Raw genomic sequence first — 142,891 nt, forward strand, 5'->3', positions numbered from 1 at the left:
ACCATTCCTGGTTGAAATAACCTGCTCATCCAATATATGTTCTATTTGTTCTCTGCGTGCATGAGATTTGGGAGGTGGTGGCTCAACAGCAGGTAAGAGGTCAGGGTGTCCAACATGGGTAGGTATATCAATAAAGGGGTCAGAAGGCATGAATATTAACTTTTTGTATGGGACTAAATCTTCAATATTAAATGTCGCACTAATCCCATAGTCATCAGGAAGATCCACAACATATGCATTCGAACTGGTTTTCTTTAAGATTTTGAACGGTTCTGCACTACAAGTTTGCAATTTCTTAAACGTATTTGAAGAAAATCGTTCAAGCCTAATTCTTATCATGAAGTAATCTTTTTCACTTAACTCTTTATAACGTCTGTGTAAATCAGCAAGGGATTTATATTTTAAGTTATTAAAGTGACTAAAATTGCTGATTTCTTGATGCAATGAATGTGGATGTGATGCAATTGATTGTGCAGACTCAAAGACTCTATACTGATGAGACATGAAAAATAGGTCTATGGGTTGCCTAGGTTTGTAATCATGCATCACTTCAAACGGATTTATGCCTATGGACTTATGAACCGAACTATTATATGCAAACTCAACTGTCGGTAATATTAAATTCCAGGTCCTAGCATATGCATTCGGTCTGAGCCTATGATGTGGAAGGTTGGACAGAGATGCTCCGGGAACTAGATCGATTGCGCGTTGGATATCACGCATTGGAGACAGTGCATCCGGAAGATCATCAGGGAGTGCATCATGAAACTCCTCTAGAAGAGAAACTACTACTGGGGAATGTTCAAGGTTGGACTTCGCATGGGTATCTTTAGCTACAAGTGCCAATTCAGGTGACTTGCTCTCAATATCTGTCACTACCTCTTCCACAGTAGTGATGTGAAGTGGCTTGGTTATACTTAGATCAATAGTCTCCCTTTGAAAATCATTTTGGACAAAGTCTAATTCTGTAGGTTCGTCATCAAAGTCTTCTTCATAGTCTTCTATATTTGGTTCATAGACTTCTTCGACATATTCGGCCCCTTGGTTCCTAACTTCTGGTTCAGTAATCGGGTAGGTCTTAGTGGAACATTAGGGCGCTATATGGCCGAATTGTTGACACCTAGAGTATTGGGTTTGGTGCCTAGGAGAATGGGGAAGGACTACAGGTGGTGCGACCAAGCCGATTTTAGGTTGGGCTGTAACAGGGGTTGGCGATTTAGGGGTCCTAGAATTTTGCACGAGCTCACGGATCTCTTGTTTGAATTCCTTGTATCCAGCCCGCATGGCAACGATCTGTTCCTTGATAGACCTCAAGATGTCGGAATTCATGGTAGCTACAGGAGTTTTAGGTTGACTGAGATAGTACTCCATATCACTACAGGTTGACATGTAATGATGACACTGGGTGATGATGTGAAATGCAGTGTCACTAATGAAACCCTAATAACTATGATGTAGGACCAAATTTGATGCAGGACAACCTACTAATGCAATCTATTATGATTTCAGAAATCAGCAAGTCTTCACAAAAATAACTTAAAATTTAAATATTGCTGATTTTTACTTCGGTTATTCAGAATTAAGGATTAAGATTATTCAATTTAAGAAATTAGATTGCAATCAAGTAGTACAGTTGTTCTGATCCTAAGTCAATCTGATCAAAGAATATTGAGAAATGTCCAGTTGCTAGGGTGTGCTAATTTAATATCTAGATTTTAAAAAGCGAATAGGATGGGTTTGAAAGTAGATGTTCTAGGTTCTGCAGTTTGACAGGAAAGTAAGTTTTCAAAATAGGACTGTCATGCAAGAGAACTAGAACATAATTAGATAAACAAGCCCAAGAAAAGTAGAAACCTATCACCTGTCGTGAAGTAGTCGACCAAAATCGTTTGCTCGTGGCTTCCCAAGCAGTGGAGACGATGACACAGTGCCGACACTCAGTGGGGGCTGATTACTGAATCCGAGCTGTTGAGTTGAAATGGACACTAAGAGGATACTGCTGTGAGCCTGTAGTAGTTGTACAGTGTGAGCCTGAAAGGTCTGCGGGCCTGTGGCTGCAGTTGGGCCCGTGTAATGAAAAGGGGAACAGGCAGCGAGGTTGGCGCGGCCCCAAGGAATTAAGCCCGTGAGGAGGGGTGTTACTGTGGTGTTGGGCTTCGGGTTTGTTGGGCCTGATGAATGGCTAAGCGGGTGGACCTGTGAATATGGGGTAGCTGGAGTGGAGTGGGGGAAAAGAGGGGCTCTGGTGTTGGACTCGGGTGTAGTCTAAACGGGAGATGGTGGGGGGGGGGGGTTGGATGGGAGGAACACAAAGGGGTGGTCGGCGGCGTGGAAGGGCCGGGGAAGATGGCGGAGCTTTAGAAAGGAGGAAATTTGGGGAAAGTGAGAGAGGGAGAGGAGATGAGGGAGGTGACGGCGGAGATGGTGGCCGAAATCGGGAAGATGCTGCGGAGGCGTGACGGCTGGAAACAGTGCAGGAGGTTCTTCGGGCGGCAACGGCTCAGGTGGATGCGTCAGAGGAGCGTTCGGCGTAGGCGGCGTCCGGACGGAGGTGACACGGCTCGGCAATGGCGGCGGCGACTCGGCGATGGTCGTCTGCGGTCGACCGCGAGAAGGAGGCGGCCGAGGAGGTGGTGCACGGCGGTGGGTACAACGGCGCAGGCGAGAAGGAGACGGCCTCGGCGACGGTGGCGGACGAGGCTCGGTGGGGACGGAGCCCGGCGGAGGTGGCGCAAAAAGAAATAGAGCGGCAGCAGCAGCGGCGACTTGAAAGAGGAGGCGGAGCTCGGCTTCGGTGACGGCGCGGCGAGTCGTGCGCAGACGGCGCAGATCGGCAGTTGAGATGGCAGGGTGGCGGCGGCATAGGCGGTGGCGAGGAAGCCGCGGCGGAGGCCTCGGCGGCGACGGGAGAGGCGGTGCGGGCGGAAACCCCCAGAGTTTCCTTTCGGCAGGAACAAAGGTAAGCAGTTTTTTTTTTTTTTTTTTTTTTTTTTTTTTTTTTGAACCTTAACGGGTTCGGATTAACGGGTACGGATTTTCGGTTGCAACCCGCTCCGATAACCGTGAAGTGAACACGTGCGGTCACGTGCGATTTTTTTTTTTTTTTTGATTTGTTGGGGCCGGACTCGGGCTAGCGGGTAACAGGCTAATGGGTTTGGCTCTTACCCGTTAACGCCAGTCTTCTTCAACCTCCCGACGGATTCGGGAGGGCGTGCCGCTCTTCGCGGCGGCGCTTGCGGGCGGAGCGGAGATCTCGGCCGCGGCTCTGCGGCGACGGGGGCGGTCGACCTCGGGCAGGCGGTCACAGGCGCGGACGGCAACCGGTCACGAGCTCCGGCTGGTGGCGGCTGCGGACTTTTGGCGACAGATGGCGGCGGTGGTGCAGAAGATGAGGCGGAGCGCGGCGGGCGGCGACGTTGACTGGGACATCGGCGAAGGCGGTCGTGGAAGAGAGCGGCGGCACGAGCAGGTTGCACAAGAGCTCGGGTGACGTCTGGAGCTCGGGTGAGGTCGGGCGGTGGCGCAGGCGGAGGATGGAGGCGGTGCGGCTTGACGGTGGAAAGGTATTTTCCTTTCTCCTCTGGTTTGAACCGAGAGAGAAAGAGAGAGATTCTTTTTTTTTTTTTTTTTTTTCTCTAGTGAAAACCGGCAGAGGGGAGGGAGGGCCTGGTGAACACCGAGAAAGAGGGAGAAAAAAAAAAGGGAACGCTGGATCGTGGCTTTGGCAGCAGTGGCAAAGCCGAGGCTCTGATACCAAGTTGATGCCGGACCAAGTTTTAAATGGAAGAAGGAGAAGAGGGGAAGAGAAGGAGGAAGAAGAAGAGAAGAAGGAGAAGGGAGGAGAAGAGAAGAAGAGGAAACGTGGGGGAAAGAAATCTTTAATTCTTCATTAAATCCTAATCATGAAAATAGTTTCCTATATATAGGGCCCAAATACACAACTTGCATAAACCCCCCTTACACAGAAATAAATCCTAATAAACCCACAAATAACACAAATAAGCCCTAAAATGCAAATAAGTCCAGAAATAAAATAAACCACAAAGAAACCCTTAAATGCAAATAAGCCCAGAAATAAAATAATAAAATAAATATGCAAATAAACGGGTCTGACTCAATTCGGGGGCTCAGGATCATCTGGATGAAGGGCTCTGATGTCCCCATCATTAATATTATGTAAAATAATACGATCCTAGGTAGGAAGTCTATTCGATGCCCAAAACTACAATGAAAAAACGCAAATTACAAAAATATTACTACAAAAATAATATTAGAAAGAACTGAATAATCTTTTATTATACGAAAACTCACAAGGCCAGAGTTTGCAACACTATAATAAACTCTCTCAAACTTTGAAGCACAACATGATATACTTCATGGGTGGACTTCACTAGAGGCTCCACACCTTAATCAAAGGATGCCCACTTTTCATGGGAGACCCAAACCAATGGATGTGAAGGCTCTTATAGGAGGTGAAGACGCCAAGAACTAAAGCACTAAGCTTACGCTTCTCATTGATACCAAATCACTATCAGGACAATGCTTGGTAAAAGATATGACCAAAGTAGTCACGAACTCATACCTAACTAGCATTATATGAGGCAGTTTACCAAGACACTCTCCACAACTCCAGTATAGTCATGTATTGGATACCTAAAGGACTTTTATGGTACCTATACACTCATAGTTCCATTCATCTACATACATGGGTTTTTGATAAAAAAATTTATTATGATATGGTATGATTTTATCAAAAGAATGCCCAATGTAACTGAAGCGCTTGGTGCTGTAACCTAAACTCTATAAAAATCGACCTTAGAGAGAGTAAAAAATTATCTTTTCCAACCAATGCTAGATTAATTAGAAATAAGAATAATAATTCTAATAAAGTTAAAATGAGTTTTGATCTTCAATACTCTCTCTTATTACAAAATTTATGATTCCATCATGTGAGCAACTCACTTCTCACAGGCTCATCACTTTTGATGTATATATCGAAGTCCATGATGACTTCCTTAAGTTTGATCCCAAACAAATCAATGCTCCACTTCAAGAGGATTGGCTCTTCGTGAAGGTTGGACAATACGAGATTGAAGCAGAAAGGCCTAGTAGTAAAATAAATTTTTTTCACCAAGAAAAAGAAGAGGGTTTGGCTCCTAATTCAGTGCTAACTTTTGCAGCTCAAGCTATTAATATTTCAACACTTGCACTTGTATAATTTGTCTTTTTATTTTTTTTTTGGATTTGCAACATGTCCATTCAAAGCAGTGTTTCTGGCACTCTTAGGTATTTTATTTTTTGATTTTATTGAGTGTATCTGTACCCATTAGGAATGATCCACCCGCCTTAGCAAAAAAAAAAAAAAAATTAGTGTCCCTCGCATCTTTCGATGTCATCTTTTTACATATATTTCTTAATCAATCTGAGCTGGAAATTAAGCGTGTTGATTCCATATATAGTTGATTCAAGAAATGACGGTCCACTACCATAAATCGATCAAAAAGAGTACTATAATATAATTTTTTCTTATCAAATTATTTCCATTTTGGTCTAAGATTTTTTTTACATTGAGGTACTATGTAAATGTTTTCTACATACTTTTATTATTACTAAAAAAATGCGCATGCTACAAGCTGAAGCAGAGCTACTCTGCCAATTAAAAATGAAACATTAGATGCAATATCACCATCATAGTTTTATGGAGGTTGTTCTCAACTTAATAAACTAAAACCACAGAAAAAACTTGAATTAATTCAAGAAGAAGCTAGTGGCCAAATATGATGATGCTTTTTGTCAAAAAATTTGGAATGGATAAGTAACTTATAATTATCTATATCTATATTATACAAAAGTATGAATAATTTCTATCGGCAAGCATTAATAGCTCTTTGATCTCATTGAATAAATCTTCTCGGGTTAATTATAATGGTATTCTAGGATACTTCTAATTTTTGTCCATAACTACTAAATAAGATATATTGTACCGGTCCGAACCAGACAATATGCAGCATACCATGTCTTACCGATTTGATATCGGTACAGATGGCATACCGATACTATATTAAAAAAATTATGGATCGTATCGTACTAATACTGTGTTAGTATGGTACTGGTATAGAATCTGGTAGTGAGATACGGCGGACCACTAAAAAAATATGGTGGAAAAAAAAAAAAGGAAAAACAAAGGCCCCTGCACGTAGCGTGTCTGCCATACTTTTTCCTTTTCCGAAATAGTCTTAGATGTATCAATGTCTGATAGTGTGAACTGCCCATGTTCACAAACAACAACAAATAGGGAAGGGGAAAAGAAAGCCGCGTCAGCGCTTGGATTGAGATCTGAACTGAAGTGCCATCAAAACCAAATCACAGCGTCACTACAAGATTGTTAAAAAACACCAGAATCGCACCCGATGAGCTCCTCATGTTGCTGATGTGGAGTCCGTCTCTTTCTTGTCCCCCGCCAATGCTACGTGGTCACATGGACCCCGTATAAAAATCCACGTGTAAAAACGTAATAAGTCGGAGTCACATCACACGGCCATCTCTGACGTGGAGCTCTTCGGAAAAGCGTTGCAGTTCCGGCGCGACAAATGGCGGTGCGAACCGCTCTTCCCCAAAACCAGATCGTCGTTTCAAAGCCCTCCTAATATAATCTACCGAAAAACACCCTCCGAGTGCAATTTAGCCTTTCTTACCCCCACCCGCCTCTCTCTCGCTCTCTCTACTTTCCCTTTCTTTTCCTCTAAAGCCCAGCTCCATTAGTTTTCTTGGTAGGATATTAGGGTTAGGGTTCTTCTTCTACTTCTCTTTCTAGAAATCTCTGGTTGCGAACAAGAAAGGAAGCCTCGCTGGTCGGAGATCTCGTGAATGGCGCAGGCCGTGGAGGAGTGGTATAAGCAGATGCCGATCATTACGCGGTCTTATCTCACCGCTGCCGTCGTGATCACTGTCGGTTGCTCTCTCGAGGTGCACAATTTTGGGCATTTCCTTAAGATTTAGGGTTAGGGTTGCCAGATTTCCGTGCTTTCTCTTCTTCTTCTTGATTCTTTCAAGAATTTACGAAGCTCTCCGAGCTGCATGCGACATCTTTGCTTGGTTCCAACCCAAATCTTACTATTCCAAGCATTTTACTTTTCCTAAATTATGGTTTTATTGGATATTTGGTGATTTTTCGATATATTTACGAATTCTTTAGTTAATTAGTTTATCGACATTACTGTTTAGTTATTTATGTGTTAAGATTTAGGGTTAGGGTTGCAAGATTTTCGTGCTCTCTCTTCTTCTTCTTCTTCTTGATTCTTTCAAGAATTTACGAAGCTCTCTGAGCTGCATGTGATATCTTTGTTTGGTTCCAACCCAAGTCTTAATATTCCAAGCATTTTACTTTTCCTAAATTATGGTTTTATTCTCTTTTTTTTGGGGGTGGGGGGTGGGGGGTGGGGGTGGGCTTTTTGTAGTTACTTTCTTGGATATTTGGTGATTTTCCGATATATTTACGAATTCTTTAGTTAATTAGTTTATCGACATTACTATTTAGTTATTTATGTGTTAACATTTAGGGTTAGGGTTGCAAGATTTTCGTGCTTTCTCTTCTTCTTCTTCTTGATTCTTTCAAGAATTTACGAAACTCTCTGAGCTGCATGTGATATCTTTGTTTGGTTCCAACCCAAATCTTAATATTCCAAGCGATTTACTTTTCCTAAATTATGGTTTTATTCTCTCTTTTTTTTTTGGGGGGGGGGGGGGGTGTGGGGGGTGTGGGTGGGCTTTTTGTAGTTACTTTCTTGGATATTTGGTGATTTTCTGATATATTTACGAATCTTTAGTTAATTAGTTTATCGACATTACTATTTAGTTATTTATGTGTTAAGATTTAGGGTTAGGGTTGCAAGATTTTCGTGCTTTCTCTTCTTCTTCTTCTTCTTGATTCTTTCAAGAATTTACGAAGCTCTCTGAGCTGCATGTGATATCTTTGTTTGGTTCCAACCCAAATCTTAGTATTCCAAACATTTTACATTTCCTAAATTATGGTTTTATTCTCTTTTTTTTTTTTTTAGGGGGGGGGGGGGCTTTTTGTAGTTACTTTCTTGGATATTTGGCATTTTTTCGATTTATTTATGAATTCTTTAGTTGATTATTTTATCGACATTACTGTTTCGTTATTTATGTCGGTTTGTGGCTTGAGTTTTTTTTTCCAATAAACTATATGATGGGTTATAAGATCTGGGTACTTAGGTTCAGATGTATGGGTTCATCTTCTTGCAGATCATTTCTCCACATCATTTGTATCTGCACCCAGAGCGTGTAGTTCGGCACTATGAGGTCTGGCGCCTAGTGACAAACTTCTTGTATTTCCGGAAATTGGGTAAACATAAACCTTAGATCTCAATTGCAATTTATGCTTCATTAGTATATAGACATTGGTATGATGATGTTAAAGTGATTCATGAGTAGGTTTTGATCAGTTATTTTTTGAGGGCCTGTCAAGATAATGCACAATGTGCTTTCTTTTACCTTTTTTGTTTTCATAATTTTCTATTTTTTCCATTGCTTTCACACATTTCTCTCAGTTTCCATTCTAGTTGTTGAGCATTTTTATATACAGGTAAGTCTTGAAAATTGTTAGTGTATGTGATCCTCTTAAGATTTCTGCCTCAGTTTACTTGAGTTTAAAATCTTGGCATTTATACTAGTATGTGCTGTATGGTGCTTTATAAGTTGTCTATTTAAAAATCTTAACTCTTAACAGTGCACTCATAAATTAAAAAGGCAGAAAAATGACCAGTGTCATGGAGAAATAAGAAAAAAAAACATGAAGTTCAATTCCTTTCTTTCTATAGTCACCTATTGAACTTTAAACTGCCTCAAAGAGATACAATTTTGAAAGATCAAATGTTGGTATATTTCACCTCTTTATCAGCATGGTCTCCCATCAAATTTGGAAACTAAAATAATGGAAATATAATTACAGTTAAAACAGATGATATGTTGGTAATGCATTTCTATGCACTGCTTAATTTTTGAACTTTTGCCATCGCATTTTTCATATCTTAGGTTCTAGTTATTCTTTTACATGTATCATCAATTCATTCAATTTTTAATGCATGTTGTAGTTATAGCCCATATTTTCCCAAAGAAAATTATGTTAGATTACCTTCTCAAAATAGCAAGTTCATTTTGTGTTTCTTACATTGTTAATTCTTTCCATTATAGGAATTCAATAGTAGATTTGGGATTCTAGTTGCCAGTGATCTTTTTGAACTTTTCACCTTAGGGAGGCAAGTGGTTAGACCTTCAAGTTGTAGTCTATGTAAAAAAGTGCAGAAAGGATCTATGGTTAGTGGAATTGTAATGGTGGAATAACTAATAAACTCGTGGTACTTGAGCTATTACTCACTTGCAATGGGTACGCCAGGCATCCAAGTTGCCCTGGTAATAGGGCTTAAATGCTGGACCAACATGATATCAGCTCAGAGATTTATGTTCAGACCAGAGATAAACAGGAACCTAAAATAGCCTCTGGTTTTGTTGTGAAATTGAAGCTCGATCAATCCATGATCTTTATGGGCAATTCTCAATAAATAATTTAAGTAAAAGAAACAAAGCATAGAGGATACGTGAGAGGAGTTTTTGACTTTGTTCAGGGTAGGCATCGTATGACAATTCTTTCTCTTATTTCTTTGATTCAACTATTCGTTTATAGGAGCCCCTAATTTAAAGAGGTTGGTTTCACTTATGTTCAGATAAAATTATGATGCACACAACTTGACAATTTGGTAAAAATTACATATAAAGGTCCATCATGGCTACAACATGAACCATGATCAAAAACTTAATGAAACATCCTTAAGGCTTGTTTGTTCAGACCTTAGTAGCCAGAATCTTCTACCTAGGGGAAAGCACTCAATATTCGCTTCCCTACACCTGCACCTGCTCCTGATTCTAGCAACTAAGATTCACAAAGTGTGGTAAAAGCAGATGATAAGCATGTATGGCTGGTGGGTCGCTAAGAGATATCAATGTTTTTTTTTTCTTATTAAGTAGTCAACATCCATGAATTTCATGCAAAAAATAATGGAAAAAAATCAACGGCAAAGCCAGAAAACATTGAAAGTATGAACGGTGAAAAAATAGTAATGCAACACCATCCACCTTACAGTATAACATCATGTCAACTTCCATAAACTGTACAGGCCCACTATCTAATATTTGATCATCCAGCAAACATAGTAGCATCGTTCTAAAATAAAGATGTGCATGATCATATAACAACAACCATGAAATGAAGATGCCTAGCCGAAAACACATAATACCAACTATAGTCACATAAAAAAAATGACATTAGTCACATAGCCCTAATTTGTAAAAGTTAATTCTATGTTAATCACAATTCATGAATCACTAAGCTTGAGCAAAGAACTTGGTAAATTATCTAGATAAACTTGGGCCAAGACTTCTATCTGACGGTCATATTCCTCCAAATCATCCCATAGCATTCATGTACAAGTAAATCTCCATTGAAGTTTCATCGTTCAATTTTTTTTTTTATTCATTGGGTAGAATTTTAAAATGCATTCAATTAGCTCATGCTTAATTTGCCATCATTTTCAATTTATTCTTCTTGAAATAGTAAAACTAGGGGTTCAAGAAGTAGGTTGCCCTATGCAATGGGCATTTAAGCTTTGAGTCTTATCTTGATTCTATTATTCCCCAAATTGGAAGATACTTGTTCTCGTTATGGTTCAATTAGAAGGCTATTTCCTTCTTAGCATTCTCCGAACCACCCCATATATAATTTATGTCTGGGATTCTCTTCACCATCTAAAAACCGAAGCACCTAAACCAAGGGCTTCATTTTAAAGCAAATGATACCAACCTAATATTTGAAGCACAAAACTATCCCTTGGATCCTCCTTATTTGTTATTTGCTAGATTGTTTACAGGTCTACTAATTACTGAAGTAAACATGCTTGTTAACTCTATCCTCTCACTCATACTCTGCAAGTTCAAAAAGGAACTAGCAAGTTGAATTTTTTTTTACTCGCATCAAATCCCTCCTATCGTTGAATTTTCTCATCATATCTTCATGCTTCCAATCTTTCCAATATCTTCCAACAGGAGATCCATACAATGTTCAACACTACTTGTCCAAAATATGTTAGGATGCTTTATGCTTAATACAGTTGCTGCCATGTTAGATGCATTATCAGAAATGTTCTGTACCACAAGTTTCTCAACAATCTTCATAGTACACATATCCACCAACTTGTATGTGTAGGAACCATCATATGTCTCAGTGGAGAGTGTTGAATATATCTCAAAAATGAAGTCCCAAGGTTATTGTTCACAGTAAGGTTCATCAAATTCTAGCCTCTCCAAGAGGTCCATGCATTGGTCTTAGTTGAACAACCACTAGATGCCCATGCATCTCTATGTTCCCATAATGATTTTCAATATCTTCTTAGCTTCTTTCTTTAGACATTTTTTACTGAATTCATATGGAGTAGGAGTTTTCAACTTTCGACCAAATAAATCAATTGATTCTAGCATTAGACTACAGCTTTCGAGGCACAGAATACTGAATGGATTCTTCCTTCACATAAACCTCTTGGCTTTGTGCTGAATTTTTTAATAACTCTCTTTCTTCCTAAAGTAATCATTGATTGTTGTTTTACCCCTTTTCTGCATGAAAAACTTGTCTAATGGTTACACCATTGTCATGAGTCAATGGATGACCAACATGGGGGTGGCTTCTTATATGAAACTGAGAGCGACTTATTATAAGAACTGTTGTCGTAGATCCTTGATGAAAATTAGTAAGTAATTGATGTGCATCATAATTAATAAAATCAAAGCCTTAGATTTTAGGAAGTTCATATTGTAGCTAAGCTTGAGCTTGTTTTGGAGTAATTTTCTTGGGAACTTGCTGTCGATTAAAGGCTAGAGATGACAAGACTGCATCAATGAAATCTTTGGCTTCCAATGCTGTTGCAATTAATTTTATCTAGCTTTTATGGTTACCAGATTACTTTGCATATATACATTCCTGGTGTTGATTGATATCAAAACTTGTGTATATCTGCTTGAAAGCCTCATTTTGGTACTTTATGGTTTGAGAAATGATGTCAATCTTGCTTAATTGTGTCTAAGGGACATGTTGAGAGAGGAAAAAAACAAGGGAAGAGAACCTGAAGGAGAGAAGGGGGTACAGAGAGGATTGGTTTTGATATGTTGAAGAAAGCACGATCTTGTGCTTTGGTACTAATTTTGCTGCAAAACCAAGTAGGCGGGTCTGTGCTTATGCAATGGTTGACCCAGGGAGCTACAAAAATTTTGGGCTTAGCCTAAATGAGATGTTGGCTATTCAGTTTCAGAGAAAAGGATTAAGGAGGATTAGTCCATAGGTTGTTGAAAAATTGATGGGTGTCCATTATATAGTGTTAATAATAGCAAGGTAATTCTGAAAGTTCTGGGTCTAATTGAGGTGTCCAATCTGGATTTCGTGTAAATTCAGATTGTAGAAAAGGTTTTTGTAGAAAATCAAAGATGATGCATATGGGAGAAATCAATGATTATTTAGGAGGATTATAAGGTTGTTAAGAGGTTTGTGTGCTGTTAAAATTTATTTAAAGCTATAGAAATACTCATACTAGATGATAACTGAAAGTCTGATTGGTTATTCTAATCAAGTAGGTTTGATGTTAATCATTTATATGACAAACTATAGAGATGAAGAAGTGTATAATATAAAATATAGAAGAATGTGTGATATAGAAGGATTAGAAAATAATAAGAGAGCAATCAGGGACTATGAGATAGAAAATAACATAAGGGGAAAGAGTCAGGCCTGGCCAAGGACCTTTTCTGTTTCTTAATACAGCAAAAACTATGATGCGATCAACTCCTTTCGGTCGGCCAAAGGTTTTTAGAAGGTTCTAGCCTGGCCCTTCTTCCTCTAAGTTTGGGTCATTTGAAGACTTTTCTAGAACAGGAAGTTGTTCCTTAAAATATTAAGGTTTTAACTACATTCAAGGGCAGAACTTTAAGGTATTGTGCCTGCAAAATTCATGCCCTATATACACATTTGAATTTTCTTAAGTTTCGGAAAGCTTCCTCAACGATAATGGTAAATTGGTAATAGCCTGTATTTTTGGGGCAATCTCACATGCAACTGATCTCATTTCAACGTTCTTATCTTTCTGTAAAAACTGCTCATCATGTCCCATGTATCATTTCTAGTCTAAAACTAGTCACTTCATCTTAGATAGAAGTCTTAAGCTCCATTTTTTGAATATGTGCTTCCACTTTCTCTGATTGCTTCCACTTTTTGATTATTGGTTTTTCCCTTCTCTGATTGCCGAGCTCCTTTGTGTAACATAATGGGCTTAACTTCTTCATGATTTCATCCTCATTTTCTTCGCTCTAGTGAAGGCAGTAGATCGGACTAAAAAGGCGATGTTGAGGAAGAAACCATGATTTTTGGAAGGGTTTTGATCTTAGCCCATATACCTATTACTGCTATTTGACAAAACCTATTTCTCTGTTGGATTTGAATATAAATCTATTTGTGCTCCACTTATAGTTTGCCCCAAAAACATGCAGAAATGAATTCTGCTTTGAAGCTTGTCTGATGCTTCAGCCAATTGCCTCTTCTTAACTTGTAATATGACCATGTGATGGCCTTTATATAAGTGGTTATGTTTATGATTTTCTGACTTTCTCTACATCTTGAATAATTCTTGGCCTTTGACTGCTATTCCTCATAGTTGCATTTCTTTTACATGATCTGTAAATTTGCATATTTTTAAGTTTCCCATTTAGCTCTAGACTATGGTGCTGTTGGTTTCCTAAATTTGTTCCGCTCTCCAGCTCCTCTTATTGATATTATTTGTTTATATTGACAGACTTGGATTTCCTATTCCACATGTTTTTCCTTGCTCGATACTGCAAGCTACTTGAGGAAAACTCGTTCAGGGGACGGACTGCTGATTTCTTTTACATGCTCTTATTTGGTGCGACAGTTTTAACTGGGATTGTTCTCATTGGTGGAATGATACCTTATCTATCAGAGAGTTTTGCAAGAATATTGTTCCTCAGCAATTCGTTGACCTTCATGATGGTCAGTAATTATGACTCTTCTAATTTGGTCTTAAACTAAATACTGCTTGTATCATATTAGGTGATGAATGGCAATCAGATTTAGTCATAGTTTCCTTGTTCTTTCAAATCTCTACATGCCTGATTTTTTTCTTTCTTCAGGTCTATGTCTGGAGCAAGCATAATCCTTTTATCCACATGAGTTTCTTGGGCCTTTTTACTTTCACAGCAGCTTATCTGCCATGGGTGAGTGTTTGTGTTGATTTTCCTTGTTATGTAATTCACAACTCAATGCACTGTCATATTATTAGTTAAATGATCTGAGACTACAAATTGTCAACATGAAAGTCAGCCATACAAGCACTATATCTAATGACAAGGAAATCTAATATCTTCTACGGTGGTTTTTCCCCCCTCATATTTTGCATTTCGAGATAGCAAACAGCCACCCTCAGAGGGTGGCGTCAAATATTGGCTACTTCTTTTACGTAATCAAAAATGCTCGTGTGACTTGTTAGATAAGCCAGGACTGCCTTTAAATCACCTAAACTTTTCCTATTTTGGTAGCATATCCTTTTTTCCTAAAAATGTATTTTTACTCCTGTGCAATTATATAGAGAATTTAATAGGAAGCAGAAGATTGCAGAAACAAGGAAACAATTCTGAGCAGTACAGTGAGTTTGTCCAGTACTTAAGGGAAGGAGAAAGGATATGAAGAGGTCAAAAATTGGATTCTCCTTCAAAACAATAGTGACAACCTTTAGCCTATCAAATCTGGGATTAACTCCAATCAATGTGCACTTGACACCCCAATTTTTCCCCCTTAAACTTCCTCCTAACACTGCAAAGACATTTTAAGTTCAGCAGTAGGGAACTCTGTTGAAGATTTTCATAAGAACATAACGGATGTGCAAATGGGTAGTAACAACAACAGCTGTGGCATGAGGCATTATATCCAAGAATAAAAATGATGCCAATATCATGAAACAGCTAGTGCATGCAATTTTGTTTGTGAAAAAACCAAAACATGTCTACCCAAAAATGCATTGATAATATAGTGATAAATAGCAAGGGTAATAGGGGAAGTCTATAGGAAGGTAGTGGAGTGTGGTTAATAAAATTAGTAAAGGTGACAGTGGCTTTAACCTGAACAACTTTGGCATTAATGCTGATAAGAGGTGCTTAAGCAATATTATGAATATGATTGTGCTCCTAGTTGCATGTTTTGCTCACATGTGGGTGTGATTGCGGAGTAAGGGTGTCTCGATATAAAATATTGTCAATGAAATACAAGTCAGCACTACTTGAATCAAAGGTTTCATCAAATTTTCCTTATTAATTTAGAAGTGTAATAATGTTGTCATTAGAGATTTTACTATTGAAGTTGTGGTACACAAAGGTGTGATTGCCGCAATCACCACTTGGACTTTGAATTTGGTCTGGTCTTGACACGAACTCATCAAATTAATTTGTGGGTCATGTTTGAGTCCTAGCCATAAGCCTCTCCCATCAAGTTAGTTAAGGGATCCAACTGACCTGACTAAACCTTGTAGAAGACAGAATGGAATATTGGATCTTGCCTATACAAATTGAGCCCAATGCTTATCCAACTCAGAAGAACTGATCGATCTGAACTTGTTGGGCACATGATCAGGTCTTATTCATATTATTATTGCAAAATGTGAGTGTACAAAATGGATTTTGTTCGTGGAGATTTACACGGGCCACCGATCCTACAAAATGATGGTGTGCAGTCGTAAGGGTGGGTTTGAAGCATTTGCATAATACAGTAATGGGGGTGGGTTTGAACTTTGAAGCATCTACAACGGTTGTTATTTATTAAGAAGAATGGATCCATGTTGGATGGTTTTTGTTTAGAAGATCTGTAACTTTGATTTGGCAGGTGGTTTAGATGACATCATAATGGAAATAGATCTATACTATTGAGTTCATGTTACTTGCTGTTAATGGTTTCTTTCTTTCTTTTAGTCCACTAAATTTTCCCTTAAATTTCCAATTTAATTTTTGTTTTCCTATATGTTACTGTTATTTCAAAAATAATAATAGAAACTGATTGTTATTTGTTTGTTATAGTTTCCTTTTTTCAATGGTCAAAATGACTTTTATCCAATTTTTTCTCAATATACAGGTTCTTCTGGGGTTTTCTATTCTTGTTGGGAGCAGCACATGGGTGGATCTTCTGGTATGCTACTTGATATTCAATAGTTTTGTATTCATGAAAGTGAAAAAATATGCTGACTCCACCAAACTGTTTTCTAAATGCTTAGAAAATGAAAAAAATATTAATATTCTGTGACAAGTGAAATGGGAATAGTATGAAACGTCAACCTAGTTCATGTCACCAACTTTTTGGCCCCCAACATTTAGTAAGGTCTAGCTTATTCTTGTTGGCTATTTTCCCTCAGTGCAATGGAGATATTTGTAGGATGCAAAAGTCCTCTTCAGTTTAAGTCCACCGTTGGTTTGATTTATTTAGTGCGACAACCCAAGCTCTTGGCAGTTTATGTAAACTAGCAAGTTGCAACACCTTTTTAATATGGGAGGCTTTGTAAAGCTGATAAATTAAGCATGCCGTTTCCTATTTGTTTATTGTGCTCGAAAAGAACAGAAGGCACAGGTCTAGCTGTTGACAAATCGCCTAATCATGAATGGGCTTCATATTTTTCCTGTTTACGATAAATTTGTTTTGCCGTCTTTCTTGACTATGCATTAACCATCTGCTGCAAAGCTGCCACCCCCCTTTTCATATGTAAGTTAACGAGAATATATTATGATGTTCGATCCCTACTTACAATGGATACTACTCTCTGCCTGCAGGGTATGATAGCAGGTCATGCTTATTATTTCCTCGAAGATGTCTATCCAAGGATCTCAGGCCGTCGCCCTCTGAAGACCCCTTCATTCATAAAAGCACTTTTTGCAGATGAGACTGTTGTTGTGGCCCAACCAGCTAATGCATGGTTTGCCCCTCCAGCACAAGATTTTCATCAAGATTGATTGTGAGGACCAAGCTGATACCTATGAGGTTTTACTGCGATGCTGTTCCCACCATAAACGAGGGATCTATCACTAATGTGAGACATATCATCCCTTTACTTTGACAGATAGTATATATTGAAGAGGCATGTTATGTAACTCTGCTATGTTTGCACAGAAATGAAATTGTGAAATTCAACTCTTGGCAGCTCTGTCAGTAAATGATTCACTTGGTATCTCTTGTAATTGCTATAGTTGGTTTTAATGGCCTCGTGCACCGTTGGAAGTCCATGGCCATTGCATTGTTTCCTTGTGAAATCAAAACATACTCATGTTGTTAGCTATGGCATGACTGATGAGTACCCAGCGGTGAAGCAGAATTTTAGATACAAGTGCTTTAATATTCTCAAATGTTGTACATGTAGTATAGTGTCATGACTATTCTCCAATTTATACTATTCGCACGTGTTCTAAATGTACTGTGATAGAACAAACGTATGCTTCTCTTTCGGGCAGGAGGTAACTCTTTAATTGCAATACATTCTGGCCTGGCATTGTGATTAGATGTGTGCGTGCTCATTGCCTCCAGATCAAAGTGGTGATAAAAACAAGGTTCTTTTTATTGTTGTGAATTGTGATGTAATTTTCCTTGCCTTTTGGTTAATTAGAATGATATCTAATTGATACAGCTGATGAAATGTCATGGAAATGGAGTCCCTCAAAGATACAAGCATTAGGCTACGAAGGAATATGTGAAGGATTCTGATGTTGTTACCAAGGAATGCGGCTACGAATAGACAAACCAAGAGTCTGATAGCTCCTGGTTTAGTTGTGGGCCTCACATAAGATAGACTTCATGCAACTGGGTCCAAATGAAGCTAATTAGAAATAACAAAGAATAGTCTCACAAATTGGATCACATTTTGATCTGGATACAGAATTTCTCTCTTTGTATTACACAAAAATATTGCTACTAATCTGTAACATGCAACCATAAGTAAAAGATACCAGCAATAAAATGCAGAATAATATATAAAAATCAGATATATTTTCTCCCAATTATCATGATAACTCTAATTAAATTTTTTCCTTAGATCCTAAATTCTAGAAAACATGATTTTAAAACTATTAAACTATGAGGAGGAGTCCAAGGGTGAAACAAGCTCCTTAAGTTGGGATTTGCATGGTTTTTATGCATAACAAGTAAAAATGCAAATTTATATCAATTTATCAGCCAACCAAAATATATCGATTTCACGTTGCAATACTTTATTGATGTGGTTGGTAGTGTAGACCAGGGTTTCAGTCGTCCTTGATGTATATTTCATGCAATATTCTTTTATTTAGTGGGAGGTCAGTTCCTCTTTTACTCTCCCTCTTTCATCACACCAAGGAAATGAGTGGTGGCTAGCCACCAATTTCCTAGCCTAATTAAAAAAAAAAGGGTCATACATGATGACTAGGTGTTTAGAAGTTGGATGCCCCCCAAAATAACAAGCACATCCCAACCCAAACGTAAACCGTGTTCTAGAATTAATTCTTATTTTTCTTCCTCTTCTTTTTTTCTTTTTTTTTTTCTGAAAAAAAAAACACTTCATAACCTAGAATAACGGTAGCCTCCTCCACTTGTACCGGCGATCATTCCACCCAACCGAATTTCCAGGCCAGCTCAATCCAAAAATTCGTAAAATAAGCCAAAAAAACAAAAAAAAGAAGCCTGTGTTATCTAAATTTAGCTGTATCCTTCCGTATTCGAGCAAGACAAACCGTTTCTCTCCATTGGTAATATTGAAGGAGGAGGAGGAGAGAAGACCAACAAGAATAACAAAAGATCATTTGGAACCTACCATTTCTTTCAGAACTTTGCCTTCACAAATTCTTCCGCCATTGCTGCCCCGAGTGGACCGACTCTCGGGTCGATTCACGAAGGCACAGCAGACATCTCGTCATTCCAATTCGATTGGGGTGGTCGAGAAGCTAGCATTTCATTTTTCTTTTCTTGCTGGGTTTATTTGAAGTTTCCAGGATTGATAAGTTCGACTAAGGAGGGAAGGAGAAGGGTGCGATGGGTTGCTTTTCATGTTTTAGATCGTTATATGTGAAGGATGAGTCCCCGAAGAAGTCCGAGGTGCCAAAAGAAGGGAATGCGCTGGCCTCTCTTGTTCATAACATCTCACTCGAATCAGGTATGAATTTCACTTAAATTCATACGCGTTATGATTAATTGGCTTCATGTTGGTATTAGAAATTCTAAATTTTTCTGCCATTAATTTATTGGTTTTTGCGTGATTGTGCCTAATGACAATTTGAAATGATGCTTTGTCATTTGTGGTTTAGTATTTCTGGATTGGATGGCTTGATTTGGTTTTATAATCCATGGAATATGCTTAGAAATTGAAATGAATTATAGTTTGTTCAGCAAGTTGTTATTACTCTATTTTCTGCAAAAAAAAAAAACAAATTAATCTGTATCGTCGTGCTGTACTATTCCTGAAATTGTCTTTATTTTTCTGATTACCATTACAATGATCTATGAAGGGGATGTATGTTTTCGGGTTCAAACCTTATCATCAGATTACTAAGATGAGCACATGAGTATGCCTTGTTGCTTTTATAGCAATTTATCATGCGTTTTTAGATCTCCACAAGGGATAGCAGGTTTTGCCCTGGTTTTCTTATTCCAGATGGATGTCTTTTTTTTTTATAAAAAAAAAATTGCTTCTGGAGTTAATGATCCACTTCAGAGTTAAAAAAAAATTAAGCTTTTGCAAGTGAAAAATTTATCTACCACTTCCTTCTATTAAATTCTATGCATAATAAATTAGTAAAACAAAAAAATCCTTTCTGTTGCAGAACCAATTTTTAACATCAAGCAGTAGAATATGTGTCTCCTTCTACATTAAAACATCAACATAAAAGTGCTTACACTTGATGTATAGATGCCAGCCAAAAGCATAGGATTGCAGCTGAAGAGATCTTAAGGATTGGCAACAATGGGAATAACTCAGCTCGGGTTTTCACATATGCTGAACTTCAAGCAGCAACTAAGAACTTCAAAGCTGAATGTCTTCTTGGTGAAGGTGGATTCGGAAGAGTGTACAAAGGGCACCTTGAGGATACCAATCAAGTAATGCCAATTCTAGTTTTTGCTCATTTGATTCCAACTAAGTGAATTAATTGGGCTGCTCTAATGCTCATTTCACCTTCCTCAGGATATTGCTGTCAAGCAGCTTGATAGGAATGGCTTACAGGGGAACAGAGAGTTCCTTGTTGAAGTACTGATGCTTAGTCTCCTCCATCATCCAAACCTTGTTAATTTGATTGGATATTGCACCGATGGTGATCACAGAATTTTAGTCTATGAATACATGCCAAATGGTTCATTGGAGGATCATCTTCTGGGTAAGCCTCCAAGACTTTGAATTTCCATTTTATATCCATCTAGTGAAGATTTCTCCGCTAATTGAATTCATGTAATGGATTTTACAGATCTTGCTCCAAATAAGAAGCCATTGGACTGGAATACAAGGATGAAAATAGCTGAAGGTGCAGCAAAAGGCCTCGAGTATTTACACGATATTGCGAATCCACCAGTAATCTATCGAGATTTCAAAGCATCTAACATTCTTCTCGATGAAGACTACAACCCGAAATTATCTGATTTTGGCCTAGCTAAGGTTGGACCTGTTGGAGATAAGAGCCATGTATCGACAAGGGTGATGGGTACCTATGGCTATTGTGCTCCAGAGTATGCATTAACAGGTCAATTAACAACGATGTCCGATGTGTACAGTTTTGGGGTTGTGTTTTTGGAGATCATTACAGGAAGGAGAGCCATAGACACATCGAGACCATCAAATGAGCAAAACCTCGTCCAGTGGGTATGTCTGGTGAATAAAGTCTTTAGCTAAGTAGATAATACAGCATGACACCTTTGCCTTGGTATTTACCTGCACAGGGCTATCACAGCATTCTTCCATCTGCAGCTTAATTTACTCTTCTCAATAATTTTCATAAACCATCCAAGATAGGCATCTTTCAAGAAACTTTTTTTTCAATTTTGTGGGCATGGCTATAAAAATTAATTAGCATCTCCTTGTTTCAGAATTTTTCATATGAATCATGACATCAGTCTAAAGTTCTTTATATTCTCTAAGCTGAAAATTAAAGTATGCTGTGTATTGATACCTACATTATTTTGTATCTTATCCACCTTGATGTGTGGACTTGGATCAACTTAAATGACATCAATCTACTCTGAGTAGAACTTGGGAATTCCATAGGATACAAACCTTTATGCAAAGATATACTCGGTGTCAACTTGATACTTGATCATGGATTTGTGCAAGTACCTTTATGGTCTATCACCTGAAAACCATCCACCTGATTAGGTACTGATTAGAAGGTGCCAACTTATCACTTGGTGGCTGTACCATTGACCTAGATTCATATCTTGCCTTCACCAAGGTTTGGGGCTTAGAGGTATTTGGGGAGGGACTTACCCCCATTATATAGCTTATTTTCGACAGGCCTCTGCTATCCAAATTATAAAAGCATATGATTAGCAATCAATTTTTTTGTCAAAATAATAATAATAATAATAATAATAATAATGAAATTTTACTTAAATGGCTTCCTTGTATAGGGTGAATGACAAATTTAACCATGGTGTGCAAAACCTGAGATATTTCTGATTTAGTTGATTAACCAAGTAACCTCATCCATTTATTTTTAAGGTGGTCATGTTCGTCTAAGTCCACGGAACACAATTTATCAATTTATGATAGAAATAGATGACTTATGCTGCGAATTATAAGATAAATCAAGATCTTATTTTAAGACTCCATTGACTATAGTCAGAATTTTTGTAATTTTCTATTTCAGCATTGAAAATTTGTAATAGATTTCACCAATTATGTGACCCTATCTTGAAATAGAGACCCTAATCCAGCTAATTATATTAAAATGTCATGCACAATTTTTCCAAGTATCTTGCAATCATAGTACCTTCAAATTTCAATAATGTCATGTTTCAATATAAAATTGCATCTCTCTATTCTCTTGCATTACTAGATTTGTTCTTTTGCTGTTTTCCTCCTTTGACATTTTGCTGTTTTACTTTTGTTTGGTGATGATCTTATAGCTGGTATATTATTGTGATTTGGGCTATAGTTTGCTTTCATTCTTTTTAGTTGTTTTCTTCTGAAGATATTTGGAACTCTTTATTCGCTTTGCTGATTTTGCTACCTCTTGTTCAAAAAAAAAAAAGAAAAAAAGATGGTCATCCTTTTTTTTATTTAATTTATTTAATTGAAAAATATTTGACATATATTATTAATAATATTTTACAGGCAGAACCACTCTTTAAAGACAAGAAGAGGTTTGTGGAAATGGCTGATCCCTTACTCGAAGGGAATTACCCCCTAAAAGGTTTGTATCAAGCTCTTGCAGTTGCAGCAATGTGTCTTCAAGAAGAAGCAAGCTCACGCCCACTAATCAGTGATGTTGTAACTGCTCTTGAGTATCTAGTTGTTTCATACTATGATAAAAAGGAAACTATTCCTCGGAGATTGCTCTCTCAAGGTTCAAAGACAGAGGAAAATACTTACAGCAGCAGTCAAGAGGAAGATCTTAGGCAAATAAACCATGAGGAGGAAGTGACCGTACAAGTGCAAGAAACTCTTTCATCTTCAAGAAGAGAAGAGGAAGGAACTTTGGAAAGGTCTTAAGATAAGACTAGCACGATAGTGCTGCAAAAACAAGACCTAGTACTGCTTCGATTTATTTATGCTTTGGAACCTTTTGAGTATAAATCCTTTGGAACTTCTAATGTAATGGTTTCCTTGTTAATGTTTCTTTTGATGAACCTTGCACTTATCTTTGACTTCGAGTCGCTCTTTATATGGGGAACTTTATGCTGCTCAAATGTTAATGAGATGTTCCATAAGATGATGGACAAATATTTAAATCAAAAAATTTAAATATTGCACATATACTTTGACCCTAATCACCCTATGGATGTGTGTGATTACTCAATAGGAATTTATGACATGGAAAGTAAAAACCTTTAATCGTTGCCATGTAACCTTTATATGCAACAACTTGGTTTCGCTTATTATGTGAAACGTCAGAAGATCAGGAGACCATACAAATTTAAACTCACGAAGGAAACCAAAGATGAGTTCCACATTGCATTTGATAGATTTTGTAATACTAGAAACAAATCATACATTTAATTAGATTTTTTATGAAGCATTCAACTTTTATTAGTATGGTGGAAACACTCACCCAGTCTTTGATTAATAATATTTAGCAAGATTTACCGTTTTGGTATCAAAATCAGTATCGACTGCTGCGGTACCTAGGTCTTGGTAGTATTAGTGATTCTTAGAATATTGAATTTACTGTCATTAGATCAAAAAAGAAAAGAAAAAATGTTTTGTTCTTAAAGAACAACTTCCGCCTATCGGTTATAGTGCAAACTGTTGCCTTAATCTTAATTTTCGGTGCAAATTAGATTAGCTTCTATACAAACTGAACCAAGAAATAGATCAAAAGACACATAAATAGCTAGATTTTATCTTCTTATTATTTAATTCTGATCTTAAATCGTAAATGCCGGAGATATAATAGTATCCAAAACAACACCTAAATTCCATATGATTATCTTGCTACTCTCCTCCTTGAACTAATCTATTGACCCTTTTGAATGGCCTTGAATGATCTTTGCTCAACACTTGGTTCTCCTCCTAATAATAGTGACAGCAGCAGCAACGACACTAGTTCTAGAATCTCAAGAGATTTATCTGCAGGTGCTAATAATAGTAATGGTGACTCAATCTCTTTGGGCCATTTTGTAGGTCCTAACTCTTGGTGATGATATCAAAATTTGTATACTTTTTAAAATATATTTAAATAAAAATAGATATTTTAGTAGGCTTATTATGTGATTAAATGAGATGGTGGCTACTGGCTGGCACCTGCTGGGAAAGGATAATCCGGCTGAAGGTGCCTCATGCTTTCATGCAGAAATGGTTGCCATCACCTCGATCGGTGCATGCATCCACCCGCAGTGGAACTCCGGCCAGGCCGCCTCATCCCAATGCTCCCAGCCGAGACAAGGTAAGAGTCCTGGATATTACTTTAATGGAGAAAACCTCCATAGGTGCCAACCCTTCGGCACCTGGGACGCCAAACGAAGCTTCCCCTTCTGGTTTCAAGACAACCAGCCAAAATATCAGCCAACCATTACTCTACGTCCCTTCAAACTTGAAAGCTTTACCAACCATTAACACTGCTTCATCATGTGGCAGAACTCACAATGCAAACACAGCGGGGGCAATGCGAATACGATGCATCGGAAACTAGCTTACAGCATTTATTGTAAGATCCCGAGCAATTTATAATACAGCATCCTCCATTATTTTTACTGCCCATCCCATTCTATCTCCGTACCAACTTGGCACTGACCAAAACCCCTCTCTACCAACCACTACGCCCCCCAAGCTTAAAGACGGGATGGTTTCTCACTTTCTCTCGAGCACCTACCGCGTGCCCAGTTTCTTAATTTGTATCCTCCCCAATGGCTATCTCCAACCCCTCCCTGACCCCGCATTTAAACACAATAAAAATTCGCTGCATTTAGCTGGCGGATGTCTCTCGTAATTCGCTCCCCATCTCCTCTCCCCTCTTATACGTACGCTTCACATATAGCTCCGCATCTTCTTCTCCTTTTGGCATTTCATATTGCTCTTAAATGTGTACATCCAGCTATATGTACAAAAAAGGCAACCGAATTGGCCGCTCTTTTTACCTTCCAATACACATGCGCCGCATAAAAGAAATCTCTCCCTAACTAATATGCGGATTCCTCAAATTAATAAATGGTCATCTCCAAATCTATCCACTCATCGTATCCAGTCAATCACCATGGAGGAGTCACCTTCCAGATAGATCCCATCTGCACCAAGTACCATCCTTATATAGGAGACGCCCTCTCAGGCTGCCCAAAGCTCCACCTCAATAGCGGTCAAACCAGGGGTGCATTGCCTCCTGCCACAATCAGCCTGCTCTGGAGATCTCTGATCACAAAGCCTACTCCTCCGTAAACTCCATCCGCTGACCTGCCGCCATCGAAATTAACTTTGAGATGACCAAGAGGTGGAGGCACCCAGAATAATAGGACGAATCTGGACGCTGTGACAGCAGAACGGGTACCCCAGATATCCCTGGCCATCTCATAGGATCTCGACGCAGTTGCCATGATAATCTCCGCAGCATGCCGAAAAGTTCTGTCCACCACTATCTGTCTTCGAAGTTGACCGACTGTCCTTAAAGAGACATGCATTTCTATCCAACCATGTGTGATAGGCCAAGTAGCTTCACTCTCCCTTATTTCACCTGTACACTCTTTCTACTTCCTCCTTGTATACGACTGCTTACTCCTACTTCCACTTCCCTTCTCCTAACTCCACCTTTATCCACTCTCCCTTCGCTCATTATATATACCACCGGCTCTCCAGTTCTCCTCACTGCTTCTCTTTCTCCATCTCTCCCCCCAGCCGGCCCATTTCACATCTCTAGTGCTCCTCATCGAGTTGTATAGTACCATCCATCCCCTCCTTCCTTGGAAACCATTAAAACTTCCTTCCTCTCTTCCCTGCACCACAACTACTACTAGTATCACTTTCACTCCGCTCCGTTATAGTAATTCTCATTTGTGTCCTCGTTCGACCCCCACCACCACTTTGACTAGAGCTACGTAGTACGTACTACCACCGCCACCACCTTTTCTATTCGAGCTGCTGCTACTATCACCAGTCTAAAGCCATGGATCTCATCGATCTCCTTGTAATTCTCGCCACCTTCCTACTAGGGGCGCTGTGGTGGCGGCGGTGGTCGCGCAGCGGAGGCAGCGGTGCGCCCGGGGAGCTCCCACCGGGCCCCCCGGGGTGGCCGGTGGTGGGCAACCTCTTCCAAGTGATCCTCCAGCGCCGACCTTTCATGTACGTGGTGCGCGACCTCCGGACGCGCTACGGCCCCATCTTCACGATGCGCATGGGCCAGCGCACTCTTATCATCGTCACCTCCGCCGACCTCATCCATGAAGCCCTCGTCCAGAAGGGCCCCCTCTTCGCCAGCCGCCCCTCCGACTCCCTCACACGCCTCCTCTTCAGCGCCGGCAAGTGCACCATCAACTCCGCCGCGTACGGCCCTCTCTGGCGCTCCCTCCGCCGCAACTTCGTCGCCGAGATCGTCAGCCCCGCCCGCGTCAAGCAGTTCGGCTGGATCCGCGACTGGGCCATCGCCAACCACCTCGCCCGCCTCCGCGCCGAGTACAAGCGGACCGGCGCCGCCCAAGTGATGAGCAATTGCCGGCTAACCATCTGCAGCATCCTGGCCTGCATCTGCTTCGGTGCCAAGGTCCCCGAAGACCACGTCCGCGAGATCGAAGCTGTTCTCAAGGACGTCATGATGATGACGACGCCGAAGCTCCCGGACTTCCTCCCGATGCTCACTCCGCTCTTCCGCGGCCAGCTTTCGGAGGCGAAGAAGCTAAGAAAGAGGCAAATGGACTGCCTTCTCCCGTTGGTGAGGGCCCGTAGGGCGTTTGTGAAGAGTGGAGGGGAGAAGGACGCCAACTCTCCATGGGAAATGGTGAGCCTGGTCGGCGAGGCCTACATCGACTCGTTGTTCGCGTTGGAGCCGGCCGGGAGGGGCCGGCTCGGGGAGGAGGAGCTGGTGACGCTGTGCTCGGAGGTGATGAGCGCCGGCACCGACACCAGTGCAACCGCACTCGAGTGGGCATTGCTGCATCTGGTTCTCGATCAAGCTGCTCAGGAGCGCCTCCACAAAGAGATCGTCGGAAAGGTCGGGTCGGAGAAGGGGAAGAAGATCACGGAGACCGACGTCCAGGGGATGGGCTACTTGCAGGCGGTGGTGAAGGAGACGCTGCGGCGGCACCCCCCGAGCCACTTCGTGCTGTCGCACGCAGCGACGAGGGAGACGGAGCTGGCGGGGTACCGCATCCCGGCGGACGCGAGCGTGGAGTTCTACACGGCGTGGGTGACGGAGGACCCGAGCGTGTGGGAGAACCCGGAGGAGTGGCGGCCGGAGCGGTTCGAGGAAGGTGGCGACGGGCGGGAGACGGACGTGACGGGGACGCGAGGGGTGAGGATGATGCCGTTCGGCGCCGGGAGGAGGATCTGCCCGGCGGCGATGCTGGGGTTGCTCCACGTGCAGCTGATGCTGGCGAGGATGGTGAGGGACTTCCGGTGGGTCGCCGTGCCCGGGGAGCGGCCGGACCCGACGGAGACCTTTGCGTTCACTGTGGTGATGAAGAATTCCCTAAGGGCGGCCATCGTGGAGAGGGACTGATGGCAGCGTTACGTTAATTACCACTCGGAAGTCGGAACCTACAACTACGTAATTAGTTTAATTTGCCGCTTAAATGTTTTAGTAACTCAAATTAATATATTCTAAATGAAGAGTCACTCAGCTGCTGCATTGTGTTCATGTTGCTCCATTTAATTGCTTCATGTATTTATATATCATGTCATGAGGCAAGGTGAAATATTAATCGTTGTATCCCGCTTTGGATATTCCAATCTGGTTCACTGCCATTTTCTTTTCTTCTTCTTCTTCTTCTTTTTTATCTACAGACTGAATTTTTTAGCTCAATGATGGATCGTAGTTCTCTGCTGGCCTTGAATTGGGTGGGCAAGGAAGAGAGAATTTGAGTTAAAGCCCACAATTTTTTGGTAATGATCTTTGCCTCATCCTCTTCCCCGTCCTTGCATGCCCACCATCTTGTCCACCTCCACCTCCTTCTTCCCCCTCCATGGAACCCTGCCTCCATTCCCACCATTTTCTATGCCTTCATGAACGACGCCATGCACCCTCCTCTGTTCTCTGCAACACCTTGCTGCCTTCCTCTCATCTTCTACTTCTCCCTGCTGCAACGTACACGTTGCAGTCCTCGTATCGATCATCCTATTAAGAAAATATATTGTTAGATTACTCACGTAAACCTGTTAAGATCCCATGGGACATTAAGACAGCTCCGAGCATTTATTCTAGCACGCGATCGTCAGACCTGCATAAAAAGGAATAAAAAGGCTCAATAGCTTTGATGGGATGAACTCCACAAAGTGAGTTAAATGCTCCTTGCAGCGGCAGCTGATGGTTGCCATAATGAGCATTAAATTTCCTCCCGACCATCCTGTCTCCGTCGCCGTGGCCTTCGCGGAGGCGTTGCATTGGGCTGAGAACCAGTTTGTGATGCAGCGGCCCCACGGGCATGTGCTGGTTTGAACAATAGTTGGACCAAATCATTGCCTGGACGACCCCTGCATCCCTCCATGCCGAACAGCTTAAAAGCAGCTGTGCGGCAACGATATGGACGTCAAGAAGGCTGCAAGTGGGTCAAGTCAATTGGTGAACTAGATCAATGGAAATCCAGCCCCTGCTCATGTCTTTGTTTTTTTTTTTTTTGGGGATAAGTTTTTGGTACCCATGTTTTATTTCTTGACTTGGCGAGTTTGGACTAGAAGAGTGGCCTCCTGTTTATTAATTAAATAATTTAAAATTTTGATATTTATGACATTCCCATATATAGACAACTTGATTTTTTGAGTAGATAAAGTTTGACTTTAATCTTTATTTCTATCTCATCTCTAAAATCCAATGGGACAGCGCAATATTTGTCAGGATTTATGAAAGAGATGCATTCGTACGTTAGAAAAAAGAAATTTTTTATCCATCAAGTTTGCTCATTTTGGCCGCTTCTTTATTTCGCTAGTTTGATTAGAAAATATTTCAAGAAGAGCATGTCAAAGTTCGTTATATCTTGAGATTAGACTCAAATATTTGTAGCTGGACCGAACAAATTCTACTCTAAAAAAAACACTACATTTATTAGATAATATCTGTAACTTATTCTATTTTATTTGATCATGCTATTTATTAAATAATAAAAATAATAATATTAAATTAAAAGATTTTCTAACACTGCATTGCTTGTAAGTTTAAGTAGCTTAGTTAGATTTTCATTTTCATCCAAACCTTATTTAATTCAACTCCGTTCCATCATTTTGTGCTCATGATTGAATCTGTTGAAAGTTGACTTTTGAAGCCGTAATTGATGCATCGTTTTGAACTATAGGCATCCCCAACTCAATTAGAACTGCAAGTCAAATCCTGGTTTCCAACCAATCGTGAACCTTTAATAAGAGAGCATGATACTTGGGTTTGTTAGCGACAAAAACAAAAGTTAGTTTTGCTCAAAAAAAAAATCTTGGTACCATAATATTTTATACATTTAATTTTGTGCTGTACAAAAAATGATAACTGCAAAAAATATCTTTTAACATTTAAGTAGCATTTGCAAAAAATATCTTTTAACATTTCCATTTAATACCTAGCATACTACTGATAACTGCATTTTTTTTCTGTACAAAATAATAGATGTATTTCAGTCTTAATATCTTTACGAATTTGTAAGATAACCTTGCACAACTAAATTCACTTACAAAAGGATCATACGCACACACTAAAATACTATAATTTGTCCACTTCACTTAAAGTATTAAAAAGTTAAGGTGTTGCATACACCCTTTGTCACACACTAGCTAATGAATAGCCACTAAAACAGCAGAGAGAACCAAACTTTTGGTCAACATACTCTAATCAATAATTTGGGCAAGAAATTGAGCTACCCATAATCCTAAATCAAATCCTATCAAAACGGATAACCAACATGAAATTCATTAATAAGAAAAGTTTTTAAAAATTAAATACACCACACAACATGCCAACAACCAATCGTTAAGACAACCACGTTTTAGTAAGCAAATACACTTCCATAATGCCACCATCTCCAGATTTGATCTCCATACTTGCAGATCAACTATTCTTTTCAGCAAATTATAAGGTTTTGAGATAACATCTTAGACCAGCTCTGCTGGAAGATCTACACTGAGAAGTACGTATATGGAAATGGATGGTAAGATTCACGTCTCCAGTTTAATGCAGGTCATAGAATCCCATGGCGTGGGTCATTCACGTAGACCAGCCAGAAGGCTCAGCCTCTCAGGCTCAATCTGCTGCAACATGGTATCCTAAACTCTATTTTTCGGTTCCAGCATACAGTAATTGAGACAACCCTGAGAGGCCGATAACCTTCTATTCTTACATCCGACCAAGCATGAGGAAAAACAGGAGAAGCACACCTCCTGGCTTCAGCTTCTATAATTTCTAGAATTGTTTTCATCAAATTAAGACTGCATTGGTTCACAATCGATATTGTCAAGGAAAACAAAAAGCATGCAAGGGAAAGAAAAAAGAAAATCACAAGACAAGTTGCATCAAAAAGAGGAATGCTAATATTACTAGGGAATGTGCTCCAGTTAAAATTTTGGCAGCTGACAGAATAATCTGAAAACATTGGTACATTTCATCAAAAACAATTAAACTCGTACATGAAATCACCTTTTCTAACCTCCAACAAAATATACTTCCATAAGCCAGAGAACAAGCAAAAACGCATAACAAAGCAGTTGGGTCATTTATGTAACAAAGAGTAGGCACACTGCAGCGGCGAGCCAAAAGCAGCATCTTCATGAAACTGGTTCTTGAGTACCATGCGTTGAAATTCGATGGGGAACTGCAAAATAGCTGGGCCAGGAATTCTCTTCCTAAATTGAGATAGTTCACCCAGCTGAGTTCTCGTGCAATAGTACATATTCTCGGCTGCAAAAACAAGCAGATTAACATGTTTCAGACACGCTGCTTGGCAGCTACCAACACAGAATGCTTCTAGTAATTGGATTTATTTCCCTTCCATCTAAAGTGTGGATTTAGGTGAAAAATAAAAGGATAATATGCTCGTGCTTCTTTTGCAAAAATGGGACGACAATGCACAATGAGTCAACAAGCATCTTCCGATCAAACCAACATTAACAATGATTAGTGAATATTCCATCATTCCAACATGTAAGAGGACAACCAACGATCTAAGCATGCAGAGTGTATCTCTGCTTCAGAGATGGGGTGCTATTTTTATCTGCCTCACTGGAGCATTCCCATAATTTAGATTTGACATTCCCAAATGTTCATTATCACAGAATTTAAGTCTTCAATCAGAACCATTCAAGACATACATCTAGTGTCCACAAATGCAGCATCGAGATGTTTGTTACCACCAAGAATAATCTCAAGGAAAAGTCATGCATCATTCAGAACATACTCAAGTCTCTATTATAAATATTGGCAGGCCTTCCCAGAGTCTATAATACAAATATAGGTTTCTCCTCTTATTCCATCACAGAGAGAAAAACATGTAGCATCAACAGCAGAGAAGTTCTTATAGCATCACTACGGGTAATTAGAAAAGCAAAGTGATGGATCTACTGAGCATTCAATGATTTCAAAGGGACTCAGCCAATCAAGGCATTATCTTCATTCATGGTAATCATATTGCAGATGAGGCAGCATATCAACTAAGAAATGACAGGATAACAAGATGCTTTAATGATTCAACAATTGGATTTAGGAAGGAGAGCAACTTTTCTTCTTATATTCACGTCCCTGTCGAAAAATGCCCCATCCCTCCCAACTCTTCTTTTATGAGTTGAGAAAATTGTAACAAATTAAAGGAGGTACGCAGGGGAATCAGCAAGCTCCAAACATCCTATGAGACTTTCATTTGAGTCCCATTTATATTTAAGACGGCAGCATAAGGCACATTACCATAACTTGATAAACCTTTTTTTTGTTGGAAGAGTTTGAAATACAATTGTTCGTAACCATTGAATTAAAGGTGAAAAAAAACCATCTCCATACATCTAAATGGTCCACTCCACCCATCTATAAATACATCCATATTTAAGAAAAAGTACTCTTGTTTCCATTCTTGCTCTCTCTTTTTGACAAAAGAAACAAAATGGTGGACCAATCAGAAGCTGAAGAGCATTTTAGTTATATGAATGACTAAGAAAATTTACAATCAGATAGCAATCACAATTAACCATGCTTCATCTCAGAACCATCACACCTGCCTTAAACTAGTGATACATAAAATTACTTCACTAAGATGGCAGTATGATGCTCCACTCCACTAAACCATCTTTGAGAAGTATTCGCAATTAAGCAGCCAAACAGCATGTCTTGCCATAAGTGCACAAGAAGCTAGTGAAGCAAATTAACAACATGAACAATAAAGAGAACAAGAAAGAAAAAGAAAGAGAAATAGGTCCACTTTTATCTCCACAACTCCAGAAGATCAATAAAAAATGATGACATTGGGTATCTCTTAGCCATCAATTTAATTGATAGTTAATATTTTTTAGCCTTTCAATAAAAGCATCAGTTGTACCCAAGTTTAATTGTAATGATTTTTGGACCCTTACCCTCCTACTTTTTCCTCAATTTCTGAATCAAAATTCAACTCTGCTCTCGTCACACCACCCAACACTATCATATTCAGATAACAAAACACCATGATACCTCCTTTTAAATGTTGACAATAAATTCATCATCGAAGAATAATGGGCTCACAGTCGAACATAGGTGTAGCTAGGGCTTTAATCAGGACGGAATTGGTTGGTCCATGCTGCATTTGCATCCGAACTTGATAAGACAAATCAAGTTCAGATTCAGGTTCAGAACCATAAAATGAGTAAGCTCAAAACTCGAATCCAAGCTCGATCAATAGTCAGATCCGAGTTCAAATTTGAGTTTTTTTGGGGTTCAATTCAGCACGTGAACTTGTTTTCTTTTGTTTGTTCCTGCTATTACTTTTTATTTTTGTTCTTCTCCCACTTATTAGAAATAATATTTAATAAAATTATGACTTGAAACATATTATCTATAACAAACAAGGTACGCCGTATCGGCCCAAACCAGGCAGAACGGAGCATATTGTATCGTACCAGTTCGGTACCGGTATCCGGTACGAGTGGCGTACCGACGCTCGGTACATCAAAAAAAAATTTCATACCGCATCGTACCGACACCGTGGTAGTGTGGCACTGGTACAAGGTCCGGTACCGAGACGACAAAGCTTGATAACAAGCATAACAATAAATATGAGTAAATGATTGGCTTTGAAAAAAATCCTATTTAAGTTTCTATGTATGTTGATGTGATTGAAATGAAATTTAATCTAGGTCAGCTAGGATTTGGGAGCTGAAACGGCATTGAGCGAGAGTTAAGGTGAGCATGCATGAGAAAAAGCACAAATCCAAATATCAAGAAAAGTAATAATGCAAGTCAAGCAAGCAAACCTCTATATTCCTATATCTATATATCTACATATATAGCATATACGTATATATATGTATTCATATATACATACATATGTATGTATGTATGTGTGTGTGTGCGCATTGACATATACGCACTGATTATCAGGTTTTTTAAGATAGCTAGATCCGAGTTTGATCAGATAAGGATTCGGATCCGATAAATAGAATCTGACTTCAATCAATGAGGTTATTTGGAAACTTAAACAGAATCTTTGTATTGTTAGGAAACTTCAATCATTCATTGTCTTAGCAATGATCTTTGAGGGGCTGCTTCTTTGTATTGTTAGGATAGGTAATCATGATGTTTTATTTAAAACAAGGGACCTGCTTTTTATAAAACTCATTTTCAGGTTTCAGGAACTGTCGTTTGAGAAAAAAAAGTTGTCAAAGGCAAAAAAAAAGGCATTTTCAAGAATCTTTTATGATTTATATCTTGAGGAATTCATTTAAATATCACAACACATTAATGGTCAAAGAAACAAATAACATGATAATATGCCTCAAAAGGCCTGTCAAGTCATTGATATTACGAGTCATAGTGGCTCAGGCAACTAACATATATTACTCTGTATCCTATGTTTGCGGGGATTCAAACCCAGCACAAACACCTGAGAATGTAACCAGCCAGGGCTGACTTAATCACTATGTATTTTACAAAGTTATTTGACGAACCGTTCTGCAGGGGGAAAAAAATCTGGCAAGAGCAGAAGAAATGCCTCAAGATATATACCAGTTAACACATGCTTTAGGAGCAGGATGCTCATAAATTTCTGTAGCAGCTCGGGAAATCAATGAACTCCCATGGAAAAAAATTCCCATATATCAGACTACAGGTCAGTGGTTACAAAGTGAGCTAGATGTTTTTAATTAGTGATAAAATGAATGATAACTGCATCACCAATGATATTCAGGACAATAGAGCAATTATTTTCAGACAGCACAAATGAAAAAAAAAAGTTCATCAAGCATGGTGATAAAATTATGCAAGTAACGTTTATTGCATGACAATGAAATGTAAAGCAGCACAGTGACTACGTCTGATAGGAAATAATTAGCAGCAGAAACAAAAACCAAGGGTAAGCATTGATATATTAAGAAGAAGAAATTTCATATTAGCTCAAGACCTTTAAAGGGAAAAAGAGAAAGGGCAAGTTTTCACTAACTAAAATTGTTTCCTCATAATCTTTATTACTTACCTACTATTACCAAATTTAATAGTATCTTTTTCAAAAATTTCATAATATCGTTGTGGTTCAATGCGGTTATCCTGCAAAATAAAAGCGATAGTTAAAAAGAAGGAAAATATATGAATTAATAAAACATCAAGCCAAAACACTCAAACAGCTCTTTCGCTATAAAAGGAAAGAGAAAGAGTGGCCATAAAATCTTACATTAATAAAAGTTCCATTTGTACTTCCAAGGTCCATCAGATAAGGACTAGCAAAATACAAAATTAAAGAACCATTGTTAGCACAGTGTATATTTAGTAAATGACCTAATGACAATATAAAAGAAACAAAAATAATGGACATAAACCAAAAATATATGTCATTCAATTACCTTACTTCCTTTGACAGTAAGCCATCTGGTTGCTCCTTTTCCAGGAGCCTGAAAATATTGAAACAAATGAATCGCAAGAAAGTCCTAGGGCATGATCAACTAATTAAAGAAATACAAATCTACCTGTACTGAAGAACGGCATGTTGTTTGCTACAAGACGGATGATCCGTAGGAATATCTGCGACCCTCCTTTCTCTTCCAAAAAGATAACAGCTCTGACGGTGTATATAAAGGGGCTCTGTTCATTAGACATTTCCTTTGTGAGCTTTTCTTTTAGAAGAGTTTACCCTAGAAAGTTAACTACAACAAAGTAATGTCAGGAAAAAAAAAGAAATTGTAGTCAATAATCAGGCAAACCAAACATTATATCCTCTGCTAAAAACGGTACAGAAAATATAAGTTCTCTCAACATTTCAATGGGTAACATGATATTTTGGCATTTCCAATAGGTTTTCTGTATATTTTCATACTTTTAATTTTCTATAATTCTCCTTTGCTCTTCACTTCATTTCTACCTTCCTTTTAATATTCTGCCCTCCCATTCTTTTTGGTCCATCATGCATACTTTTTTTGCCATATAGACGTCAGTACCATTTCATCAGAAAATTAAAAAAAGGTGCATTAGGATATTCGTACTTCAGATCCTTAAAGTAGCATATAGAGAAGCAACTTCAGATTCAGTGAGCTCAAAGAAACAAGCAGGTATGAAGCGAAAGAAATGGGTACTGTAAAATCGTAAATAATTTCAGCATTTTAACTTATGGTTAAGTAACCAAAACAGATATAATGTCAGATTCTTTTGAAGATTAGTCCCTAGAGAAAATTTCCTTAAAAAACGAAGATTATATGCATCCTCTGTTAATAGAACTTCAGCCAAGTGAGTCAGTCTATGATCTAAGATACAAAGCAGAGCACTTATCGAAATGAACAAGGAGCAGCAGCAAGTTTCTAGCATGGAAGTACCCCATCAGATGGAAGGATCCAACAACTAAGCCCATTTTAGAAGCATCAAACTTTCCAGATGAAAAATCTTCATTGTCCATCACATCTTCATTTCAAATTTAACTGTCATTTTTGTTCTTCAGATACTTTAGATGCATTTACTAAATTGGCTTTTCTTTCTGAATCAATTTGAAATCATAAAGTAACACCCTACAGTAAGGGTTCTGGTACCGTTCACGGCCCTTCACCACTCAACAGGCTGGGGACCAGTACCCAGCACCCCTTGGGACCATTCTTCATGCAAACCATTTCATATCACTCCGAACCCACCTCCAATGCATTCAAACAACCCTCTTTTGTAAATTCTAATTGTCTTAACAAAATTTTCATGATCGAGCGTTCTCAATTAAGGTGTTCAGATGGTCCTCCAAAACAAATTACATAGGATGCTTACCAGGGTGACCCTAATTGCTGCAATTAAAAATTTGAGAATTCTATTATTTAATTTTTTGGTTAAATACATTTTTCTTTTGGGCATTGAATTTCATAAAATTCTATTAATATTTTCATAAAGTATAATACATGAACTTGAAATGGCATCGGAGGCAAACCTAAATAGGAAGGCTCGGCAAATAAGAATTCATAATGTTGACTCCAAATAGTTGTGCAATGTTAGATGGTCATGGTTATGGTTATGCATGTGCTTCTAGAAGTATATGATTTGATTTAAATAAAGAAATGTATTCATAACAATTACCATTTAGCACTTCACCAGCCTTGAAAACATACAGCCGCCATCTTACATCTGGTTTACGGGCATCTGGCGGTTCGTTAAATAGTAAAGTTACACCTGTAACAAACATTAGTTCATAACACCACATAAATAACAGTGCCTTCTTCAGGTAAGCTGAGGAAAAAAATTCTGCAGAATGGCAATGTTCCTCCTGCACTGACATTTGGAAGCAACATGTTTTCTAATATTTGTCCATGAAAATAAATAAAGATATTAATCCATTATTTTAAGCAGTCTGACACCCCCTCCAAACAAAAAAAAAAAAAAGAGAAAAAGAAATAATCATCGTTCACATTTGTGAAGAAAGTAGCCTTCACAATGTACTAGCTAATGAAAAATGCTTGCTAACAAACAAAGAAAAATTAACGGAAATCTTACCTCGAAAACGATTTGTCTCCTCGGCAAGCTTCCCAGAAAGTTCAAATGATGGCTTTTGCTGCACTTGCTGCACTACAAAGATGACCATATAAGCAAAGAACACAAACTATCAAATAATTTGAGGGAAACAAAAAAAATAACAGGTTTTTGTCCTATGGCGAGTCAGCTCAGAATAGTGTCACAATTGACAATATATTCATACTAGGAGTATAAAAAACATTAAATTTGCTTTCAATAGGAAAGGCAGAGTTAGAATTGCAGACTGTATACCAGGTCATACCAACAGAAATCCAATATCATAGACTAGGGGAGAGAAGGAATATGAATCATATCCACCCAAAATTTCAGGTCAGATACTAGATTTAAAAGAACTGCGAGAACATGCCAAAGCACCTCAAGGTGTAGAACCAGGGAAGTGAAGCTATCAAAACCTTTATGTACCCTATCCACCAAAAAATTCGAGTCAGATTCTTGGTTTAAAAGTATTGATAGAACATGCCAAAGCATCTTATGGGGTAGGAATAATGAAGTGAAGCAATCAAAAACTTATTTACCGAAAAAAAGGTATGAAAAACTTTACGTATATAAATTCCTCTTAAATGTTGTTAGACAACAAACAGTACGCAAGCAGACACAGACACATTAACTTTTCTTATTGCATTTTAAAGCTATGATGTTATAGGGATATCAAGGATGATTGATGATTGGTATTTTTTCTGGTTAAAATGACGCCCTGCCAAGGTGCAGCCGCAGGTCTGAACCTCGTTCTTACTGAACTAAAATCTGATGAACCTATCATTTCATCAGTCCATCAGTCCATTTTCCATGAAACTAGGAACAAGATGCAAGATCAATTGAGCTAAATTTGTATCAATAAAATAGTATTGGTATCAAAAAAAAAATCCATGATAAGGTGGAAGTCTTGAACAGTAAGCAAGAGAATGACTGCATGAAGATTCGGAGTACCAAGGTTGGACAGGTTCAGGATAAGCATAAGATTTTTTTGACCCATCATCAAATGCTTCAGCTATGATTCAGTGGAAAACAAATTTAATGGCTCGACATCAGGAAACGAATTGTAACCCATTTGGATTGGATTTCAGATAATGGTTACCATCAACTGTAGGTGGTTCACATGATGGACATAGGCGTGATGTTGTCACACAAGACAGCAGCAAGTCTCAGCATGTTTATAACAAGCAAAGAGAGGATGGTGGACAGAAATGTCTCGATTGAAGAGGCGAAAATTTATATGTCGCACTTAAGAAACCATAGAATATGCAGACAGAAGAGGTTGACAAGGAGGTAGAATCTCGATTTCTTTCAAGGCCACTGGTACAAAGCGAGGGGAAGAGAAGGAGAATCTACGAAGTGACCAAGAAGGTGAGGCAAAGAAAAGAAAGGAATGATGGAACAAAGGGGAAGAGCAGGGATACGCTCCACATATTTTTTATTTTATCCAGGATGAGATGGTCAAGGAGGAAAATCATTACCATTCCCAAGGTCCGCCGTACCGGTAGCAGTCGAAGTACCGGTGGCAGCCCGGACCAATACGCACCAGTCCGTACTGGCCCGTACCAATCTTATACCGGTTCTCCAACGACAAGCTACCGGTACCGGATTCTACGCTGATCCGATACCGGTCCCAGACTGGACCGGTACGTACCGGCCCATACCATACCGGTTCTCCAACGATAAGCTACTGGTACGGCAGACCATGACCATTCTTGCCTCATGCTAGATCTTTGATAGGGTTGAGTACAGAATTCTACACATATATATGAACCATTCCAATATCTAAAGCCTGGCACGATCCAGTCCAATAAGGATTTACTTTTTCTATTATCCACACTCTTTTTGTTGAGTGCAGATGCAAGTCAATCTGATCCACTTGAAGTCCTCTCCTTTACTGATAATGACATATGCATGATGAAATTTACTGTAACAGAAAGTATGTGTAACCTTTTCTTTTGCTTCCAGGGCTTCGGCAGCTTCATTCATCTTAGCAACAGAATCATGATCAACATCACTGCATTAAAAAAAACAATCTTTATAGAAATGATTGTGTCAAGTGCCAAAATTATTAAAGTACTAATGGATGACAACACAGTCTAGTAAAACAAAAATAGATACGCAGAAATGGATGGCTCAAGAAAACTGACTAAGCCTTTAAATGAGATAGTAGGTTCCCAAAGATTTCATATCTCAGACTTGCTAGATATTGGGCTAAACCTTATACGCCTCTATATGACATATATCTAATTATACTTTTACTTTAAGACTGCCTAGATAACAAGTTATGTGCTGTTACTTGGTAATACATATGATGACAATCATTTTATTTAGTTTATGTTCGTATATAGTGCCATGCAATTGCATTTTACTTCTGTAATATGTATTTTTAAGTTCTTAAAAATTGATTGCAACGTGATGCCGGACCAAATCTGGAGGAAGAGCTTCAGCGGGAATTTAAACCAGAACAGAGAAGAGGGAGAAGAGAAAGAGGAGGAGAAGGAGAAGAGGGAGAAGAGAAGAAGAGAGAAAGAGATTAGGTGGGGAGAAAATTTCTAATTCTGCATTAAAAAAAAACCTAATCAGCTTACAAGTTCCCTTTAAATAGGGCCCCATAAGAACAATTAAAATAAACCCCTTACATAAAATAATTCCCCACAAATAAGCCCTAAAATAAAAATAAGCCCACAATAAAATAAACCACAAATAAATCCCTAAACACAAATAAACCCAGAAATAACAATAAGCAAACATGCAAATAAATTGGGGACCTAGCTGATGTCCCCATCAACTCCTCCCGGGTGAGAAAAACTCGACCCCGTCGAGTGTAAATCGGGGCGGCTGTCGTACTGCTCCAGAAGATCCGGGTCAAGGCGCTGCAACTCAGCTCGCGAAATCCACGACACATCTGATTCGGGTCGACCTTTCCACCGAACAAGGTAACGTTGGTAGCTTCCTCTCCTGGTAGAGATAACCTGCTCATCTAATATATGTTCTATGTGTTCTCTGCGTGCATGAAACTGGGGAAGTGGAGGCTCACTAGCAGGTGCTAGAGCAGGGTGATCAACAACAGTGGATGTATCAACAAAAGGGTCAGAAGGAATGAATGTTGATTTCTTGTATGGGACTAAATCTTCAATATTAAATGTCGCACTAATCCCATAGTCTTCAGGAAGATCTACAACATACGCATTCGAACTGATTTTTTTTAGGACTTTGAATGGTCCCGCACTACGAGATTGCAACTTTTTGAACGTTCCCGAAGGAAGTCGTTCAGGTCTAATTCTTACCATGACTGAATCACCTACATTTAATTCTTTATAACGGCGGTGCAAATCAGCAAAGGATTTATATTTTAAGTTATTAGAGTGAATAAGTTTGCTGATCTCCTGATGCAATGAATGCAGGTGTGAAGCAAATGATTGTGCAGACTCAGAGACTCTATGCTGATGAGACATGGGGATCAAGTCTATGGGTTGCCTAGGTTTATAACCATTCACCACTTCAAAAGGACTCATGCCTATGGTCCTATTGACCGAACTATTATATGCAAACTCGGCAGTTGGTAACACGAGATCCCAAGTCCTAGTATGCTCACCTACCAGACATCTGAGAAGACTCCCTAGACTTCGGTTGACAACTTCGGTCTGGCCATCAGTTTGGGGATGATAGGCAGAGGAAAATTTTAATTTGGTACCCATCATGTGCCAAAGAGTTTTCCAAAAATAGCTCATAAATTTAACATCCCTATCGGACACAATAGATTTAGGGATACCATGGAGTCTAACGACTTCGTCAAAATAGATTTTCGCAATCCTAGAAGCATCAGAAGTCTTAGAACATGGTAGAAAATGAGCCATTTTAGAGAACCGGTCCACTACTACAAAAATGGAATCATGTTTGGTCGAGGTACGTGGAAGCCCTAACACAAAATCCATGCTAACATCTTGCCACGGACAATCAGGAACTGGTAGTGGAGTGTAAAGCCCAGTGTTCTGTTTACGTTGTTTTGCTAATTGACATGTGCGGCACTGAGCGACGATCTTGGCCACGTCTCGCTTGAGACTCGGCCAGAAGAAACGTCTTTCCACCATCTCAATGGTTTTGTCTCTCCCGAAATGCCCAGACAGTCCTCCAGCGTGTACTTCCCATACTAGAAAATCTCTCAAAGAAGTTCGAGGAATACACAATCGGTCGGAGCAAAAGAGATAATCATCGTGTAAAAAGAAATCATCGTGCTCTCTCGCTACTCCATCTCGTAAGGTCAGGTATACATTACTAAAATCGGGACAGGTGGTATATTGTTCCCTGATCCTCTCAAAACCAATTACTTCAGTGCTCATCATGGATAGGAGGAAGATCCGTCGACTGAGCGCATCAGCAGCCTTATTCTCAACTCCAGCTTTATGTTTCAGCACAAAAGTATAGGCTTGTAGAAACTCAACCCATCGGCCATGTCGAAAGTTTAATTTCTTTTGAGAATTGAGATACTTTAGAGCCTCATGGTCTGAATACAGGACAAATTCTTGCGGTAGCAAATAGTGTCGCCAATGTCGCAAAGTTTGCACTACCGCATAGAATTCCTTATCATAGGTGGAATAACGCAACCTGCCGTCACTTAACTTTTCGCTAAAGAACGCGACAGGGTGACCTTCTTGGCTTAACACACCACCTATGCCAACGCCAGAGGCATCACATGCGACCTCGAATACCTTAGTGAAATCAGGGAGCCGCAAGACAGGTGCTTCGGTCATCCTATGCTTAATATCTTTAAATGCTTGGGATGCCGACTTAGTCCAGATAAAATCTCCTTTCTTCATGCAATCTGTGATAGGAGACATTATGGAACTAAAATTCCTAATGAAGCGACGATAGAAAGTAGCCAGACCATGAAAACTACGTACTTCGGCTAAGGTCTTGGGCTCAGGCCAATCGACTATCGCGCTTACTTTTTCTGGATCAGCGGAGACACCCTTGGAAGATACTATGAACCCTAAGAAAGTGACGTGATCAGTCAGGAAGGCACACTTCTTAGGGTTTGCAAAGAAGCTTTCTCTCTGCAGGACTTCACAAACCTGCCTTAGGTGTGAAAGATGGAGCTCTTGAGTTTGACTATAAATGAGGATGTCATCAAAGTATACAACGACAAATTTGTTCAAGAAAGGTCGAAAGATCTGTGTCATCACCCTCATAAAAGTACTTGGAGCATTTGTTAATCCGAAAGGCATTACTAACCATTCGTAGAGTCCATCTTTGGTTTTGAATGCTGTTTTCCATTCATCCCCAGGACGAATCCGAATCTGGTGGTACCCACTCTTTAGGTCGATCTTGGAAAAAACTGTAGCACCAGACATGTAGTCTAAAAGGTCGTCCAGCCTAGGAATGGGAAAACGATACTTTACCGTGATTTTATTGATAGCACGGCTATCGACGCACATCCTCCAAGAGCCATCTTTCTTGGGAGTGAGGAGTGCAGGTACAGCACATGGACTCAAGCTCTCACGAATGTACCCTCGAGTGACGAGTTCGTCAACTTGGCGTTTCAGTTCAGTGTGCTCGTTTGGATTGAGTCTATGGTGGGGAAGATTTGGCAGTGACGCTCCAGAAATGAGATCAATTACGTGCTGGATATCACGCATTGGAGGGAGTGCCTCTGGAAGATCAGTCGGGAAGACAGATTGAAACTCCTCCAACAAAGGGACTACGGCGGCCGGATGTTCGACATTTGACTCCACATTAATAACTCTGGCCACAAGGGCGAACACAGGTGAATGGCTTTCGATATCTTTCATTACCTCTTTCGAAGTAATGATGTGGAGTGACGCTTCCTTTTGTGGTGTAGCACCCTTCTTCTCAGGTACAGGCTCTCTAGGAGGCAATGAATTCAATATAATTTTCCGACCCTGGAACATAAAACTACACGAATTTGACCGGCCATGAAGTGTGACGTCCCTATCGTATAACCAAGGTCTTCCTAAGATGACTTGACCTACGTCCATCGGAAGGCAGTCGCACCAAATCTCGTCTTTATAAGATAGGAATTGAATCGGGACAAGGCACCTTTCTGAAACCGAAATGGACGTCTTATCTACCCAGGCTACTTTATATGGATTAGGATGAGGGGTAGATTTTAGGCCAAGGCGAGAAACAACTCCAGATGCAATGGCATTGATGCAACTCCCGCTATCAAATAAGATTTTGCATGTTTTACCATTGATCTTAATAAGTGTGTAAAATAGGGAGGTTCTTCGCCAGTCTTGTTCGGTCTTTGTTTGGGCTAGTGTGCACCTAACCACATGGAGCCTATGGTTTTGGTCATTCCTATCAGTGGGCTCGTTTTGGTATTCAGTCTGAACAAATTTTAACCCGGTCTTTTCGTCTCCAAAGTCATCTACAAAATCCTCGATGTTTGGTTCATAGACTTCTTCGACACATTCAGTATCCTGGGTTCCTGCTTCCAGTTCAGTCATCAAATAGGTCTTGGCATTACATTGAGACGCAATATGGCCAAACTTTTGGCACCTGAAACACTGGGTTTGGTTTCTCAAGGGCGGGTTGGACCCTAATATGCCTTTTCCTTTATCAGTGGATGTACTTTGAGCAGGCACCGGGAACGTCCTAGTCGGTGTTTGGCTAGAACCAGGCTGTGAAGGATGGTTGGAGAGTGGTCTAGGTTGTGGGAGATGGCTTTGATTAGGTCGGGCTCCTGGGGGTAAGAACCGAGAATCGGTACGTCTCACCACAGGGACTCGTAAAAAACTATCCACGTCTTGAGCCAATTGGTATGCCTGGCCAAGGGTAGTAATCTCTCGGAGGATCAGTTCTTTCTGGATCTCCTCACGGAGTCCTGCCCGAAACCTAGAAAGAGTAACAGTCTCTTCTTCGATTACACCACACCTCATGTGAAACTCCTCAAATTGTGCAATGTAATCGGCAACAGTTGAAGTTCCTTGGGTTAGTTTCTGCCACCTATCCATAAGACGTTGTCGGTAAGAGAATGGCAGATACTTCTCATTCAGTTTCTCTTTCATATCCTCCCATGTGGTGATGCGTGGAAGCCTCTGGGTCTCACGCCGATGTTCAACGTTATGCCAGTACCAGTGAGCTTGCCCAATAAGCTTCATTTTGGCAAACCGTACTTTTCTATCTTCAGGCATATCGTACCACTCAAAATAGTTATCCATGGCTGCTCTCCAATCAAGGTACACGCTCGGCTCTAATTGACCAGCAAATGTGGGGGCTTCTACTCGCACGGTACGAAGTAGTCGCTCGTCAAGATCGCGCTGGTGATCAGGATGATGTTGGTTCCTAGGGGGATGGGGAAAAGCTGCCGGCGGTGTGGTCAAACCAAACTCGGGGTAAGCTGCGATTGGGGATGATGGTTCCGGAGGCCTAAGGTGTTGTATTTGAGCACGGATCTCACGTTTGAATTCGTCGTTATCAGCTCGTATTCCAGCTAATTGTTCCAGAATATCTTGTATGACTCTGGGGTCCATGGTGGATGAAGGGGTCTGAGAGTCAGTGAGGAAGTACTCTCTACCACTACGGGTGGGCATACAGGAGCTACTCTAATTGGTGATATAATATGCAATACTACTAATGAACCCTAATTGTCCAAAGGTAATGCAGGACAATCTACTGATGCAACCCACTAATGCAACCTACTATGAACTCGGAATCAGCAACTTTTCACAAAAATAACTTAAAATTAAATGTTACTAATTTGTACCTTGGTTATTTCAGAATTAAAGTAGAAAATTAGTCACTGTAAGAAGTTAGGTTGCAAACACGTTTTACAGTCATTCAAAGTCTAAAAGTAATCTGATCTATGGATGTTGATGATGTCCTGACACTAAGGTGTGCTAATTTAATATTTAGATTTAAATGGGAGGTAGGACGGGTGTGGTGGAAAATGTTCTAGGTTTTTTTTGCAGTTTGACAAGAAAATAAGTTTCAAAATAGGGCTGTCATGCAAGAGAACTAAAACATATTTAGATAAGCAAGCCCAAAGGAGGAAGAACCTATTACCTGTGGTGAATACAGTTGACCAGAATCGTCTGCTCGTGGAGTCTCGAACACGAAGTTGGCGCCGGGCAGAACTAGCTGGAGTTATGGAATTGAACCCAAGGCTTCCTGGGCTGTTGAATTGGGCTGAAGAATAATCTGATTTGGGCCCGAGATCGGACCTGCAGCCAAGGGACTTGGGCCGCGCTCAAGGAGACACGCACGGGCTTGGACTAAAATGGGTTTTGGCCTGCTGTGGAGAGAAACGGTTGCAGACTGTGGAGTGTGATCGGACCAGTTGAGCTCGGGTGAACTCTGTTGGGCTGGGGAGGGGTGCTGTGGCTTCTTGGGAAAGAATAGGCCCGTTGAAAGGGGCTTTGCAGGGGCGGTCGGATGGCTGATGTGAATTCGTGAGATGAGTCGACGGTGAATGACGGAGAGGCGCGGACGGTGGAGCTCTGGTGGCGACGGCGGAGACGGGGACGGCGACGGCGAAGCGGCGCGGCTCGGTTGACGGAGGAGAAGGAGGCGGCGGAGGCTCGGGCGATAGCGCTGTGGTCGACCGCGAGAAGGAGGCGGCCGAAAATGGGTGGTGGCAATCGGCCGGTTGCGGGAGCGGCGGGGACGGCGACGGCGAAGCGGTGCGGCTCGGTTGACGAAGGAGAAGGAGGCAGCAGAGGTCTCGGCCGATGGCGCTGTGGTCGACCGCGAGAAGGAGGCGGCTGAGGATGGGTGGTGGCAATCGGTCGGTCGCGGGAGCGGCGGGGTCGGTGACGGCGAGGTGGCGCGGCTCGGTGGACGGAGGAGAAGGCGTCGGCGGCAGAGATGGCGCGGCAGGGACGGCGGCAACGGCGTCGGCGGCAGAAACCCTAGGGTTTCCGTTCGACTGCAACAGAGGTTAGTTTAGTTTTTTTTTTTTTTTCTTTTTCTTTTTCTTTTCTTTTTCTTTTCTTTTTTTTTTCTTTTTTTTTTTTTTTTTTTTTTTTGAACCTTAACGGGTTCGGGTTATCGGTTTCGGGTTTCGAATGAAACCCGCTCCGATAACGGTAAAACTCAGCACGTGCGGGTCACGTGCCAATTTTTTTTTTTTTTAACTTACTGGGGGACCCGGGCTATCGGGTTTGCGGTAACGGGTTTAGAACCGACCCGTTACCGTAACTTCGTCTTCAACCTCCCAATCGATTCGGGAGGGCGTTTCGGCCGCTTCGGCGGTGGTTGCGGGGCGGCCGAACGGCGTGGCAGCGGCGGAGCTTGCGGCCGCTGCTTCGTGGTCGAAGGCGACAGGCAGCGGCTGGTCGTGGTGGTGGCCGGAATCTCGCGAGCGGTGGTCGGCGAGTGCGTCGACAGTGCCGAGGGACAAGGTGGCAAACAGATCGGCGACGCTCTTCCTCTTTCCGGCAGCGGGAGTCACACGCGGTCCTTCCACGCGCTCCGGTGTCCGTGGTCGACGTACGGCGTAAATCTCGTGCGCCCACAGGAAACCGGGAATCCGGCGACGCTCGGCCATACACCGGTGGTGGCACGACAGTGAAGACGCGGCAGAGGTGGTGGTGGCGTCGGTTGCAGGCTACGGTGGAGGGCCAGAGGCGGCGCTGCAGGGAGGGCTCCGGCGGCTCTGATGGGGAGAGGTGGTTGCGGCAGGGAGGGGCACAGAGGAACTGCTCGGCCACGGGAAGCTTCCTTCTTTTTTTTTTTCTTAGCAGACTGACAGAGGGAAGGGGGAGGGGGGGGGGCTGGTGAAAACCGAGAGAGAAAGGAAGAGAGGAAACACTGGACCGTGGTTTTGGCAGCAGGGGCAAAACCAGCCTTGCTCTGATACCAAGTTGATGCCGGACCAAATCTGGAGGAAGAGCTTCAGCGGGAATTTAAACCAGAACAGAGAAGAGGGAGAAGAGAAAGAGGAGGAGAAGGAGAAGAGGGAGAAGAGAAGAAGAGAGAAAGAGATTAGGTGGGGAGAAAATTTCTAATTCTGCATTAAAAAAAAACCTAATCAGCTTACAAGTTCCCTTTAAATAGGGCCCCATAAGAACAATTAAAATAAACCCCTTACATAAAATAATTCCCCACAAATAAGCCCTAAAATAAAAATAAGCCCACAATAAAATAAACCACAAATAAATCCCTAAACACAAATAAACCCAGAAATAACAATAAGCAAACATGCAAATAAATTGGGGACCTAGCTGATGTCCCCATCACAACGGAACATGAATAGGTAATACAACTCATTTACATTTGTATTACATTGAGAAATTTTCATCCAATAAACACTAAAATTAAACTTTTTCATCCAATAAACACAAATTATCATTCAAAGATTTGAAATAGATTTTTTTTTTTTTTGAGTACTAGGGTGGGAGGAAGCCCAACTTCAACCAAGGGTAGAATCGGACCTAGGTCACTGGTATCCAACATAGAGAGGACCTACCAACTCAACTAGTATATGTTTACTGATTTATTTTTTTTCTCTAAACTTAGTTCATTTTGGCATCATTTTTATTTCTTGTTTTCTATTTTAAAAATCACAAAAATGTAGACAAAAACATGTTTGATTCTATTGTTTTATTTCTAGTTTTCCAAAAATCACTTTTATTATTTCTAAAAAACAAGAATAAAAAATCCTTACTTTCAATATTTTCTAAACGAAGAAACTCATGTTTTTTTAGCACTAGCACCATCATCGCCTCCACCACCACCGTAGTCATGCCAATACCGTCACACTGTCACCAACCCCCCTCCTCTGCCTTCACCACACCGCCAACATTATCATCACCTCCCCCATATCACCAACACCCTCTACACCATTGCCATCTCTGCTACATCGCCAACACCCCCATCACCATGATTGTTACCACCACCTTACAACCGCCCCCATCATCTCCACTTCCATTGCCACAAAGCCAACACCCTACTTACTACCTCCACCACACCATTGTAGCTAGCGTAGTCATCTCCGCCACATTATTGGTGCCCCCTGCTACCACCATCGCCACCTCCACCATATCCCCGCCACCAACACCACCGGCGGCTCCATTGCCTCTATTGTTATTACCATCACCCCCACCACCATTGCTATATTTATATTTTTTTAAAATAACTGACTATGCCGGACACATTTCTATTTTTTAAAAAATAGAAACATGTGGAATGAAAATTTCTATTTTTCTATTCCTAAAAATAGAAATAAAGAAAGTGAGGCCAAACAGCATCTTACTTGCTGTGTTTTCATTAATATTTGCTATTTTTTTAGGCCAAAATATTAAATGAACCAAGTGGCGAACATAAGTTATGCATATTAGACCAGACAGCCCATTGCTCAACCCATTGCTCAGGACAATTAGGTCAAAGCATGTTTGAACCTTCAGTCAAATCAATGATTTATGACAGTCAAACCCATGGCTCAGTTCTCTTTAGTTTCAGTTCAAATCAATGCAAAAATAGGATGGTTTCAAAGTTTCAGTAAAGCCAATTTATCAAGATCAGCTGGTCATTTATATGTATCTGTGTTTGTTTGCTGTTGTGTCCTCATAGTTTTAAATTATGAGAAACAATATATCTAATTAAATTTACATTGTGCTGCCAAATGTAGCCTTATTTTTCGCAAATATCTTGAATTCAACATGTTAAAACTATTGTCAAATCAACCAATGAGATGTTACACTTTAAATTGATAATGAGCACAATTGCATCTTCCTTTGATGTTTCAGCATGAACCACTAAAGAGGACATAACCAGAGGTCCCAGTTATTAAAATGTATTTTTAAAATGATCTTATTTATTTTATCAATTTTTAAATTTCTAGTTTTTTAGTTATTTTTCTAAAACTACCTAAGTTAAAGCTAATAATTTATATGGTGGCCACATCAAAACCAAAACCGAAACCAAGTTTTCAAACCTTGGGAGACAGCATCACGAGATGAGGACGATGTTGGACCTACAATTTCTAGCCCAACAAATTAGGCCAGCACTGAATCTAACACTTCCCAACTCTGCCCCCTTGTAAATGCTAATATGTGCATAAACTTATTGTTACATTAATTAGCTACATGGCCCAGCTAATTTCATTTTATTACTATACTGATTTCTATACTGCTGGTTTAGTCTACATCAGGTTGTCCAGTTATACCTAAGTTAACCCAAGCTAAAATCATCAAACCTAGGGGAGCTCAGGACTGGAGTTTGTTGTGTCAAGTGCCAACCAAGATGAGACCACCTCATAAAGCCTGTCCACCTTATGTGCAAATGGGAAAATATTGCTTGTTTTGAAGATAATTTATGTTGAAGAGGACAAACCATAATATCTTCAATGTTGTGCTCCATAATGCCTTTAGACTTACTTGTGATTGGATATATACACCTCGTCAAAGAAATAACTCTTGCCTTTTTTTCTCTTCCAAAGAAAAATGATGATCAATTTATTTTTTATTACAGGTGACATTACCATGGTAAGACAGTAAACATCATAGCCATTCCTTTTAGAAAAGGCCTCTAAATATATTGTCTTGGATATCAGGTTCAGCAACCTTCTAAGTAACATATTAAACTAATGATGTTTCAATAGTTAATTTCAACACAACAGGCAACCAAATGACCAAGTTACCATGTATAAAAGAACAACAAAACATCAAAGCTCAAAAGAACATTTCAAGTCATTACAATGTTAACAGTGTCTTTTTTCAGGCTTCCATATGTTAAATATGCATATATGTACTTTTAAATTGTCAAGTCCTCGCAATATCATTCTTTCTCTATTATGATGACTCAAGCAAATGTTCTATAAGCAAGAATATCATAGAAATACTATAAATAAAAGGATGATTACAATAAAAATTTGTTCCAATGGTAATACCAATATATACAAGCTTCAAATAAAAAGATGCAAAAAGCAAAGAAATTCCAAATATGATATCAATAAATGCAATGAGGATTTAAGGAAGAGAAACAGCTCGCAAGCATGAATACTCACCTAGACTGTTCAGCAGCTCTTACATTCATTGCCTGAATCAACACAAAATTAACCGTTAGAGTAGACAGGAAATTCTGAAGCTAATCTAAATGTATTTGCAACTACAATTGTCTAATGTATAATAGCTGCAAAGTGATACACATCATGAGATAACTAAGATATAAAAAGTAGTGTTAATTATGAACATTAAATATTAAGTATAAATAACATCAGGGATTTCAGTGATATCCTATATATGAAAAAGGGCAACAGCATACTCTGTTACAAATTTTTTAGTGGATCAGCAAGCACCTGTAGGTGCTTTACTAAAACTTGTCAAACAAGATACTGCAGTGAAAATACTCATTCTAAAAACTTATATGCATCTCAGAGACAGAACAACTATACATTCAGATCCTTGATCATCATAAGTCTTCAACTCCACATAACCTACCTTCCGTTGTGTTTGACATTTTGTCAAAGGAACATTTTCTCAACACTAGGTTCAAGTAATGTCATAACAAGTTCACAATTAAGGCACATTGCAATTCCCAAAAAAATGAAGCTGACAACACAATATAAAATCATAAAGCTTGCTATGAAAATTAGAACACCATTTAGCAATTCTTGTTGATCATTAAGAGTGATGGATTGCACATCTTCGCTTAAAATCAAAAGCCTCACTTACAACATCAGACTTGAAGAAAACTTAATTAGATAATAATGAATTGACTAAGTCTAGCATACAGGTACCACATTTTGAATTAAGCCAAATTTTTAGGCATACAGACAGTATCCCAGGTGTTGTCAGCACAACAGAGTGCTGCATGCAATATCAAAGATCTTCATAAACAGGTAATGGGTTAACGACCTCCTAACATTAGGATGGATGTTAGTACAAGGCCCACTTGAATAGATACATGTAACAAAATTCTAATGAAACATTTTAATGATAAATGTGATTGCTCATTCTTACAACAGTTTTTGTCTAACAGACAGAATGCATCAAAAACGATTCACATTTGCATATTGACAAAAAAGATGATGCAGTATAATTATAGATAGGAACAGAAACAGCTAAATATAAGCTTGACCACCAAAATAAGTGTCAAGGATTAGATATCACCAGACACCTCATCACGTGCCCCGGCCTTGGGAACCCTAGGAGGCGAGCGGGACCTCTGTCTGCTCCTGTGGCTACGCTCCTCTGGAGATATTGAGCGATCGCGCCTCGATGATTTCATTAAGCCAACATCACTTTTCTCTCTCACCAATCTTCTGTCACTTGAAACATCCTTTTTGTCCCCATGTACACTGTGCCTCCCCTTATCACGTCCCTCTTTGCTAGCATTCCTCCCACGGTCCTTGTCCATCACCTTCTCCACCTCCCGCTCTGCTCGAGACTGCCTCAAGCGTTTTGTACGTGGTGATGGTGAACGGGAAGAACTAGTCCTGGCAGGCGATCTTGGTCGCTCATGTTTGGGAGACCTAGCTCGATCAGACAGCTTTTCTTTTACAGGTGATCTGATCTTATGGGATGAGCTGGTTCTAGCTGGTGATCTCATTTTTGGGGAGCTCCTCCGATGAGCAGAGGGCCTATCTCTTCGAGGAGAGGCCTTCCTATGTGGGGAATGCCGGTCCCTGGTTGGAGAATTAGACCGATCAGATGCATATCGCCTCACATGGTCTCTTCTTTCCACTGCTGGAGCCATCTCCACGACAACGTGGCCAAAACTCCTACAGCCAATACATGTAAAAAAAAGAAATGCAAACTCAGTAAAATTTAAGCTTTCATAATCAACCCAAAAACATCCGCCATGTTTCCACCAAGTGAATGATAATTTGAACAGAAATCTAATCTTGGAGAATAAAAAACACATAACACCCATTATCCAGTGGCAGAATTTATGGTTCTGCAAAAATCCAAATTTTCTTAAATGAAAAGCTTAAAATCTCGACCTCAATCAAAAAGAATGTTTTTTAAAAAAAAAACAATTTGGAGTTATCTAAATATTCGAAAGAAAATAAAATCTAGAAACAACAGTGCAAAGGAAGGGTTGCAGACCCGCTAGATTTCGTGGAGCAACTGTATAAAGTTCATGAAAGTTCCAATATTAGCACAATAAACATTGGATAATTTCCAACAGAATATCAAACTTTATTCCAAACCAAACTCAAGACTATTGAGGAGCGGCTGCAATTTTTAACACATCAAACACAGCAACTTGTAGCTGGCAGAATCAATAGGTCGTACAATTTATTTTCAAGGGAAAAAAATCAATCTTTCTTGGATAAAGAGATTCAATTCAATTTTAATCAAGACAACACAATACCCTAGTATTCTTTCTTTGAAAGAAAACAAAAACCCGACGATTGAGATACCTAAATATCACTATAGCGGAAAAAAATTGCTTCTCGTCACCATCTGAAACAACTTCAACATTTCTTTAACATGGCCCCAGTTAGAGGAGAAGTAACAAACCGAAACAAGGGACTGCAGCAACGGGAGACGAACCCTAAAAAAGCAAGATTTCTCGGTGAAAAAGGAAGGAAGATTCAAGTAGCAAGGAAGAAGCAGCAACCGACAAGAGAACTCACTCGAAAAGCGTCTCGGTAAAAGGTAGAAAGGAAACCCTAGGAGGAGGGTCGAGTTACGCCGGAGGCCATGGGAGAAGGTTCGAGAGCTGCAACACGGATGGACACCCTAAATAGTAGATCGGAATGGCGAGTCCAGGCCCGGTCCGGACTCCGTCGAGTTTAAGGCACGACCCGGTCGGCGGTTCAAGCGCGATCGAACCGGGCTTAGGTGATGGCTTTGTTTCATGAACACAACCGACGCCATTTCCTACGCAGCTTCATTTCCCTCGTCCCACTAGCGGGCTTTTTGGCGGGCCTGGGCCAAGATTTTAGGGCCGGCAGACTGGGCCGTAGGCCCGTCTATTAAACAGGCCAAGCTCAGACTTGGAATTAAGGCCCGCACCACCCTGGCCACAGCCCGAATTTTTTTTATTTTTCTTATATTTTTTTATTCATGCTTGATGTATTTGCATATTTAATTGATAACTGTTGTTGAAATGTGAACTTAATAGGATAATGGACATGTTCTAAGTTGTTAGCAATATTTAGTTATCCATGTTTAGCATTCTGATATATTTTAAATTATTTTTAAGTATTTTTTTAAAAAATAAACAAATAGCCTAGAAGCTTGAGAGCCAGAGTAAGGGCTGAGCTTGGGCCTTGAAAGTAGGCTCAAAGGTCGGGCCAGGCTGGGACTGAATTGACAGGCATTGATATGTTGGTTGCATGAATAGCAAAAAAAAATTTCTTTTTTATTAGATAGTACATGGTTATAAACCACAATACCACGACAAATAGCCATTAGAGCCACATCATCCATACATACGTATATGTATACACATCAAAAGTTAAAGTTTCATGGGAAAATCCACAACCCATTTGGCATTGTGGTTGGGTTAGTTCTATATTAGCTAGCTTCAACCTCATTTCCTTCAATATATAGGGTATATTTTGTGGTCCTATGTCTTTTTTGTTTTTTGCCAAAAAATAGAATATCCAGCACAATTGGTCAAATTGACTAAGGGGATTGGCTCGTTCTATGTCATTAAATCAGAGTAAGAAGATTATTTTGAACAATTAACCTGAAAAAACATCAATATAAAGTGCCTATGCACAAGCCGGCTTGTTTGTCTTTTGACTATTTCTTGGTCCAAAATGAAAAGAAAAAAAAAAAAAAAAACCAAGGCCTGGTGGGCGGGGTGGTTGTATTTGGACTTTATGAACGGCGACATGATACCCCCTGATTTTTACTTCAAATGGATTCAATGGATTTCAGTTATCTTAGAAAGGAAAAGTAGAAACGCGCATCCAAAGGGCTCCCTTTTATCGAGACCGCGACGGAAGCCCACCAAACCCCATGGCCGCACCCCCTAGTCGTCCGCTCGCCTCTTCTCTCCCCAAGCCCTCTCCCTCCTTCGTCGGCGTCCGAATCCCCCTAAAGCGCCTGAAAACCCGGCCGAGCACCTCGGCAATGCCGTCGCCGGCTCCAGTGTCCTGTGCCCTAAGCCGGGAGCCTGCCGCCATGCAGGCGGTGGAGAACGGCCGGCTGACGGTGGCCCAGAGGCCCGACTCCTTCGGCCGGTTTGGGCGGTTTGGGGGGAAGTACGTCCCGGAAACCCTAATGTACGCCCTCACCGAGCTTGAGTCCGCATTCCGGTCCCTCTCTCACGACGCGGAATTTCAGGTCATCTCTCTCTTTTTTTTTTTTTGAATTTTGTGTTTTCATAAAGTTTATGATTGAATATTTGATTGAGTGGTTAAAGATTTGGTTTTGACTCGCTCGATCTTTTTGCTTGTTCATCTTTAACATTTCTAAGTAGGTTGTGTTTTTTGGGGTGATCTTAGTTTATATTTGATGCCACCCAGATATATGAAGAGACGGATAATTTTAGAGGAATAAAAAGCATTCCGTCCCATTAGGGCTGGTTTGGTAGTTGGGATCTTTACGGTGCATAAGATTAAAAAACATTCGGGTTTTCATCCCATACGGGAAGAGACCTGATATCCCTTGGATGAAAAGCCACATAGGTTTTAAATCCAGTTCTATATCTGGACGCAAGAAGGAAGAAAAACCTAAGAACTTAAATCGGTCACGTAATAGTCATTTTGTATGGAGAAATGCAATGAATTAAGTAAAAACTAATGAAAGGAGATTAAGTTAAATTTGTACAATAATTAAATTAAAATAGAGTAATATGATTTAAATATCGAATGAGAGTAAACTTATGATATAGAGACTTAATCAAATCTCAAGTATTCAGAAAAAAAAGGGGGAAGGGCCAAAGAGAAGGTGGTAGATTTGGTGGGAGATAGTAAAGGGGATGTGGAAGAGGAGCTTGGATGATGATTGTTGGGTGGCCTGGCTATGATAAGAGATGGATAAGGGGAAGTAGAAGACAAAGGTTGGATGGTGGTGGATGGCACCAGAAGCGGGAGAGTGAAAGGGAAAAGTAGAGGAGGAGGTGCGAGTGGTGGGAGGCGGTGGTCAGGTGGCTGTCATGGTGGGTGATAAAGAGGTGGAGGATTAGTGGTTGAAGGTTGTGCTGGTGGTTGGGCAGCGTCCATGGTGAGAGGGTGGGAGGGAATTGTTGAACATGCCTCGGATGGATGCATGGAGGTGACGCCAGTGCGGATGAAGAATGCCCTAGAGATGAGATGAAGGGAAGCAGAGAAATGAGCTCAACACTTACAGCCTTAAAGAAAAGTCCCCAAGGGGAATTCTTCTTAAACAAGTGGATCGGGTCTTTCCTCCAAGTCTTTAACCCCAGGTTTGGTGATACAAAGAATCAAACAGGACCGCATGGACTATCCTCAGGTTCTGGAAACACAGTGGGATTCAGTCGCTTCTTTCACTTCCGAAAGATTCTTTTAGTGAATAGGTTTTCCTCTGTAATGCATAGTTTCATTAAATCCCAAACTGAGTATTTCCTTCCATTTATGAAATTTATGTTATAATTTGTTTTCCATGCCTCATCCATTGTTGCATAGTGATTAAAAAAATCACACTTTTGGATATTTTTGATTAATGATTGACTGCTCATGTGTATTAATCTGAATATAGATCTGTAAGATGTTATTAGGATCATTTGCATTTCTTTGATGATTTTTTAATTGGTTTGCATGTATCCATAGGCATTGTTTTGATGGTCACTGATTTTCTGAACTCTTTCCAGTGTGATAGCGCTACTACATGTCTTTATAATGACTATGGAATAGTCTTTGTGTATTATACAAATAATCTGTTGATCTATAATGAACTGTAATTTGTCTTATTTATGAAGATTTTTACATGTATTAGTATGCCAGAACTGTTGGGCTCAAGGTCTATTGTACCAATACCGGCCAACCGGCCGGCAGCATGGTTTGGTACGCCCCCATGTCATTCCATGCCGGGCCTATTCCGACATAGTAGAGAGAGTAAGAGAGTGGGAGAGGAAAAATAGGAGAGAGAAAAAGAGAGAGAGAGGAGGTTTGGAAGGGAGAGGAAGAGGGAGGGTCGTCGAAGGCCTACGGAGCCTCCAGAGGGTGTCAGAGGGGCCCCAAAGGGCTGGAGCAGGGACTCCGCCCTCCAGACCCCTGCTCCGACTCTTCAGGGCCTCTCCGGCGACCCTCCCTCCTTCTTACCTCCTCCCCCGCTCTGTCTCTCTCTTCTCCTCTCTTTCCTTCTCCTTCTCCCCTTTCATCCCCTTTTTTTGTTTAGGTTGCTAGAACCGTCTTAGTCCGCCGCCAGTACTGTTCGGTATGTCTTGAACCGGGCAGTTTGGGATGATTCTGTTGAAGTTGGTTGGGCTTCTATATAGGTCAGGCTTCTGGTAACTCTCTATTAGGAAGCCTAGACTGTTAAAAGAATTTATATTAAGGCCAAAGTTTTATGAGCATTTTGAAAAATTAAATTCTGATTAGTCAATTGTTAAATACATGTATCCTTCTCCTTCTTAGTTCTTTTCTGGTATGTTGGTTGTTTGGAGATACATTGGTGATACCATGGTAGGTTGACTTCTATACATTCTTTCTCTGTAAACTCTCATCTCTAGCCAATGAATGGCTGATTTGCTAAAATTTATATGTGCCCGATTCCTGTGTATCCCACTGGTTTAGCACTTGAACATCTTCACTGAAAGCAATTTACTTTTATAAAGAAAAATGATTTGTGTCAACGAGAGAAAATCCCCTTCTCTTTAGCATGAATATTTATCAAAATTGATGTCTAATGTAATTTTTATACTTTTCCATATTTTTCATTCATGAAGTCATCTTGTATGTAAATGCTCCCTTCCCTGTCCTTTTTGCTATCTTTATTTTGTTCATTTTATGCATTCTTCTGAATATTTTCTTTGAATTCTTCTCTTTTAGAAAGAATTGGATGGGATTCTTAAAGATTATGTTGGTCGTGAGAGTCCACTGTACTTTGCGGAAAGGCTTACAGATCGGTACAGACGCTCTAATGGAGAGGGTCCACACATTTACTTGAAAAGGGAAGATCTTAACCATACTGGCGCCCACAAGATTAACAATGCTGTTGCACAAGCATTACTTGCTAAGCGTTTAGGAAAGAAACGCATCATAGCTGAGACTGGAGCTGGTCAGCATGGAGTTGCCACTGCTACTGTATGCGCTAGATTCGGTTTGCAATGTGTAATCTACATGGGTGCCCAAGATATGGAGAGGCAGGCACTCAATGTTTTCAGAATGAGGCTTCTTGGGGCCGAGGTTTGTAGGAACATTCATCTTGTACTGTGTGAATGATTACTTTGAGAAATCTGTTTTTCGTTAAGACTTATCTATGTTCTAGTATGTTATGCATAGCAAGCCGTAATTGATATATTTCTTTCATCACCATGCATATGCATTTTGCTGCATGAACCATAAGGGCTTTCCTTCCTCATCTTCCCCATATCCAAAGCAGTATATTTGAATTTGTAGATGCTTCATGTTGGACTATGTTTCATTGCTTTAGGACTACCACATCAACCTTCCGTTGAACTTTTTTTTTGTACATCTATCTTTTATACACTTGTCTTTTCAAAGATTGTACTAACACAGGGGACAATTTAACACTTGGCATAAGTAACAAACTCACGCCCTACTAGGAACCACTCGTTGAGTCTCTCAGATCAATACAATTAAGCAGATGAGTATCTCTGGATCTGTAGGTGATCAATGTGTGTTTGAATGTGATAGAAAAGTTTCTTCTTCTTAGTCATCTTGAGTCTTGCTGATCTATAATTCTGTTTCATCCTTGTGTTGCCAACTCTGTCGTAATATGTAGAAATGTGCCTTTTTTGGGGAAGGACATGACATGGAACTTATTAAAACAAGAAGTGTTGTTTGACTTTTCTGTTTAGTTACTACTTTTTTATGTATTGCACTCTGCATTTTATGACTATGCTAACTATTGCCCTTATGCAGGTAAGAGCTGTCCATTCTGGGACTGCGACACTGAAGGATGCCACATCTGAGGCAATTCGAGATTGGGTTACTAACGTTGAGTCTACGCATTACATTTTGGGCTCTGTTGCAGGGCCACATCCATATCCAATGATCGTTAGAGAATTTCATGCAGTGATTGGCAAAGAGACAAGAAAACAGGCAATGGAAAAATGGGGTGGAAAGCCAGATGTTCTTGTTGCCTGTGTTGGCGGGGGTTCAAATGCAATGGGACTCTTTCATGAGTTTGTTGATGATGCTGATGTAAGGTTAATTGGTGTAGAGGCAGCTGGTTATGGGTTAGACAGTGGTAAGCATGCTGCAACCTTAACAAAAGGAGAGGTTGGGGTTCTTCATGGGGCCATGAGTTATTTATTGCAAGATGATGATGGACAAATAATCGAGCCTCATTCCATAAGTGCTGGGTTAGTATCATGATTCTAATAATTGGTTTTCAGATGGTTTTCTGTGACATGTTGATCTGCCATCTCTAGATTAACTCTGATTATTTCCTGTTTGATATGTCAGCTTGGACTACCCCGGTGTTGGACCAGAGCACAGCTATTTGAAGGACATTGGACGTGCTGAATACTATAGTATCACTGATCAGGAGGCTTTGGAAGGTAGTAGAAGTTACGAATCTTGTCGATATTTATTTGTGATTCTCATGTTGCTCTCATACTGGATGATATACCTTATGATAGGCGAATATGCCGATTTTCCTCTCTGCTGGATTTAAATGTTTCACTTGTTGCTTTGTGAATATTTTTTGATGGTGCATCTGGACTACGTCTTAACATCTCTCAATTTTAGTAGATCTTTCAAGGAATAAATGTTTTTGAACATCTGGTTATGTCACCGCCATTTTGCTTTGCAAATATAACTCTGCAATCACAAGATACATAAGTCATTGCTAACAAGGAGCTTGCAGGTTTGTATGTTTTAGATGAGGTTGTCTAAAAAGTGTTTTAGATGAGGTTTGTAAGCTTATATTCAAGTTTCTGTGAATGCATGGGTTTTAGCGGATGGATGAAGATTAACATTGTATATTGAAATAAAGAAAATAGACAAGATTTCTTGTAAAAGAATGCGTGTCTTCTCTTAGAAGACTAGGTAGGATATGAAATAAGTTTATTTGGAAATAATAAGCCAGAATCTTTGTTAAAAATTTAATATATTTTAAATGCTAAGCAACAACAAGATCTTTGACATCTTGTATAATAACCTTTTTTTGTTGACTTCTAAAGAATCATGGCAGAAAGTTTTAATTACACAGCAGGAAGCAGATGCTCATAGCACATGTAGTTGTAGAACCCAAATATTGTTCCAGTAAAGGTGCAATAGTGAAGGTATTCCTTAATTATCCTATTGTAGTCATTAGTATTTGACAAAGGAAGACAGAAGGAAAGAAATATTTTGGTGTTCTCAGATAGAGCCCATCTCACTCTTTGAAGAATATGTTATGGGGATAAAGCTCATGTCAATCATTGAAGAAGAATACATAGCTATATAATATGGTCAACTGCATTTGTCTATTTAGAAATAATTGTTATATCTCTCAACTTTGTGCATTTGTGACTGAAAACTAACTTAGCTAGTGTCACCTTCCATGTATGGCTAAGCATCTACTGCAAGAAAAAAAATGTGAAGCCTGCATCCATATATAGTTCATGATCAGTTCTGTCTTTTCCCCAACAATCTTTAATATCTCAAAATTTCCAAAAAATTCTTCCATCAAATATGATAGACTCAAATGTTCATCTGTTATAGACATCGATAAACAAGTCTTCTCCGTCTCTGTGTGCGTGCCTATGTGCATCCATGCTTGTGTGGGTGTCCTCTTCTTGACTTCTTTTCTCCCGTTTCTACTGCTTGTGGGATGCTTATCCACCGCTCTTTTTCGTGGGGGATGAGAATATAACTAACTCTTTACTGTCAAAGGAGTAAGAATTATTATTACCATAAAATCATGTTATACGTTATTTGTCTTAATTTCCTGGTGGACTCTCATCATACTGATTCATTATGCACAGCTTTTAAGCGTCTATCTCAGTTGGAGGGCATCATCCCAGCCCTAGAGACTTCACACGCATTGGCCTATTTGGAAAAACTCTGCCCAACACTACCCAATGGCACAAAGGTGGTGGTGAACTGCAGCGGCAGAGGAGACAAGGATGTCCAAACTGCTGCAAAATACCTTGATCTCTGAAAGATGATCAGAACTTTCCATTCTTCATGGAGATAACAGGAGATTTGCTTGAACAGTTTTGTTGTGTACCTTGTTCTGAATGGAATGAATGATCACTAAAACCTTTGCATTGTTTTATTTTTACATGGCATCAAAGCATGTTATGCCTTTTTTTTTGGTAATGACAGAAGTATGAGAAAATAAGGGGACACTGCTGGCAATGAAGAGATGACAAAAGGTGCACTATCCATTGGTGGTTGTCCATTGTTGTTATTATTGGAAAAAAGAAGTGTCACCAAAGCTGCCATTTTTTACTCCCCTCCTTTTCCCTTTTTTTTTGTAAATAAAGGTAGCAGTTCAGGTGATGGATTTAAATAGTGGATGATGGGCAAACAATGAACTATTGAAATCTTTCTCCCTCGGTCCAGATTAAAAGTTATTGATTGATATGTGTTTCATCATTTCAGGAACATAGCCTTGTTAATCTTCGCATAAACTAGCACATACCCTGTCAATTAAAGAATTTGGTGGAATCAAAGACAAACTTGTCATTGTATTCTCGCTAGCCTAAATCTAACTACATCTCTAACCAAACATCAAAATTCAGTTGTTAATCCATGCCATAAGTGCATTAATTTTTGTGCAGAAGGGAAACAAATTATGGTGTCAGCTGCAGCACCATACTGTGTTTATTTAAATTACAATTCTCTGGATTTTTGTCTCTCTTGATAGACCAAATTTTGGTGTTTTTCTCACGAACTTCACTGTCACAGCCCACTCCTAATAAAGCTTTGAAGCTCCATCCGCGAACCTCAATGTGCAGGGCCTCCCACTTTTTGGCGGAAGGACATTTTGGAACTGTCATCAGCTTGATATGGCCCTTTTTGCTTTTGCTTAGCGTCCTTTTCACCTGTCATATAATACTATCAACTATTTATTTTCTAAAAAAATATAATTTTATTTTAAAAATTGCACAAGTGCTTGATCTTTAGTTCCACCAGCCTAATGATTGGCCAAGTGATTGGTTCCTATTTGTATCTTGAGGTCCTCTAAATTTTCTGATTACTGCAAGTAGAGCTCCAACATTAAGTGCACTTGCTGCCCCCAATCCTCCATTGTAACTTAAAGATAGATGCTATTTAAATAACACGGGCAGCAGGTCCCATTTGCTTTTCATGCTAAATCTCATGACATGGACCACCAAATCTCGTGGTAGAATTGAGCCTCAATGTGCTTGTATGTTGCTAGCTCAACACGACACAAAGCTCGAACCCTTGAGCTAACCAGGTAGCATGGGCAAGTGCCATTTTCCCTCTATGCTATAGGGGTAGCAATTGATTGGGAGGTCAGGATAGGACATCAACATACAAAACCTTGATCCATACATGAACAAATACAAATTTAGGTTTAGACCACTCAGCCTATATATATCCACACCTCGATGACCCAATTTGACTGATTTGAACTGTAATATAATGTAATTTGCAAGTGTCACTCCATGATAACCCAACCTAACCTATCTTATATGATCCTTGCTGCTCATAGTGATTGGTGATGGCAAAATTGACTCAATATGAAAATTTGACCCAACCCAATTTTACCCTATTTAGGCTAGGTTTGAGTCATGTAGTTTTAGCTATAAATAGGGTATGGGTCAATTTTTTCTAAGCGGAACTTTAAATAGATCGAGTATCGGTTGTGTATAGATCAGAATTTTGACCTGACTAGGAGCCAACGTGATGCAATGGCTCAACAATATAAAAGATAGTTTGAGCACAAATTTATGTGCTTAAGGGGATGGCATATATGAGAGGTTGGAACTGCCGAATACTATTTATCCACTTGAGAATGCTTGATCAGATAGCATTTTTCCTTTGTAGACATCCATTGGAGTTGATTGGGGTGGTCTATCACGTTCAATTAAAGTTCACCAAATTAGAAACCATGATGGAAATTAGAATATTATATTTCTACAAGAGGTTTATGGGATTTCTCTACCAAATTGTCATGATTTCCAAAATAGGGGCTCTCATCAATCTAATAGAATTAGGTCGTTTTCTTGTTGGTCAAATAGTAGCAAAAAATATGTAAACCGTACGAATAGAAACAAGTGATCCATTTAATAAAATTGCCACAATATTTTTGCCAAAAATATGTGAATATTTTTTTCTATCTATTTCATTTATTTATTATTTTTCTTGCTTGAAATTTTTATAGGAATTAAGTTCAGTTCCTACCACTATCTTTCTGACTTAAGAACATCCTAAACTTTATGAAATTATGGACTAGGACGAAATTGGTAATGCCTATACTGAAATTAGAAAGAGAGTTTTCTGAAACCCTTGTCATGGGTTGTACATCATTGTTCTGTGTATTGTTTGTGAGCCTCACTTTGTGTGGGCTTTTTAATATACCCGTACAGGTCGATGCCAAACCACAATTTTGCCTACCATAAAAGACAACACTTAAATCCAAATAGAACTTTCCAAGTTTGCCTTCAGATGGAGGATCAGGACCCTTTTTTCCTCTCTCTCCTTCTAGTGTGGAGTAGCTGAAGAGGTGTGGAGTGCAGTTCAAAGAGCATATCCTAATTTACCATGCTTCTCAGATGTTGTTTTCCGATAGACTTAACAATTTTGGTATCAAAACTAGCAGGAAAAAAAAATCATGAGTCATGTATCATCATCATCCGTTTCGGTAGTCTCTGATATTCTCATGATCCTTCTCATTTTCTTGGCAGCAATTACCCTAACCTTAACAAATGGTTACAAGTTGTTTACCTAGAGTTTAGATATGAATATGGCAACTACTAAGTTTTTTGATAACCAGTAGTTGTTTCGCATACTTGCTCTTAGCTGAGAGAGGAGTTCTGGTTTCACTGATGCTTCTCCATTTCACTCCCAGATGCTTCAAGCTCTTCCAGTTCTGTATTTCCACAATTCTGATATCAAGATGCAACTCTGAACAACTCTCTGTGCATGCATTGTGTGCCATTTTCTAGTAAAATATAAAGAACAGGAAGGCCCCAGCACCAAGTTCAAAAGTGATCAAAAGTTTCTCCTCTCTGCTGCAATGTACTAACCATGAAACGAATAACTGATTCGATCCAAATTTGAGGAGCAAACAGCTCATCCTTGGTGAAGTGAAGTACTCGGTCCCCTTGCACTTCCTGCTCTTTAGAAAGGCTAGGGCACAGAAAGCAGTATCCACATGGAAGGAAGAATAAGACAGTTGTGCACGCAGAGCTGTTCGATATATAGTTTTACCTCACAACAAACATTGTCAAATAACTTTGAGCCATTATTTCAAACGACACTTGTTTGTGGCTCAAATGCAAAAAAAGTAGTTTGCGTATGATGATCATACCAATGACTCTCGGGGAAAAACAGCACAGGTCTTCATTCTGTAATTATTAACTATATAAACTATATCTACAACAAGCTGATGCTGAACCCTGCCCAAAATCGAGTCAGCCACCACCATATAGTCACAGCAGCTGTTGCGTACATGAAGTCGACCTTGTTACTGGATCCTCCAATTCCTTCGAACCTTACTGCTTTGCCTGTATCACAATACCAAAATTTGTTAGTTACCACACTGGCTACCATTAGCACCACGCATGTCTACGACATCTAATAGCAAGCATTATAATTCTGAAGCCTTTTACAAAATTAATGAATCCACAATGTAGAGATATTATACTAAAATATACTTTTGTGCCTGAGATATCACAAGCTACCACTAATACTTGCACAACAAATTATTGGTTCTCCCTGAATTCTTTTAATGTATGTATAATGCCCAACTTGCAATCAACCGTGAAAACCTAGCATATATTGAAATCATGCTAAATTCTTTAGCCCCAGAGAATCACAAGCCATCATCGACAGCTGTTGCTCACAAATCATCGGTTCCTCCTAAATTCTTTAACCAAAGTATAATGTCTGACTTGCATCATGACCATGATTTCCTGCAAGATATGGGACTGGGGAGTGGGCAGGGAAGGAAGAGAAGGGAGAAGACGCGGGGCGCGGCTTTCATCAGAAAGCTCGGTTAAGCACATCATTTGGCTTCTGCAGAAGAATATTTTAAGGTTTGCAGTCAGTAGAGGTCTTGGGGCCAACTCCAAATAGTCAGGGCAAAGTTGGATTGTTGTTGTTATATCAGCAGTGATCCATGGGCTAAATGGCTAAAATGCCTTGTATGTGCCAATTGTCTTTATTATCTGAAAGGGTTAGAAGCAATAAAATTTTCTCAAATACTCCATACTGGAATCAAGATCCTGGACAGCTTACTAGAAAGGAATAGATTAGAAACCAATTGTATGCGCTAATGTCATCATATAACATGTTAATTCCTGAGGTGATGTATCTAACCAGCCATGCTTGCATGCAGCATAAATATTTCACCCTTCATCTGTAAAAAATCTAGCACTCAATTATGATCGATATAATTCTCCACAGGTTGATTTGTTTTCGATATCATAAACTTGTAACAATATTATTAGGAAAAAGAAGTGTTCAACCGCATTCATAATTTTTGCACAAAGACTGATTGCAGCTGGTCACAAGATCAGTCACATGGGGCCTAAATTAATGGCATGTGCTGGGAGACAGAATGTAGTGGCTATTATAAAATATTATTGCATCTAATTCCTGATCCCTAGAAATGTTTCTCAAAGAGTATAATATCCTAGTGTTTTTTTCTTCTTTTGCAATTTCTAGGAATAAGTTTCTTAGAATGCACTCATGAATCTTTAAATGCACTTTTCTGGTTGATTGTTTTATAATATAGATGTCACAGAAAGTAATATTCTGAAAAACAAATTTTCCACAAGAAAAGGTTTATCAATTAATTTTCTGCATTCATTGGTTGCGACTTTCTTCAAAATGAAATCATGAAAACAACAAAACAGTGATAAAGTCCAACTCATTTACTCGATTGTTTTGTACAGACCTGCTTCCAGAACATTTGCCAATCAAACGGACCTACACAACTACACGACATGGATGATATTAACTTGAGGACCAATTGTATTTATTACTACTTCCCATCCGAGCACTAAATTAAGCATGAAACACTAAGGCTTAACTCATTCAGATTTTCATAGATTTGAGCAATCTGTATCTTGGTTCATACCATAATAGTTTGTGAGAAATCAGACGTAGTTCAATTTTCTTTTGAAAAGTGATGCATACAGACAATCATCAAACAAAAATGGACAAAATGCACATTTTGTAGTTTGGACTATTCAACACCATGCACAAGTGTCCAGCTCATGCCATACAAAACATATTTACAATATTTCTGTTCAGGGTTCACTAGTAGTCCAAGCAAGGGCTTTCCTGTCATCTCAAAAAAAAAATAACGCTACCATATCCTATTTTCAATAAATATCAAAAAATAAAAGAATACCTGAGAGTATAAGAAAGTCCCAAGGATGGCGATGGCAGCTCCAAGTGCATTGATGGGTTGGACAGGTGTGTGGAAGATTATGATGGAAGAGACAATGACAGAAATCCGCTTCATGGTGTTACCAATACTAAATGTCAAGGGAGAGATTTCGTCCAAGGACATGTAGGAAACCTGGTTGTACAAGTGGTAGAAGATGCTCTGGGCTGCAACCCACCTGCCATTTGCGGTTTCAAAGCCACCTCATTTTCATCATTAACCAAAACATAATAACGAAAATGTACACCTAATATTTTACTTCCTAATATAGTGGAAGTAAGTTCAAAATTGGCTTCAACGAAGCGTATTCTACACGTCAAGTGCAACGATAACAAAATTTCGCCAATGGAATCAGAAAGTCAAAGAAAGAAAAGCAACTGAAAGTTGGTCAATTCGATACGAACCTTCTAACTAACAAATACATGACAGGTTAGTAAAAGACAGATTGGAAGACTTAGAAATTAAATTAGAAAACCAAAGAATCACAAAAACCTGCCTCATCAAGTGAATAACATGAAACACTTACTGCAAGCACGCAAAATTAAATCTTCCAATTACAATAGATCACTGGGAATTTTTATGACTGCATGACAGTTAACTAATTTTAATCATTTCCCATCTCGACGAAGACAATTTGGAAAATACAAGTCCTTTCAACTTCAGGTAACAATAGCACAGGTACAACAGGTAAATGGTGATAACGGGCACTCTAAATTACTGTCCTGACAACAAAGAAGGATTTGACAAAGAAAGGCCAAGAAACAGGGTTGTGCTTACCAGATGAACTGGGGACCAATTTGTGAAAGTGCCGTCTCCCAGCCAGCAGACCACATCTGGGGGCCTTCGATTGCAACAGCAAAAGGTGTGAGTATGAAGAGCGACAGAATTGATAGGCAAGCATAGTAGTTCATCCCGCTAACCGACTTCCCCGTCATCCCCCTCTTGGAGAAGATGTTCCGGAACACAAATGCCAGGTTGGATATCATCGCACCCATAAAACCTGAAATCACAACAAACATCCACCATGAAATAAACCAAAAAAGATGGTTACTTTGAGAAGTTCCCATAATAGCCCTCAAATTTTGAAGTACTCAAATTGCCCCTAAACTCCACCAATTCAACAGTATTGGTTTGAAAGGTAAGTAACAATGGACCCAGTTTAGCTAAAGTGGTTTGGAAGGCAAGAAAGGAGCTCTGAAAGTGAAAGGGTCATAAAAAGAAAATGGAGAGTGTATCTATACTGATTTGAAAGACAAAATCATCAACTAAACAAATTTTCCAACTTTTCTTCTTTTTTTTCCTGTTCAGAATTTTGACCGGATATAAAAGGTTGAGAACACAAAAAAGACAGAGTTGAAATGTCCAAATCAATTCTTCAATAAACCAAAAAAAAAAAAGTTACAAAGTTATCTAGGTTCCTTTTAGCATCAAATACATAAAATTTATTTTTCAATTGGTTTGCGAGCTTTGATCCATAAAGCCAAAACCATGTATTATTTACATCTAAAGTCGCATCTTAAGATCTGTAAGAACATTGAAACAGCAATTTAAAACAAATAAACACAAACTGCATGAACTTTTCTAAACAAAATTCTTTCAATTCCTCTTCATACCAATCATGTTAAAATTGAGCTCCGTGACCGCGGCAAGAGCACAACCCCCTATAATTGGCACAAGAGACAGATAAACCGGCACCGGAAATGTCTCTCCCAGCAGAAACCTCGACACCAGCACGCTGAACGCTGGCTCCCCGCTCTTAATTATATGAGTAAATGACACCGCCACCTTCGACATGCTCACCGTCGCCGCCACATGCCCGATCGTATGAGCCACTGCCACCTGGTGCAAAGAAAACCAATCTTTAAGAACGCCAATGAGCGGCGATACAAACCCTAAAATCCAACTAAAGATTCGATTTTTATTACCGGGAAGAGGACTTTCCAGAAGTTGAAGTCGGTCTTGGGGGCCTCGGCGATCCTGGTGGCCCAGGAGATCAACATCATGAGGGAGCCGGTGGCGAGGGAGAGGGTGGATGTGAGCCAAGGGTAAGGGAAGGCATTGAGGACCTTCTTGTTATAGATGTTGAACACCACGTTGAGAGCCCACCAGGTGGCGAAGTAGATCCCGATCTTTACCTTCTGGGCGGCGGCGGAGCGAGTCTCCTGATGGGAAATCTCCACGTTCTCCGAACTATCGGCCTCGTAGGCCTCGCGCTTGAACCCGAGTCCGCGGGGCTTCGCGGTGGAGAGGAATCCATCGCGGGAACTGAAGCCAAAGCCCTCCGGAGATGCGAGGTACAGGGGTTTCCGCGAGGAAAGGGAGAAATTAGGGGTTTTGACCGCCAAGATGGATGGAAGGACATCAAGCTTAGGTCTTGGAGCTGCCGATTTGGACCGGACGAGATCGGCGACGCCGAAGGCCGCCGCGGGTTGCGTCAAAGAAGAGATCATGTTTCCAAGCGATCGGTTCGAATGAGGGAGAGATCCAGAACCGAACTTTAGGGTTCCCAGAGGCGGACAACCCGATGGAAGACTTTAAAAAGGCGATTCAATCGAGCTCTCTCCGGGCGATAAGAACAAGAGTAACCTTGGAACACAAAAAGATTCCTCTTTTCCTCGTTCCGGCGCCTAAAACCCTGAGAAAACCCCAGAAAACCCGCGGCTTTCTCTGGTTTTCCCAGCAGAGGCGCCAAGAGAAAAAGATCGAAAATGATCAAGCGATACTCCTCAATCAACCAAGCTCAATAGGGAGAAGAAAAAAACATAGGACGAGGCACCGGGATAGGGGCGACTGTAAACCCAACTCTAGGATTTTATAAAGCCCGAGCCCTAAAAATCTGGGGGCTTGGAGATCTCGATATGGAAGGGGAGGGAGAGACAGAGGTTTCCCGAGTAGAAGGGAAGGTGGGTAGGTGACCGAAAGAGAAAGGGAGGAGAGGGAAAAGTTTCGCACGGAATTTGCCCATTTTATTCCTGGAATACCCCTAGATGGCCTTTGTGGGGAAATTAGGGGCATGAACGACCTGGCGGCCCCTTACCGACCCAGGAGGCCAGCCAGGGAATATCATCAGCATATGCGCATAATAAATTGACTGTGTAATAAAATAAATTAGATTATATTTTATCTTTCTTTATATTTTAATTTTATAATATTTGTTGAAACTATGGAAGGTGCATGCACAGGAATTTTCCATAGCTGACCTTCTCCCAATTAGATGATCCAGTTTTTTTTTTTAATTATAATGACAAGGCCCTTGTTATAATTTAAACTAGAATAATTTGAAGAAAATGTAACTAGCATGTAACGAAAAATGGCATAGAGTTTGTTAATGTACTGGTGCAATTAGAAAATTATCCCGTGGCATAGAAGGGTTTTATCTTTGTTATCGACCGCTGATCTCATAAGAGATAGGACGTAAAAGGAATGATGAAGTTAAAAAGATCAAATTATAATCAGATACATGACCGTTGGATCTATTACCCAAATTTTTTTAACCAAAAATTAAAATAAATTACTATCCATTTTTCCATCATTTTATCTCCATTAGATATGTATATCACAAGCTATTCTAAATATGCTAATCCTAAGCAATTCGGTTTTCCATCTCTATCCTATCTTCTTAGCATCCCTCCTCCTCTTGGTTGGTTCCCATGATAGTTACACCTCCTCCGGCCTCCATCCTTACACGGCTATGCCGGTATATGCCACCGATAACTATGGTGTATTACTATGAATTTCATTCATTGTGCGCTTGTCTCAATGATTGGCCTACAGTAATAGGCCGCGATGATTGGTGGCGCACACCAATGTGGCTATGTATATAGTGCAACCAATAATTCCCTCCCACTTCTCTCATCCTCCTCCTCATTTTTCTCTCCTCTTCCTCCTCCTTTTTTTTTCTTCATTGTCATGGACGTCGTCTTCTTCTCCTCCTCCTTCCTTTTTCTTCTACTTCTTCTTCCTTCTCTTTTTCTTTTTCTTCATTGTTGCCTTCTTATCCCTTCCCTTTGAAAACAACAAAAATGAAAATAAACAAAAAAAAACTCATTTGTTTTTCTTACCATATGCATTGCACATGTAAGATAAAATGATTTTGAGCCTTAGTAAAATAAGAGGTGCAATATTTGTTGGTTATGCATGTAACATAGGAATGGAATGGGCTAAAACATAATAACTCGAGCTCAAAATAGGTTGAACTTGAATTGGCGGCTTAGGCAGTGTGATCCATCTCCATAGTTGAGACTATAAAATCAACCTAACCTGACTATAAGCCATATCTTATTGAACTTGTTGCCAAAAGCAATGTGATCAGTCCGATCTAGCCTAACAAAACTTTTTATCTTAAGAGTGCCATCAACAAGATTGACCAGTGCACCATGTCTCTTTAGAGCTCTGATATTTCAAGCTGCTAGATTCTATCACCAGCATCTACAAGTCAAATAGCCCCGGATTATGTTTTTTGAGTGCAACCCTCCAAGGCTTCAACTTGGTGTGCCACTACATGCTACATGCGTAAATATATCTGTATACATTCTTTTCAAAAGAAGAGATTAGGACCCGTGCAGACGTATGTTTAGTCCCATATCGATAATTCACTGGATAGATCTTTGGTATTTATATAGAATAAAAGAATTTAAAATAATATTTTATGGCTAGCTATGTTGAGTGAGGTCCTGGATTGTTACACTTTATCAACTCAACCAATTGGCGCTTCATACTATCACATGGTTGGTGGAGTTTTATACAAAGATGTTTATGGTTGAGGTTGATGAATTCCATTGGGCGTCTACTTATCAGCCCAACATAATTTGGCCCAACACTGTTCCTCAGACTGTGAGCCCAAAAAATTCACGCGGGATGCAATAAAAACCCAAGATAAGAATTCCGTATTACGAAGGTTTATAAATCTACCCCCATCTTTTGTACTCGCATCATTTTCCTCCGCTCTCACGACTCCGAGCCAACTCCCAAAACGAGAGTAAGCTCAGAGAAGTGGACGATGAAAAACCCTGGAGCTGCAATATCAACCGCGCTGAAGTTCTTGTCCCCAAATGGGACATGCGCCCGTTTCCCCCACACCGAGCGCGCTCGCGTTTTCCCTTCCCCTTCCTCAGTCCCCATGGCCCCTCTCGATCCAAACCCTAGCCCTAGCCCCTGAAGTCCCAATTAAAGGGGGCAAGAAAGCCGAGAGAGCGGGAAGGATTCGGGCTTCGATGGAGGATGAGGGGCTCTCCTCCTCACGGGGGAACCCTAGATTCCCGCAGGGGGACCGCCCCCCGCGGACGGCGCCGGCGGCGGAGCCGCAGCCCGCGACGGGGCGCCTACTCCAGCCGATCCTAGACCGGTTCCGCGCCATGCTCCGGGAGAGGGAGGAGGAGCTGCGGGAGGCGACTGGCGAGGACACACCCCCGCCCCCGACCGCCGGAGAAATCGTCCGGCTCTATGAGGAGCTCCTCTCGGAGCTCACCTTCAACTCGAAGCCCATCATCACCGAGCTCACCATCATCGCCGGTCAGCACCTCCAGTTTGCGGAGGGGATCGCTGACGCCATCTGTGTTCGGGTTCTCGAGGTCTGTCTTTTGAATTCTCCGTGGTCTGGATTCCAATTGCTGCCTTTCTTATGGTTTCTTTCGCTATATGATAACGGTATTTTGTCCGGATTCGTCAATATATATGGCATAAAGTTTAGATTTTTGGTTTATCGTAGAACTTATGTATTGGATGGAAAACTTATGTATGCGGATATTCAAAGCATACAAGCAATGTAATTGTAGTGCTAGACGCTCAATTTTTTAGTCATATGTATGAATTTATCGATTATAATGCTGCACTGAACTGTAAAATTAGCATGCATTATAATTTGCAGCAACCATGACATTTAGATTTCGAGTAATGTTTGGTATTTTTTCTGAGTATGAGTACAGCTGCTGCTGTCCTCTCTATTTTTTTCCATTGGTACTAATATGTGACGAGGTTCTTAAATTGTTATATTTGCAGGTTCCTCTGGATCAAAAACTACCCTCCTTATATCTTCTGGATAGTATTGTGAAGAACATAGGTCGTGAATATATGAGGTATTTTGCAGCTCGTCTCCCCAAGGTGAGCATCGTATTGTATCGTTCTGATACTTGAAATCCTTTTGCCATGGCCAATCTGTTCCTATGCTAAAAGTTTGAACATTTTAGTTAGTTACCAACAGGAATCCAGCTCGTGTTTTTAATGTCACATTGTGGTTATTTTCATAAGATTCTTTTTGTTTCTTTGATCCAACAAAATCCTTTATAGTCAATATTTTTAAAATCCCCAAACCTACTTAGTATTAAACTTATGTATTCCCTAAATTTTCTTAATTTATTATTTTCAATCATAAATTTTTGTTCGTTCGCTTTGACTGCATTACTTCTCTGATTTTTTTTCCCACTCATGATTGGAATCAAGAGAATCTTATCATGTAATTCTGGATTTTTGTTTTTTGTTTACTGCAAGGTGTTTTGTGAGGCATACAATCAAGTCCATCCGAACCAGTATCCTGCCATGCGCCACCTTTTTGGGACTTGGTTCCAAGTCTTCCCTTTATCAGTACTTCGCAAGATTGAGGATGAACTCCAATTTTCTCCTTCTAAGAGCAACCAGTCATCAGGAATTACAAGTATGAGGCGCTCTGAATCTCCATCTCCTCGTCCATCTCATGGCATTCATGTAAATCCTAAATACCTAGAAGCACGACATCTCTTCAAACATTCAACAGCGGTAAGATTTAATGTTGCTTATGCCAGCATCCAGTTTACTATTGCGCTTGGGACATATGAACTTAGTCCACTCCTGCTTAAATAGATGTAAAATGCTCTAAATTTTTTGATAGTCAGAAATGAGTTTCTATCTATGAGCTAGGGAGCTAATTAGCAAGTAATTGTGCATAGGATTCTTCTATCATTCTTTAGCAGTAGATGGTATATTGGTAAGGGGCCACTCAAGGTGAATTATGTTAGGTCCAAATCCTCAAGGGGATAGGGGTCTGCTACAATGAAAGAGGAATTATCATTCACTGTATTAATGCTGTTTCTTCTGTTTCTTATTCTCCTTGAGTAATACGTAAATACTTGGGCCTTTCCATGTCAAGCTTGCTTTGGTAATACTTGCAATTTTGCTACAAAATTAAGATTAGTCAAGTAAAAGTTAAGGCAAGTTCAAGGGGATAAAAAGGTGATTGTGCAAGGTCTTATAAGTGATATAATGTGTTACATGTAGAGCTGTAGACCCTATCAAAAATAGTAGCACGTGCTGAAAGACAAGTAGGAGCAAAAATATGGGATGTGAAAACTATGCTCTAGAGTCCCATCTTCAACTAGGAGATGATGAAGTAGGATATGCAGAGCCAATCATTATAGATGAAGTGACACCCATTCTTTACTCTAAAGCTCTATCCTATATCTTATTTTTCTGATTGTTTAAAAAAGAAAAATGCTAAACTTCACTGCTGCATTCCTGACTGCTGTTGGGGTGGTCAATGTGATGTGGTGCACTGGTCCCTCAGTGTTGCACTGGGAATGGTCCGATTGCAGCTGACTCTCACCTACTCCTGAGTGTTGAACTGGGGAACTAAGCAGGGAACAGAGTGGAGATGTGTAGCAGTAACCTAAAAAATCATCCTTAATGTTCATTTATCTCTTGATCCAAAAGTTTTATGCTCCCAGCTCTTAACATGGAAGGCCAAGAAATATCCGAATTCTCACTTTTTTTTCTTTGGGATCTGCAACCATTATATTCAATTTTTTGTTAATTGACTGAGTATAAGGTGTCATGATGCAGGTGCGTGCAGTAGAAAGTCATGATAAGGTGCATATGACTGATTTTAATGGGGAGCAAATGGAGGAAAATGCATCAGAGGGCCTTAAAGGATGGTCTGGAGCTTCTCCAAAATTTCATGTGCAGTTCCAAGCCTTCTCTTCCTAGTTCTCCTTATGTCTCGCAACAAATTGTTGAAGTTTTTTGATATTCATCATTTTAAGCTTGAAGTGCAAAATGATAAAGGGAACTGATGATGATTTATAATTATTGTCTGTACAAGTGCTTGAAAGTCATCTTTGCCCTGCAGATGCTTTTTTTTTTCTCTCTCTCTCTCTTGTGTTAATAACTTGATATACAGCTTAATCACTTCTAGAAATGCAAACGATGGACATGACTGGGGCAAAGTAAGAAAGATAGATGAAGGAAATGGGTGCCCCTCCTATAGCTAAAGCAATAGAAGAACCCTGCAAAGTTCAAAGTCAAAACAAAATGAGAAGATTGTAGAAGGAAATTGATTCCTTCACAAACTTCAAGGAAGTGGATTTCCCTTAGGGCATAGTAGGAAGTGCTTGAAGACTTGTGTTGGATAGTTGATTTCTTTCATGCCTGGTTTCATAAAGTCATGGAACAAGTTAACTTTGAGTTGTGGAAATAGTATAATATACAATGCATTCATGATCTCTGTATTATAAAGCTCAGTAATGGAGTGAATCTCACTGAAATCATTTCCAATAAGTATAATAAATTTTGGAAGGAAGTATTATGCTTGAAACCATTGCTTCCTTGACAGCATAGAGGTACAAACTCCTCTAAACATTCTTTCACATCATGTTGATACCACATAGTATGTTTTATACAATAAAAATGAGGTAGCTGCATAGAAGAGGTGAAGCTTTACATGAAAACAAGCTTGGTGGTTCTGTGAAACTTGTAGTACCAACTACAGAAAATTGTTTCAAATGATAAGGTCAAATAGGCCCCATTTTTATTTTTGATAAATGATGGCAGAATAAAACATTCAAAGCAGTTGACATCTGGAGACCCTTTTGCAACTAAATATTCTTTATCACTTACTTTTGTTATTGCATTCATCTCATCAGGATCACTTTTTGCTTGGTGATGCATCATACTTTTTAAGAGAGGTTTGTTGAATGATCTGAATTAAATAAAAAGAAAAACTCCAGCAGTTTTGGCTGAAAATAGGAAGAGGTAGAGAGGTGCAACTGCGAGGAAAGAAGACCAAGTGGAGTCTGCATGAATAGCAGGTGGATAAATGCAACAGATAAGAGAGGAAAAGTTTTAGCTTTGGCATCAATGCAACCTACCAAGGAATTTTGTGAAGCAACTACTTAACTTTTTTTTTTTTTTTACTTCTTTAATTTCTGAAAACTATTATTTGATATGTTCTTTTCTGTTGCTAGGAATTTTTCTCTGTTTGGAATTCATAACCCATGAATATTTCATAGTTGGAGTCTTTGAAGTCCTGCATAGAAATGCATGGAAGAAGTGGGTCTTTGTTGTTTTATTCTTTGAGCCCATTGCAACTATAATATAGTGTGAAGGCATTGTAATCTGCGCAGGACATTGAACATGCCAGAGGAGTTTCTTCCAGTTTACAAGTTTATGGGCGGAAATCTTCCATGCAATGTAACAAGTACGATATTGATAATCCTGAGGTGCGTCCTTCACGAAGAGGGATATTAAGAGCAGGTTCACCACACACTGCAGCCACACAAGCATCCTCTATGGTTGAAGTGGAAGGTCCAACCCATCATTCAAAGAGCAAGTTTTCAAGGTTTTCACCTCCTCCAATAATTGGACCACGAAAGTCTATATTACCTCTCACTGACAGATTCTCAAGAAATACTTCCCCCAGGAGGGTGCTTGAAAGGGCTTCTCCATCTCATTCAGGAGCTGGCAGAGGGACTAATCAGAACAGTTGGTTTGAGAGGATCTGGCCTTTTGACGATGTTACCCAGCAAGTAAAATCTTCCATGGCATTCAACCTTAATAACGGATATGCCGAGAAGCACTCGAGAGAACTAATTGATGCATATGGAAATTGTAGTGGGACAAGCACTTCTCTTGAAAAGCTTCCAAAGGTTCAACGACTTGATGTAAATGGCTTAGCCAGTGAGGCAGCCAATATAAAATGGAAGAATTCTGAGGAAGAAGAGTATGTTTGGGAGGATATGAGCCCGACTTTATCTGACCGAAGCAGAAGAAACAGCCAGCCACCCTTAGGGCGCAGTACTGGAAGCTTAAGCATAAGGGGTGGTTTAACTAGACCAGATGCTTCACTGCTGGAACATGATTTTGGAAGGCACAGTTGGCCTGGCCAAGCTCAGGCAGTTGATGATCCTGCTTATACTGTTGAAGATAGGATACCTTTGTTTGGTGTATGATTCTTTGCCTTCTCTTCTGTATTGTTATTTTGGTATTGTTGCCATTAAAATAAGTGTTGAGGCCTTTATTTGTAACTATGTATTCAAGCCTGCCCATCATTATAAATTTTGAGATTTAATAATGGTAGATAAACAACTACCATGTACATCCTTAATATGGTCAGATCGCATGGTTACTTGGTATATTTGCAGCATATAAATATTCTTCTGTAGATTGGAAAGGACATCTAATGCAGTTTCAATCATGTGACAGAACTTGCTTTTTTTAATGGTTTGATTTGGGTCTCTTTTATTTGACCAGGGACAAAATGCTGATTTTCTTTACGGACAAATTCTGTAAACTAAAGTAGAATCATATCTGTATGCATCTTTTAGGGTTAGGCATTTGTTGTGTTGGTCGTGTCAGATACTTGACTTATGAGGGATATTGTATGCCTCCTTTTATTCTTTTTCTTTTCTTTTTTGCTTTATGCAATGAAAATTTAGAAAGTTACCATCATTCTCGGACATTCTGTGGCTTTTTAATCTCATCCTAAGCATCATAATTTTGTGATTGATTGTTATGATTTTTTTCCTTTTGTTTTTTTTTTTTCACTTGAATATCATACTGGTTGTAAGTTCAAACTTACTGAGTTCTTTTTTAATGCCTTTGACTGATTTAGCTATATTAATAAACCATCTTGAATAGTTGGACTGACAGTTTTGGAGGTAACACTTTCTTGCAGTCTGCTCATGGATCAAGGAATAGGAAGAATCTGGATAGCATAGTAAATCAGAACAAGTTGTTGCCGCACAGTCAGGGTTCTCACCACACTCGTGAACCTCGGAAGTTGCCTTACGTGTTCCCACAATCTTCACAACAGAGCCTTAGTCCACAGGCGCGAGGAAGGGCTCCTCAGATGCCTGTTGCAGCAAGTGGAATAACACCTCCAATTGGTAATAAATTGCCCAATCTATATGAAAATACACCAGATATGGAAGTGGCATTTCAGGAATTGTCAAGCTCTCATTCTAACCCTTTCAATGTGGACACATCCACATTAGAGATATATTTGCCACAAATACCACATTCACCCCCTCCTGCTCCAATTATATGGCCTCCCGTTCATAAATCTGAGGCGCTGCCTTTACTACCTATTCTTCCAAATCAAAAGCAGTTTAAAAGTCCTTTTGATTTTCTAGAAGCTAGCAAGCCTTTACTGAACCAAGGCTTAGAATCATCTTTCTATTTTTCTCAGCATCAGGATGACACTGCTGATACAAAAAACTCGAACTCAAATAAGTTGCTTCAAGTACAATATCAACAGCCTGGCTTAGCTCATGAAAATCGTCAGAGTCAGGAACGAGGCACTAACATGCAAATTCAGTCTCAGGAGGCTCACAGAGGCTTTATTCCATCTGCACCAGCTCAGCTTTCATTTCAACCCTTAAATCATGCACAACCATCAGGACAGGGTGTCGCCATGGGTTCGGTTTTGCCTAATCCATTATCTCGGTTACCTTCTTCTGCAGCGGTGAACAGTATGCCTGATACCTCTTTGCATGTGCATGCCAGCATTTTACCTCCTTTGCCTCCAGGACCACCTCCTGCCTCATCACATATGGGACCTGTTTCTCAAAATATGGGCTCTGTGGTATCTTGCTCACCTGCCAGTGCATTTTCTGGCCTGATCAGTAGTCTTATGGCACAGGGTTTGATATCATTGACATCACCAGCCCAATCACAGGTGCTGCAATTTGTGATTTAACTTCTTTATTTCGTGTATTTGCATGATTTTCCCTAATTTAGGGTAAATAACTGTTAGGTTTTTTGACCATAAAATTAACTGTACAGGATTCTGTGGGGGTTGAATTTAATGCTGAACTTCTTAAGGTGCGACGTGAGTTGGCAATTAATGCTTTGTATACTGATCTTCCTAGGCAATGCACAACATGTGGCTTACGTTTCAAGTGCCAACAAGAACACGGCAGTCACATGGATTGGCATGTGACTAAAAACAGAATATCTAAGTATCGCAAGCAAAAGCCATCTCGCAAATGGTTTGTGAGTGCAAAGGAATGGCTTAGTGGGGCAGAAGCACTTGGAAATGATGTTGTTCCTGGCTTTTTGCCAACAGAGGATGTTACAGAGAAGAAGGAAGATAAAGAACTGGCAGTCCCTGCGGATGAAAATCAGACAGTGTGTGCATTATGTGGGGAGCCTTTTGAGGATTTTTATAGTGATGATGCCGAGGAGTGGATGTACAAAGGGGCAGTATATTTGAATGCTCCAGAGGGATATAGTGAAGGTTTAGACAGGTTACAGTTGGGCCCCATTGTCCATGCCAAGTGCAGGTCTGAGTCGACGGAAGGATCTGGACAAACTTAAGGGGTAAATGATTTTCTTTTTTAACTCTCATGTTAGATGGACCATTAGTATTAAGCTGGCATAGCTAGAAATCCTTGGTAGAAATAAATAATGTGTATGGATTCTTACAACTGATCTGGGATTTGGCATGTTGATTATGGTTATGATTATGCTCATTGCTTATTTCCTCATTGAAAATCCTTGGTTGAAATAAATAATGAGTGTGGATTCTTAAAACTGATCTGTGATTTGGCATGTTGATTATGGTTATATAAGCTCTTTGCTTATTTCCTCATTTTGATTCAAAATGGACTTGTGGGAATCTTCTATCTCATTGATTAAATTTTAAAAAAAATTCCAAAGAGCATACATAAGTTATGTAATCACTAGTTCGAGAAATGAAAATCATTTAAAATGCTTTAGAGTCACTGACTTATGGATATCTGTTTCTTTGATTTTGGATGAACTAACATGGGAATTCACTATCTGTAAATATGTGGAAGTTTATGTTTTTTTTCCTTGAACCAAACTAATATCCATGACATTCTATGAGTTTTAAAGAATATATTTTTTTACTGTCTATAATTTTTATTTTTTTGTTGGCTTTTGGTTAACCTTTTTGAAATGTTATATCTTTTACTTTATATTCGCACAACCTTTCAAGGTAGTTCGCAGCGTTACCTGGATGCTCATGTCCATCTTGGAAAATTCGTGTGAACACATATCTACATGTTGGATACACATTAGACACTTTCAGTTTGTATCAGATTCTTTGATTGTGGCTAGTTAGGACCAATAAAGACTGGCTCTTTCAAGACCGAGTCAAATGTAGCTCCCACAAAGATCTCATGATAATTGGAATGGGCTTCATTTATTCTTGGAGTTTGCTGTGAAGTTTGTGGGAGGACGGAAGCATTAAAAAGTTTGTGAAATATCTGATAACTTTTGTGCTTGAGCTACATTTGGATGTTCGATTAGGAAGATGTGTTTCCATAAAAGGAGTAAAGAAATATATCAACCGATCAATCTTATAACTCACATTTATATGGGCGATCACTTTTTAAAATCTATGAATCATAACCAAATTTACTAGCACTAGACCTTCTTTATCATAGCGTTACTTGGACATGGCAGATTTTAGGTTTTCTGTCATATCTTCCCCTTAATGGCAGGAATAGGTTTCTGTCGTTAATACTATGTTAATTGACAATGAAAAATGGAAAAATAGCTATTTTTCTTCAAGCACCACATTTCTGTCTTTCATAAACTTTAGGAGCACGGGAATTGTTTGTTTGTTAATTACTTGTTGGGAGCTCATCATTTCTTTGACTTGTCTAGAGCTCTAATGATTCACTTTCGAGTATTTCAAGTCGAGTTCAGCATGCAGCTTTACAGTGTGGCAGAAAGTTAGGTAGAAACTCAGCCCATGAATCATGAAATGTAAGTCAGGTTTTGTGCACAGTTTGCAGCAATGGCAGAATAAAGAGGTAGCAGCATCTTGACTATCCTTTCTACTTTTATTCTTAATGCACACATCTGAGGAAGCAGAATAGGCAAAACAACATTCATTATTCTAAGTTTTTCGAAGTTATTTGCAGCTCTATTTGGTTGGAAGGAGGATGTGAATTTATGTGAGGATGATATAGTTCATGACCTGGATCTTACAGTTGAGATTCAAATGGCCCTAAACCATCCTGATGCTTGGATCAGGTCTGATCATGAGATCTAGATTGCAATTATGAATAATAAGGTCTTTTAGAACTCATATCATTCAACTCACATTATTCATACTTTGAACCAAATGGAAAGCCCAGTTTTTCTGTTTAATTTAATTTTTAGATCTAATGGCATACAACTAGCCTCTGGCTCCAGTTAATTATTTGTTCATTTGGGATTTAAATATGTAAGAGTGAAAAAAGGACATTTAGGGGGGGGGTTTCTTGAGAGCTATGAGCTAGACATAATTCGTTTACCAACCAGAGTTGTAGCTTGCAATAATTTATTTTCATGCCCGCCTCCCCTCTCTTTCCCCAACTAAAATTAAAATGGGATTGGTGCATTTGTGTTGGTGGTCATGCTTTATTCAAGTGTTTGGGCATGGTGGGATGTACATCAGAGGAAGCATGGACAGCTATGATTCAGATCTGATTATTTATTCATTTATTTTTTGATATTTATAAATACAGTCCCACTTTTGGCTGAGAGCTTATATTGTTTCCATCAGAGTGTAAATAGATGAGCTTCTATAGAAATTATGGTGACTGGTGACTTGGAGATGGTCGTCCAAACCAAGGGGTTTCTGTAACAATGGTAGAGATAAATGCAGGCTGGGCATTTGATTTTTTTTTTTCTTCGTTTCTTTCCTGTTTTGGGAAACATATACATGAATTTCAGTGGATATGGGACACAGCAAGGGTGGAGACATGGAGTTGTATGTCCAGGGATTTTGCATCATAATAATAGAGTTTATGCTTTACTTTGTCCATAGGAGCGAGAAGTCTCACTTTTATAGTGCCATCATGGTTCAACTAAAGAATGAGGAAATTCTGTTTCTTCTTCGGATGATGGCGATGGCCATGTCTATAGAAATAATGTTTACTATATAAAGGATGCTCAATTTATTTGTTGCCATTGATGGTCTCGCCACTTGCCACAGATATCTTGCATTTGTTGGAAAGCAATTTTTGTGGCTTGTCCTTTTCTTGTACACTAGTGAATCCAGCAAGTGCCATGCACGTCCAAGGATGTGTCTCGTATTACCTCAATTATTGAGCAACTTTCCTATGGTTTAATTATATAAAGACTTCTGATTGTTATTCTAATATTGTAATAAATTGAAAGTGGAATTTGTCTAAGTTCTTTGGCAATATTTTTTGGATTCAATAATTTAGATGAGTAATGATCCAGGTCCTAATCCTGTTACCAAAAAAACCCATCATAGTTCACAGCCACAGCTGGCATGCCATGTGACAGTGCAACCATTATTACCGTCAATAACACAATAACGCTGTTAAACCCTGGGGGAAAGGAAGCAGCAAAAATAATGCCATTATTTCTCAGTTGTTGTCTGTTATTTTCTGTTATAATATTATTATAATGACCATTACTAGAGCCATTATTTTATTTATAAATAACTCTAAATCCCATAATTTGGGGTAAATAATGGCCTTTATAAGTTTCAGTAAGGTCTGTTGTAATGGAATAATGCTGTTACTAAAGCCTTGGGGGAAAAAGAATTAAATATTGCATTGTAATTTTAATTATTTTATGCTATTTTTCATTATGATAATAAATAATTCTAAATCAACATAGTTTGGGTAAATATTGGTCTTTACAATTGTGAATAATGTTTTCGATAAGATCTATTATACCAGAAAACATTGTTATTGGAAACTCGGGTGGAACTGATTAAGATAAAGTAGTGATGGGGGATAAATAAAGGAGAGAGAAAGAAAGGAATAAAATAAGGAAAAAATGATTGGATGGTTCCACTTTGAAGGAAAAAATGAAAGAGGTAAAAAATGGCATTTTTTATAAAACTTTATTAAACAATGGTTATATAAGTGGATTGAGGGACAAAAAGGATGAGTGGAACTTTGGCATGCTTTAGACCTCAGACTTTGATACGTGGTAAGATATGAAGGCCGCTAATTGGCATTGGATATATTTATAATTGATGATTGATGGTTGATGACACTTAGATTGGCTTCAAGTGGTTTGGTGATGTAATTGATTTGGTGTTTTAGTGGTGATAGGACCCTGCTTTACCTTGAATGGACTTTGTATTGGGAAGACTAGTGAGTGAGTTTGTTTTGGAGGGAGGCCTGATTGGAACTCCATAATAAAAAATTGGTGTCTTACATGATGCCCTGTTGATGAGATCAGGTGGCAGATTTTCTGGTGGTAGGAGGAGGTTACAAGGACAGTACCACATGAAGCTAGGAGGCCAGATAAACTATTAAGGTTCATGTATTGTGCATCATGCTTGCATCATTTAACGCAGTCAAGAGGGAAGATCATGTATTAACAGCTGAAAGTAGGATATTTGGGTGTAAGAAAGACCTAAATTGGGTCTTTATTTGCTGATTTTAGAAATTTGGGTTTCAATTGAGAGGTGGTAAGTTATTCAGTATCAAGGATCAAATTATCAAGGTACACGCTTGTACTGGTCAACTGTGGTACGATGTTTTACTGACATGTAGGGGCTGGCATGACTTTTTTCAGTATGGGTGGTAAGGGTTGTGAGGACTTGGTATGAGCTGTATGTACCAAGCAGTGCACCCCTGTACTGCAGTGCTGGATTCCTGACACCTTGTTTCTATGCTCTTATAATCCCGGCACTCAATTTTTTGAGCTATTCTTTGGTGGTTTCTTGGTCATATGTGAAACAGCAGTACTGCATGGATGCGCATGCCAGTGCGTGAGAGGCAATATGAGATAACGCATCCAACTGCCATCTCATTGCATAAAGGGCATGCATCAGCAGATTATTGTATTTTAAAAAGGATTATTGTTCAGAGATCCTACTTTAGGTATACATTCAGTTAGGAAGGGTTTAGTTTTTAAGCTTGTCTTTTAAAGTGATTTGGTGGCTTACAATGTATTATGTATGAGCTTGCTAAGTTTAGAAATTCTTCTTTTTAGTCAACTGTTATTATTATGTTTCGTAGAATTATTTTTGGTAAAATTGAATTATAAAAGGAAGAGGCCTTGTTCTCTTGAGTTATATTTTGGAAGTATTACCACTATTTGAGCTCTCTTTTGCACAAATGAAAATTGAGGATCGTCCTGTTGTTTAACTTCTTAACTATCGGTCAGTTTTGCTTCATTCTGGGTTGAGAATTCATGCCTTTTGGTCATTGTTTCAACCCTGAATGCTAATCTTTATCATAAGAATAAATATTTTATTTCTAGTTTCTTTCTCAAGATTTGAAATAAAAATCAGATCTTAATTTGTAGTACAGAAAGATATAAAACACTTCTTAAAGATATTATGAAAGGAGATGCATTTGGAAAACCCAATTTCGGAAACTAGACTGTTTTTCATTTGTTTTGCAGTAGCAGGTTGACTTACTCTGAGCTTTCAAATAATAATTTTAATACATCTAAATAAATCATCAGTTGTCTTAGACGTGCACTGTTTCAATGTACCAAAAAATTGCTGCAATCACTGTTTCATTGCTTTCAAATGTTGACAGGATTCGAGAGATATGCACAATAGTTAAATAAAAACATGCCATAAGAGTCACCCTTAATGTTAGTCATGTTAGTATGTTATTATCATAGATTCTGAAAAAAAAATTTCTTCCCTGGACGAAGTGGGCATCTGACAGTGCATTCTGTAGATCCTTTTTATAAAAGCCTTGTATGAGACCCATAAAAGAAAGTCAACATATTAAGCTTTTGCCATGGTTTACTACATTAGAATGAAGTGTTGCGCTGGATTCATCATGATGTTGCTGTTGTGATTGAACATGCAACTTCGTGGTTTTCCATCCCATAAGTGCATTTCAGAGGCAAACTGTACTTCAAGAAATGCAGATATGGATCATGTTTTATATGTTAAAAGGTTTCTATATTTTCTTCAGTATACACTACTCTCTCTAGCGGACTCTTGATGACACATCAACTGTTTCTAGTTTGAGCTGAATAATGCTTTAGTTTTAGAGCCTGTCTAATGTGTTGTCAATCATATGGTGGTCAGTTTGGCAATTGTCCAGGTGGTTAAATTTATTTTTGTTTCTTACTGTCTGCAGGGAAACAAATCTGGTTGGCTTAAAGAATTGCGGCTTAAATTAACCTGTAGACTACTTGGAGCATTGCAGGCCATTATGGTATGCACCGCTTTATCCCGCCGCCGCCCCCCGCATAATAAAGCCTGTGTACCATAGCATCATGTTAAATATTGTGCATGCAAACTGGCTTTCTGTAACTTACTCTGTCATCAAGGTCTACATTTCATTCATCTACTGTTCTTCCTGTACATTTTGCTTTTACATCTATGGTCATTGCTGCAGTCATTAGATTTTCAGCCATGGGGGTTAGAGAAAGATTCCATGCATCATAGGAAGTCTTTATTTATAATGTGGATCCTTTTCTGCTATCAATCCTCTCTATTTAGGGAGGTTTACTGCTGCTCCGTTTTCCCCCTTTTTCCCTTTTATTACTGTGATTAGCAGGGGAATCAATAATTTTCAGAGCAGGTAGCCTTTCAGTGCCCTGTCAATCATTGATTTGGTGGGGCACAGATGCTGGAAGAACAGGCAGCGCATCTGCAGCCATGCTAGCAGTAGCCGCCATGGTACTTTTCTAATGTGCCCTTTTTTCCTTTTTTTTTAACCCTTTTGCTTTCTCTGTTTTTGTTTTCCCTCGTCATTTTTGTGCTGCAACAACAATGTTTTAACTCTTGTTGGCATGGTATATACTTTATTGTGTGCGGTCTATGAGAGGAGCTGATTAGTTGCGCTTTCAATTTGCTGTATTCTATGTTCGCATAAACTGGAAGTATTCCTCCCTAGGAGTGTCGATAAACTGAATGTTCCCATTTTAATATCAGACAACATTCCATGCAAAGCTTTTGGGGCCCTAAATGATCATGCAGTGTGTGATGACCAAGGTGTAGTGCACTGCTGGATAGCGATCTCCCAAAGCCGGTGTTAGATGGAAATCTTTGCAGGTGATGCGCTTATCGCCTGTGTTATAAGAATTTATTTCCCTTCCAGATTGTGAGCTTGGTTGGAGTCCGGAATTTCTGCTTGATCAATTCAGATTGTGTCTGGTCTGAAGGATGAGGTGATCCGGTCAGATACCACCTTTCATGATGTTGCGACAACAGTCTGTGATTCATGTTGAAGGATATTCCACCTCAAATCCTAGCAACTTATTTTTAATTTTATGCTATGATTGTGTCTGATTGTGTGGAGTGACAGAGATCAGAAATTTGGCCACAATCTTGAAATGTTTGGTTATCCAATAGCCTCCGGAGTAGATGTTCATTCTGGTTAGCGTAAGCAAGCAGAAGAGAATGAGATGCTCGGTCGGTGATGGGGTATGATAGTCTCTGATGGCGCTTGTAAGCTCATTTTAACAATTTTGAACAAATAAATCTTCCAAAAGTTATGCCCATTTTGGTTTAGTTATATTCTCTGTTTTTTTTTTGTTTCAATTCGGCTTATTAACAGCCGTGTTTTTTTTCCCCTTCAATGGATGGGTCTGAAGTCTAATAACCTCTATATTTACTCAACTTTGGGAGTGCGAGGACTATGCCTAATGCTAATGGCCGGGAATAAGGTTGGGAGTTTTGTACACCGTCCCCAGTCCTAGTAAAATCAATTACAGGTTCAGCATTTGAGCATTATTTGGCTAGAGGTAGACAACGGAGTGTGCAGAAAAATTCGTTAAAAATTTACAAAGAATTTGGATATCCAAAAGAAAAAGAGAAATAAAAGAATTCATTTTGACAAAAATGCCATTTAATTGCACAAATGGTTTGTTTTTGAACAATGGATCATTTTTCCCCTATTAAATGAATGCACAACATTGGTTATTGGTGCATGTGTAACAAAAGTAGATACCACATTCAAAAATTTTCTTCTTTTTTCAGAAAAATAAAGGATTCATCGGTTCTATTAATTATCTAAGCCAAGTTTTTGAGAGGTGCACCGTCTAAGAATAAGATTGAGAATTTTTAGTTACTAAGTAGCAGGGTGTGATCAATGAGCCGAGCCTTAATTCAATGTTTTTATTATTTTGCAATCATTTTTGTAAAAAAAATAAATATGACTGTTCTCACCAAATAACTAGGCGAACATTCTTGTGCAAAATTCCCAACAAAAAATCTAAAATTTTCAAAATATTCATATATGGTATAAATTTACCAGAGGGAAGATAAATATCACCAACACTAGTCTTAGGGTTCATCGTCGCTCCAAACATTATTTCATGCTTATGAAATTTACCTCTAGCATCCATATGCAGTCTACCATTAGGCAAGCTATGATGTCCCCATCACCTACTATATACGAAAGTCAGGGCCATCTATGTTTTCTTAGTAGCTGTGATGCTCGTATAAAGGTTGAAATATGCCTTGGTGCAATCGATTAATGTGAATTGTTGATATACTACTCCACATGTCATTTTGCAATTTTAAAGATGAATAATTTATTGAGAAAATAGAGCTTTCTTAGCAACATAATGCTCATATAAAGGTTGAACTTCCAAATACCGGTAGAGAACTTACGAAGTACTCATCATGGTACAGGACACTGCATTCAAAAAGATATGCAAAAAAAAAAAAATATAAAGATATTTAAATAAATAATAAATTTGTGAGGATAAATATGTAAATAGATAATTGACAAGGATTTACATGTAAATAGTAAATTGGCAAGGATATACATACAATTTTAGATATTTATAAGGAGATATATATATATATATATATATATCTATCTATCTATATATATATATATATATATATATATAAAATAATGTTATGCATGACATCTTAGGGGTTTCTTGAATGTAGTATAATTAAAGTATCTGGTGGATTTTTCTACACACGGTGACCATCTATCGATAGGAGGGTTGAAACCTTCTCACTCAGGAAAATTGATACAAAAAGAATAGGGACACCAGAAACATATTTCTTAGTGGAATCTGGTATCCTATTTCTGGGAATTACAAACTCCATGGAAGACCAGAGCACATATATTCCTTCTCAATTTCTTCTTTCCATTCACTTCTTCTGTCAACTTTGCCGAAATGCCTAATTGTCCAAAGCCAAGCTATGCCTACCTCCAAATAGGCCCTAAAGTAGAAAAGCCGCAATCTGAACAAATTCACAGCAGCAGCAAAAGAGAAATAAAATGGAGAATGATAAGCTGCATTTGTTACAGCAAATATAGACCAACAAATAAACGAATTCTTAATTTTCATATGCCATAATGCAAGGACTGATGCCTTGAGATTCAGCATTACTTTTGAACAAATCAAAAGTTGATTGCTTGGATATGCTATCACTAGTCTAAGCCACAATCCCAAACTTGTTGTGCTGGCTATATAAATCCTTTTCCTCCATTTCGCTTAGTTGCAGGCACAAGATCTACAAAAAATTCAGATAGTCCTTCCTTAATATTTGATCCGTATAATTTTTGGTCTATATGCACCCTTTCTTTGTTTTTGCATGTAATTAACTCACTCTTTCATGCCCGTGTATCCCTCAAAACCATGCCATCACTAGTGACTGATAAGTTTCTCTAAGACCCTTGCATTCTCGATCAGAAATTTATGTTCAAGCTTGTTTATACCTTCAAATTTCATCTCAGATTTTTTAAGCTGACACAACCCACATCTAGGCGGTGCCTTCTTCACAGTTTCTTCATCTGAAGCATGCCGGGATCACAACAATGATGGCATTTTCTTCATTGCAATAATAAGCGTAGTCAGAAATAGTGCTTCTGTTCACATTTCAAATTGAGGGATTAAAATGCCAAAGATTGAGACATTGCTCACAAGATTGAGATATTCCTCAACCAAAAATATTGGATCCCTGTCTCTCGTTAAATTTATGAAGTATAGAGGGTGAAAAACAAAGACATGCTACGAGTAAGATAAGGTCTGTGGAAAGAGCTTTAGTGCATGGTTTGGCAGATCCCCATAGCCAACAATAATGAAGGCTGAGTGCAACAACAACCCATCAACTCCCCAATCACATTTTGATGACACCACTGGACTTGTGAAAGCAAATCACATGGTACTATCACTATTATTATTTTCATGGGGTGGAGGAATGGGAAACAACCCATCTGAGGCTTCATTTCAAAGGGATAGAGAGAAATTAAATATCATACCAACATGGTCTACAGAAACTTTTTATAATAGAAAAGGAAGCAAGGTCACTTGGCGGAGTTGGGCATTTCATTTGACTAGAGCCACCAACACAATAAAGAGGGATGAAACTGACTGAAGAAAGAGACACAGAAAGCACGAAGTGCATCAAGTTTGTTCACAAATGGAGGAGGAAACACTTGAAATGAGAGCATTACAAAGAAAACTTAGGGTGCTGCAAAACTGGGAGAGGTACTAGTGATCAGCCAAGGGTAAGTCAATACCCGAACCAACCCCCCTTGCATAGTGGTGGCGGGGGAGTGCTTGCAATTGAATTGACCAACAAACAAAACCACCAGCACCACATGGCAAGGAGAGTCTGAGGTGCGTTCTTGACTTGCCACAAATAAAGCTTCCATTCTCCTCTCCTTCTTCTCCTGCTCATCAGGAAAACATGGTTAGAGCACAAATAGACTCAGTTCTTTACTAAAGGAGATGTCAATTACCAGGAGAGCAGTGGAAAATTTTTTTTTGAAAAGAGGGATTTGAATGAAAAGTATAACTAGCAAAACCAGATGGTGCAACTAGTTTTAGGAGTAATACAAACTTTTGAAAAACGGGTTACTGTTAATGAGACAGCAAAATTTTCAAAAAAGAAGACTAAATAAGTTCATACGATAAAAGTTAAAATTTTTGCAATCCTAAGAAACACAAAAGCTTCCTCCTTTAAATTCTCACTGCAGGCCTTATTCAAGTAAATTTTGCAAAGAAAATCAGATTAAGAAATAGAACATGTTCAGGTCCCTATGCCACTACTTAGAAATTCATATCCATAATGTGAAGAAAAAAAATACCCTAACCATAATGCATGTATACCTAAGTTTCTTTAGCTCTTAATTTCCTCTATAGAACGCAATGAAGATTCAGGAACCACAATAATTTCCTCTATAGAATACAATGAAGATTCAGGAACGCATGTATACCCACCCCTTCTGCCACTTCCCTTTGCTTCCGATCCCCAGAAAAAACTACCTCAAACCCCTATCCAGAAGCATTCAAAACCTTCAAAATTCTCCTATCTTTAATACCAATAAAAGAACCTAACTTCAAGACTAGAAGTAAACCTTTCTTGAGGTGGGAAAGAAAGCTCAGTGAAGCTTCCTCCCAAGTTCTGGAAACGTTTAACTCACCTTTATATTGTAGTCTTTAGGCTTGCTGGGCATTTTCACCCGAGACCGCAGCCTTGATTCTTTCGACAGTGCAGGCGATGAGGCTGTTGACGGTCGCCACTGAACCAAGGGAGAGTTTGGCAGTTGGGACTGAGTCGACCAGGATTTGGAACGCAACGGTCAGGAGGGATCCACCAGAACCAACCTCCCCTATGCTCCCAGTAGGGCCATCAGGGAGGATGGCGAAGCCTGATGGCAGAAGTGCAACATAGTTGGGGTCACCACCATTTAGAACCACATTCATAGCAGCAAAATCTACTGGTGCATAGATCACGTAGGAGCCCGTCGGGTCGGTGCAGCTCTCTTGTAGTATCAGCATGTTGCTCTGGTTTGAGTTTGAGCTCTATGATCGAATGAGTTATGTTTAGTACATTTAATTCAAGTAGTGAAAAATAAGGAAGTATGCACTTGAGATTCATAAAAGCAGATAGATGATAAAAATGAACAAGAGTTTGGTTATTTGAAATTGGACTAAATGCATGCATGATGACATGAAAGTGCAATAGAGTTACAAAAAGTAAGACAAGAGACTGAACAATTTTTTGATAGTTCTGGGCTTACATTGACGCGGAGGAGGGAGACGCAGTTGCCATGATCTCGGCCGTTGGCGATGTGAGCCATTTCCTGAACCACGCCACCATTGGAGAGGATATCCCACTGTAAACACACCCATAATCCAGAGAGAAGTGAGAATATTTACGCATACAAATCCACAGTCCAAATACAAATACATCATTTCCAAAGACTTGAGATAGATGAAGTGGTCCTAGTAAGACAAGCAAATACTTTATACCATTCTTTGCTTAGGAGGTTTTGTAGCATGGGTAAATAGAACTAAATGCATCATATGACATAATGAAGTATAACGAATAGAGAATAAGTACCAACTCAGGGTGAAGCATGGTTCCTTCCCAAATGAAGAATTGGATCAATCAGAGTTATATATAAAATATTATCTACTAGAGAGACTGGCAAGTCAGAAGTTCAATAACATCTCAAGGGATCTTGTAATTGTTTTAGTAAACAGAATAACCTTCAATGTTCTAATATAAGTAGTCAGCTAATGAACATCTGGTGTTCATAGTGATAGTTGCCATAATGTCATCACCATAATGAGGTAATTTACTAGATAATGGCACTTTGACTGAATATGTGTTACATAGGAACAAAGCAAACTCTGCATAGAAAATTTTTATCCCAGCACTTAAAATTCACCAAATATACTCATAATGGACGTACTATGACAGCTTATTTTGCTATTAATAACTGAAATGGGACTATTAGAATTTCATGGCAATGCTCATGAGAACTACTAAGAAAAAGGTTAAAAAACTGGATATGACTATTGGTAGCTTGAAGGACTTTAAAAGAAGGTATTGTTATCATTAGTAACTTACATCATACAATCAAAAAAAATACAAGTATTGTAATTGTAGCAGCAAATTATATTAGTCCAACGAAGAGCTGTCTTTATTAAAATAAGAACTAGCTAGGTCTCAGGTCAGTAGCATCGATCACTTATTCTACTGAAATTTTGAAATGAAATCTAAGCATATGTCATCCTCATGTTGAACAAACAAAAGAATATATTCAGCTATTCTGATCAATATACCTCACTACGAGAGCTCTCATCACGGAGGAAATCGAAGACCCTCTTTGGTGGAACAGGAAGCCAGAAGGAAGTGGCAGCATTGAGGACGATACCAGGCGGCCTGCCGGGATCATCAATGCTCTTTCTCGTCATAACCCTAACATCCTCTGCACCACTACCAGATAAAGTAGTCCACTGATGTGTAGTTGAGGCAGTCACACCACCACAAAAGCTCATAACCATCCTCTCAGCTAGCTTCAACATGCTCTTCCTCCCTTCTGGACTAGTTATTACTGTGATACCAAATTATTAAAACAAAAGTATATTAATAATTCATCCATCTAAGAGAAAATCATATACCTTCACAACATATTTCAGATCATTACTGAATTCAATTATTTAAAACAAAGGAGTGGTTAATTACCACCAATGTCCCCAGAGGGGATGTTGCTAGCCATTACGCTTGCTAGGCGCTCACACTGCCGATCCAGAGTACTGACCCACCGTTTCGCACCAAATGCTAGGCCTGAGTTAACCAAAGGCTTGTATATATTGTGAACAGACCTATCATCTACTTCAACATGTTCAACCCAAATCACCTGTGAAATATTAAAAGAAAAAGAAGAGTGCTGCATTAATGTCAATGAGATGGAGATGATATAATATAAGCCAGAGGTAAATTTGATATTATCAGGTGGCAAACAAGAACTCATAGAGCCGATTACAGATAGTTGGGAAAAGACTTAACTGATATGGTTATGATCATATGAATTTTAGATAGAGATGATATAATGTATCCAGAGGTAAATTTGATATTATCAGGTGGCAAATAAGAACTCATAGAGCTGATTACAGATAGTTAGGAAAGGACTTAGACGATATGGTTATGATCAGATGTGAATTCAACATGACTAATCTATTCATATGTGAATCTTTACCTTTGAGTAACCATTTGGCATTTCTTGAATCAAGCAGCCTGATGGCCTTCTTCGACATCTCAATACAGGGCTGGGGCGTAAGCTGTCCAAGGAAACATCAACTACTGCCCAGGTTCCATCGGCATGTTGCTTGCAATACCTCACAAATAAACTCTCACGAGTTGGAACCAGCGGAGACGGTACTTGAAATTCTGCCGACATCTGACAGTTTAGAATGTTAAGGTCATTGTTCTCGTTAAACTGAAAGAAAAACTTATCAAAAAAGCAAACATTAGATATTCTTTTAAGAAGAAAGGAAGCTGCAAATGAGTTATATAAGTAAAGTTTTAGTGCATGATACAGATAGTATTCTCCCAAGAGAACACTCTGGAGTCTTTTCTGATGTAGAGAGGCTACAGAAATTTGAGTACATAATCTCCAAGGCTGCATTAAGCTAATTTTGGGTTTTAGCCACACAAAATTTATATTATTGTGTTTTCTTCTCGCACTTACGGATCAAAGAGGCATGGAATCAAGTAACAGGAGTGTGTAAGGCTATCACATTTTGTTGGTGTCGAGTTAAGAACTTGCCATAAAAAATATAAAGGTGAGAAATCAGAAAACAGTCTTGTGAACAAAAACGTGATTAACTGGGATTTTTTTTGAGCAAATGAAAGTCATTTAAAGTAATTTAACATCAAACTTTAATTTATTGCGCTCGGCTTTAGTGTTCCTTGAGGTAGATGTCTCACATAGCTCCTCCATCATACAATTTCTATTTCTTCAGCTACAGACTGATAGGAAAGAGAAAAGCTATATGCTCTTTATTTGGGTTACCCTATGACAATAAGAACCCTCTAGTTTTCTTCAAGGTGGATCTTTGCATATTTATACATTTCATATTATCTTTCTTTGCCTCTCTCTATGATCTGTAATAAATTTGCAACCTATTACTACTAGTAATTCCATTATTTTGAAAAAAAACAATTTTAGAGCATATATAAGTTTGTATATAGTAGCATGGTTTTGCAAAATGTTAAGTAATTAATTACTATCTGCAGATTCTTGAAACAAGAAATTGATATTAGTAATGTTTAAATGCATCCCTGATTGCGGGCATAGATGTGTTAATGTGTTTAACAACCTGATGGACAGATTTCCATCTCATTAGCATTAAATAATTGAAACCAAATTTCATCCAAAAGAAATTTTAAACCTATCTTAAACAAGGCTATCTTCTTGTGGTTGCACCCTCCTCCATCAGGAGGAGCTTCTATCTTGTTGTTTCCCAAAGAGTTTGACATGAGTAATTCTTCCACCATTTCTATGAAGTAATTGGTCGTCCCCCACCATTATTCTCAAGAAAATAAAATCATCAATATTTAATCTAATTAACCATCGCATCTATCACATAAATCATGCCAGTTAAAAAAATACCTTTAGCTTAGTGTCATATGCCTTACTAAGGAAATTGTGGAACATGAGATTAATTTCATGACGTATGTGGCCCTAGATACATGCAATTTAGAACAAGAACAGTTTGGAAAACTAAATATTTTTAAAGGACTGTTTTCAGAAAAGTAGTTATTGATACAGAACACAAAACATTACGAAGCTCTATCATATCAGAAATTAGTCAGAATTACTTATCAACAAGCCACTGGAATAAAAAAAAGTCGACATATCACTTAAAATAAAATGTTAGCCTTGAATACTGATTTCTCTAAACTATTCCCATAGAGCAGCACAGAATAATGTCCTTCTCGAAGGAAAAAAAGAAATATTGTAGTTTGCCAGACCACGTACTGCTTCAAGGTTTTTGAAGCTATTAACATTACGATTACTTCAAGAAAAGAGAGCCTATATACACACACATACACACAGGGGAGAGAGAGAGAGAGAGAGAGAGAGAGAGAGAGAGAGAGAGAGAGAGAGAGAGAGAGAGAGGTACCACTTGCAGAGCTCCATTATAGTTTCCTGCTACTCCGGTTGATAGCACTTCAAAAGTTAAAGCTCTTGACACAATGCTAGAAAACACCGAGGACCATTGATTCTATGAAAGATTAAGTAGTTAGATAATTAAATACAAATCCATAATCAAAGAAGAAAGCAATAAATCGATAGCTATCATACCACATCCATGAGTATCTCAACGAGATTGATGTGATTCATGATGACCACTGCAGTCTCGCGAGAGGCCTCTGACTTGAATCCAAATGGTTTCGGACCGATACCTCTCGGAAACGTCCTGATGTATTCCTCTTCATTTAGGGTTTCAATTGGGTTTTCGAGCCCCGGGGCCCAAAGTGGCTCACCAAGCTGTGCCATCCGAATAAGCTCCTCCATTGCAGCCACCGCGAGCTCGATAACCATTGGCTTCTCGAACTCGGGCTGGCATGAAACACTCCTAAGCAGCTCCCCAGCTCCAAATGTTTCACCTCCAATGCCTGGTTGGACCCCAAACGCCCCGCTCACCACAAGATCCAGCGGCGAGCGTGAAGTCATTGGAGGAGAGAGCAGCGGGTACGACACCACTGGCTTCCCAACGTACTTCGCAGCGATTCCGGATATGCGATCGATCTATTTAAGACCACAAGAAGAGTGTTAGAAGTAATGCAACTAACCTAAGCTCTTTAATCATTTACTGAGATGCTATGAATCACTTACCTCCTCCCTTAACCGAGCATTCTCGATCCTCAGATGGTGTTCGTCGAAGGACATCTCCCCAAGAGCAGCGGGACCACCACAGCTGGGGCATGAGGCGTTGCTGAGGGCTTCCTTGTACCTCAAGTTCTCAGTCCGGAGCTTCTCATTGTCGGCCCTTAAATGAGCGTTCTCCTGCCGCTCATGTTGAGTCTATGAGGGAAGTAAAGAGAAAAAGGAGAGATTAGAGGATGACATAATTCTAGCAGAGCAAGCTAAGAGTGATTACTATGAATTCCTACCCAACATAAGAGAGACTAATACACTAATACTGTGGCGCAGGAACGTTTACAGTACGTCTAAAAGTATAATTTTTTTTAGCAAGAACGTCGTCGGTGGCTGATATGCAGCGCAATGAGCTAAAAAAGTGGCGTTCTTTTTTTTTTATTTATTTCTATTTTTCCTTTTGCAATTTTTTTTTTCATGTATGTGTGGATGGAGGTTTAAACCTTCATTTGGGTGCGCTTGTTTTGGAACCAGAACTTGACTTGGAGGGGCTCTAACCCAAGCTCTCGGCTCAGCTCCTTTCGCTGCTTGTCATCAGGGTGGGGGCATTCCTTGAAGAAACTGAGAGGAAATAAAGAGTAAGATTAGAGGATTCACATCTAAAGAAGAAGAAGAATTAAAAGTAGGCCTCCTTGTTTTAATTTTGTTATGTTGAGAAAACTGCAGAATAATTCACGAGCCAAGAGAATAAGGATTTACAGAAGAGCAAAAATCCAAGTAAAGCTGAAATTGGATATCTCTTGTTTTCTATTTCACTTTTTTCCAACTAAAAAAAATGGGAATTTAAATCTAAAAAGGAAAAAATAAGAAGAAGTTTCTCTTTTCATAGTAGTTCTATGCATCAAAAATAGATCATATCGAGTCCAAGGGAAAATGTGAGTTGAAGAGAAAGAAATGATGGAGTTGTTGGGCGTGCAGTAATAAATAGAAGTAATTTTTTTAAAAAAATTATTTGGAGTAAAAAGAAAACAATCGAAAATGAGATTTTGGAGAGTAAAGTGATGAGATATTAGTAATCAACATCATTTTTTTCCCCTATGATTCCTTTGGTAATAGGAATAGGAGTCAAAAAATTACGCTTCCATCTCCTGGATCTGATGCTGGGTATGGCGGTGGTAACGCTTCTTTCGCGGCCGCTGGTTGGCATCCTGGTCATCACCGGATGCCCCCTCTATATTCTCACTTCCCGACTTGCTCTCGAAGTCCTCTTCCCGAGTCCTTACCATCTCGCTCTCGGCCGTGGTTGTCTGCGGGATCTCCACAAGCTGATGCTGGTGTTGGAGTGGGAGTTGCTGCCCTTCCAAAATGCTTGGCTGCAAATATTTGCAAGCAAAAAACAGTATAAAACTTCATTTTTTTTCCCAGTGATCAGCTTACCTTCAAAAGACAAAGAAAGAAACCATGGAAGGAAGAAAGAAAATATGGGTAAAGGTATATGTTTGAAAGGATAAATTTGAAAGGAAGGAATAGCCTTTTAATGCCAACCTCGGATAAATTTGAAAAAGAAAATGGAAGCAGAAGATAAATCCCCTACCAAAACAGCTTAGATCTATCAAGAATGCTCCCGAAAGATTGACAGTTTCACAATAAATTTTGAAAGTGGGAGAAGTAGTAAATCTATAAAGTGAAAAGTGGGGTGGAGAATGAAGAAAGACTGCACAATTGAGATCTCTGTCTTGAGAAATGGAAGATATAACAAGAAAGCTCCGCTCCCCACCCCTCTCTCTCACACACACACGAGATCAAGAGGAAAATAAAGGAGGATAAGAGAGTATAAGTCTTTCTGTCTTCCTCTAATATATAGAAGGTATGTAAGGACTCTCCTCTTGCTCTCTATAAGTACATGCATGAAGGGAAGAGTAGAGAGAAGAATGAAAAAAGACTGCCTTTTTTTTTATGAAAAAAGGACTGCCCTTTATATTACAATTGAGATCTATGTATAGAGAAACGGAAAATATAACAGGTTTGAAGGGTATGCAAGGACTAGCCTCTTGTGTTCTGTATAAGAGCAGTATCAGACGATTCACCTCTCACTTTGCTTCTCAGAAACCGCGGAGGATTTAAACTCAAATGGCTCAAAACACTCGCCTAATAACAACCAGCAGCCCCTTAGAAAAACCCCCTAAAACCCAAAAGATAAAAAGCAAAAAGACCAAAATCCAAGCAAAACAAGGAGGAATAGAGCAGTCCCCACTGCAAGCACCGATATCAGCCTCACACGCTGCATATTCTCTCAACATAGAGACCATCTATACCCCACTTCGGGGGGGAGGGAAAGAAAAAAGAAAAATCTAAAGTAGAACTCAGAAATGTTTGTACATGCAGACCTGGCCAAGGGACAGTGCTGATGAGGACCCATAACCAGCACCCGTATTCCTTCCGATCATCGACGGCACATTTCTTGCCGGAATCATGATACCTGTAGGCATATTTCTCTCTACCAAACCCTAATTCTACTCCCCCTCACCTTCTCTTTCTGCATATCTCTACCTCTGTTGCTCTTTTCCGACTTCTTTTCCTTTCAAATGGGCTTCGGCTCGTGGGCAGAGCTATTCAGTGGCTTACATGTTGAGAGCGAGGAGAGGTGAAGCTAGGCTTTGGTTTCCAAGGTACTCACTGGACATAGAAGGAGAGAGAAGAGAGAAAAGAGATGTATAGAGCCTTTGACACCAGATAACTAGACACAACCAAGATAACGGGAGGAGAATAAACAACAAATCTCTGTGACACACCCACACACTTTCTCTTCCTTTCTTTTTGGAAAAAAAAAAAGGATTTAGTGCTTGCAAGGAAGACACTAAAGAAGTTTTTTAGGAAGACGCACCACGAGAGAAGCCATTAGAAGGCTGGAAGAAGGTGAGGAGAGGTGGAGAAGGGTAAAGGGAAAGGGAGGAAGAAGAGAAAGGAGAAAGGGGAATAGGCGGAAAGGATGCGGTGAGGAGGAATTATTGCAGCGCGTATTGAGAGGGTGCAATTGCATTTATTGAGAGAGGGTGGTGTTATTGCTTCATCCACAGAGAGAGAGAGAGAGAGAGCGAGCGTATTTGCTTTAAATTTTTGGGGAATTCCCGTAAATTTTTCCACAAGATGGGTATATGGCGGAAGGGATGACGGCTGCCAAACTCCAAAGTTTACTGTGGTTCTGGATGAAAGATACGAACTGTGTACATAGAAATATACATGTGAATCCAGCTGAAGTACGTATTTACCCTTTGGGGGTATTTGTCATCGGCTTCTAATTGATAATAGTTACAAAGAAAAAGAAGGCATTTTTATATTCCATTATTCTATCCTCTTATACTTGTTAATATTATTTCCAAGCATATTTTGTGACAGAAGCATTGTTGACCGAATGAGAAACAAATATGGATACCAGGTCTGAGACGGAAGTGAGAAATGTTTCATTTGAAATTATTTGGATTAATGTATTGCAAGGGCTGAGTAAGAACCAAATCTAGGAAGTGGTTCATTTATATAGAGAAAGGATATATATACACATGATTCCAAGATATAATTAATTACACTTTGAATGATTACAATTTAATTATCTTTATCTGAGTTGCGAAAGAAGATGGAGCCCTAGTCCCAATTGATACTAAACATTCATAAATTTGAGAAACTACTGTATATCAATTAGTTACTAAATATGTCATTCTGTTTGTCTATATGACAAAAAAAACAAAATGCTCTTCTTCTAATAAAGTTAATTAATAATGACAATCATGTTTTTTTATAAATAAGGTTCAAATAAAGTTGACCTTATGTGGAAGGGTTACCTTTAACCATGATTACCATGCCACTTTTACAACTCCTGCCCCCTCCAAACCTCAAATAAAATTAATGAAAATTTAATATCTGTTTGTTTTTTTGACAGGACTCTAACAAGCAGTCTCTTCATCACCACTAGCATTTAATTTTAAGTCTTGCACAATTGCACATATTAATACTTATATTGCACATATCTATACCAGTTCTTGCATACGGTAATTAACATTGTTCATGCACACATCTATATTATCTTTGCACACACTTATATCTGTGTATACATAATTATTTGTAATTGTATAATAGACTATAAATATGTATAGCTATCAGAGATTGAGAATTAAAAAAACTTTGAAATTTAGGGCAGGACATAAACTAAAAGTTATATTACACTAAAATTGAACTATATATGAATTATAGTTATTAACTCTTATGGTGAAATAAGTATCATAAATAAAAGAAAAACAATCTCATTCAACGTTGTAGTTTTTTAAGCTATTTTCTCAAACAAATACTTTAATCTTGAATTACATCAAAAATGGATAATTATTTAGTAAGTAGTATTGAACTAATTTGCAAGTGAAATAACAAGTGTATAACTACTATCAAGATCCATAGCATATTAGCAACAATTATTATCAATTCAAAGAGTAAATTGCAAAGCATCTACATGAGTGAGATGCTACCATTCAAGGTCCTAGTAAACCCACACTCAAAAGGTCTTTTATATTGTTATGACACACATAATATGGCAAAATATAATCAAAACAACATGTTTAATTTCTTAAGTGCTAAATCATAATAGCCATTACGACTTACGATGGCATATAACAACTCATAACAACAAAATAATATAGTGATTGTGCTAAATCATAATAGTTATGTGGCATGTGCTAAATCATAATTTAGGAAGAATTAGATGGTGTGACAGAAGATAAAATTAATATAGAAATCAAGATTTAACTTTAAAAGGATTTTAGTTTTTCATAATCGTTTTCACTAGTCATGGTTATTTACAAAAAGTTGTAACCTCTTCTAATTAGAAGATAAATCCAACCTAGATTATATAACTATAACTTTACTAGTATAAGTAGAGGAATAGTGTAATAGTTTTATTAATTTTAAATGAATATAAAAGAGCTCAAAATCTAGCTTCCTAATATTCTCTAATAGTTTAATTTTAGATATTCGAGTTGAGTGGGTTGAAAAAAATTCTTTCTTTTTTTTATTCAAATCAGATGGAAGTCCTATCAATTCGTAATTTATATAGTATATACGATGAAGAATTGTTAGGACAATTATTATCAAGTGTTTGTAATGTAACTGCCTTTGGCTCTATGAGGAATTAGGGTTGTTGGTTTGGATTGTTATTAAAAAAAATTCATCCAGGTGGAAGGTGAGTTTGGCAAACCCGAACTGGGCATCGATGAAGATCAATGGAGATAAAAGTGCCAAACAATCACAAAAAAAAGGGAAAAAAAAGAATAATTTTGTGATGGCAATTTACTATTGAATTATTATACTGAATAAAATCCATCTATCTTATATTCGCCCACAAATCGGAACTTAGAAAAATCTACCACTAACGAATATAAGAGGATTCTTTAGTCCCTAATGCGCATCCAGGTCAGCCACAACTCACCAGAAGGGCCAACCATTTAGAGTTCGCCATGACGCCAACACGAGGTTGATCATGAGTGGCCACTTGGCGGGCCCGACACTGTGCGATCGAATTCGCATATCATGATTTCTCCATGGTTGGCCACATCCTAACCGGAAGGCTCTAGTGGTTATCGAAATCCTACCGATGTAACAGGCAGAATGTCATCCGCATGTGAGACATTCATGTATAATGTTCAGGCGGTACCGAGGCCAGTTATTTCTAGTCGGCCCACATGCCCTACTTCTTCGGTGGCAGGTAAGCTCCTTCATCCTGACAATCAACAAAAGAGGAAAACTCAGGAGGTAAGTGCTCAAGACGCCCTAACAAATTGCAAGAGAACCTCCTTCTGTTCTTTGAGCACTATACTGCCTTAGGCATCAAAGGGTCCTCCGTTGGATATGCTTCGGCCAGATTACTTCTTCATTTGTGCTGTTTTACGTTGGAGTGCAGCCACCCAATCAGGATTCCGATAGCAGTCCTATGCTGCACGCCCTTTCCGATCCCGATCGGAATAACCGACAGCTGAGCTCTCCAGCATCGCCATGTCTCTCATCACGATGCTTAAGATGGGTCATTTCTCAATGGCAATAGTCCCCAAAAAAGAAAGAAAAAAAAAAAGTTAAGCTACAGTTCATCAAGGTAATTTCTCTAAAATAAATTAGGGTTTTGGTTGGGGGCAAACGCGGTTCCAGCTAGCTGGAAACCTAGGGGACCCGAGTCTTTTGAACGGGTGGGGTCGCTTGGGATTCCTATTTGCCTCTTGAGAACCCTCAACCCCCCATATTAAATGAGCCTGAGCCCTATTCCTGCGTTCCATTTTCCAAGGAGGCCCCCCAACTCCCCACATTTAATGTCTCTGAGCGCCATTGGCGTGGGGCGAAGGGAGCGACGAACCTCCCGCGTATTAACCACCGTCATGCCCCGGCCGCACACCCATACGACAACCCTCCTATTTCTTTTTCTTTTTGTGTATGTGTGTGAGGGTCCCACAGCGTACAAGAAGACTCACAAAAAGGACCGCCATTGTGAGCCACACGCAGGGAGGACCGTCCATGGAATGGAATGGTTCACTTCTGGGTTTATCAAGTTTAAGTGTCTTCGGCAATAGGAAAGCAATAATTTCATTTTCGCTTTTTAATTTTTACTGATTTAGTTGGCCATTCAGCAGCTTTCCCTCACGTAGAAAATATAGATATGTTGGATGGTAGGACCAAGAGAACCATGGTTTTTTTTTTTAATAAAAAAACTATTTTTTGATATTTAGACTCATCCCAAGAAAATAAAAAGACATGGAAAAATATTTTATCTGTATTCCGAATCTTGAAATGTACTCAAAATCTCTATCGAATTGAGGGCGACAATCGGTTGATCGGTCGAACAAAAGATTTGATATTATAATAGATCAAAAATCTATCAACTTAAATTTAATTTATTTATTATATAAATTAAAAATTTATATCCGAATGCGGTCGTTGAAATAAGTTAGATGGGTTAAATAATTAAGTATTGCAAAATTTGAATTTCGTCGATAATACTATTGCAACTATAGGATGAAAAGTGATGGATTAATCTAAAAAATATAGCAACTTTATCTGTTAGAAACGTATTTGCTTGCAGATCTATGTGGATTTCAAACTCGAGCTTAATTCAATACGGTCCCGTCTGCACGACCTGTCTTCATCTTTAAGCAAGTGCTATTATGCTATAAAATAATAAAAAAATATCAATAACTTTTAGCTTTCTCAAAAAAAAAAATCTCTGATCCTCTATTGAATTGGTCTAATAGCCCGATCTGACATTATAAATGTGCATGCTATAATTCATAAAAAATTCCAATGAAAATACGAAGAATTTAAGAAACATTATGAGTTATATTTACGCTAAATAAAAAGCTCTAACAATCGAACAGAGCGGCTGATTGGGTTGCTTCCTTTGCTGCCTATCATTTTATAGAAATCTTATGGACATAGACTGTTATTGTACCCTATTTTTATGCCACGTATTGTATTTTGACTCAGTTGATTACACTTACATTAAACTAACACGAACGATCGTTGTATAAAAAAAATTCTAACAATTTAGTAATTTTATTTAATCATTACCGGCAAAAGATTAATCAAATATTTTAGGCACAGAAATTTTTTTTTTTTTTTTTAAAGAGTTTAACGAAAAGTGAGAGAAAGAAATTCCTGAGCCTTTCTTATGTGTGATGGAACTTGAGATTTTGCCACGATCTCGTACGAACAAATGCATGGTGTCAAAGTGACAGACGAAGACAAGCAAAAATGGCCCCATGATGGGGTCCACAAATGTGCCAACCGTCCAGCTCATAGTTGACGGCTGTGATTGGGCAGGACCGCAATTCATTGCCCTGGAGCCGGACATGACTCATGAGAGAGAAGGAATAACGAGACTGCCTCTCTGGAAGCATTCTAAGAGGGGTTGATTTGCAAAAAAGCGGACTAAATAATTCCTACGAGGTCTTCCTTAAAATAGTGCAGTTTGACTTTTTGTTTTTGTTTTGTTTTTTTTTTTGAATCTTTCTCCTCTTAAGTACAACGCGCAATCCGTACCGTCCGGATCAACCTCCGGTCTGGCCTCAAAATCTCTTCTTGTCTTCAAGTGTGAAAGTAGTACATCCCCTTCCCTTTACACCCCATCCTATCACAGAAATGGCAAACATGTCCTCCCATGCCATTTTAGTCCCATAACTCGTCTTTGGTACCTGCAGCAAGAAATGGATGGCTGTGATTTGTCAAAGAAAAATAGAGTTGGAGACGGAGAACAAGAGTCTCATTCTAAAGCTTGGCTATGAAAATATCCAATACTTTTGCTTTCCAGATCAAGAATATCTACAAAAAAAATAAAAAAGCTACAAATTAGGTCATCTGTAGATTTGAAAATGAAAGCTGCTTAGAGCACTCCAAAATTTGCTTTTTTTTTTTTGATCTTTTTGAATGCATCCATGCTCGATATGTATGAGTCATCTGCACTAAAAGAAAAAAACCCGATACTACATATAACGAGACCCTAATATTTTTACCATTATAATGAAACAAGTTTTTGTAATCAGACTTATTTTGTTTAATCCATATGCCTTTTTGTAGTTGGACTTCCTTAATTGTTAGAGGACAATTTGCAATACCTTCAATGAAATCATAATATAATTAACAGAAAAAAATAATTAAATAAATAGGAGTCCTAATATAAAAATTTATTTGATACTTGAAAAAAATCAAAGAAGCAGAAATCCAACATGCTTTGATCCACTTTTGTGTTTAAACGAGTTAGAAAGTGGGTGAAAGTTGATCCAATTATATCCGACTTAACTTTATATTTTTCTCCAACAAGAAAAAGGGTTACAACCGACCTGCTCCCTTCAATACTATTATAATTACAAAAAATATATAATGTGGGAGCACCACATGCTATGTTTGAATATGAAATTACTTTGTGGCACCAAGGCTATGTAAAAAGGTTCTTATAGGTACCAAGGTCCTCTTAGGATCAACTTGAATCATATTCAAAGTCACAAAGGGTTTGCATCATCTTACTAAAGATCCATTAAAATTACCTTTTCATGGAGGGCAGCTTTGTAGTACATCTCCATGACATTCTTCATGTGTGCTGAAGGGGCACCTTTAATTGTTGTTCTTTGGGCTCCTCTTCGTTTGACCAAAGAAGAAGTATGCTTATTTATTGTAATAATTTTTAGATTTTGAATAAATAGCATCCTTATATTCTATCATCATTTTTTTTAATTATATAAGAATTCTCCATGCTAATTGATATTTGAATTGAACATGGCTCGTAAACCACCGAATATCTATAATATTGCTGAATCATGGCTTAAAATAATTGTTCTTTTTTTAAAATAAAAGGGAGGCAAGCCACCTTATTTTTTGAAGAGTAAATGAGATACAAAAATGAGTTTTAAGGCCTGGACAATGTTGGGAACCCGCCCATGCCGCTGATATTTCAAAAATTTTCAGATGGCAGCGGAATCGGCATGCACGGGTTCGACGTTCATCGCATGAACGCTTGTTTCGAGACCTTTCGTAATTAGGTAAGAATTAAAACTTTTAGAACTAATAGGAAGATCAAATCTTCACCTTGCGCGGGTAGATGATCACCGCGAATCTGAATTCGTGGTTTTGGAAGAGGGTTCGTTTGAAGCCGTTCAAACGTCCGGCCTCTACGGGTATCCACACGAAGTAGAGAACCGATCAAAACTTTCTTGTCTTCCCGGGGTGCTAGCTCCCTTGCAAAGACTCCTTTGATGGCTGATCTCTTCTCTTTCTTTCAACTCTTGAAAGTGCTTGAGAGGAGGAAGAAGAAGAAGGAACTCAAGGAAGAAGAACACAGCTTCTGCAGCCTTCTTTCTTTTCCCTGCGTTGGAAGAAGGATTGGAGGAAGAGGAAGACGCCAACACTTGGACCTTGCTTTTCCTTTGCTTGCGGCTGAACCAAGAGAGGAGAGGGGAGGGTGGCGGCAGCAAGAGGAGGATGACTCCAATCCCTAGGGCGCCAGCCTCATGGTGCTTTTTATAGCCATCAAGGGCTCCTCCAAAGTAGGAGCCCTAGATGGTTTTCCAAAGAAAGAAGGGGGGGCGCCGGCCCCTCTCTTCTTCAATCCGCACCATCCAAGATGAGAGGGGCTGATGCCCCTCTTACTTGGTTAACCTAATCCTCTTCCAAAGAGGATTAGGTGCCTCTCTCATGGTTAAGTCCTAATCTAATTAGGATTGACCATATTGGGTTCAATCTACGCTAGTCCTAATCCAATTAGGACTTGAATGAACCATGACTCAATTGAACTCTTCAATCCTAATCCAATTAGGAGTCATGTTGATTCATTAGATTATTAATTAATTTAGACTTAAGGAATCCTAATCCAATTAGGATTTGTTTAATTTTAGTCCTAATCCAATTAGGACTCCATTTGAATCCGAAGTCCTAATCCAATTAGGATTTCTAGGAATCCTACTCCAAGTAGGAATCCAATTTTAATTCAAAACTCCTAATCTCATTAGGATTGAGGAATCCTATTCCAAGTAGGAATGCCAGTCCTAATCCAATTAGAACTCTAGGTATCCTACCCGAAGTAGGATTCTTGTTTCAAGTCCAATTAATTAATTCCTTTTCCTTCTTCAACTTCTTATCAATCAAATTGATTTCTTGTGATTCCTAATCACGATTTCAATCATCGGATCGGTCAATACTTCTAGTGTGTGTGACCCCATAGGTTCTATTCTGACTGGTAGTGAGATATATTGTGATCTCTATCACTATATCATTGAAAACTCCTTTCAATGGGTTGGAACGATTCCAACTCAACTCATTAGGGTTTATCGATCATCAAGATAATCCCTATGAGTCCCACCATCCACCAGTGACACCTAGCAGCATGTAGTGGCTACCCAGCAGAATGGAATGATGAACCTCTAGGTGCAGTTAAACATGTGATACAGTCCTACTATCGTGGATCCCTACAGGACGGAGGTCATGGACAACTCGTCAAACCCCATCGTCTGTCATATGTCAAGATTTATTCGACTCGAGTTCGATAGTGAAAAACTCTTTCTCCACTGTGCATACTGCCCCGGCCGAGGTCTTACGAACTCAGTCTTATAAATCACATAGGATCTCTCCTTATCTATCAAGGTCGATAGATTCCATATAGGTGCATACCCTACTCCTACAGTGAACTTACTGCAGCCAATCTACACTGCATGGACCCATATGGCTAGAGACCATGTATGTGTGCAGTCAAACTACAATAACCTCACTGTGAGTAGCCGAAGCACCGCAGGTCAAAGGACCAGTCACACTACTGCAACATCAAGCAAGTCACTGACGAGTGGATAGACATCCAAGTGACTTCTTGTATTGGTCACGCTCAGTACCCTTGTTCTCTAACAAGCACCTGCACTATCACTTCAGTGTCCCTACACTGTGGACTCAAGTCTCGTCCATCCAGAAGGAGAGTGATCTGTGCACTGATCGGATCGATCACCGTCCTCGTGATGATCCTTTGATCAGGAGCATTTAGAAATTAATCACCAATGATACATGGCTCAAATTCTCAACTCTTGAGAATATGTATCATCATCTTATTAATTTCTTGGACGATTCATAGACACATAAACAATATGAATGAAAAAGATGCCTTTTATTTATTCAATAATAAATAGTCAAGTACAAAATTATGTCCCTAGAATCAACAATGTGTCAGCCAAATTGGCTTCTAGGGCATACATCTAACAATCTCCCACTTGCACTAAAGCCAATTGGTCATATATCTTAGGCCCATCTTCTCAAGGTGGGCTTCAGTTTTTTGCTGACTCAGCTGCTTAGTGAAAGGGTCTGCCACGTTATCCGTGGAGTCTACTCTCTGTACCCCTACATATTTCTTCTCCACATAGTCGCGTATGAGGTAAAAGCGCCGCTCTATATGCTTAGACTTCTGATGAGACCTTGGCTCCTTAGCAAGGGCTATGGCGCCATTGTTATCGCAGTAGAGTGTTATGGCATCTGATGTCATCACATCCAGCTCTGCAATGAATTTTTTGAACCAGAAGCCTTCCTTAGCAGCTTCAGAGGCGGCGATGTATTCGGCTTCCATAGTCGAATCAGCAATGATCGGTTGTTTAGAACTCTTCCAATTTACCGCACCACCATTGCATAAGAACACATATCCAGATGTTGACTTCCTATCATCGACATCAGTCATGAAGTCTGAATCTGTGTACCCTTCTACCTTTAACTCTGATGATCCTCCAAAAACCAAGAATAAATCTTTAGTTCTTCTCAAGTACTTAAGAATATTCTTCACAGCTGTCCAGTGTTCTTCACCTGGATTCGACTGATATCTGCTTGTGACACTCACAGCAAGAGCTATATCAGGTCGTGTACATAACATGGCATACATGAGGCTTCCTATTGCCGATGCATAAGGAATCTTGCTCATGCGTTGAATTTCCTCAGATGTGTTGGGGCACATCTTCTTGGAGAGATGAATTCCATGCCTTAGGGGTAAAAGACCCCTCTTGGAGTTTTCCATGCTGAACTTCTTCAGCACCTCCTCTATGTACATTTTCTGTGACAGGCCAAGCATCCTTTTAGATCTATCTCTATAGACCTTTATTCTCAAAATATAGGATGCTTCCCCAAGGTCTTTCATGGAGAATTCTTTTGACAACCAGACCTTGACCGAGGTTAGCATGGAAATATCATTCCCAATCAGGAGAATGTCATCTACGTACAGCACGAGAAAAACGACAGCACTCCCACTAACCTTTTTATAAACACATGGTTCCTCCTCGTTTTTGATGAAATCAAACGTTTTGATTGCATCATCGAAACGAGTGTTCCAACTTCGAGAGGCTTGCTTTAGTCCATAGATGGACCTTTGCAGCTTGCAGACCTTGTGATCTCCATCACTGGAAGTGAAACCCAAAGGCTGTTTCATATAGATATCTTCATCAAGATATCCATTCAGAAAAGCAGTTTTCACATCCATCTGCCAGATTTCATAATCATGAAATGCTGCAATGGCAAGCAATGTTCGGATGGATTTTAGCATGGCTACAGGTGAAAAGGTCTCCTGATAGTCAATGCCTTCGCGCTGACTATACCCTTTCGCCACAAGCCTTGCCTTATAGGTCTCTACCTCTCCATCCGAACCTATCTTCCTTTTGTAGATCCATTTGCATCCAATAGGTACAATACCTTCTGGTGGATCTACTAAGGTCCAGACTTGGTTGGAATGCATGGAGTCTATCTCTGACTTCATAGCTTCCAGCCATTTCTCGGAATCGATATCAGATATCGCCTCGTTGTAGGTTTTGGGATCCTGTATGTGATCCCTATCCCCCACTAGGAACATTTCCTCTGTATCCTCTTCTAGTATACCTAAGTATCTATCGGGAGGATGGGAGACCCTACTAGATCTACGAGGTGGTTGAGGGACATCGTGTACTGGCTCCTTATGAATAGGTTCTATAGGATCCATGACTCGTTGCTTTTCAGAGACTTTCTCTTCAAGCTCAATTTTCCTCCCACTGCCTCTATCAAGGATAAACTGATTTTCCAAGAAGATGGCATGACGGCTCACAAACACATTGTGATCCTCTGAGACGTAAAAATTGTATCCTAATGACTCTTTAGGATATCCTATAAAACGAGCACTTATGGTCCTAGCCTCTAACTTGTCCGCCTGTAGTCGCTTGACGTGGGCCGGACATCCCCAAATCTTGAGATGACCCAGACTTGGTTTCTTACCATGCCATATCTCATACGGTGTGGTAGGAACGGATTTAGAGGGAACTCTATTCAATAAATAAATCGCTGTGAGTAAGGCATCTCCCCAAAGGAACATAGGTAAATCAGTGAAGCTCATCATGGACCTGACCATATCCAATAGGGTCCGATTTCTCCTCTCTGACACCCCGTTGAGTTGAGGTGTATCCGGAGGTGTCCATTGTGAGACTATGCCGTTTTCTTTGAGATAGTCCCGGAATTCCCCACTAAGGTATTCTCCTCCCCGATCTGATCGAAGAGCCTTAAGAGGTTTTCCAGTTTGTTTTTCTACTTCATTTTTGAACTCTTTGAACTTTTCAAAGGATTCAGACTTGTGTCTCATAAGATACACATACCCATACCGTGAATAATCATCGGTAAAGGTAATGAAGTAAGAATAACGTCCCCTGGCTAGCACATCGAATGGGCCACATACATCTGTATGTACTAGGGTAAGTATTTCAGTGGTCCTCTCCCCATGTCCTACAAAGGGTAGTCTGGCCATCTTTCCTTGAAGACAGGACTCGCAAACTGGATATGACTCGGAAGTCAATGAGCCTAAGAGCCCATCTTTATCCATTTTGTTCATTCTATCTTCTCCAATATGGCCAAGTCTGAGGTGCCACAAATATCTTTGGTTTATCTCATCTCTGGATCTTTTGGATCCTTTGGCACTCACATCTTGCTCGGTAACATTCACAGATACATCCATATGTAAATGGTAGAGACTGTCAATCATAAAACCACGTGCGACTATTTTATTTCTCAAATAAATAGAACAGCAGTCTTTGTCAAATGTAAAAACATGACCTTCCTGTGCTAGACATGAAACAGAAATCAAATTTCTGCTAGCAACAGGTACATAATAGCAGTCTCTAAGTATTAAACTAAATCCAGACGGTAGTCGCAGATGGTAGGTGCCCACAGCCACAGCAGCAACTTTTGCCCCGTTGCCAACCCGAAGGGTTACCGCACCTTCCGCCAGCCTTCTACTTTCCTTTAGACCCTGCATGGTAGTGCACAAATGAGCACTAGAACCAGAATCTATAACCCAACTAGAAGTAGAAGAAACCGTTAGATTAGTTTCAATAATGAGCAAGTCTATACCTTCTGAAGGTGTGTCACCTTTCTTGTTCTTCAGGCTCTCGAGGTATGAAGGACAGTTTCTCTTCCAGTGGCCTTCGACATTGCAGTGGAAACATTTTCCTTTGTCGTTAGCCCTTTTCTTTTGAACTTCCTTCTTTGGCTTCTTGTCTTTCTTCTGCTTCTTTGCAGGCTTCTTTTTCTTCCAAGTAGACTTTCTCTTGGAACCAGAAGTCAACTCAGCAGCGAGGACATTGCCCCTTGAACCTTTCAAGGCTCCCTCAGCAGTTACCAACATGTTGATTAGTTCAGTCTTAGTGCATTCAATCTTATTCATGTGGTAGTTTACTATAAACTGACCAAATGAATCAGGAAGTGACTGTAGGATCAAATCCACTTGCAATTCCTTGTGCATGTCCATACCGAGCTTCTCAAGCTCCTCTAGGTCCTTGATCATGGTCAGACCGTGATCATGAACAGACTGCCCTTCGCGCATCTTCGCTTTGAAAAGCCTCTTGGACACTTCAAAACGAGCTGTGCGACTCTGCTCACCATACAACTCTTGTAGGTGTGCCAGTATGTCCCTAGCAGTCTTTATATTTTCATGCTGGCATTGGAGTTCATTAGACATAGATGCCATCATATAGCATTTTACTCTAATGTCATCGTCCAACCACTTTTTATGCATCTCACGCTGAACATCAGTGGGACGTGCTGGTAATGTGGGGATATCTGAATCGAGTATATAACCTATCTTCTCACAGTCCAAAACTATTTTGAGATTTCTAAGCCAGTCCTTGTAATTGGTTCCGGTCAGTCGGTTGGTCTCAAGAATACGGGTCAAAGGGTTTGAAGCCGACATTGTATTTGCAGAGAGTAAAGATTCTAGTTAGACTCTTGTACTTGATCCTAATCTGTCCTAAGGTCTTTTAGAACAAATATGACTCCCACTATTTTCTCGAATTCCTCACACTCCCCTGGTAGGAAAACGGAAATCCCACACGACTAGGGTTTCTAGTGGGTACTGCGGTCCCACCAATTTACATGCCACCTCACCTAACAGTTATTGATGACACATAGATGGATGAGTGTACAACTCTTGTACAATGCTTCTCAAGCATGTTGCAGTGCAACTTGGTCTCTAAGCCATGAAGACCTCACCTAACAGTTATTGGTCCCATTTCTTAGTTAAGTCAGACCCACTGTATAACCGTAGGAATAAAGTCGTCATTGGGTCCTCACCTAACAGTTATTGGTGCCCAACCCCACCTTTACCCTACAACATCTCATGTCTATAGAGAGGTCCAGCCCCCCAATGCAACTTGACCACTGTATCCAGCCGAGACAAGTCAACATCGGAAAGGCCTTAGCAGCTCTACTACAGTGGAAGACCTATTGACTTAATATTGGTTAATCAGGTCTTAGTGTTTGCAACTTGAGCCTTTCATAAGAGGTAATCGAACAATTGGCCAGGTAAGCAGGTGGGAGGCTCCCCTTACTCAGAGAGTAAGGTCCTAATTAAGTAACCACCTTTCATGCTTTTCCTAGACACCAATTAGATCAATTAATCTAATATGACTTGCTCATGTCGGTTCACTCTCGACTTGATTGAGGAGGTTTTGATTTAGGTCTCAATTGGGTTTGCTACATCACATGTAGACCTATCTACCCGACTCTCATTCACATCACATGCAAACGGCGCATTGCAGGCAGTTATAATCGCGGCAATAATTAAAGCTAAACTTTAACTAGGTGATGATCATGGATTCTAATTAGGTCGTATTACAAGCACATGCACATCAATTGATCAAGTGGTCTTCAACTCTTGAATTGGTTCCAAGCCTCCTTGATTCGATCCTTGATCAACCCTTGATCCCATCGCCATCAACCGCTTGGATCACCTTTCATCTCATGCCTTTGCTTCAACTTGATCGTTGATGTACATCACATCACAGAAATACAACCAGATGTAAAATAAAAATAAAAATAATTTACATCTCCTTTTAGGAGGCACGCAGGCCTCTCAAAACATCAAATAAGATGCATGCAAGCATCTGAAAAATTACATGACATCGCAGATCACATCGCAGGTCATTACATTTGATATCAAAAGGGGTTGAATCCTATGATCATCACCGTATGCTACAATTATAATTTTCAGATCTGAAACTTAACTGATTATATCATGACATAGGTCGCTGATCATGCTAATCATGATTCTAAACTTTGTAATCCCATTAACAATGCAATTAGAATCATCTTTTTATCACATAAAAATCAGCATGTAAAAATCAGCACCCCTGAAAAAATCTGCATGCAGAATTTTTCAGCATGCATGATCATTTAATTTTCAGATCTAATATGCCTTTAGTTATTTAATTCTTACCTTAATCTACGAAGCCTAGGCTCTGATACCACTGTTGGGAACCCGCCCATGCCGCTGATATTTCAAAAATTTTCAGATGGCAGCGGAATCGGCATGCACGGGTTCGACGTTCATCGCATGAACGCTTCTTTCGAGACCTTTCGTAATTAGGTAAGAATTAAAACTTTTAGAACTAATAGGAAGATCAAATCTTCACCTTGCGCGGGTAGATGATCACCGCGAATCTGAATTCGTGGTTTTGGAAGAGGGTTCGTTTGAAGCCGTTCAAACGTCCGGCCTCTACGGGTATCCACACGAAGTAGAGAACCGATCAAAGCTTTCTTGTCTTCCCGGGGTGCTAGCTCCCTTGCAAAGACTCCTTTGATGGCTGATCTCTTCTCTTTCTTTCAACTCTTGAAAGTGCTTGAGAGGAGGAAGAAGAAGAAGGAACTCAAGGAAGAAGAACACAGCTTCTGCAGCCTTCTTTCTTTTCCCTGCGTTGGAAGAAGGATTGGAGGAAGAGGAAGACGCCAACACTTGGACCTTGCTTTTCCTTTGCTTGCGGCTGAACCAAGAGAGGAGAGGGGAGGGTGGCGGCAGCAAGAGGAGGATGACTCCAATCCCTAGGGCGCCAGCCTCATGGTGCTTTTTATAGCCATCAAGGGCTCCTCCAAAGTAGGAGCCCTAGATGGTTTTCCAAAGAAAGAAGGGGGGGCGCCGGCCCCTCTCTTCTTCAATCCGCACCATCCAAGATGAGAGGGGCTGATGCCCCTCTTACTTGGTTAACCTAATCCTCTTCCAAAGAGGATTAGGTGCCTCTCTCATGGTTAAGTCCTAATCTAATTAGGATTGACCATATTGGGTTCAATCTACGCTAGTCCTAATCCAATTAGGACTTGAATGAACCATGACTCAATTGAACTCTTCAATCCTAATCCAATTAGGAGTCATGTTGATTCATTAGATTATTAATTAATTTAGACTTAAGGAATCCTAATCCAATTAGGATTTGTTTAATTTTAGTCCTAATCCAATTAGGACTCCATTTGAATCCGAAGTCCTAATCCAATTAGGATTTCTAGGAATCCTACTCCAAGTAGGAATCCAATTTTAATTCAAAACTCCTAATCTCATTAGGATTGAGGAATCCTATTCCAAGTAGGAATGCCAGTCCTAATCCAATTAGAACTCTAGGTATCCTACCCGAAGTAGGATTCTTGTTTCAAGTCTAATTAATTAATTCCTTTTCCTTCTTCAACTTCTTATCAATCAAATTGATTTCTTGTGATTCCTAATCACGATTTCAATCATCGGATCGGTCAATACTTCTAGTGTGTGTGACCCCATAGGTTCTATTCTGACTGGTAGTGAGATATATTGTGATCTCTATCACTATATCATTGAAAACTCCTTTCAATGGGTTGGAACGATTCCAACTCAACTCATTAGGGTTTATCGATCATCAAGATAATCCCTATGAGTCCCACCATCCACCAGTGACACCTAGCAGCATGTAGTGGCTACCCAGCAGAATGGAATGATGAACCTCTAGGTGCAGTTAAACATGTGATACAGTCCTACTATCGTGGATCCCTACAGGACGGAGGTCATGGACAACTCGTCAAACCCCATCGTCTGTCATATGTCAAGATTTATTCGACTCGAGTTCGATAGTGAAAAACTCTTTCTCCACTGTGCATACTGCCCCGGCCGAGGTCTTACGAACTCAGTCTTATAAATCACATAGGATCTCTCCTTATCTATCAAGGTCGATAGATTCCATATAGGTGCATACCCTACTCCTACAGTGAACTTACTGCAGCCAATCTACACTGCATGGACCCATATGGCTAGAGACCATGTATGTGTGCAGTCAAACTACAATAACCTCACTGTGAGTAGCCGAAGCACCGCAGGTCAAAGGACCAGTCACACTACTGCAACATCAAGCAAGTCACTGACGAGTGGATAGACATCCAAGTGACTTCTTGTATTGGTCACGCTCAGTACCCTTGTTCTCTAACAAGCACCTGCACTATCACTTCAGTGTCCCTACACTGTGGACTCAAGTCTCGTCCATCCAGAAGGAGAGTGATCTGTGCACTGATCGGATCGATCACCGTCCTCGTGATGATCCTTTGATCAGGAGCATTTAGAAATTAATCACCAATGATACATGGCTCAAATTCTCAACTCTTGAGAATATGTATCATCATCTTATTAATTTCTTGGACGATTCATAGACACATAAACAATATGAATGAAAAAGATGCCTTTTATTTATTCAATAATAAATAGTCAAGTACAAAATTATGTCCCTAGAATCAACAATGTGTCAGCCAAATTGGCTTCTAGGGCATACATCTAACAGACAATGTCTAGGCTAATCTGATTCCATAGCTTGTTGAACCCTTTTAGATCATCCGAATTATAGAGCAAAGAAATGTCACCATGGAAGAGAGAACCAACTTGAACACAGAAGATTTGCTAGCATCTTTTATTCAAAAAATGGGCCGGGGTTGTTTCTTTTCTTCCGCCACATACAAAAAAAATATGATCACAAGCAATCTAGAAGAATTATCAAATCTGATGTCAGGGGAGGTGCTCCACTAGTATATTAGGAAAGATGGACAACCATTTGCTGTTTGCGAAAACTCTATCTAGTCTTAACCAGATATAAAGAGTCCTCTTACGATTATTACACCACGGGAAAGGCCAATAAGTCAACGACCCAACTCGCAAACTACGTTCGGCTAGAGGGAATGACCCCCCAACGGACAAGCGCCTTTATTTTTATTCTATCTTCCCGGAGTTCATTCTCCGGGGAATTCTGTTAGGTCAAGACTCGGTCAGCAACAAGATCACCTCCTTTTGCATCTGTCTCCCAAGCTGAGCTTCCCAGTCAGTCGGTCAAAGACAACTCAAGAAAGACTGCTCTGCTCCCGAAAAGAAAAAGGAGACTTATAGAGACTTGGCCTTGGTTTTTCCAACTAAAGTCTGATGGGAGAATGGCAATCACTTTGACTACTACAAATAGGACCGAATAAGGTCTAAGAGTGAGATTCGTCACCATCGTGAAGCCAAATCGTGTGCCAAATTTTTGGAAGCCATAATTTGATCATACGACGTCCGATTAAGATAATCATTTTTTTTAACGGGTAAGTTGTCAACATTTTCAATATAGTGCCAGCTTTCTATAGGTTAAAATGGGCTGAAATTTCATTATTTGTGTCCAAAATAGGCTTTTCAGTCTGATTTTTTTTTTCAGAAAAGATTTTGACCATGCGTATTTCCAATTTAGGAAGAATTCAGTAGAGCGACGGAAGGCAAAATTGATGTAGGAGTCGAGATCTACGTCCTATAATAGTTTATTTTTTTATATATTTATTTCTATTAGTCATATTTATTTTTGGAAAACTAGCACTCACCATTATAAATAGAGGCTATATACCTTAGTTTTTAAATTATCAATTGATCAATAAAGAAAAATAGGGCCTAAACTCTACTTTTGTCAATTTTTTCATCTTATTTTTTTTTAAGAGATTAAAGTTGAGTAGGTTGAAGAAATTCTTTCTTTTTCTCGATCAGATTAGCAAGTTCATTAAAATCTGGTGGAATATCCCTAGATACTCATTTCGTTCTCCAACTTGATGTCCAGAAGGCGATGAATTAAGAAAGTCGGATATGATTGTATGTTGATACTTTTGGTGTAGTGGCAGTTCAATGAGATGTGATCTAATACTTTGAGATGGATTGTTACATAAGTAGCATCCTCCCAGATTTGCCAAGCATATTCTGATATGTTTTAATCTGTCACCTGTTACTTGAATCCAATGCTTATATCGTTTATATGCACACTTTCAATATGAGCTAAACACATAGACTCCATGTTGGACTCTAATTCCATTTCTGTTCCCTGGTTGTATTTTAATGGCTTGCTGCTGAACGCTAAATATCTTTGTCATCAAGATACTTGGAAGCGGAGCACTTTCCTTGTGGAGATTCAACCTCGGCATGAAGAGGACAGGCGAGGGTAGAAATGGAGTAAGGATGGAATGTTTTTCATAATTTTCTGAGATATATTGAGGGCTATTCTCCTTTTGGTTATCATCAATGGAAGTCAGGTGTCTGAGAATGTTGTGGTAATTCTTTACCAAGTATTCATAATAAAGTCCTTATAACGGAAAACTTGCTTAAGAGATATTGGATTGGACCATCTCCTTATCTAGTTTGCAATAGAAATTTTGAGATAGCCGATCATTTTCAATGTATTCCAGCCTAAAAGTTTTAGTAGGCAACTAGATATATAAGACCATAATATGGTATCAAAGCTATAACTATTTCTCTTACTTACCAATCTCTCCACGTTCTTGCTTACTAATCCATATATCACCTATCTGTTCAAGCTCCAGTTCGCTCTCTCGTACTCAAGTGAGAGGAGATATTGACGAATAGTCTCACATCAATTAATTTAGAAACTTTAGTTGGTCCCACATACTCGTGCACCTATATATCTTTCTATTAGCTTAAGTTTCTGGATTATATTCTTTTAAAAGATGTGTTTGGATGGATTTTAGCGACCTCCCATTTTCTTGTCTTCCTGAGTTTATCCTCATGTTGCCGCCAAAACCTGATCCGATGGAGTTGACTAAATTGACGAACATCTACTGGTCTGGTCTGCTGATGTTCAACCTACAAAACAAAAAAAAATTGAAGGTCGCTGGACCTGGCGGAGGAATTTTCGATGCCTAAGTCGAAAAAAGCTTTGATGAAATACAAGAGATCCGACGGTTGGAGAGAATTTTTTTTGTCCTCGGAGATCCCCGAGCTCTGTTTATATATAGATGAGGGCGTAGTACCGTTTTGTTTTCCGATTTGCCCTGGCGCCCGACGTGCACAACACATGGTGCTTCTCGATGGGCTGATTTGCTTTGGTGCCAGACATGCTGGATACATGGCACTTTGTCATTGATCGGCGAGCTCGAAAGGTAGCTAGGGCACACAACGGTGAATTCAGACCATATTATCTTGCTCATTTGCTTCGAAATATTGGCCTGATTTTCGTATGTTTCCTACTAATAGTGGGTTCCTTTTTTTTAATTATTTTTTTAGAAAAAAGAAAACTGACACATATGCTTTTAACAAGATAAGATATCATTATGTTGATTGTACTATTTGCCGTATAATCCAGTTTGAATGTTACGTGCTAGACTCTTCTTGATGTGTTAGTTGAAAAAGAAACAATGTAGCTCTAGACTAGGTCTAGATTATTGAATTTGGACCATGTCCAGTCGTACCCATGGTTTTACTGTTCTACGTCTACCCCACCCACCCATTTGCATGCATGATTCTTGTCAATTTTTACGGAGACCCAATCGACCAAGTATAACTATGAACAAAGCTATGAAGGTCGACTCGAGGCCTAAACGTAGAAAGTGGAAGCATGACTTCTACCGTTCTCACAGAACGCACGGAGGGAGTCCAATCCAAAGTCGTCTCGCGGCTCTCGTCCACACACATCCTTTTCCCTTGAAATAGAGACGAAGGCGTTTTAGTCCGGTCATCTACCATGTGGCCTGTACAAGGCTTTACGGGAAGCATTCATCTCTTTTGGGTACAAGACTTTAATATTTGAAATTTTTGTTCACATCGAACAATAAATTTTAATAATGGTCGAAAAAATTTCATACTTAATACTGATGTCCATATGATAAAAAAAGAATTCCGTATAAGTTGTGCCTCAATTCAAAAGGTCCTACCATTAACATCAGCTTTTTTATTCAAGTAGAAATTGTCATCATTAATACTGACATCCATATAGTGAATGAATAGCTCTATAAAGGAGCCTCCATGTAGAGACTATGGTGATAGGATACTAGCATGATTAATATTGGTCTGGCAGGATAAGGACATATAATTTTCTCTTTTTTTTGGATTATTCTTAAAGTATAGTATAATTATGCAAGGTTTTAATTGCTAAATTTATGTTGCATATTAAGCAATAAATTTTAATAATAATCAAGCATAATGATGCATTAAACTTTCATAATGACCCTAGTTTTATTAATACCAATGCCCAATAAGCAAAATCTTTATTTTAGTTATATGATATAGATTAAACGAGCTTGGGCTTGGATTTTAAATGTAAGATCACGGTGGGTGGCAGGAAGCATGAAGAGGAATGGTGATATTCGATATAGAAACATTTATATCTATGATATCGAAGCATTTATGCTTGAAGTAGGCTTTTAATGGTTTTTCCAAAAATTTTTGCACAAATCTATTGCTAGGCATGCCATACTAAGCCATTTGATTCAAGAAGTTAATACCAAAAAAAAGCAATGAGACATCGATATCTTTCTGAAAGTTGGCAATATAATTTGACACTATGATGGCTTACGACTTCTTGTTTGCATGAATAGGTTATGTTACATATAATTAAGTTGCCAAATTACACCTAAGAGCAAAGCATATATATGTTGCAGTGAAAGCATATATAAAGTTGTTTAGGAATGGTTGCCCAAGGGCTCTAAAGTTATAGCACTTCTTCATGGATCATGTTGAGGTTTGTAGAGTGGATCCTAGAGTAGTCTCTCACTTGAGGTTTGTACATAGTGGACTACAGAGGTAGGACTGTTGCTTAGTCTCGAGTCTAGAGAGGTGTTAACGAGCCAAAGTCAAGCACTCGGCCAACCCTCAAACCTCTTCATTTACTGCAACTATCTGTGGACCCATGACAATTCAGCTACCAAATACCATGGGAATATGTGAGTCTTGACGTTGACAAATTAATAATGGCATATTAAAATATTAAAATCACCAGGATTATCAATAATGGCATCGTGACATCGACATCGAGGCTGAATTCATACGTGAGCCTTCTTGGATCCTTGCCTTTGCTGATGGGAATATGCCATCCATTTATGTGATGCAACCTTTTATCTCCAAAGGAGCATGGGCATCCACATCATTGTGGGTGCGCAATAATTATAGTGCGCCCTAGAGAAGAAAGATGGTTAGAAATTGGCATGTCATCCCCTTGTCTCAGTCCTACCTTTGTGGGTCTTATATTTACGCCTCATATCATCCACTTCTGAATTCAAGTGGGTGGTGGATATATTCTTCTATTATCCCTCCTTTTGGCAATAAGTAATAAGAATTTTTAAGCAACCAGATGATACTCTCATTAATATGGATGTGTGTTTGTGTGTGTGTGTGTATATATATATATGTGATGGCCAAATGCTAAAATATTAAAGAGAACACTGGCAAGGAATGAATAGTTTGATGGTACAACCTGAAGTTGTATTAACTGATACTTCCCTCTTCCTTTAGTCCAAATATGAAGTATCCTCAGCATTTCTTTTTAAGAGGCCAGGATGCTTTTAATGCCAACATGTATCCTAGCCTATGCATATTTAATTTCATATTTTCTAGCTTACCAAGATTTTTTTTTTTTTTAATTTCAAGGTGAAGACCATGAAGCCTTTTTTCCCCCCCAGAGTACAAGTAAAATTGTAAATTTCTATAAATAAGCCAGGAGCTTGAATAGCGAATTCCAAATGCGGGGTCTGAGAAATTGTTGATCAGTATGGGAGTGGCTGAAGAGGCAAGGTCATTGAAATGCTCGCCTTGGTTTATTCCCTCATGGATGATAAGAAAGGTATTGTTAGCTTGCTTGAATGGTTTAATGTAGAATCATTGTTTCAAATAATGTGGCATAGAAGTTCACAAAATCAAAAGAATTTACTCAAAACTAGGTCACACCGATTCAAGCCGAATCAAGATTTATATGAAGCAAGTGGTTAATTCTTCCATCATCCGTTTGGATCCACTAGCAGCCTCCTCTGAAATGGATGGTAAGCAGTCATTTAATTGCAGTTGCTGCAAAAAAAATTGATTCTTGGGTTAAATCCTCTCTTTTATCAGAACATTTCCAAGTCATTAAGCACCCGCGAGTCCGGGCATCTAAGAACTGGCTGACAGAACCTCCTCCTCCATGGTAATAGTCATGAAGAACCAATCCTTGGATAATTAGGTTAGTTCTTGGCGATTAAAGAACATATGGATCTTTTTCAGGAAGTGAAATTTGTGCATGCTCATTAGAGAAGCCAACAGGGGTTGCTGTCTAGGAAGCTAACTATGATTTAGATAATGCTCATTATAATGTTTTAACAGCCACTATAAATGTTTATTAGGACCATTACGAGTTCATTTAGATATAGATATGGATGAAAGTTAGCATATTTTAACCATCTAGATATAGATATGGATAAAAATTAGGTAGGATCTAAATCAAGCATAGGACTATATATACACCTACTTGCTTTCAACTCAAGGTTACTGAACAAGCCATAGGACTGTTGGGATGTAATTGAACTGTATGATCCATGTTATCTCATGCAAAACCATATTGAACTATGCTTAAATTAAACTTTGTTAACATCTGCACTACTAACAAAATTGTACTAACAAATTATTGGAACAATCTTGACTGAGATTCTCACAATCCTCCAAAAGATCTGATCACCTAACCTCATTGTATGCAAGAAAGGTTGAACTACCATGTCGTTGTCCTATTAGCACTCCATGTGCAATGTTTTCTACTCACAGTAGCGTATTTGATTTAGTGTCCATGCTCTTGAAACTTTATATTTTCATCTATCACCTGTAAGTTTTTGATGAGATGCATGGTGGAATATTTCAAAATTCCAAGTCTGCCCTTCTTTGTCTTTTGTCTTTTGTCTAGTGTATAAAAGAAATCTTATCTTTCTCTCTCTGTTTTCTGTGTTCCTCTCCTGAGCGGTTCTGGGTTGTTCGATAGAATCACTACATCTGCGAGTGTACGCTTGAAGTGATCCAGTTGTTGTATCCTGGAGGATAGGCCGCCATTACCTGCTACACCGAGATTCATTCTCCGAGGGGCGCGATCTATTCTTAAGGACAGTGAAATCACGCCTCAACTGATAAATTCTCCATTCTTTCCATCTATTATTTTTACAACAATGCACACTGCTACTTAGAATGTCTTGAGATTTGATAAGCTAAATCAAACATTAGTTGGCCAAGATAACTTGTTTCTGTGTCTTTGGTGTCTATTATATCAAAACAAATAAATTCCATGTAAACATGCATGCCTTTGTGTCTTTGGTGTCTTATATATCATCATCATCATCATCTATTTTCACTCTCTTCTAAATATTCAAGGGCAACGAAAACCTCCACACTGCTAATGATGACAAAATTTCTGTAACTAAATCTTCATAAATTTTAGAAGACAAAGCATTGGAAAGGAGTGGAGGGTCAAAAGAGGGTTCTAAATCTCCAGCAACAAATCCTATTGCATTTAAGGCTGCCCAAGTAGCATCTTCATAGAGATGGTGCAGAGCTCACCCAACATTGGAAGGGAACTCCTACCCAACTTGGGACCATGGACACCATGGTCCTGAAGGCTTAGTGTGGCATTTATTAGTCCTCTGCCCTAAAACATAATTGGGCTACTCCTAGCTGGTCCACTCTGGTCTTTGCTTGGTCAAACACCTTGTAGCGGATGAAAGCTTATGATCTAATTTGATTGGAGGAAACCAATCATTCCATCAATGAGGCTTGTATTATTGAGTCTAGATCCTCTTTGGTCAACTTGGAGAGGTCCAATTTAATCACTTGTTGTCGCATGATGAACATATATATCACACACCCATCAAATCAATCACTATCATGGAATACCTAAATGGTGGATGATATGGAGCTGGATTTTTCTAGTTCAACAATAAGTGAAAACATGTAAGCCCCACTAATATATAATATAGCCATAAATTAACAATTTCTTTCAAAAAGATTCAAATAACCATGACAAAGGCGATAGTTCTGATTAAGAATGGAATTAGTACCAAAGCAATCTTAGCTAGGGTTAAAGCATGTGACTGGATTGCGAGCCCTCCTATAAACAAATATTTTGATTGATGAATCTAGATACGGAGTGATGGTCATAGCATTTCTCTCCCTCCCTCCTAGCTATTGTAACAAATCATATGATGTTGGATACTATAAATTTATTCCCATAAGATAACCTTTATGCTCAAGTATTCGAGGCTAATATTATCCCCGCTAATATTATACATATACCTTGAGCGTCTATCTGTCTTTGAATCTTGATTCACCTTTTGGCAGGCGTCGTATGCAAATAAACTACTGACACCATAGAAATAAGTGTGAAAGCCGAGGAAAATTTGCCGACACTAGAAATTAAAAGTGTCATTAAAAGATAAACTACACCAAATTTTGCCCACGCATCTTATTAGTGTCGTCTTGTTATTAGCTTTTGACAACGCTTTAAAGTATCAATAAGTTGGAGTGGATTTTTTCGACGCTTTTTGTTAAGTGTCATTACGTTATGATGCTTAAAAGCATCATCGAAAGCCAATAACAAGACGATGCTAATAAGCTTTGTCTTGGTATTGGCTTCAGATGAAGCTTTTAAGCGTCGACAAGTTTTACCGAAACTTTCTATTAAGCATCATTATTTTATGATGCTTAAAAGTGCTGTCGGAAGCCAATAAGAATCTATATTTTCTAAATCCCCAGCCTGACCCAGCCATACCCTTTCCTTTCACCCCTACCATCGATTGAGCTCTTCCTCCTGCTCTGTTGCCTTTATCGGCTTCCTCCGACCTGATATAGTGGTGGACTTTGACAAAAAATTTTCTGATCTTTCTGAAGGATTCCTCTTGAAGGCTCGTCCTTGTGGAGTAGGAATTTAGGGTGGCCAATCTAGTTTATCACTGTTGGCTAGATAGGAATGCCTGAGATTTGGAGGACAGAGGAGCGCATCCGAGGTTGGTGGTGGACATGACACTTCTTCATGCGGCGGAGGTCCTTGGCGTCATTGTGTCGTCGTCTCTTGGGCTGGTTAGAGAAATCTGGAGTTCTCATTCCGCTCTTGTAGCGTTCAGGACTATGCTCATCTCTTGGGAGCCCCCACCCTCTGATTTTCTTAAGGTGAACTTCGACGACAGCGTTAGCGAGGGAGGGGGCGGCGGTGCCGGATTTGTTATGAGAGATCAGGAGGCCAGATTTGTGGCGGCTAGGGGCCGACGGATCTTCGATCAGATTGTGGTCGATGCCAAGATTAGAGCCGCATGGGAGGGCATCTCCCATGCAAGGCGAGTGGTGGGCGTGGACTGTATTGTCCTGGAGGGAGACTCAGCCACAGTGATCGAGTGGATCCAGGATTCGAATCGTGCTACCGATGTGATGCGCCTGATATATGACATCCGTAGTTTTTTGGAAGAGTGTGTCTTCCATCGGGCTACCTATGTCTTCAGAAAGGCAAACTATATGGTAGGCTATGTGGCATTCTTTACGGCTCATCACTTTAGAGATTTTATTTAGGATAATCACGTTTCGGTCCCGTCTCCTATATATTTTTTCCTTCTTTTCGACTTTATAGGCTGCACCCACATTCATTATGTGTGAGTCGCCGATGTACCAAAAAAATAGCACTACCGAGAAGACTGCTAGGTACATTGCTTCTTAAGCCTCGACAATCCTCATAACTTGTACATTCAAAGCCTTATGAACTCAAAAGTTCGAATGATTGCCAGAACAAGCTAATACAGGTACAAACAAAAAGCTGATCTAGACAAAACCTGAAACTAGCAAGGAAAAAAAAAATAATTTCACAACGTACCATATCCCCTAAAGCCAACTTTGAGGTCGCTCCCATATATCCTACGTACTAAACTAGCATGAGTTGATGAGGGATTCGACTCAAATCCAAGGGCCACTGAGCAGCGGCCTGGAGAATGCCGCATCTCCAAACATCTCTATCAAATCTGAACACTCCTCCTCCCCCTCTCCCTCCGTCATGAGCTCCAGGCCAAGCTCCTCATCTATATCATCTGACGCCGATATGAGCAAGAACTCGCACCCTTCATAATTCAGGAAATTCGGGGGGTCCGCCGTGTAAGAAAATATAAAATATATAAGTAAATTTACCTCATTCTATCAATTTAAGTTTTTAGGACAAGTGGTGATTACAACTTGGTATAAGAGTAGATGTCTTGAGTTCGAACCTTGTCTTAACCCCATTATTTTGCTTGGGCTCCCTTATTTAACCCCGACGCTCTGTTGTGCCTATGCTTCCCGAGACTGCTTCCACACCTGCAGCTCTCAATATCTAGGCAAAAAAAAAAGCAAAAAGTTTTTTCCCCTAGGGTTGACTTGTAGAGGTCTATTTCCACATCATTAACTGTCCATGCATTCCAATGGCTGGTGATCGGACACCATGGCACATATATGTCTTGACCCACTTAATCACCAGCCATTGCGTGCAGTACATGGACAATGTGAGATGTAAAACTAAGTCTCTCCAATTCAACCACAGGTGAAAATGGTCCTGATTCAAAAGTAAAATTGCAATGCCTAATACTAATTGAACATGAATCGAAATTAGAAATTTCGTAGTTGCATCAATAGATAACTGAAGATCCACAAAATCATGCATGGAAATGGACCACAATACCCGATTATCATATAAACTAGAACAAATATAGATAAATGGAACAAGGCTTCTTAGTGATTGTAAAGATGAATCATAACCTTCTGGCTTGTACTTGGACCTTACACCAGATGATCACATTGGACTACACTTCGTAGCAAAACTCTTGAACAAAAAAGTTACAATACGTGTGGCACTAAAGAGAGAGTTGGCAAGTTTCTGGGTTATGCGATGTCAGCTTAAAAACTCTTAAATGAGACAAAGTTTTGCATAAAATACCATTTCGACGTTCTAAACAACCCTTCAGTTTGCTGTGTACATAAAAAGCTAGAAACTAACATCTACCCACCATGAAACTAGTACACAGGAAGTTAAGGAACTTGGAGCAGTATGTATGTATTGATGGGTTATTACTTCCACAAGATTTCAGTACACAGCCTAGAAAGAATTCAGCATCCTAAGTCCAATAACTCCATTTGGGTCCATTCAAGGGTTCATATTTATGGATCCAATCTGGCAAGAATCTGGCCTGCAGGCACGATTAAATGCGATGCTGCACCAGGTCATTCCACAGTGGTATACCAGGGCAGAGTACTAGTTCTTGTGGGGCTACACAAGATGCCATCTCAAACAAGACAACCATGGGCACATTAAATCGGAAACGTCCATCATAATATCTACGGTTCAGCCCTACGACAGTCATGACCTAGTTCTGACCTGCGAACTTAGAACTGTTAATAGAAATAGTGTTTACTATTGAAGAAAGATAGATATGCTATGAATAGTGTAACCTCAGTTACGATCATTGAAATCTTTAGCACATTCATTGCATGTTCGTGGCTATCTATATATGATTTGGAGCCCTCCATGTTAATTTCTTGTAATCAAATTGAGTTGATTTCCACGAGGGTAAGATGTCGTGCCAAATGCAACCTCCAAAGATATTAGCGTATTGCTAAACAATTTCTAAGGATGGTGGTACAAACATTAAGAAGCTAGTGGGAATATGCAAGCATGCTAATTGATGTACTTCAAGAAGCCTTTGTTACCTCGGATCCCGCTCTTAATGAGCCGAAGAGAAGTGCATAAAATGGTGGAGCTACCATTGGCCAACAAGTTGCGTAGACTTCAGACCCACTTTGCTTTCACGATTTGACCTTAACATTCCATCCATGAATTCATCTTCGGCTTTGCACCGACCCCATTCCTCAAGTCCGTGGTCTTCGATCATAAACTATCTCGCCCTCCTGAGACAATTAGGTTATTTATTCCTAAAATCTAGGTTAGTCAAACTCCAGCTAAAGAGATTCCCTTTAGAGGTAGTATACATTTGTAGCATTTGGAAGGATGTTAAAGCTGAGCAACTCCAGCCTTTGCTTGAGAGTGGAGGAACATAATGCAATGGTCCCATGTTGCTCAAGTTTGGCACAGCATTTTAGACCTTATGCCAGGGAACATAGATTGCTGCAGGAAAAAAAAAAATACTCCAAGCTCCAAGGAAGGAGGCCCAAGTCAATTACATGCAGAGAATGATGTGTTTCTTGTTAGGTCATCTTTTGCATGTTAGGGTAGTTTACTAGATGCTGGCTATGTTGTTTGTTTTTTCTCTAGAAGCCTACAAGAGGGAACACTTTAATGGGCAATAGTTCCTCCTTGAAGCATGTGCACTGCTTAAACTTATTTCATATAATCTTTCTGTGGAAGCAAGGTAGCTAGATAGGATTCTGTCCTTTTCTGCAAGATATCATTTAACAAAAGAATGATGTGGATTGGAACCAAAGAATTAAGCAAGATGCCAGCCATTCTAAGAATAACATAAGCCTGAATGAGATCTCTGAGCTAAGTACATGAAATTTTATCATGGATATCAAAGTCTGAAGCTTATTGAGGTCAGAAATTAACATCTGAGACTGGGTGCTAAAGATTTGAAAGTGGATGCAAGATTTGTCCCAAGTCTTGATATACTGAGGATATTATACTACAGTTTCAAGTGAGATAATTTATCTAATAGGTGCTAAGAACACAGCAAAGAAAACCAGAAAGCCAGAACTTGGCTTTGGTAAAAGATAAATATAGGAAGAGAAAAGTACAAGGCTTTGGTAATGAGTCAGTAACAGTAGGCAAAATTGTCTTTGACAAATTTCAAATTATATTCCAAAGTTATTGAAGTCCGGAAAAGTTGATTAAGCGTACGTAGCAACTCAAAGCCTCACCCAAAAAGGTAGCCGAAAAGCTTTTTTTTGGGTTCTTTGGCCTCATAGTTACAAGAAAAGAACTATGTCACTAAAAAAGAAAAAAAAAGAAGGGCAAAAACCTAAGAGGTGAGCTGTGCTAAAAGCCTAGTGCAGCTTTCTCAAAAATACTAAAAGCGGAGGCACTATAGAGTGATAGTACATCATGATATCTTTGGTCTGCATAAGATGAAATGGATGATCAGAGATCATCATAACTAAAATAATAACCTATGGTGCTTGTAGCAGGAGAAATGTTGTAGGAGATCCGATAAGTGGAATTAGTTATATACGATAATATAAAGATCAAATTTGCTGGTAATGAGTGGGAGAAGCAGAAATCCTGTACTATATTTTAATGCCCAAAGCGTAGTCCATTATGTGTTCTTAGACTCTGAAATCTTTTTTTTTTTTTCATTCTTGGACTCTGAAGGAAAGGATTTTACGAGTTCCTAGACAGAGTGACAACCAATTCAGCTTCACAGCCTTCATCCATTTATTCATTATTATTTGTCCAAAGTCCAGAAATAATTCAATCGTACAGTCTCCAGCTTATTCGCCCTTTGCCTTGCAAGCTAGGGAGTCTAACTATTTTACAGATGAAAAGGAATTGTGAAATAAAAAAATGATAGTAAAATAAGACTTGTTCTTATGGATCCATCAAGCTTATGCCCCACCTTAATTCAAACTCAAATCCAACAACTCAAAACACCACACTCCCTCACTCTCAGCACCTTAAACAACAAAAAGGACCCACCCAAGGAAAGCTCCAACCGAGCCCATGAAGCCCACCACCTTGGAAGGAGCCCCATTTGGTGGAGGTGGAGTGCTGGTCTCCTCTCCAGCTGGGGCTGATGAGGGGGTCACTTCTGTTGAGCTCGAAGGAGGTGGTGAAGGAGGAGACAATGAGGAGACTGGAGAAGGAGAAGGTGGCGAGCTCGGTTGGTTTTCCCTCGAGGTTCGGTTGCTCCGGTCGGCCAAGACGACGACCGCCAAAGATTCGTTCTTGAGGCAGTTGGCTTCGTTTCCGCTAATGAAGTAGAATGCACCGGATCGGTTGAGGGTGAACACGGTGTTCCCGTCGTCAAACTTTTGGATAGATGTTGCTGTGTTGCAGGTGTCATAGCCATCTTTATCAACTTGGAGCACAGAGTCTTGGTCAGGTGGGTAGACAAACACTGTATCATATATGAAACTTGTTACCAGGGTGACTAAAGAGATTGGTTTTTATTAGTTTCAACATGATTGATGTTCTTACTATGGCATGGTATTATCACTGCTTATTAGTAGCAATTGTATATTTATATGATCTTTAGCCATTAATCATTATAAATACCACTGGTTAATTCAATACGTATTTAAATAACATGAATCCTTAATCTCTCCCTCCCTCTGTGTGTGTGTGTGTGTTGAGGGGAGGGGGGCAGTATTAAGTTAATAAAAGATTCTTGAGGGGAAACATGTATGATAGCATTGTGTTTGCCGTAAATCTTCTTTTTGTGGCCTTAATATATAAACTAGGAGTTTATGAAACTATACTATCCCTAAAGCATGAAGCAACATGGAAAGGAAATAAAAAGCCGAGCCTCCTAAGCTTTTAGATCTTTTAAAGAACTTGAAAAAAAGAAAAAAGAACCAACGCACGCACTCAATAGAATAGGAGCCATCATTGCAATGATGTAAAATTCAAAGTATAATTCCACACTAAGGATGAACCCAACAATGAGAAAAGTTTGAAATAAATATGTCAAATAATGTAAAAAATAATGCTGCATAGCAAACATAAAATCGATATAATTTTTAGATAAATGGTTTTTAAAATTAATAGCCAAAGCCTTAAACTCAAAGCAGGTCTTGATCCTGGCCTACCCTGATTCTGCTGCGCTGCTCTTTTTTTTTCTTTTCAGTGTTCTTAATAATATAAATTCCTTTTTTGTTTTCAGAAGTAGAAATCAACCTCAGAGCCTTCAATGCCCATATATTGATTGGATTAAACATGGAGACTCCTTGAAGAGAACCAAGGTACGTTCTTTCCAAGAGATCTCAGGATTTGCACACAATAAATTAAATTTGTTTCACCAAACAAAGCATGAATTTATATTAGCAAAAACAACAGGAGGAGATTATGGAACTGGAAAAGTGATAGATCGTGTAAAGAGGTCCCAGAGGAAGATGGTGCATGAAAGATTTCTTAGACGATGATCCTACAAGCCTTCATATTTTCAAAAGATCTTGAGATTTTAAAACTAAATTCAACCATCAAATACATATTAAGAAATTTTTCAAACAATTTTGAGCTAAGATATTGAAGATTACTTGTTTCTTTGGATGAGCAAGATTAGCTGTTAACCGTAGAACCATCTTGGTTCCTCATGATAAACATGTAGATCAATATTAGAGCTGTGTAAATTCTAAATATTATACAAGTGGTAAAGTCCAATCATATCAGCTTGACTGGCAAACATTATAACAAGACAAATAGCTATAGGCCAATGCATTTGACGGAAGTAATATTTATGACATTCCTAGGTTCAATCATTCAAGTCACTATCTGATGGAGTTGCATGATCCTAGGAACCTAAGGTGGTGACCCGCTGACCCATAAGTTTGTGATTTCAACACTAAATATTCGACAAATGAAAGCAATACTGAGCAATCTGATGATTGCAAGGATGCCTTTGATCTATTCTAGTGATCAATCAACTTACGTAGTGAATCTCCAATTTGGAACCGATTTGTTTCTGCCCATTGCTTGTATGACATTGCGTTAGGACTGGGTACACTCCACCCCATTGGACCTCCAACCTTGAATTGTTTTGCACTGGCCATTGTCATCATTGACAGAGCAAGACAAAAGAGCAACGAGCCATGGAAGTTTGCCATGAGAAAAATGTTTTTGGTTGTAGTGGGAGGAAGGGAATGAGACTAAAACTAGGATGACAAGTTGAGGCCTGAGAAGAAGGATGCTATGGCTTGGGGTATTTGTAGACCTATTCCATGAACTCTACAAGCTGTGGAAGAGTCCCCTTTTACAAAGCCTCTTCTTTTTGATATCTTAGCCTAGGGGCCAAAGCATATGGGCCACTTTATGGTTAGGGTTGCTTTTGTGTGCTTTCATATCTACTTTCAGTAGAATACCTCTCGAAGTTATACTTTGCTTGGTGGCCTAGGAATATTCATAGCTTGTTCTTTAGTTTATATCAAGGGTAACAATCTTTTATGCTCTCAGAAGTTCCAAGCACTCATGGTTAATTTAAACTTTGCGAGTATATATGTACATGTATATAGTGGCTGCTTGATCTCCAGAGATAAACCCATTTGGATATGTTTCAAGCTTCACACAAACAATTTTCAGTTTGCTCCGAACAGCGAGGATGGAATTCAAAGCAACCATGGCCATGGATCCACCTAATTTTCAGCTGTGACAGCATGCAAGCAAAAGGAAAAGCCTATATTTGGTGTGTGACAGCCAATAGTCAAGACTTGATGTCCAGGATATAACAGCAAACTATGTGGTCAGGTAGTTGAAAGCTTGGAAAGGTTTGGAAGAATTAGAGCCTGACTTTGTTGAGAGGTCATCAGACTGGCTTCTTTCTTTGTCCTCAAGCATGGTGTGAAACTACTGCTGCTGCATTAGTTCTCAGACTCTTTTTTTCTTTTTAGTATCTATATAATTATTTTGTTTTCTGAGAGAGAGAGGAGGCAAAACACATCAACATTTTATTAAGATCACCAAATGTGGTACATCAACAAAAATACTAATCATAGATACCACCGCTCATTTTATTTGATAAATGAAATAGGAGGGAACCGGGCCTCGCAAATACAAAGAACTTGAAGTACAGGGGAAGACAAGGGCTAAGCCTCTGCCCTACACCTTACAGACATTCTACCCATGAAACATACACTCATCCTGAGAAAGCCAGTTCTTGCCACCTACTTTCTATACTACAACCTAGCAGACAAATTACAATTTACAAACTAGACTTTTGACGAGCATTCCTTAGACTAGATTAATGTCAATCTGAAAGCTCTTAGTTCCAATTCTCCTAACTCTACATGGCACCTTATCTTACCACCACAATTTGTGAGGGCCTGTTGGACCTCAGCCATTCCATGATCTTTGTTCTATGTACTCCAGATTCAACCACAGAGAGAGTATCTCAAAAACATAGGATCAGCCGGAAACCTTTTACGAAACATAAAATCTTGCCTTCTGACCTACCGTCGCTTTTATAGATTATCCACTTTCACTTGCTTGTTCTTCAAAAATGAACACATGAAAACTCTCATCTTCCATGATGCTTAAGCCGGCTATAGGTCTTTGACAATTAGATGAAAAAAAAAAACCACCATTACTAAGAAACCTGTAAAATGATCCAACTGAGAACACCCATATGATCTCCCATAACCAAACTAACATTACCTACTTGAGTCTGATACAGCATTAAAATCTGGACCCTAATTCAAAAAAGATTTCACTTAAAATATTCAACATTACTCATGCACTAAGAAGATACAAAAAAAGCCAACTCAAACTGAATGTTAATAACCTCATCCAAGATGTTCTAGCACAAATGTGAATGTCTGACATTTCTTTCTAAATCTTCCATCAAAAGGCAATAGCAACGATCACCTAATTATCCCTCAGCCTCACTTCACTCTTGTAGCACATCAAAAATACCAAAAAGACCTTGCCGCCCTCTTAATTTCAGCTTATCCTTAAAATGACATAATATCTTACACAAGGACATCTAAAAAGTAGATAAGAAGTTGTCTCTTCAGCTCCATGACATGGAACAACAGGCTTGATATAGTCTGTGCCAAATCCTCAACTATAAAATTCTTAGTATTAGTTGGCAACCTAGTGATCAAATTTTCCACCACAAATCAGGAATTTATAGAAAGATTTGACTGTCTCTAGTATAGGATGAACCAGGCTAAAAATATGCATCAAATGATGATAGTAATTATGCAACCCTTCATCTAAGTATCTTCAAAAAGGTGCCACTTTCTTAGGAGTTAGGACCATTATAGACCACAAAAGCCTCCTAATTGTACCTCTCAAAAGCCTCCTAATTTCACCCAACTATATGTCAGCTAGGTCCCTTGTGAAAGTCCTATAAAGAAACTCAATCTGGCTCATGCAATTAAAGCTTGTCTTTTAATGCATATGGGGTTGGGGGCAGAACATGAGGTCCTAGTGGAATAAAGGTGCAGTATCTCAAAGTGCAACATATGTTTAGAGACAATAATCTATGATAAAATTCAGTCCCTAAGCTGCTCACTGGAACAAAATGAAAATGTGAAATAAAAGAAAAGAAATTAATTCAAAATCAGGACCACCATTTTAATTTACTTTGAGACACAATACTTTGGTTCATTGTTGTACAGGTGGGCTGGAAGCCATATTATTTAAATACATTATTTGCACAGATACATGAGCATTTATAGCCTTCAATTTTACAGAAAGAATAATGAAGTATGATTCATACTTGAGTTTATTCAAAAACAAGAGCCAAATATCAAAATTTTCTTTTCAAGTTGACAAATGAAAATTTATGCTGTGGTCTTTTGTCTTCTTTCTTTCTTAGCTAAACATTGACATTTTTAAATGGGAATCAAATGTCTTCCTAACTAAGAAAATGAAATTTAACACGAACACATTAGAAAATCCCTAAACGATTTGATATTCATGTGGTGTTTCACTGGTATATTCAATTGCAGTGGTATATGAAGCTCTTGACCTCGACGATCTTGATGATGAGGATGGGGATGAGTCCTTAGCTTTTCTCCTCCTTGGTTTTTTAGGAGCTTTTGGTATATCTGGGCAAGGATGATCAGCAAAAATCCCAGAAAGCGGTTGAAGTTCTTTAGACTGATCAAAATCTGTTAAAATTATATTTAGCAAATTATTTGATGGGAGGAACAACATTTTTCAGAATAAAAACAAAAATTCTCGACATAACAATGTTTTGAGGCAATATTTACCCACAGTATATTAACAGAGTAATAATAGTCAAACTAACTTCAAAAATGGGAGGCCTGCCATGCTCATGAGTAACACACTTCGATTCAATATATAAGCAAACATGCTTTCATATGCAACAAAACAAAAAGTTTACAAGACCATGGCAACAATCAGCATACGAATAAGGATCCATATAGTCGAACCAAAATATTTTGGGGCGTTGATCTATCTTTTAGAAGAAGGCTGACTCATATGAGGATACAGAGCTTATATAGTTGTACATTGAAGATACAGAGATCCTTCAAATCATATAGGAGATTGATCCGCTTGTTGAATAGTTTAACAGGTCTACTTACAGACCACTGTCTTTTGTAAAAGATTTTTATTTTTCTTTTGTATTTTTCTTTCTTGCAAATCTTTTATAAATAGTTTATGTAAACTTTTCTTTTCTAATAAAGGCCGGGTGGCTTTCCTTCCCTCTCCATAAAAAAAAAGGGAAAAAAAAGGAGATTATGGTTATGATTAGTAATTATATTAAGATTTTTATACAACATAATGCACAAACAGAAAGTCTCCAAATCATATGATTTTTTATTTAATATCTACTCCACAACATGACATGACAATTAACAACATTACATCTTATTGAAGATGTTTCCAAAAATCCTAGTATGATTCCACTCTTTTCTCTTTCCAATCCTTTCTTTTTCTAACCCTTTCACCAAACCAAAACTAAACATAGGAAACTTTTTAAAATGACATATTATAAGGCCTTATTTATGACTTCCATATCTAAAACAAAGAGGAGACTCCACTTATATAAACTCAACCTACATAAACAAATCTTCAGCATTTTTTACTTATCTATTTATTTATTATTTTGAAGCAAAGTTCTTTTTTGGGTGTCTATATTTTTCCTCTGCTACCCAAAGAGGCACATGATGGCCTACCACAACTCTAATATGATTCTGTGTATTCCTAACACATCACTGTTGCCATCATGATCATGATCATGATCAGATCAGTCCTATCACCTCTCACAACTTTGTCCCATGTTATATGGTGGATATGTGACAATTAGAAAGAGAGAAGAGGAGAGAAGGAAGAACGAGCCTTGAGAAGCCCAAGAGGTCTCTCTGCCAAGCGAGGCTGATGAAAAATCTGATGATGCCTTGAATTCACTCAACTGCACTACAAAGCACACAAATCCAAATAGACAGTAACAAACATCACATAAACTTGGAAGACCACCTCAACGAGAAAGGGGAAAAAAAAAAAAGCATGAATACCATTCCAAAATTTAAATTTGCGGAATACCATTTTAAAATTTATATTTATTTCTGTACCCTCATAAAACACTGTTTTTGCATACATACTTCTAATATAACGGTTCTTCTAACACCATTAATAAAAACTATATTTATTATAATCAAAAATAAAGTAAAATTTTAAAATTACTTTTTTTCATCACAATCGCCTTATAAATGTTTTGTTTTACACATTTACCCATTAAAGATATTTTAGTCATTTTAATTTAAAACCGTTAATTTTAATGACGTTAGATAGCGTAGGTACATATGCAAAAACAGAAATAAAAAAAAGATAGAATAGCAAAATAAGTATTTTATGAGGGTATGCAAGTAAATATAAATTTGAGAGGATATTCATGCAAAATTCAATATTTAGAAAGATATTCATGCAAAAAAATCTAAATAAAAATTATTGTGAAATAAAAGCCTTTACCCAAGCAGGGGCACTGCCGCATGAGTTGTCCCAACCAATATGTGCCACGTGTCTCACATCCGTTGGGTATCCAATTTCCATGTCATGTTCCTTTTGTGCTGTAGCACAAAACCAGATTAAAACAGTGGAAAGAAATATGACTCTATGCCTTTTATTTTGAGGGAAAAAAAATATTTGAGATATTTGTTGATGATGACAAGAAAAAAAATAGTACCAATAAGAGAGAGAGAGAGAGAGAGAGAGAGAGAGAGAGAGAGAGAGAAGGCAAAGACCATTACCAAAAAGCAGAGAGAGATATTTCAATCCCTTGAAGAGCCCTTTCATCTTGCTAGCCATGGGGAGTGGAGGCTGTCTGTCCTACCAAACAAAAACTTCCAACAAATAAAGTGAGGCAAGATAGAAATAACCATCAGAAAAGGAGTATGATAAAGCTGTCTCTCTTCTTAGTCTTTTGAATGTAATTGGTAGTGCTCTAATAACAAGAGGGAAGCATTCCTTTGTGCCACAAATGTCTGTCTCTCTCAATCAAACGACAATCTTTTTGAGCAATGACATTTGGCATCAGATAAGAATGCTGAACACGTCAAACTTGAACTCTGCAAACCATTTCTGCTCAAGAGCTGAAAAAAGAGAGATCTTTTTCCAACTTGCTATCCATCAGATGATAATTCTCGTAGAAAATATCAAAGAAGGGAAAGCATATATACCTCTATGGAAATGATGATGATATGCTTTGGGTGCAATGTGTAGCAAGATTCAAAAGAACAAAACTTTCATCAAATCAATGACTCCATTCCAGCCCATCTTTTTATCTAGCTAGCATTCAGAAAGACCAGAATAAAGAAGAAGTATAGAGACTTCTGTTTTGGATTATGGGCAGAGAGAGAGAGAGGGAGAAAGATATTTAATGGAGGGTTCTTAATGCAAGTATTGGTTTGGGAGACTGCGGATTTTCTTAAGTGAGGAGACTCTGCTCTTTAAATTATGGAATAACAATTGGAAAATTAGATGTAAAAAATGAGAGAGGATCAGCTGTGCTTCTCTGCCTAACGTACAGCAACATACATCCAACGTTCTCTGTCATTTTTTTAACTGAAAAGATTAGAATGCATAATATATTAGTTCCAAGGAACAAGATTAAAAGGAATGTGTTGCTATAATTAAGCTTCTTTGATGATCACTACTAACAGTCTTGGCACAACTTAGATCACAATATATTGGATTAGTTGGAAAATTCGTGTCTAAAACTTTGCAAGGGTTCAGGTATACAATACTTGCATTATTCATGTTGATTATCTGCAACTAAGTATAGGAAAAAGGCAACCTTTGACACCACTTTGTACTAGGAGATATATTTCGGTGTCAAAGTAGTTCTTTTTTTTTTTTTTAACTTTACATTGATTCAAACATGCCTAAAATAATTAACTTGTTTACATTTCAATAGCTATTTGGTCAAGAGAAATATAGGTGATCATAGTTTCTTGCCGCCGTATGCTCGGTGATACAGCAATTAACTACATATAATCAAATGAAGTGAGTCACTATTAAACATCAATTGTGGATGACATCCATCATCAACCAAATTACTTATCCTCATATGTAATCTCAAGATCCAAATAATTATCCTACTTTAAATTGCAAAATCATCTACTAATGATCTATAATCGATGGTACGTAATAAGGATCTCCATTTTAAGGATGGGACATTTAGAGTACATGATCTTAAAACTTATGCAATGATTATCCTCATTTTAAGGTCATGGCTGACATGAGGAATTTAAAGCTAAAATAAAATATGGAAATTTTGTTAACATCTGTAAAATTAAGTAAATTTTTCCAGCTTAAAAGCACTCCAAGAATTAGAAAATATAAAATAACAAATAACTTCTTCTTAGGTATATCATGCTCTAAAATTGTATAAAATTTCTCTAAGCAACATTTTAGCTTTTGTCAGCATATATGTGAGATGCAGAATCTACAACAACAAATGACCACATTTAATTAATATTCTCCACAACTAAAATATTACTATCATTGTTATTTTGTTGTTGTTATTGTTGTTGGACATTTTGGCCAAATCAAAATTCGCCGATAATTAAATAAATTCAAATTTAAAAATTAAAGAATACTGAGCAAATGCCGTTTCTCATAAGCTCTAATCGAATCTGACTAAATTCAAGAATCTTCAAGATTTAAGGCCTGATTTGCTTACACGACTATGGAGAAGGAATTCCTTCCTTTGATACAACACTTTATATTTTTGTTATCATAGTTATGGACTTCTCACATCTATATATCTCATAGCTAGAGTCTACCAACATGGCTACATGACACACTGCCCAAAAGGAATGCATTCAGAAGTCAGAATTATATAGAGAGTTGGGTTGGCTTCTCTCTGTCATGCGGCCTAATATGCTTTCTCTGAATCAATTCCTACTGCATCAAACACAGGATCTTTGTGTCATCTCCATCATATATAGTATGCAGATGCAGTCTCCTGGATTATATATTGTTGTTATGGCATAGCAATTGTCTCCAGCTCCAATATATATATATATATATTGTTCCAAACTTGGAGGCTAGCCCTCTTATAAATTAATTATGAACTGCTAAATTATTTTATGGGTGACTCAAGGTTGGAGCCACGTTTTGTTGGTTGTTGCTTGATGAGTGACACAACCATGGATCTTTGGAAGTTGCCATCACCACAAATCTTCAAGTCCTATACCATTCTAGAATTATGAGTTCTAAATGAATGCATTGGGCTTTTTGCAGGGCAATCCTCATGATCACTATAATCTTAAGGAAAATCCAAATCAGTCCCTGAGTTAAACCCTGGGAGAAAGATAATGGAATATTTCATTAACAATTAACCTGATACCCAAAACGCGTCTGCTTGGGGACTGGATCATAGTTTAGAATAACTCTTTGAACTTTGTTCTCAGCACGAAACCAGCTATATATGATTAATTTATTTCAATGTTTAAGGTGGAGAAACTCAACATGCCTGAACTTTAAAACACCCAAACCGGCGCCCCTACTTTCCAAAATTTTGAACTTTTCAAAGCTTTATCTACAAGTTTGAAATCAATGGATATCAAATGGTTTCTAAGGTTTTTTTGGCCACCAACTCCGAATCTTGTTCAAGGATTGGACTTCTATAGCTAGCAAAAAAGAAAACCAGCATTCCATCTTTTCACAAACTACCTACAACCCACCGCCACCACCCTAATTTCCTTTTGGCACCTACTTTCATCTTCACCTCTCTTCTAATTAACTCTCCTCATCTTGTAATTATCCTTTAGCTTCAATATTCACATCACAGGAAAAATAGCTTTCTCCGACTGTGATCTGCTGATGCTAGAAAAAAGCGTCGGCAATTTAGTCACCGTGCCAAAATTTGCCGACGTTTTTTAGTAGCGTTGTTAGGAATTAAACTATGACGACATTATAAGCGTCCTCAGAAACCAAGGGATTAAGACGACGCTTATAAGCATCGTCGGAAGTGAAAAGCCAAGATTAAGACGAACACCTGTATTGATAAATACAGGCTAGGATTTCGTAACTCTGTACTCAGTAAAAAAAACAAGTTATGCAGTTCATCAATGCTGTTGTTAGCAGAGTTGGCAGGTCCTTTGACATTAATATAGGATAACTGGTTTCCATCTTGCCCTCAATTTGGCTTTGGCCAAGCTTCCACCACTCAATTTGTATGGAGAAGAGAAACAATTGTTTGAGCTAAAGTGGAGAATTTTTGTGGTGTGAAATGCATAGTTAGTTGGAATTTTTCTAACCCTTAGAATTGTCTTCACCTATCAGTAAGTTTCGGCTACGTTCGATGCTTTAGGATCCATGTACCCTTCACTTGTCGTTTGAGAGAGTTCTATTATTTGGGGTAAAAAATATAAAAGAGAGAGGAGGAGGAGGGGGAGGAGGACAAAAGTAAATTGAAAAACCATAAAGATGAGATATATGGACATCCACAGAAAACGGAAACTAAAATATTCTCCTTAGTTTTTAGGAATTCAACGTTCTTTTTATATATGCAAAGGTTCATTGTCTCTCACGATTCCCAGCCCTCCACTATGGGCCCAGCCATGGCGAGCTACAAGGAGGTACTTCTAAAAGAAAACCAAGAAAAGAAAGAAAGAAAGAAAAGAAAGAAAGGAAAGAAAGAAAGAATGATGGAGAAATCAACTTTTCATTTTCATGATTATTTTGATGGATTCTTTTATTAGTTTTAACCAATTTTAAAGCATTATATATGATTGTCCACCTCTCCTTATGTTTAGAAAATCATTGTTTGTATAATGATAAATCTGGTGTTCTATCACTATCCAGTGATTTGCTAATAGTTTTAAAATATGTTGGGCATTACAATTTACAATCTACAGCATTTATTTGCAATCTAATGTAGCGTTGAAAGTCTTTTTCTTCCATTACTTAGAACTCGATTTTGTGTTTTGAATTAATATTTAGCATTAATTTTCATTCTCTTCTTTTTCTGCAATTATTTGGCTCGACAATAATTGGTAAGTTGAAATTACATAAAATACTACCTCTTACCTTGTCATTTTGACTCCTGTCTCAATTTGTACATAAATCTTTTAATGAGTTCGCCATGCTAATTTTCTTGGTATTGCTCCAAATTTATCAGATGTCTGTGAAAGGAACATTGGCCTCAATGTTGTTATCCTTACAAATTTTTCTGCACATAATCTGAAAAATGTTATTTAGAATATATGTATGTAGTAATTTTAATTATCCTACAAAAGAATCTCCACTAATCTATGAAAATATGAAAGTTATATATGGCTTGAACTTCTTTGTTTAGGTCAACTTTTGTTTTTTTGGGCCTCATATTTTGTTCTTTATTGATGGATTCTTCTTCTCAGAAGAATGCATGGATGGCTGTCCCTCAGTTTGGAGGGTGGGATCAAAAGACAGGTGCACTGGATTACTCCATGGTCTTTTCACGAGCTCGTGCTAAGAGGAAGCAATACAAGAATCAGGCAAAGCAAATAAGCCTTGGAAATGAAGAGGAGCTCATGGCATACCATAGATATGAAACTGGCTCTGTGATGGTAAATAGTTCTTTCTTTTTCTATTTTCTTTTTTCTTAGTAATACTACTTTTAGTACATTGGATTGGTTGCTTGCTCACAAATATGGATGCAAGAATTTTATTTCATTGACCGCCTATACGACTAAATATACCCTTATACGAAACAAACATGCGAGCAATTTATTCTTCTAATAATTGGCTTGAATATTCTTTTAATGATGATTGGGTCACTTGTTGTGTCACCATGAGCATTTGAATGCCTTTTTGCATGCTTCCATTGAATTGTTGCGTCCTAGGCAAGCAAATGTGCATAGCTAGACTACATAGCTTTTAATACATATACACATACATATATATATATATACATATACATATACATATACATATTACTATACCTCAAAAACAAAATATTTTATGAAGTGTCTGGCCTAATTAGTTATAGTTTGAAGCAGAGTACTTGTCAAACATCTTGGTATTAGACCGAGTATTTTGAGTGGAGACATTGGCATACACTGGTTTATCTACATTTCCTATATATAGCTGGATTATATTCCAATAGAAGATATTTTTGTAAACATAGGAGAAATAAATTGGCAATTTATTATATTTCATTAGTTTGTATGTTTAAGGAGAAGAAAGGATGAACTTGAGCAGGTAAATCATGTGTAGCTTCTATTTCTCAATACCCAAACTAATTCCTCCTCTGACAATTCTTTTCAATATCTGTCTGCAGTATATGCCAAAAAAGAAGAAGCTGACACGCTCTTTTAGTTGCTTTGCGATGGCTTGAATTTGCTGGATCGAATAGTAACATGGCTCTTAATAGCTTCCAGGTCTGTGCTGATTGAGGATAGAAATCCTGTCTCTGTCTCTACGTGAAGGATATCATATGCATGCATTCTCCCAATTTAAAGTATTTCTCTTATGATTATGTTCGCCATGATGTGTAATAAAATGGCCATGATAATAAAGACTGGCAAATGATCAAATGTTAAAGGAGAAATATGGAGCTGTTGGTAGGATGCATCTAAAAAATAACATTTTGTACTTGCAAACTTCTGATTTACAGGTTTGGCTTTTCATGTGTTTATACAAGCATCTCCAATCTTGATAATTTTTTTCGATAGCTTAATAATCCTTGATTTTTTTCTGATGCAAAGATGAGTACCACCCATCCACATTTCATGAAAGTAACTTCAGTTGATGCACACTTTGAAAAAGATCATCATATTCCTTCAATTTAGCAGATACAGCCAGAGATGATCGTGCCCAAATACTATTAACCTCTTCGAAATTAAGTGTCTCTGCTTTGACAAATATATAATTTGCCAGCCCTGACTCTAAACTTCTTTCTATTTTCTTAATTCTCCAGATATGCTAACAAGAGAACTTGGATTTTAAAATAATCCTCTCGGTATAGAGACATCTCCAAAACAAAATAGGAGAAATTAATTCCCCACCCTTCAAAAGACCCTAGTATGACAATAAATCCCTGTTGACTAGTCTTATAACAACCAGTCCAATAATTTTAGTATGTTTAATTCCCGATCCTTGAGAGTATTTTTATGAGACGAAAATACCCCTCCTCAAAGTACCCAGTTTTTGTCCCCAAACTGAAACTCACCTTCTTCTTCCCCCATTATGCCTTCCTATCCCCCGCCGTGGCCGATGACCGCTCCCCCGTCCACCGCCTCGACGCCCTCCAATTCGCCGCCTCACTCCTAATCTTCCTCCTCGTCGCCGCCGCCCTCCTCCTCCCGCACCCCCTCACTCCCGACCTCCTCGCTTCCCTCGTCTTTGCCCTCCTCTCCGCAACCTCCGCCCACTTGGCCACCGCCTAGCAGATCTCCGACCTCCAGGCCAAGTTCGACTTCCTCTCTGCCGCCGTCTCCACCACCGCCTCCCTTGAACTCGACCTCCACCCGCGCTTCTTCTCCACCATCGCCGCCCGCGAGATGATCCGAAGGAGAAAGGGTCTCGGCCGTGCTCCACCGGCCATGTCACCGAGCCACCGCCGGCCTCGACACTCTTCCAGCGCCGCCGGCCTTGCGGGAGGAGAAGAAAGAAGAAAGAAGAAGAGGCATCGGGAAAAAGAGAAGAAAAAGAAAAGAAAAAAAGGAAAAATAAATAAATAAATAAATAAATAAATGCATAAATAAATAAAAATATATATATGAATGAATGAATAAATAAATAAATAATTAAGATAATAAATAAATATATTTCAATAAAATAAAATAATAGATAACTAAATAAATAAATAACGATCCAGCACTCTTCCGGTGTCGCCAGCCTTGCAAGAGGAGAAGAAAGGAGGGAAGAGAAGAAAAAAGAAAGAAGAAGAAGCTTCGGGAAGAAGAGAAGAAAAAAGAAAAAAAAGAAAAAAAAGAAAAGGAAAGAAAAAGAAGAAAAGAAAAAAAGAAAAAAAGAAAAGAAAAATAAAGTTAACTTACTATTGCAATTAAGTTAGTAAGCTTGAATACAGTGCACACAGTAAAACTATCTCTGCGTGCCATTTTCCTCCATCTTGGGAATTCAATTAGAAAACAATAACATATGCTTAAATCTTGTATCACAGTTAGTACCTCATCTCAAACCTTTTTTGCTCCAAATTAGAAATTCAGTGTGTACGACGTTTTAGTATCTCACCTCAAACCTTATACATCAATGTCGGCATAACACCTTACTGTGTGCACAGTTAATTTAACTGTGTGCGCAGACAATTTATCTGTATGCCAAAATAATTAAATTGTGTACAGAGTAGAATTTACTGTGTGCACGGTTAATATAACTATGTTTTGGGGTAAAATAACAGTCTTGAAACATTTGTTTTAAATTCAATGCAATCTTCACAAGGGTACAATAGCGAGAGAAACAAGAACATATGCATACGACACATCCACTTCAAACCGATCTCAAAGATCTCTAAATTTTATGGCTTCTTGCCTACAAGAATAACAAGAATAAGAAAATATCTATGTACGGAATGTAGTCAAGTAGGAAGAGATAGTTTTCTATGTGTTGTAAAAGTTGATTGTAAGATGAGTGCATTTGCATTATTTTGTGTCATATAACATTTAAACAGAAAATTAGATTATGTTGATTATGTTGAGATGATTGGCCAAATTTTCTACTTGCTATCATGCTCATTGCTCAGATGCTGAAATATAACTTATAAGTTCTCAAAAAGTGACTAAACTATGTGCCGGCACACACTTACAACACTGTTGCGGTAAACTTTAACGCGTGCAGCGTGTCATTTTGGAAATTCAGTTAGTTCCAGAATTTTAGAAATTGCAGCGTGCCAAAATCTAGATTGGCACATCCCAAAATGAAGTAGTGAACTCCTATTTTTGATGAGTAGAAGGTTTGGCAAAGTTTAATCACCGTTATTCTATCCCGAAATACAGTTATTTCAACTGTGCACACAGTTTATGATACTATACACACAGTTTATTTGTTTTGGAAAACAGTTATTTTGTCTGCGAACACAATAAATAAAACTGTGCACACAGTTAAACGTTATTAGGAAATTGTTGTAGAAGTGGTTGGGATGAGGTAGTAAAAGGGAATAAACACTCAATCTAGATTGGCACATCCCAAAATGAAGCAGTGAACTCCTATTTTTGATGAGTAGAAGGTTTAGTAATATTTGAACACCGTTATTCTATCCCGGAACATAGTTATTTCAACTATGCACACAGTTTATTTGTTGGAA

The 142,891-nt window shown here is 39.0% G+C and overlaps 10 protein-coding genes across 19 annotated transcripts; 5 read left to right on the forward strand and 5 right to left on the reverse strand.

Annotated features, from left to right (window-relative positions):
* The first annotated feature begins 6,586 nt into the window (after positions 1-6,586).
* Positions 6,587-17,340, forward strand: LOC103703470 (derlin-2.2). Its single transcript, XM_039132237.3, has 6 exons — positions 6,587-6,966; positions 8,266-8,365; positions 13,905-14,119; positions 14,260-14,343; positions 16,247-16,300; positions 16,936-17,340. Exons 1-6 carry the CDS (start codon positions 6,868-6,870, stop codon positions 17,113-17,115), a joined length of 732 nt encoding a protein of 243 aa, XP_038988165.1. The 5' UTR covers positions 6,587-6,867; the 3' UTR covers positions 17,116-17,340.
* A 270-nt stretch (positions 17,341-17,610) lies between these two features.
* LOC103703471 (Protein kinase superfamily protein) lies at positions 17,611-23,085 on the forward strand. 2 transcript variants are annotated; one of them, XM_088710909.2, is made up of 6 exons: positions 19,022-19,280; positions 20,034-20,221; positions 20,307-20,496; positions 20,584-20,975; positions 22,446-22,524; positions 22,624-22,969. In XM_088710909.2, the coding sequence occupies exons 1-6, from the start codon at positions 19,160-19,162 to the stop codon at positions 22,821-22,823; spliced, it is 1,170 nt and encodes a 389-aa protein (XP_088567035.1). In that variant the 5' UTR covers positions 19,022-19,159; the 3' UTR covers positions 22,824-22,969. The 2 variants fall into 2 exon arrangements, with proteins under 2 accessions (XP_008784546.1, XP_088567035.1); XM_008786324.6 differs by having other exon boundaries at positions 17,611-19,280; positions 22,446-23,085.
* Positions 23,086-25,526: 2,441 nt separating this feature from the next.
* On the forward strand, positions 25,527-27,701 carry CYP77B1 (cytochrome P450, family 77, subfamily B, polypeptide 1). Its single transcript, XM_088710903.2, has one exon. The coding sequence runs from the start codon at positions 25,924-25,926 to the stop codon at positions 27,469-27,471; it is 1,548 nt and encodes a 515-aa protein (XP_088567029.2). The 5' UTR covers positions 25,527-25,923; the 3' UTR covers positions 27,472-27,701.
* Positions 27,702-30,299: 2,598 nt separating this feature from the next.
* Positions 30,300-52,764, reverse strand: DDL (SMAD/FHA domain-containing protein). 7 transcript variants are annotated; one of them, XM_008786327.6, is made up of 12 exons: positions 52,631-52,764; positions 52,415-52,548; positions 51,166-51,769; positions 50,054-50,085; positions 39,034-39,100; positions 37,072-37,138; positions 36,658-36,750; positions 35,082-35,196; positions 34,959-35,006; positions 34,790-34,835; positions 34,595-34,665; positions 30,454-30,843 (listed from the first exon to the last, which is right to left on the reverse strand). In XM_008786327.6, exons 3-12 carry the CDS (start codon positions 51,742-51,744, stop codon positions 30,804-30,806), a joined length of 1,158 nt encoding a protein of 385 aa, XP_008784549.3. In that variant the 5' UTR covers positions 51,745-51,769; positions 52,415-52,548; positions 52,631-52,764; the 3' UTR covers positions 30,454-30,803. The 7 variants fall into 7 exon arrangements, with proteins under 7 accessions (XP_038988169.3, XP_038988166.3, XP_038988167.3 ...); XM_088710906.2 differs by having other exon boundaries at positions 52,515-52,548; positions 52,631-52,756; XM_088710905.2 differs by lacking the exon at positions 52,415-52,548.
* Positions 52,765-53,863: 1,099 nt separating this feature from the next.
* On the forward strand, positions 53,864-60,362 carry LOC103703474 (tryptophan synthase beta chain 1). Its single transcript, XM_008786328.6, has 5 exons — positions 53,864-54,293; positions 56,963-57,319; positions 58,019-58,461; positions 58,565-58,659; positions 60,070-60,362. Exons 1-5 carry the CDS (start codon positions 53,967-53,969, stop codon positions 60,243-60,245), a joined length of 1,398 nt encoding a protein of 465 aa, XP_008784550.3. The 5' UTR covers positions 53,864-53,966; the 3' UTR covers positions 60,246-60,362.
* Positions 60,363-63,455: 3,093 nt separating this feature from the next.
* LOC103703475 (glucose-6-phosphate/phosphate translocator 2, chloroplastic-like) lies at positions 63,456-68,740 on the reverse strand. The gene is made up of 5 exons (XM_008786329.5): positions 67,601-68,740; positions 67,289-67,514; positions 66,453-66,675; positions 65,640-65,853; positions 63,456-63,786 (listed from the first exon to the last, which is right to left on the reverse strand). Exons 1-5 carry the CDS (start codon positions 68,123-68,125, stop codon positions 63,775-63,777), a joined length of 1,200 nt encoding a protein of 399 aa, XP_008784551.2. The 5' UTR covers positions 68,126-68,740; the 3' UTR covers positions 63,456-63,774.
* Positions 68,741-70,631: 1,891 nt separating this feature from the next.
* LOC103703477 (polyadenylation and cleavage factor homolog 4-like) lies at positions 70,632-85,340 on the forward strand. Of its 2 annotated transcripts, XR_015973231.2 has the most exons (10): positions 70,632-71,245; positions 71,673-71,774; positions 72,162-72,425; positions 73,485-73,601; positions 75,044-75,862; positions 76,594-77,595; positions 77,703-78,239; positions 83,972-84,516; positions 84,772-84,891; positions 85,002-85,340. XR_015973231.2 is itself a non-coding variant. In XM_026803113.4 (8 exons), exons 1-7 carry the CDS (start codon positions 70,727-70,729, stop codon positions 78,234-78,236), a joined length of 3,357 nt encoding a protein of 1,118 aa, XP_026658914.4. In that variant the 5' UTR covers positions 70,632-70,726; the 3' UTR covers positions 78,237-78,239; positions 83,972-85,340. The 2 variants fall into 2 exon arrangements, 1 of the variants encoding a protein (XP_026658914.4); XM_026803113.4 differs by having other exon boundaries at positions 83,972-85,340.
* Positions 85,341-88,058: 2,718 nt separating this feature from the next.
* On the reverse strand, positions 88,059-97,504 carry LOC103703476 (homeobox-leucine zipper protein ROC2-like). Of its 2 annotated transcripts, none has more exons than XM_039132243.3 (12): positions 96,817-97,504; positions 95,567-95,802; positions 94,933-95,050; positions 94,448-94,636; positions 93,914-94,360; positions 93,732-93,833; positions 91,802-92,002; positions 91,288-91,462; positions 90,885-91,156; positions 89,834-89,929; positions 89,234-89,615; positions 88,059-88,480 (listed from the first exon to the last, which is right to left on the reverse strand). In XM_039132243.3, the coding sequence occupies exons 1-11, from the start codon at positions 96,916-96,918 to the stop codon at positions 89,250-89,252; spliced, it is 2,304 nt and encodes a 767-aa protein (XP_038988171.3). In that variant the 5' UTR covers positions 96,919-97,504; the 3' UTR covers positions 88,059-88,480; positions 89,234-89,249. The 2 variants fall into 2 exon arrangements, with proteins under 2 accessions (XP_038988171.3, XP_038988170.3); XM_039132242.3 differs by having other exon boundaries at positions 97,314-97,444.
* Positions 97,505-126,857: 29,353 nt separating this feature from the next.
* On the reverse strand, positions 126,858-129,278 carry LOC103703478 (early nodulin-like protein 9). The gene is made up of 2 exons (XM_008786333.6): positions 129,104-129,278; positions 126,858-127,573 (listed from the first exon to the last, which is right to left on the reverse strand). Exons 1-2 carry the CDS (start codon positions 129,276-129,278, stop codon positions 127,131-127,133), a joined length of 618 nt encoding a protein of 205 aa, XP_008784555.4. The 3' UTR covers positions 126,858-127,130.
* Positions 129,279-132,035: 2,757 nt separating this feature from the next.
* RIC10 (ROP-interactive CRIB motif-containing protein 10) lies at positions 132,036-137,753 on the reverse strand. Its single transcript, XM_088710910.2, has 4 exons — positions 134,388-137,753; positions 134,110-134,207; positions 133,480-133,552; positions 132,036-132,284 (listed from the first exon to the last, which is right to left on the reverse strand). Exons 1-4 carry the CDS (start codon positions 134,443-134,445, stop codon positions 132,073-132,075), a joined length of 441 nt encoding a protein of 146 aa, XP_088567036.1. The 5' UTR covers positions 134,446-137,753; the 3' UTR covers positions 132,036-132,072.
* Between the last annotated feature and the right edge of the window lie 5,138 nt (positions 137,754-142,891).

This window comes from Phoenix dactylifera, chromosome 14 (assembly GCF_051530095.1).
Source record: "Phoenix dactylifera cultivar Ajwa chromosome 14, Ajwa_hap1_PhDact_Kaust_v1.1, whole genome shotgun sequence".
Taxonomy (NCBI): Eukaryota; Viridiplantae; Streptophyta; class Magnoliopsida; order Arecales; family Arecaceae; genus Phoenix; species Phoenix dactylifera.

What these genes read in the sequence shown, in the direction of transcription:
- LOC103703475 (XM_008786329.5), bottom strand. Translation starts at nt 68,125, where the DNA reads ATGATCTCTTCTTTGACGCAACCCGCGGCGGCCTTCGGCGTCGCCGAT. An exon ending in TCTGGAAAGTCCTCTTCCCG is followed by an intron (nt 67,515 to 67,600) that starts GTAATAAAAATC and finishes TCTTTGCACCAG; the next exon opens with GTGGCAGTGGCTCATACGAT. An exon ending in GCTCAATTTTAACATGATTG is followed by an intron (nt 66,676 to 67,288) that starts GTATGAAGAGGA and finishes TTGTGATTTCAG; the next exon opens with GTTTTATGGGTGCGATGATA.
- RIC10 (XM_088710910.2), bottom strand. Translation starts at nt 134,445, where the DNA reads ATGGCTAGCAAGATGAAAGGGCTCTTCAAGGGATTGAAATATCTCTCT. An exon ending in ATATCTCTCTCTGCTTTTTG is followed by an intron (nt 134,208 to 134,387) that starts GTAATGGTCTTT and finishes TTTGTGCTACAG; the next exon opens with CACAAAAGGAACATGACATG. An exon ending in GCGGCAGTGCCCCTGCTTGG is followed by an intron (nt 133,553 to 134,109) that starts GTAAAGGCTTTT and finishes TTTGTAGTGCAG; the next exon opens with TTGAGTGAATTCAAGGCATC.
- LOC103703477 (XM_026803113.4), top strand. Translation starts at nt 70,727, where the DNA reads ATGGGACATGCGCCCGTTTCCCCCACACCGAGCGCGCTCGCGTTTTCC. An exon ending in TCTGTGTTCGGGTTCTCGAG is followed by an intron (nt 71,246 to 71,672) that starts GTCTGTCTTTTG and finishes TTATATTTGCAG; the next exon opens with GTTCCTCTGGATCAAAAACT. An exon ending in CATCACCAGCCCAATCACAG is followed by an intron (nt 77,596 to 77,702) that starts GTGCTGCAATTT and finishes TTAACTGTACAG; the next exon opens with GATTCTGTGGGGGTTGAATT.
- LOC103703474 (XM_008786328.6), top strand. Translation starts at nt 53,967, where the DNA reads ATGGCCGCACCCCCTAGTCGTCCGCTCGCCTCTTCTCTCCCCAAGCCC. An exon ending in TGAGGCTTCTTGGGGCCGAG is followed by an intron (nt 57,320 to 58,018) that starts GTTTGTAGGAAC and finishes GCCCTTATGCAG; the next exon opens with GTAAGAGCTGTCCATTCTGG. An exon ending in TGATCAGGAGGCTTTGGAAG is followed by an intron (nt 58,660 to 60,069) that starts GTAGTAGAAGTT and finishes CATTATGCACAG; the next exon opens with CTTTTAAGCGTCTATCTCAG.
- LOC103703478 (XM_008786333.6), bottom strand. Translation starts at nt 129,278, where the DNA reads ATGGCAAACTTCCATGGCTCGTTGCTCTTTTGTCTTGCTCTGTCAATG. An exon ending in CCAAATTGGAGATTCACTAC is followed by an intron (nt 127,574 to 129,103) that starts GTAAGTTGATTG and finishes TATATGATACAG; the next exon opens with TGTTTGTCTACCCACCTGAC.
- LOC103703476 (XM_039132243.3), bottom strand. Translation starts at nt 96,918, where the DNA reads ATGCCTACAGGTATCATGATTCCGGCAAGAAATGTGCCGTCGATGATC. An exon ending in CAGCACTGTCCCTTGGCCAG is followed by an intron (nt 95,803 to 96,816) that starts GTCTGCATGTAC and finishes AAATATTTGCAG; the next exon opens with CCAAGCATTTTGGAAGGGCA. An exon ending in ATGCTCGGTTAAGGGAGGAG is followed by an intron (nt 94,361 to 94,447) that starts GTAAGTGATTCA and finishes GGTCTTAAATAG; the next exon opens with ATCGATCGCATATCCGGAAT.
- CYP77B1 (XM_088710903.2), top strand. Translation starts at nt 25,924, where the DNA reads ATGGATCTCATCGATCTCCTTGTAATTCTCGCCACCTTCCTACTAGGG.
- LOC103703470 (XM_039132237.3), top strand. Translation starts at nt 6,868, where the DNA reads ATGGCGCAGGCCGTGGAGGAGTGGTATAAGCAGATGCCGATCATTACG. An exon ending in CTGTCGGTTGCTCTCTCGAG is followed by an intron (nt 6,967 to 8,265) that starts GTGCACAATTTT and finishes ATCTTCTTGCAG; the next exon opens with ATCATTTCTCCACATCATTT. An exon ending in CAGCAGCTTATCTGCCATGG is followed by an intron (nt 14,344 to 16,246) that starts GTGAGTGTTTGT and finishes CTCAATATACAG; the next exon opens with GTTCTTCTGGGGTTTTCTAT.
- LOC103703471 (XM_008786324.6), top strand. Translation starts at nt 19,160, where the DNA reads ATGGGTTGCTTTTCATGTTTTAGATCGTTATATGTGAAGGATGAGTCC. An exon ending in ACCTTGAGGATACCAATCAA is followed by an intron (nt 20,222 to 20,306) that starts GTAATGCCAATT and finishes CACCTTCCTCAG; the next exon opens with GATATTGCTGTCAAGCAGCT. An exon ending in ATTGGAGGATCATCTTCTGG is followed by an intron (nt 20,497 to 20,583) that starts GTAAGCCTCCAA and finishes TGGATTTTACAG; the next exon opens with ATCTTGCTCCAAATAAGAAG.
- DDL (XM_039132241.3), bottom strand. Translation starts at nt 51,744, where the DNA reads ATGGCTCCAGCAGTGGAAAGAAGAGACCATGTGAGGCGATATGCATCT. An exon ending in AGGCCGGGGCACGTGATGAG is followed by an intron (nt 50,086 to 51,165) that starts GTGTCTGGTGAT and finishes GTGTTGATTCAG; the next exon opens with GCAATGAATGTAAGAGCTGC. An exon ending in CCCTGGAAGCAAAAGAAAAG is followed by an intron (nt 37,139 to 39,033) that starts GTTACACATACT and finishes TTTGTAGTGCAG; the next exon opens with CAAGTGCAGCAAAAGCCATC.